Consider the following 126,813-nt stretch of genomic DNA (forward strand, 5'->3'; position numbering starts at 1 on the left):
CTTCAAGAATTTGTGTTAAATAGGAAAATTGTATAAATGTAACTCAGTTGTAATGAGTAGGTGGATAATTAAGCTAGCTTTAACATAAAATATTAATAATAGAAATCCGATATCATACCCAAGCGTTATAAGTTTATAACGATTCAAATCCATAAAAACGTTGGCGTGAATAGTCCCAAAATTTCTATTTTTAACTTTTCTCCAAAATTGTTATAGCTAAAAAGTTGGTTAATAGCTCATTAAAAAGGGATTATCAAGTAGGTACAAAATGTGAGATTAAGAATTAAAAAAAAAAATTATTTAATTTTTTACAGTTAAAAAAATAGTTATTTTTTGCTAGATTTTCATTTAGCGTGGTAGATTTCCGAAACTGGAGAACGGATTTTGTTATTTGGGGTTTTGTTAGATTCACTTTGGCTAGGAGAAGTGTAGTGAAGATTTTCAGAACTTTATTTTCAATCGTTAACTCACTACAAAGCTATAAAGCTGAAAAACATACAAAACGCCCAATAAAATGTGTTTTAATTTTTTTTGAAGCTCTGTAGTGAATTGACTTTAATTAAGATAAAGTTCTGAAAATCTCAGTGCACTTCTCCTAACCAATGTGAATCTAACAAGACTCCAAACAACAGAATCCGCTCTCCGGTTTCGGAGATCTATCTCACTAAATGAAAATGAAAATAAAATACATTATACAAACATATTGTATACAAATATTAAATTTCTAAAAATTGAAAATCAAAAAAGTTTACACGCTTATCTCTGACTTGGCAAGCGTTTTTTTATTATTTATTTTTACATTATAATATAAACAATTAGTTTATTTTTTCATATAATAATACATATAAAATTATGGAACTATGTAAGGTTTGTGTTCAGATAAAATAATGTAAGTGGAAATTAATTTACGATCACTCTGATCGAAAGAAATTTTTTATTATCCGCCACCATTATGGGCTAGTCAAAATTTTTATAATTATCATATTATTCATATTACTTTATAAATCAATTTTATTACAGTAACTAGTATATATTATGTAATGTGCATTTCGAGTAGAGACTTATAAGCCCTATATGACTAAAAACTAGTAAAATGCTTATACAAATATGCGTTAAATAAATATTATTTTTTTACAGTTAAAGTAAATTAAATTATTATTACCTACGTTCATAAATTCTTTGATTAATTATTTTAAAATAGATAGGTATAAGATTACTAAAAAATACACTTTTAATAATTTCAAAACGGTAAACTTGTTTTACTTATAATATTATATGTATATGTATTATTATTTAGTAATCGGGTTAGGAACTTTTGCATCAGCGTACTCTTTGTAATGATCATAGATATTTTTAGGTAGCTAAGTAGGATATAAATTTGTATGTGAAGTGGTGAAAATAAGTACAAACATACCTAAATTAACTCTGATTAAAACATACATTTATTTCCATTTGTAGACATGATAAAATTATGAAATATGAAAATTCGTAACACAAATTTCAAGTAAAATAAATATTACAAATAATATACAATTTGAACTTTGATAGTTAATGTTATACGAACAAAATAATGTATTGCTAGTCACACTTTAATTATTTCTGAACGATACCAATATTATGTACTGTTTATATTTTGTCATTTTGATTTATAATTTTAGTGAGTAGCATATTAAACAAGATTGGTTTTCTTTAATGGATACTAAATGTTTACTTAGGGAGTTTTTATCGGTGAAAATATGTCAGTAACTGACCAAGGACTATTAAGTATTAAGAGTGGCTGTAATGCCTGCCTTAATATTATTATTGGTACGGTATTCGTTTTCTTTCTTTTTTTTCATATTAATTATAAGATAATAGGAGAATTAATAAATAATAGGACAGTTTATTATGGCCGTGTCCATTATTCGTTTGGAATGAAATAATAAAATAGTCACCATGTTTGGTATACAATTATATAAATAATATCAAATAATTTTATTTTTAGATAACTTAATGTCTTGTTTAAGACGTTTAAGTATAATGTTCAATCTATAATAGACAATAAAATAATTAGATGACAGATGTACTTAATTATGCAAAAATAGAATTATTTAATTTCTTGATTACGAAAACAACTTGACGTGTGTGAAGTTAGCCCCCCCATTATGTGCAAATTAAACCGGGTAAATTGTAAGTTAAAAATTTCAATTTGTAAGTAATTGTAAGTTGAATTTTGAAATTTGTTAGTTAATAAGTTCGAAGTAATTGTCAAAATTAACTTGGAGGGGCTAACTTCACACTAGCTCCCCGATTTTTTCCAAATTACACGGAACAAATTGTAAGTTTAAAATCTCGATTTGTAAGTAATTGTAAGTTGAATTTTTGAATTTGTAAGTTCATTGATTTGATGAAATCAGTTAGATATTAACTTGACTTAAAGCAGTATTTAAGTAAAGTGTTAAGTGGAAATTTAAAAATGTGTTAGCATATAAGTGCATTTTTGTATTCGTTTTTCTGCGTTTGAACGTTGCAGGGAAAACACTGAAAACGTACTCTAAGCAATTGTTAATTTATTATTATCAATTAGGTATAGTTACCCAAGGTATTATTTATTTTTAAATTTTTATTATTTCGGTTGTTTAAATATTTTTTAATGTTTAATGGGTTTTTACAGATAAAAACATTTTTAGTTCCATATTTCGATAATTTTAGTTGCACATTTTAAATATTTTTAGTGCTAATAAGTCTCGAATTATGTTTATCAAAATATCTAAACTATTTGAAATACCCATTAAAATGTGTAATTTGAAAGCTTAATCAATTTAAAAGTCCAATAAAATACACAATTTACTATGCTTTGGGTAATGCTTCTATTAAATTTTTAGCTATTTATACGATTGATTGATATTGGGACTTAAAAATGTTCGATTTTTTGTGCTTATGAACGTTTTATTAAGGTTTTTTCACTAGTTAACTGATATCAATCGACTATATCAACGATTTGAGAAAAAACTAATGTCGCGTAACGTATTTTTTTTCGAAAATCGTTTTTTTCCTACCAATGAACCATTATGAATTGATTTACTTTTATTACTTTTCGACTTTCGTAGTACACGATGCGCATGTGTGACGTGTTCCGTAGACCGTAGTGCACTATAGTGTACAATGTACATACATACTACATAGATTACTGGTTAGGTACCTACCTATACTACTATACAATACAGGAGTCTAATTCTCACGTGTTTACCGAAAATAAGTAACCGGCAATAAATAACCCTTATTTAAGTTATTCGTCATAACTACATAATTTATAAAATACAATACAGTAACAATATTATATATAGTATGATACAGTTCGAGTAGATGTATACATTCTTGCATCTCATCACCAATTAAAATGTATAACATTTAAACATTAATTTAATAGTTTTAGGAGCATTAGTATCAATATTTTTTAAATGCCCTTGAAATTGAATAACATTAAAATAACTTAAAAATTACCTACATTCAAGTCAACAAATTTAAGAAATATAAAATAATATTATGCTTAAAACCATCATCAATATTTTTTTTTGTTATTAAATGTAGACTATAATGACATGATTGTAACACTGCCTCCCCTTAAATTTGGAACTGGCTAGTTGTTGAACATGCTACAATATATTTAGCTACCTGTATGCTATTATACTGAAATATATTCTACACTATATACAGACACACTGCAGCACTTTAAACTTTAAACACACGATTAACTCATTTATATCTAATACTCGGCATTACGTTAACTGTATAATTTTATTACGGTCGAATAGAGGGGTGAAAAAAAAGAATAGATTATCGTGTATAAAAGCTGTTTAATTATTATCCGCCATTGTCTTCGTGGTGGATGCGCACACACTATACCATCACTACCTCTACCAACACCCCAAGCATCATCGTCGCGTACACTTTTATAGCACACGTGACCGCGTTTTTTAATAAAGTCTTTACTCATCCACCCTCTCACATCATATCTGCAACGACCTTGTAGTTCCCCACGATGTTTCGCCCGGCAGCGTGATAGTGGACTGCAATACTGCTGACTCGGCGGCAACGGAGAGCACTTAATCTACACGTGAATGACGCATTATTATAATATATACTATGTACATATTATATAATACATACTATGTATAATGTATACACACACATATAGACATAATACCTATATGATGCGTACGATATTTATCTTTTTTCCAAATACCGTTAGGCGATTCATCTATGTATATATAATATAATATTTATATTGTATTCGTTGTTCACCTGGATAGTAGCTTATAAGTATATGTTGTGAATGGTCAAGTGATTATATAGAGTTTATTATAAAATTACCACTTGTAAAATATTCAAATGCATATACCTATCCGGGATGTTTCATTTAATGTATAACTAGTAACTACTTATTATTTCAGAGATTCTAACGTTTTTGAAAGTACTTATATATTTCTTTTACATAATATAAAAAATTAAATGTATAAAAAAATACTAGTTTAAATTAAATTAAATTTTTAAACCATAAAATATATTTATTATTACCATTAATAGTATTTATGCTATTATTACATAAAGTAGTGTTATAGCAACAGCTGGTATAGGTACATAATATTCTAATAAAAGCTTTAAAATAAGCGTTACGTTTTGTTTTACATTGGCGTTTACAAAAAATTCAGTTTAAAAACCTCAATAAGAATAACGTCAAACACTTTTTACATTACAGCTAACGGAAAGAATTGCTTTTAGTCAAAACAGTATTGCGCAACGTGCAATTTTTAATTTATCACAATCTCTTTCATGGCATTCAAATCATAAAAGTAATCATTTTAATTATTATTGTGTTCATAAGGGTTTGGTTTAATTTATTTACTCTGAAGCAAAACGTAAAACAATAGGTCAATAGATACTTGAATTAACCATGCAAGAAATACAGCTTGTATTATATTTATGTATAAATTAAGTATATTTTTACGAGGAACCATGAATGATAATATATGAGTAGATTCCGTGATGATGGGCGTGATGTTGTGAATAAGTACCTATATAACACTATTGCGCGCTAGAAAAGCCTATAAAATAAATTTAAAATCCCAAATAGAGCACAAAAAACTACAATCAGACCTCTGATATTATATTATAAATCAAAATTTCAATGGGTTATGTACACGACCCCGGTACTGTCGTTTTCATTCGTATTTTGGTTACTTTTTGTCTCTTTCGTAATTTTTCTTCGGAGACATTCTACTCCCCTTCTTCCATTTCTTCGTCATCGTCAAATGTCCTAATTTCGATCGAACTTTCCGTAGACAGCTTTGAACCGGGACTTAGATGACCCATGTTGGCAGTTCCCATCGATTCGCTCGACGAAGAGAATACGACATCGAAGCTCTGCGAACACATGCAATTGTTGACATCGCACGTTGTACACTGCAGTTCCTCATCCTCACACGCGGCAGTAGACCACGTGGGCTCGAACGGTATTATGGCTGCCATTATGTTCAGCGGGCCCATCGCGTCCGCTTGTCCTATCGAAATGCTGCTGCCGTATGGTTCGTTTTCTGCCTCATCAATTTTGCCGGTTCCAGTAGGTTCGTTTGTCGGTTTGGTCCAATACGAACACCGTTGGTCGTTGCATCGCGTTACCGCGACTTCGGTTACCACTGCCGCGGCAGCCGATTGGTCTAAGTATTGCAGGTATTGGCAGCGCAACACTTCGTCACCGACGTGATAACGGTCTCCAAAGAATACGGGAAACGAATAATCTGTTTTCTTATCGTCCATATCGCCGTGCGTTTGAATGATGGTGCGCAGCGTTTCTAAAAAAGTTCAGATATTATTTTTATTGTTGATTATGATTCATGGTGTTATATTAAATTTTTATACCTCAAATAGGTTTGATTTATATAATATAATAATTATTATATTGATTTACTTCAACGTATATAATCGGGATATTGTATTAAAATAGTATGTTGTATACGTGTACATCGATGTCAATACGAGTATGTGTATCAAAACAACTATTTCAAATAAGATGCCCTACCTCCCATCATAGGTATTATTTTTTTTTTTAACGAGTTCCTTCAAATATTTTCAGGTATTCATAAAAATATCTACAAATTAATAAGGTTAAATCAATTATTACGGATTAGTCCACAGTACATAATATTATATAATAATTATTATAGTTTATAATTACTATATTTTTATGCAATGCGTATTTTCGTATCAACAATATTACGTAAAATTTTAAACGTATGTTCATTATAATAAAAATAATTTAATATATGTTATAATTTTTATGTTTAAGCATTTATTGGTGATGAGGTGATTCGTGTAATACAATTATATTATAGAATTATACAATACGGTTAGCTAAAGTAGTGTAACAAACGAATGCAAACAATCAACCACTGCATAAAAATATTACGTCATAAATTAATAAAATATTAGTTACCATTAACTACTTCAAACCAAAAATTAAACTTTATGAATAATTATTACATTGTGATTAAACTATTTGTAAGCAGTAAAACAAAAAAACAAAAAGTAAAGAAAAAAAGCAGTTTACAAAAAAAAATCTTTACTATGCAACTATCTATTTAATTTGTAGTTTTTCTGTTAAACTGATATAAGTTATAAAATATAAAAGATGAAAAGATTTTAATGTGTAACCTTGGTGTAAAATACTGATGTTTAACGAGGACTATTATTGAATCTCAATATGAAACTGTATGCATTTTTTGTGGTTGTTTATAACGAAAGTGTCGAAATTTATGCTCTATGACAATATAACTTATTGAGATTTTTGGTTTTTCGCCTAGTGTTTGGAGTAACAGTCGACACACCAATTACAAAATTAAATATGTGAGAAAGTGGATACTTATAATTCCGCTGTACAGTAGGTGTTTAATGGCGGGTCATTGTAGGTAATGTATATGAACATATTTTAGTTCAATGATATACCATTATAATATGCGAAAAACAATTTTATGCGAAGGACGGTTTGTCAGCCTAGGATATTTTATATTTTATATTTTACTATTGGTAGGTCGAATTAATTTTATTTTAGAAACATTGAATTTGCATATCTTATTAATTATTAGTGGTAGTGAAATATAATACATATAGATGTGTATAATTAATTAATCTGCATTATTTTCGTAACAGGTTCATATAATAATATATATACGCTACTATAGATCGTATGTATCATTTAATTTATTGTACAATGTATATACAAATAAAAGTTAGACTTTTCTAAATCTGAGTATACAGAATTGCTTTATATATATTTTATAATATTTTTTATTGGTAATAAATATTAATTATAAATAAAGTATAATATTAGTTATTAATTAATTGTATTTATTAATTATTTATACTTACAATTTACCACCAATTACAATGGGTGATGATGACACTGATACCATGAAAATCTCAAATAGTTGATAGAAACAATAAAATGTTAGCTATTTATTTTACCGTTTTTTTAGTTTGTGACCATAGAGTCGTGGTCAGTGATGCACGTGATGAACATTGCCCATTAAACATAGCACGTTTATAATATGCGCATCTTTGGCTTATCGCTTATAATATTATATATAATTATGTGGTTAATATTCGCATAATAACGTTGGTGTAATATACGCTGTAGGAATAGGTTTATTTTACGTTTATTCATATAATATTGTTTGTGATCTGATCGTTTATTTTAAAGTCTTTCCCGTTTCTACTGAATAAGGGGCAATATTTTGGCTATATGTGGTATAATAGGTAGAAGGTGTGCACGTCGTGTCAAAGCCTAAAGGCCATATATGGTTCATTATATTTTATACGAAATAACTATACAGGATATCGAATAAATATTTTATTATAATATCATATCAGTGATAAATCATAAACACGTCTTCAAAAATGTTATAGTTTGTTGAAATATTAATATTATTTGTATGTTACAACTGTAGGATATCGTAATAATATTGTATTTAGTTTTTTTTTTTTTTAAACTTAAATAAAGTATAACGCATCAATGTACTGTAACTCCCTTTGGATAGTATTATTAATAATAAAACAACGGTTCCTTTTGAATAAACATCAGAAGTTAGATTTAGAATGATCTATATAGAATATTCAATTCGAGGAGTGGGGTCAAGTAAATAAAAGGTAAGCAATTGGTCACTGTTATAGATGTATTAAATTTTAATTCAATGATGTAATATCACCAAATGATAATGTATTTTTGATATAGCTATTAAAGTCATTTGTTTTACGTGTAGTATTATAGTAGGATGATATAATTTTTTCCGAAAATATTGCATTTATTATATAAATAAAATAAAAATATTATTGTGTATAGTAAAATGTAGGTATGTAGTAATATAATGTATGTGAAAGTTTTAAATTCCCTAAAATAATATTCTTAAACCATAACTAAATTATAGTTAAAATACGTAATTTTGTTCAAATTTTAACATTTTCAAATGTCATAAAAATAAAATAATTGGGTTTGTATATTTTTAGATTTTTTTTTAGTTCCAATATAAATGTTAAAAACGGTGCATACTAGTTGCCTCCCAAAATATACGAATTGCTTCTATCCATAAGGATAGATCGTAAATAAAAAGGTTAATACATTCGAAGTTACAAACTTATGTTGATAAATTATGTTTGGGGGGGGGGGCGCCCAGGAATTGGGCCACAATTAACATTTTTTCAAAAAGGTATACGGAAATTGGGACACTCTTTTCAACGATTTTTATTGTAGTATCCAGTAATTGGACCACTATTCAATTTTAAATTTTTATAAAATAATATTTAATATAAGTTTTTTTTGGTAGTTCAATCAGAAATTTATATTAAAATTAAAAGCGTAAGAATATTAAAAGCTAGGAAATAAGCTTTAATTTGAAAAAATTATATTAATAAATAATTTAATCTTTATGTAAATAATTTTATTATTATGTATTAGAAAAAAAAACATTAGTTAATAAATGTTACATATTGTGTATTTTTGTGTTATATATTTATAGCCTAATCTCCAGATACACTTTAAAAATATACATTTAATTTGAAAATTAGGTAGCAAAAAAAAAAAAACAATTACAACTTTATTTATCTATACGATTTTAAAAGCATACTTCTGTAGTTCTGTGTACTATTTATTTATTAAGAGTAGAGTATGAGATATGGATTCATACAATAAAACCACCTAAAATTATATAGGTATTTAGTATTAATACGTACTTATTATTGGATAATATTATTTATTTATTTTATATATTTGATGACAAAGTAATTTTGTTTTAATACAATAATTACATAATTTTGCTACCTATGCAATTAATTAATTGTAATATAAGTATTATATAATTTTTTTTTCTTAAAATCTTTTGTTAAATCTTTAAATTGAATCACTCCAGTTGTTAATCTATTTTCTTAAAAATATTATTATACTACACGGCTTATGCATAAGTGTGATATAGAATGACAACTTATAATACCATAAAAATTATTAACACATTTGATTTATTTATTGAATTTAATAAGATCAATTTTTCGTTGAAAAAAAATCAATATAATATGTAGTTTACAGATTTCACAATTCTAAAAATATATGGTACATAATATATGATTTTATTTTAAAGATAAAATATATCTATTTATATTATTATATAGACTGAGGACAATTTATTATTATTGAAAACGAAAATATATTTTATTTTATTCCGAATGATTGTAGCTTGCGATACACATAATATTATATAGTATTATTATCTTTACGTACTTCCGTGCAATAATAAATTGTTTCATTTTCAGAGGTGGGAGAGGAGAAGTGTACAAGAGCATCTACATTATACTCTGTATTGATTTTTGTAAAGGATGCCAAGTAAAGTTTTTTTTTAAACTCGGTTACCCCGGACGTTTAGGGGAGCAGTTCTGCTTCCCCTCAAACATATATATATATATATATAGGTGATACCAGGTGATTATTTTATCACGAACCATTCATTATTTTAAAATCTATTAAGGTTTTTGAAAATATTTTTTTAACATAATTTTAAAACATTGAATAATAGAATATTAACAAATAAATAATAGATTTTTTCACAATTTTTTATTATATATTTTTAAAAGTTTTTTTAATTTATTTTTATTAGCATATTTCAAAGTAGAATATTATTCAGAATACTCTTTAATGTGCGCAAAAATAAAAAAAAATTTAATTTTTTACGAGTAATTTATGAACTATTTTAACCATATATAGGTAGGTATACTTTTTTTAGCTATATACCTATAGCTAAAATGTTGTTACGAATTGTAATGAAATGGTATAGGGTATCCCATAAAATTAGTTAACTTCTCCGCTCACCAAAACTTTAAATTATTATTACTAATATTTATCTACTCATCCGAAATTTTATTTTTACATTTTGAAATTCACAAAATATTCTGCTATGGAGTATAAAATTAAAAAAATATTTTTAAATTACAAGAAAGTAAAAAATTAAAAATATGATAACGATAAAAAATAGTAAAACTATAATTCTTTTAGAAAATGTTTTTTGTGAAAATAAAAATATTTTCAAAAATTTTAAAAGATATACTTAAGTAATAAGTGATTAATAAAAGTGAGTTAAAAAGTGATTCATATAAAAAAAGATCATCCTGTATATATATTATAATTAAACTTCAACATGTTAAATATCTTTATTGTGGTTGACCTTTTTACAAATTCATACTTTTTCTGTCTAGTATACTACCTACCCTGCTATAGTGCTATTAGGAAAAGTACTAAAATATACAAAAATATCAAAAATGAGGTTTAATATAAAATAAGTATTAAGTATAAGTATTGTTCATTAAATAATTCTGCATATTTTTTAACTAAGGAAAAATAAAGAAAAAGGTAATTTACTGCATTAAAATTAAATTATAAAATGTCGTACCTATTAAAGCATATTCTTACAATAAGTAACAAAAAAATATGTATCTTTAGTAATATATAAAGAATAAACTATATGTTAAAAGAATATAGAATTTCATTAAAATAAGATAGTTACAAAAAATGATTTAACTTTAGTGTATAAAAATTATTCTAATTATTTCAATTAAAACAAAGAATTTACTAAATTTTAGAGGATCATAAGTATAGGCATATAATATAAACTAGTGAATCAAAGTTGATAACTTAATCAAGTTGACTATCAATATTTTAGAAATAAAATGTTTATCAGAATCCATCATAAATATAGTTGTTACCATTTATAAAAATAAAGTTTATCTTGTTATTTAGTATTTAAAGATTATATAATCGTGAAAATACATTGCCAGTTAAAAACAATGAGACGCTTTTTTTGTTTTTTCTAAATTCCATATTATTAATATTATATAATTGTTAAGTACCACGCCTACAAGATATGTAGATTCTTATGCATTAAATACCATGCAATCTTTTTTAAATTATTACAGATTTATCGGAATTTCATATTTATTCTATTATTATAAAATATACTTAAAATAAATTTCATTTTTAACATGTTATGTGGTATATACCTATACCTACATTATAATTAAGGTTCTAAATTTAAAATATTTCACTTGTAATTTTTCAATTAAAATATTTCAAAATTGAAAACTTTACTCTTTTTGAAATATTTCAATGAAATAATGAAAAATATATTTTCTTCTTTTAAACCTGTTTGGTTATAGTTGATTAGAAATAATATATTGATTATACACAGAAAATATGCAAAAATATGCTCTATAAATTTTTGATAGTTTTTTCGTAGTGTCTGGGAAAAGATTTTTAGCTCACTGAGCAATAAATTAAATAGTCCAAAAAAAAAGTAAATACGACAACTTCCGATCCCTAGAATTTATCACTTGTTTTATTAATTGGATCTTTATTGGTTATTCTAGTTATTATTATTACTATTATTATACATATTTTCTTTATTTCACATAATAAACCAACTTTTAAACATTTTCATTTTATTTTTCATTAAAATGAAATATTTCAAGAAAATAAATATTATGAAATTTTATAACCCTAATTATAATATATTTATACATGTATGCATCATGTACCTACTTACTACAATACTACGTAGGTATATTCCAATTTGCATATTAGTTATTGGTTAACTAAATATTATGTACATAATATATTTATGTACCTACAATATATACATGTGTAATGTTTTATATTTTGTACATTTAAACTTGTAATATTATGTATGTTATGTAAAACGGCAGCGCGTGTCGCTATAGTTGAGTTCTGCAGATCGATGCTTTTTCCATGGAGACGACAACGAATAGGCAATAATATACATAGTGCACAGTTTTGCGTTTTGCGCAAGCATCATATGTAGCCTCGGAGATACCAGTTATATGTATATACTATATTATACTCAAGTTGTATTATATAAAATTGTATTGTTTATGGGTAAGGAAAAAAGATTTTAAAACAAATATTATTGTAAAAACGTTAATTTAAAGACTATGATAGCATACGAATCTAGGATTGATCCTCTTCGTGGTGTATTTTAACCATTGACATTTTTCCTTTCAAATAGTTTAATTTTTATCAATTTAAAATTAATGATAATTATTTTTATATATATTGATATATGCCTATAGGTTTATTTACTTATAATCAAAATATAGTATATACTTACCTATAGTATACCTAATTATATAATAATTCGATGTGTTATATTACAACGTATACTATAATTATATTATAGTATGTTATAAGCTCTAAATATTTATTATAAATGATTTAAAATAAAATTTATTTATTTAAAAATGATCTACGCACCTAACTATAGCACCACTTTCTGTGCAAATTAATTTATTATTCGTTTTTGAATGATTGATAATATTATCCTATCGAAACAGTAATATATGTTCTGAATCACATAAGATTTTTTTTAATATTTTATATACACTAGGTATATAATATATATATATATATATAGGTTTATATTCTAACAGAAATGGATTGAAAGTAATATAGTATTTAAAAAATAAAAAATAGTATTTTAAAATGTAAGAAGTGTTTCGAAAATAATATATCACCCATTAACCGTATCATTTATGTACGCAGGAATATATTCTTATACGTAGATTACAAGTAATCTGCAGATTTTAACTTTCTAAAAAGTATTTTTATGTTTTATACACTGTTTTAAATGTTAGACTTCAGTTACTTTAATATTTTGTTATAAAATACAAAATATTCTTATCAAATAACTAAAAAAATAGATTTTATTTATTTGAGTATATATAATAAATATTATAGATACAACGATAATAGAGGTATAGTGTTTAATTATAGGTATTTTTTGATTGGTTTTTAAATTTAGATAAACATGTCATATGTTATGGATATTAGTATAATGAATATATCGTTTTATGTATTTTATATAATATTATGGTAATTAACCTATAGAATATTGTTTAAATTGATATAATACTAAATTAAACCTATTGGAGTGAAAACAGTGGAATTTTAATATAATAATCGATCGATCTGTATGTTCCTATAGAGCGATCACATTCTACAGGGAGATTCATTAAGTATGTTCATGTGCATTTTCCCCTTTAATAATTAATTTATTCAAATTTTAATTTTTAGATTTTTTAAATAAACCAAAGTTCACGTTTTTATATATTTATGAAATTTTTAAAATATTTAAGGAGTGTCCTATAGCTATATCATGAACATCTGTTTTTCAAATGAAAACCCCTGTTTTTATTAAAAATCATGAAGTTTTATAAACATTTTGATGCATTTAATTAAAATCTGGATGATAAGTTTCTGAATTATTTAAATGTTTATATTAAGGATAAATAGTCATTTAAATGTGTTTTACAAAAATTTTAAATATATGTTATTTTTAATTTTATAGTATTTAATATACTTTGTATATTAAATTTATATATATATATATATATATTTACTTTATATCATTGTTACGAATTATATATTTGATGAATTATTATAATAAACTGTTAATATTTTCAAATTATTATTAGTACACAAAGTTTAAAACTCAAAAATTATTATTTCAAATTTAGATTTTGATATGTTTAATATTTTTGAAAAATTATTCAAGGCCATGTAATTTATAATCAAAAAGTGGTTTTTATTTGAAAAACAGAAGTTTGCATGTTCAAATGAATCTTCTAAATTATACAAAAAACCTCAAACATTTTAAAATATAGTTTTTGAATAATTGCATTACCAACCAAAAAAAAAAGAGGTGAGCATGCTTGATGAATTACTCTGTACCTATTATACCTTATAAGTGCCTATATATATATATATATATATATCGTTTTATAGTAATTAAAAATTAAAATATCGTAAGACATGACATGGATGTATGATGTTTAATAATAATATACAATAGTACTTACTATAAGCATGATCACTATAAATGTATTCATCATTTATTAGGCATTTATATGCATTTTTCAGTATATTTAAAGATCACTACAAATAATTTTAATATAAAGGTCTACATTAAAATTCTAAAATATCAAATTTTTGGAGATTTGGATGATTTATACCTCTTGTGAAATATTTTTCTTAAGGCTGGCACACTGAATTTATATACTTATCATAAAATAATATATTGTGTAGAAATAATATAAAAAAAACCAAATCCTATTTATAACACTAAACTTATTGCACAAATAACATATTGTATTATACTTTATTGCAGAAAAAAAAATCACTGAACGGTCAAATATCATTTTAAAATGCATATCAGAACCACCACATATAATGTTTAACTATATAAATTTTATTTGAGTATTTAAATGTTAGCTTACCACAGCTGGCAGTGGCTGTTCATAATAATAATAGATAATCATAAGCATTCCCGCTTGACTGCTTATGATGATTTTAGAGATAAATATATGGACGTTAAAGACATTTATTGACATTTTTAAAAATAAAAGTGACTTATTTCAGTTGAAGATAGTGCTACCACAGTACTATGTATAGCTTACTTTAATTTAATATTATAATATATACATTCCATTTTTATTAAGTGATATACTAAATACAAGTTATTCCGTTTAGTAAAATTACTAACTCGAGGCCAACACTTTCTATAAAATTTCAAAATAGACATTTTTATATCCCTAAAAAAGTTATTAAATATACCCAGTACAGAAAAAATTTGAGGACCAGTCAAGCAGTTTATCCGGGCCGAATTTTATCCTAATCTGCCACCGCGCGTTATACACTAATAAATACTATTGTTACATTACATACAAATATTATAATATTATGTATGTGCCACGATAAGATGCGATATTTTCAGTGGAATTGTTTGAAAAATAAAATTAAATGTATCGGCGGCGGCACGACCCGTTTTCCGCACGAACTACGTTTTTCCTGGCAGTCAGCCAGCCCGACCGACCGACCGCCCGTCCTCCCAGTCATCGACGTGTGTAGCCATTTTCCACAGCGCACCTGTCAGGTGCGTGCGGCGCAACGACCTGGCGGACGCGGACGACTCCCGCCGCGGGGGGACCTCCACGCGTGGGCGAACTTTTACCCGCGCCATTGGCCGACCACCCGGTCCATCTGCCAACCGCGAGCGACCCGACGGGCGCCGGCGCAATGCCGAGACCGCCCGTCTGACCCGGCTCATCGGCTTTCCCGGGGATTTTCCGCGTCCGCCCGGTTGTCCGCCGCTCGGCCGACGTTTCACCAATCGAACGGGCATACGCGCGCTTTTCCGCCGCCGCCGCCGTCGTCGTCGTCGTCGTCGCCGTCGCCGTCGTCGCTGCCGGGCCGCAGACATGGTACGTATACATATTTTGGCATTTTGGAATATAATTATGATGTACATATTTTTACGAATATATGATGATAATACAAATATATTAAATCAAATATAGTAGTCGCTCTAATGCTTATTAGGTATAATATAATATACTATATTCCACATGTATCCTGCAACTATTTTGCAGGGTACCTATTATATGATAAAGTTTCAGATCTATAATACAAATTGTCTCTGATGAATAAAAGTCCCCCGAAAAAAAGTTTACCACTGAAATTGGTTAAAATACAAACCCGCAGTGTAAACTATTTATACTAAAAATATTATTTATTTTATTCACTATATATTACACCGCCTATGATATAAAGGCAAGCTAATTTTGGGCACATTATTACTTTTTAGGAGGATTTAGTTACTTTACTGGTTATATCTATAGTGAATTAAAATTGTATTAAAATTATTTTGCTATTCTCGCTTAAAAAAATGCAACACCTATACTCATAGGTATTTTTTTAATTTCTTATCAAAAATAAATCGACAATCAACGTTATACAGTAAAAGTAAAGAATATAGGTATAAATCGAACATAATGTCTAAAAAATAAAAAAATAATTTAGGAAAACTTAATTAAATTTAGTACCTATATACCGCATAATATGCGTTGTCCAAAATATTGAGAACTGAAATCGACAATTTAAAATTTATAATAATACGTCCTTTGTCGTACCTATTAATGAATAAATATAGAATTAATTTTTCTGATGAATTACATTTTTTTATTATTAATAATCAAAACAGTAACACTACGATATACCTATCTATAATTTATTTATTTATTTTTTTAATTGACTTTTATAATATAATAAAAACAAAATTTTAAAAGTAGGTAATATAAGTAGGTATTATATATTATATGTATGACGAAAGGTCTTATAAACGTAATATTCTGTGAATGGGATGATTGTATCATCTTACAAGCAGTTGCTAATAGCTTAATGGCTGATGGTGATTTCTATAGACTAGTGTATAATTATAGTAAGGAACGTGGTAGAAAATCTAGAAAAAAAGATGTTTATTCATGAAACCATTTTTAAAAGAAATTACAAAAATTGTTTTTATTACATTTTTTTCGTTGTTTAGAAAAAGTTCTATAAAATTACGTAACGCATTAATTTTGTTGCGTAGTAACTTTTGTTACCATACAGCGCTAGTAAAAGGGCTCACTATTTTTATTTATCCAAATTTATTTATAATGTACTGTGTTATATTACATAAATATTTATGTTCAATTAATTATAAAATAATACATCTATTATATATTAGCTACATATTATAGTAGATGATGATGTAAAGGAATATATTATCTTAGTTATATATTTATAATTTACATTTTATTTTGTAAAATAAATTGCTTAAGGTAATTATAACTATGATTGTTTATTTGAAAGAAGGGGTGTTGGGTGGTCATCATTTCCACTAAATCTATTTCTATCTATATTATTGAGATGGAGTTTGAGATCCCCTAGTTTATCTGCAGTGCTATCGATCATCGATGTATATAGGGATTCGGGATAAACCATTTGATATTGAAATGAATTGATTTTAAACGTAGTAATCCCTATATATGTTATCCTGCAGGATAATTCTGAATGGTTTTCAAACTATAATTTAGACAGTTAGGTAGAAATGAATATGGCGAAAACTGCTGTGTTAAGTGTCTCCCAGTAAATTTCTCCCCACAAAGTGCACCTTTGCATATAGTATACTGCACTTATAGCGATTGAAATATGTAAATAGAACATTACATAGAATGTTGTAAATATAATCGGATAAAGGTATAAATGTACTATGCTGCGGGTACCCATAACGTGACTATACCATACCATAACATACGTCCTGCTGTCCTCAAAGAACCTAAATATGTCTCGCTTTAAGAAAAGTCGATCTGTGCAAGAGATACCTATTTATTGACCACAACCAAAATCATAAATTTATAATGTACCTATATTATATATATATATATATATATATATACATACAGTAAAACACTAAAACCCAAAGTCCGTATAGATAAAAATGATACAAAAATAAGTACTAGTCGTAGCTGCAGTTAGTTATTGCTGCCACCGCGTCTACTCAATGTGTTTTAATATTTTTCTAATGTTGTTATTTTATCCAAAATTATATAGTTTTTCTATTAAAATAAATAGGTATCCTACTTTGAAGAAAAAAAATATGTTCACGTATACGCATGCACCATTTAAACAGTTTTCGAAAACACGTCCTACAAGTTATATTGAAATTATTCATATCATTTAAATGTATTGATTAAATTATTATATAGGGTATACATTCTTAACATTAATTACAAAAAATGACATGATGATATTATAATATATTTTTAGAGGGTTAGTACATACATATTATATTGTATTATAATTGTAAAATATACAGTTGATTTTGCACAACGCGATATGGTGCCGTGAATTTATCCTTTCTTTAACTTCGTTAAATGTGCAGAGATTTTTAACCCGGTTATTTAAACGGTTTCAATTAAAATTATATCCAAATAAAATAATTATATTGTTTTTTTGATTAATAGCAACCCTAGATTAACAAAAAACTATTCATTTTTGATGAGCCAATACATTGCTGTGTGAGTCCTTCTTCAGATTGTAAAATTTAAAAAATTGGTTTCGAGGTGCATATATCTTTGGGTATTCGTTATTTGTAATTTGTTAATTACAACACAATAACTCAAAATATGGTTTTATATATGGCATTGTTTTTTTAACCGAAGTATTGAATTAATAATTAAATTGATACTGATAAAAATTTATTACAGTGATAAAACTATTTTTACACATTCAGATATTCTTAATGTATAATAGAATATTCATAATTTTAACTAACGTAGCTAAATATATATTTATGCATAAAATATTAAATATCAATAGTATATATATATATATATATATATATATATAAATGTATATTGCATATTTGTATAATAGATAGTATGTAGAAAATATTATACAAATTAGTTTGAATTATTTTTTGAAAATAATAATTGATATAAATATTATTTTCTAGCTATAATTTACATATTTTTGAGAATAGAGTATAATATTATATTGTTGTAGTTTGTGCAGTTGTTTAAGACCTTATAGTATGTACATTATGTATAATATTATAACTACTTGAATTGAATCTGTGCCAAATGTGTTTAATATCTTAATGGAAGTGGTTATTTTTCTTATTTGGGGTTCATGTAGTTTGTATGTAGACAATATAGGTGGTATATTTCTATGTACATAGAACTTTATTTAGTAAAAAACTTAATGTATTTTAACTTCAAAAAATTAGCATAAAATATGTGTGTTTCATATATTTATTTGTAACTTATATTTTTGAATAACAAAAAATACAATACTTGAATAAAATTATAAGGCGAAATACTCAGACAAATATTTTGTTTTTATCAATATAAAGGCTACATATGACATTTATTAAGGGTATCTATATTAACATTTTAATTTATATAATTACATTCAATAATATTTTCTAAGACCATATTATTATTATGTAGTACAAAATTTAGTTTTGAATATGATATTATGTATATTATTTTAATTAATAAAAAATATCAACCAGAAAGTTTGATTATGTAGGTATACTGAATATTAATTATTATTTTGTTCACAATTATTTTAATTAAAAATCATATTTCCCATTAAAGTATTTCAATATTAAAAATATGTAGTATTAAGGTAAATATTTTAAATAAGTGACTAAATTAATAAATTCAAATTTTAAAATTATAATAATATTATTTAGTGATATAGGTGATCGTTAATAAACTATAAAATTAAGTTAAATAGTATCATATTACTTTAATATCTCTAACATTTCTACTAATTAGGTAATTTTTTTCCATGTTTTTATTTAAACTAATATAAAAATATTATTGCAGATTTAATATAAAATCATTAAAGTATTCAAAAAATATGATAAAATAAAAAAAAAGAATTATATTGAGTATTCCATCATATTATAATAATTAATAAGCAGAATATTTTCATGAATTTATGTTGTACAAATTATACAATATTAAACTAGTGGTTAATTATTTTTTAAATATAAGAGCTCTAAATTTAGATAAATGGAGTGGAGGAACTAATTTATTATTTCGATGAGAATATTATCATCATGAATTTTTGACTCACTAATAGTTGTATCGAATATCACTTAAAAAGGTTTAGTATATTTCAAATATATTTTAAGTCAAATGAAAATTATATTATGAAATAATTGAATATTATCTAATATTAAATGGGGCATTATTATTCGAAAAATATATTTTAATATAAAAATTATTAAGCAAGAATAATTTATATTATATGTAATTTTTTAAAAAAAAGTGGCAGTTTTGACATTTATATTATTGTATATAGACATAATTATATTGTTGAAAAAATTAAAATTATAGAACCTATTATTATATCTATAATCTATGTATACTACATAATATTATAACATAAATCATAAAATGTTTTTAATAATAAATACCATGTTACGTTTCTAGATTTATAGTTAATTTTTAAAGTCCCGTTTTTTATTGCAGCTATGTATACTTAAATTAAATATTAACTTAAAACTTTATTTATTGAACATTTTAATAAATAAATAGTAATTTAATATTGTTTTTTTTCAATGTTTAACGTATACATGCATATAATTTTATGTAATATGTGTATTCAAAAGTGTATAAAAAATGTTTAATTTTTATGAAAATTAAATTGTTGCAGTATGGATAACATCATAATACCTACACAAGGTATAGCCCAGAAAACATCACTATGGCACCAACACTGCCAGAGTGGGCTTCCATTGTTAAGAACAAAGTTCTACGAATATTTCAGGAGTAAGTTTATTGTTTCAATTTATTAACGAAAAGTTTTCGTGCATGCAATAAAACGCGGATGCATATAATATAGGTACAAGGAAATTTAATGTAACGACTATCGTAAGAGAAAGTTTCTATAAATTGGATTATTTAGGTATAACAAACTTGTAACATATAGACCTGAGAATAATATAACGCACTTTTCACGGGTAACGAGGATAGGTAGTTGTCAAAAGTCGAAAGTATTTTTCACCTTAAATTTTTTTTTTAAATTTAAGTATTTAATTTAGGTGCTTTACAGATAAAAATACTATAGTAATAATGGTTACCTAAAAATATAGCAAAAATAATAAGAGTTTTGTATGTTCTAAATTTCAATCATATGCAAAGTGTGAGCTGGTGGTTAACTATAATATTATATATTGATTATAGTAATAACTATAATACGTCAATTACTAAATAGCCAATAACTAAAATTAATTTTAAAATATATAATGAAAATTAATGAGTAGATATTTTAATATTGTATTACATGCCAATTTTATTTAGTTTAATTATAAACCAGATATAATATCGGCCGGATTCATAAAAGTTTGAACTTATTTAAATGCACTCAAGTGTTATTTAATTTGAAAAATTGAGCTATTAAAATTGTATATTATTCATTGCTATTGCATTAAAATTGAGCTTTGTTATTTCAATTAAATCAAACAAATGTATAAATAGAAAACATTGAAAATATGATAGTTGTTATAGTATAACCTATTCATAATAAATAAAACTATTAATACAAAACAATGAAACTTGTTATAGGTATAAAAAGCAATAATATTACTTACACTTCATTATAAAATAATATAATAAAAATATAAATTAATATCACTTTAAAAGTTAAAATTATATTGAAACATAACGTTATATTATTTATAATGTAATATTTTTTTAGTAATCTTAACGTTTTATTATAATTTTTTCAGAATATGATAGTATTATAAATTTATAATTAGAAAATAATCTCGAAAAATAAAAAAAAAACCATTACAGTTATTGCGTTTGCATAAATGTTGATGTTAAAATAAATAATATTTTAAACTTAGAAAATTGTATGCCTACAGGGCTGTAGAAATTCATATTTTTATCCACTTCTTTATTTAAACGTATTGTGTTTTTGAGATGTTTTTTTTATTTCTGGAAACGTTTTTTTTATTGTGGAGCCTTTTGACTATATTTTAAATAGTCGATGAACTTTAAATGAAAATTAGCTATTTGGTATAAATAACATTTGTAAAGTAATCCGTAAAAAACAATTTGAATTTTAAAAAGTCATGTTTATTGATTGTGTATTATAAAGAGTAATATTTTATTTCTACTATAATCCACCGGAACAGTTTACCAAGGAAAATTGCATTATCAGCGGAATGCAGCCATGTTCTCCCCTTGAGGCTTATTGCAATAAAACGAGGATTTTATATACGATTGTCCTACTCCCAAAAGTCAAGTAGTCATGTTATCAACACGCGCGAATAGTGGCTATCGTCCGTGTGAATGATTTTATGGTGTAGTTTTCATAATAAAATATTGTTGGTTTATTGGAAATGTCTTTAGAATATTGTTTTAAATATATTGCAGGTAATAGATCTGATAGAATAATTTTTCATTTTTATTTATTTTAATTCGAAAATATAAACATTTATAATAATTTACTATGATATATTATAAAACAGCTGTAATTTAGCTAATATATAAATATATTACATTGTAGCTATGATATCTATTCTTTAATTTTATATGTTTACTATTTTTTAACATAAAACAAATTTAGTCTTTTAATAATCAAATGTAATTATAAAATATAAAATAAACATAATATATATATATGCATTTTACAATAATTAAAATGTATAACTATGATACTAATATAGGTTTAGATAATAACATTATCTCTACATATGATATAATAAAGTATTTTAGAAAGCGACTTATTTGAACAAAAATAATTAAATGACATTTATAAAAATGAAATGAATGTCATATAAATAATGCTGTTCCCATAAATATACCATGCACACTTGCACCCCATTTATTACGACCCTAACTTATACATAGACTACGCAAACCCAACTCCATTATATTATGATGCAATAGGTATAGGCCATAGGGAAATGATGTTTTTGTAAAAATGATTATAAATATTATGCAATATATTGGCCCTTTTCAAGTTGTAAATTTAACACTATAAATTTATTTTTAACCAAATTTGTATTTTATTTAAAATTACATAATATTTCACATAATATGATCACCTATGTTGAATAATTAATCTTAAAATAAAAAAATGAACAAAATTAATTGTATATGTACTTTGTACTCTATTAAATTATTTAATGTTTTCATATAAATCAATTTTTGAATAGTATCGTTAAATTTTGTAATAAATAATAATATAATATGGTGTAATTGAGAATGATTAATTGTATGATTTATTCATAATTTTTATAGAGATTTTTATTTAATGTGGAAAAACTGAATAAGATTTTTTTTTACTACTCAATTCATAAGAAATTGTTTATTATTATTACTGCGTGGTGTTTATAGAAAAACGGTTTTTATTTCATTGTATTAATGAACGATTCAATAAGACGTATATATTTTCAGAAACTCATATTTATTATACGGACCGTAATATTGTCAAAACAATGTCTTTTAGCAGTCATTTATATATCTGTGGCGACGGAAAAGTCATCTAGAAAAACGGCCCAATCGTACATATACACATTATTTGGAAAAAAGCTTTTATTTTTATCTTTGTAATCCGAGCCGGTCCCTTTTCTTTTCAAGACAGTATCCCTTATTTTTAGACAACGAAAACGATGACAAAGACGTTATAGTTTAAACACATTAACTTTAATCGGTTTTACTTTAGTGGCGTTTTATCCTCTGTTTTAAATTCGAATTCAATCAAAAATGAAAAACCTCAGTAAAAAGTATTATATTTTGTCCTGCACCTGTAGAATGTGTGTGTATGTATATATCTACAATATACATATAAGTAATTGCAGTGATAGTGCAAATAATGATTCATTTGTATGATAATATAATTAATTTATCCTAAATAATTATCTCAGTAGTCTCTATTTTATATTTATATAATAATATAATCATATGTTAACGGTCAAGAGATAAAAATTAAAAATAATATCCAAATGGATTAGGTACTTAACAATATTTTATAATGGATATTTTTGATCATTTATCAGGGATGTTGGTAAAAATGTATATTATAAATTATAATAAAAATCGTGAATTTGCAAGTTGCGCTTTTGACGATAACTATATACAGAGTGATTCGCCGAGTATTTATACCTCCATTTTTTCTATTTCAATATACATTTATTCAAAATCTGTTTTTGATATTTTAAAATGCACTTAAAATGAGTTAAAAGTTATATTTTAAAATCTTGATATTATTTTGTACTACTAAACAAGTCTTCTGTGGTGATAAAACTTCTGATTTTCAAAATAAATAGGAACTTCCTTTTAATTGTAACTTATCATGCGAATGTTTTTTGAAAATTTTGATGTAGGTACCTTTTTCAAAATTCGAATTATTAGTTTCTTAGTTAACAAAATGTATTATTAAATAGGAAGTTTTAAAAATGGTTTCATAAAAATATAAAATAGATATAATATTGGTTCAAGACAATTTTTACAAATTCTCATTTGAAAAATATAAGTTTGTATTTCCATAGGACACTCTTTAAGTACTAAGAAAAATCTTTTGGATTTGAAAGTGGTATATAATTAAATAGGTATATTTAAGAACTCTAAAATTAGGTTTTGTACAACTGATTATTGAAGAAAAAAGTGGTGGCATGCTTAATGATGACTCATTCAATATATGAATATATAACTATATATATATATATATGACATAATATGGAGATATTTAGCTTTGATGAATTAATTACATTGTATAATATCTAAAAGATTTTTTTTTATTTGTTGTTGTTTTTCAGCTTTTTTTAAAAAAAAATTAACACGTTTTTACTGAAAATAACCGTGCTACACTGAGGGACTTATTGTACATTCGCGTGACAACACGCACGACACGATTTAACCACGACACACTCGTAGCGACGATATCCTTCCCCGTCGCTACCGCGTAATCATTAATATAATATGAAAAAAACCCTTTACAATCGTCAATTACATTTATTGCTTTGCTTTTCCGTGGATGCTTTTAGCTGACGTCCATTAGTGTCTCGACAAACTTTTCATATCCACGCCATTAGTGTCATTCTGTATAACTTTTATGCCATTCGACGTCGACATAAAAATCAAATGATATATTAATAATAATAATAATAATAACGGGAAAACATCGTTTAAGACAACGGCAATCGACTCTAGGGCACCACACTAACCACACGATTCACTTATGTAGTTCCGTCAAAATTATTACATTTTCGCGTAGTTAAAATATGATATAATAATGCAACAAATTTATGTATATACTATATATTGTTAGCTTAGAAAATGTATAGATACTCTATAGATAAATACAGAATAATTTTTAATCAATTATGTGCTTACTTTTCATTTTATCATTATTTAAATGCTCATTTATAAATTTATAATTTATTATAGTACACATATAAATATTATATTTTCATTTGCTAAGATTTTTTTAATTCCATTTTCGGAAAGTCAGCTAGCTGTGGAGGTACTCGCGTATACCACAGTTTAAAAATTTCTGGCTTTTTGAGATTGATATACCGACGATTGTATTCGCCTACAGACTTGAAATTTTAATTGAAATTTTACCAAAAGTCTTACAGTGTACCGAGACTCTTGATTTTTATATCTATATATTGAACGCGGAAGGACGTATTGATATGTCGTAAACAAGGCACATTGTATTACGTCTATAATTATACGGTCGTTGATTGCGTTGAATAGGAGGTAGTGTACACACGCGTCGAGCGCTTTATAGTTGAAAAAGTTTCTCACCGTCAAACATATCCGAAGGTCTTCTTTTTATACCTACAGCGTAACAATATACGTAGGTATATGTATAATATAAAACGCGCGTAATGAAAAAATATATACATATATGTTTAATATAATTTAACTCGCTTTTGTCAGGCGGCAAACTTCATTTAATTTATATGACGGTAAAAGGAGAAAGAAAATATAAAAAAGTACAAATCGGCGCGAAAAATAAGCGTAGGTGCTATATATGTATATATATATATATATATATATATAGAGAGAGAGAAAGATCTATCACGGGCGGTGGAGACTTTTAATATCGGTCCGTAAAATATAGGGTGTTAACTCATCTAGAAATTTGAGATAACGTCCGTACAAAAGGTGCAGTGGTGGGGCGGTGTGCAGAGTATTATACGATATTATATTATATTTATAGCAGTTACAGAGCAGTTGTATATAGGTAAATACTCTCCCTTTTTGGATTGGATGTCTACACGTTGTACATAATAGTACTATATTATACGCAGGTACACGACCTATTGGCCACGTGTCAACGACGAACATATATATATAAATACTACCTATAGCTCCGTTTGTTAATAATTTATAATAATAATAATAGTTACAATATTATTATTTTTATTATCACTGTAATAATATAATTTAATATCGTCCACACTGTTGTCACTATATAATTATGTATATAGTTTATTACTATTGTAACACGAATAATATTTTTTGACACTTTTCGCCGTTTATCCGACATATATATATATATAAATATAAATACGTATATATATGTCCTATTCGCTATTAAACAGCGTATACTATTTCCTACGTGTATATTGGTCAAATTTTACAATCGCGTGATAATAGTAATAATAATATATTAATATTATCGTTGTTTTAATGGATTGTAAAAAATATCGTTGTCGTACACGAAACACAAAGTGCATAGGCTATAATATTATGTGGTCTGAAAACTACCCTGCAAAACAAATCGACGTGATGTGCAATAACAATAATGATAATATTACAAAAGAAATAAAAGATCCATAATGAATTTTACTCAAACGTGTTTGTGGTAAAAATCTATAAGTGTAAATGAAAAATATTACATATTTAGGTACATGTTTTAATTAATAGAAATAAACTTTGACGCTGCACGTTAATCGACCGATTTGAGTATTATTAATTTGGCCAATTTAGAAAAATTAAAAAAAAGGTTTATTTAATAACTAATAAAGTAATAACTATATACTACTATTTTATTAATCATAGGGCGAAAATTACGGTAAAAATTAAAACAAAAAAAAAAAAAATAAATTCGATATACGAGTAGGTAGTAATAATAATAAATAATATTATCCTACAAAAATTATGATATGTTTGATATGACGTGCTCATTATGTTCTACTTTAAACTTTCAAAACATATAACGTATTGTATTGCTATAATAAATTGTAAATGAATTTAAAAAAAAAATTAAAATCTATGGTAACAAAATATTTGTGCAAATTTACATTAAATAAAATTACATTCTATAATCTGGTCACCGTGTTTTACCATTTTACGCTGATAGCTAGGTATTGAAAAACCGGGAAAACGCGGTGGTTCGTGCCTTGTATAATGTATATATATATATTATAATGAATTCGAATGCGTCGAACATCTTGCGAGAACAACAGCTCTAGATTATTGTAATGATTCGAATACGAAAATAAAACAGACGACTACCGACGCTTTTTATACCTCCGCTGTCGGCACTGTCGAGGTTAATCTCGATAAGTGTGGAGCCCAAGTGCTCGTATTGAAAGTAAAAACAATATAAATCGCCGTTACACGCAAATCCCCGGTATTAGGACCCGTCGTTTGTATGGAGTGAATACTCACGGGGATTCGATCGCCTTTATTGTCATTTATTTTCACTGTTGCTCCGAGTAATTAAACGTTCCTAAAGGATTCCACAGCTTCTGTCGTCGCCGTCGTTGTTTTCCAAGCCCTCTTTTGCACCATTTAATAGTATATACTTATATACTCGACTTATCGGTACAATCTGTGAAATAGATTTCTACAGTGCGGACGGATAAAAAAGAAAAGGACAGAATGAAAACCCCTTTAGTTGACGAAACCTTTGTTCTGATGCCGCAAACGCAAACCTTTGCCCACTTCTCTTCGCCACTGTTGGTAAAAACTAACAAAAGCCAATAAACTTTCACGAGTTCAGAATTTGATGTCATACTACTCATAAAACGAGCAGATACCAAATATTTGATGACGTAATTATGTCATAACAATTTTAGTACCATATTCTAATATAATAATATAATTATTGTAAATTTCGAGTAATTTAGTTTTGTATGTCTGATTTTGGAAATAATTTTTATAGTTTTTGCCAAATTACTCGTATTTTTATTAAGACTATAGTTAATATAAAATACGTTTTTGGAAACCCGTTTAGACGATATAGTTTAGAATTTAAATAGTTGTTTAATAAGTATAGTACCTAGTTATTCGTATAGACTAGTGTATTTTTTTTTAACTTTGTTTACGCTAATCGCTAAAATATGTTATCTTTGAAACATTATTCTGACTAAACGAGCGTTAAATTACATTTCACTATCGCTGTAGTAGGCTCGAACGCAATCGATCGAGAGTTAAACATCAAAATGGAAAAATATTTTTAGGAAATATATTGTAGAACACATGTATTCCTGACTAAGTAATTTAAACGCACAATTATATTTAAACAATAAAACTACATACATATGCATTTTGTTTTAATAACAATTTAATAATCAATTAAAAAATATTAAGTGGGCATATGAATAATATTTATTTATAGAAAACAGGAATATGAAAATAGAAATTGATTGTGTTTTGATCATTATTTGTATTTACTCACTCATACGGTTTGAGTAAATATCGATTAAATTATTTACTCAGATAGAACTGCACGAGGTAGAAATGAAATAGAAACGACAATGTGATTTAATATTTTGTTATTGAAACAATGATCTTTGCAAATATTTACAATTTTTATCTCATACGCGATATTCGAGAGTATTATTCACTTTGAAGTGTGTATAATAGTATAGTACTATAAAAAATACGACTGAGCGTCGAACGCAACGAAGATGAGAGGTAAAATAATATTTAAAACAAATATTGTTGTAGCCTTATTTTGGATACATTTTGTGTATAAGTATGTATCTTTAATGTATAAAATAATATACGTAATATTTTAAGTATCAATTTAAGCTATATGATTTTGTGGACGGTCCGGTGTCTGCTATAACTATTTTTAATGTTATCATTATTTAAGGGGGTTGCATATTTCGTTGTAGGTAGGTAAGTTATTTGATTGTGTCATCGTCATCATAGTTCGAAAAATAATTCGGCACTGCATTGTGATTTAAAAAACGCTATGAAATCGTACGACTACGCTGCAGGGTGTGTATCGTTTTAATACGTTATTATTTTTTTCTGCCCTTCGTTATCCGCAAATATTCTCCGGTTTCGTTTAATATTCAAGTCATCACTGCCAGGGCTATAACTCATTGTCACCGAAGGAGGAGTTTTGATTAAGAGATACAGGCGTTTAATGGACTGCCGCCGTTGTCGCCGCTCCACTGGAACGCACCCTAAAAAAAAAAATACATCCAAAGCACTGATGACGACAATAACATCAACGGGACCCTCTCCGACGCCACATATATACACTATACATATATTAGACGTACTATATTAGTTAATATATTACATAAGCCATATAAATAAGGAAATTGCTGTATTGTATATACACAGCACTGAATTATCCGATCCCGGCGCTTAAATTCTTCGTTGTAATTAATTATTATTATAGCCGACCGAACTAAAATGAAATACGTTGCGTCTGTTGTCTTTTGTCTTAATCCGTTTCTCAATTAAATACAATGGTATATTAAATAATTATTGTTTTTCAATTTTTCAACGAATTCGACGCGCATCATTATTATGATGTTTGTATATAAGCGTATACTAGTTCATAAATTGTGTTATCACTATTTCGTCTCGTATATATACGGTTGACATTGTTCAGTAAAACGAACCAAGACGTCCATCGAGTTGGCATGTTTAATACAACAATTTACCCAAAATGTACTTTGAGTTTAACAGGAACACGAACTATATTAATATGGCAACTTGCGTATCATATAGTATTACACAATTTTCGTTCATATACCGAGGTCTGTAGCAGTCGTGTGCTGTAGCAAGTACTTTGGTACTTGACTATTATGCATAGCTATACCGACATGGCGATATGTAGTGCCTATACTGCGCCATACAAATCGTATGAACGTTATGGGTTTTATATTGCGGTTTATGTTGGTCTCGGGACGAGTTTTCTGGAGAATTATATTATTGTTATTATATCCGTCTCGTTGCAGACCGAAATTCGCGTAACGATTGCGCGGTGGTCGCCGGATAGAAAATAACGCGTATAAAGACGTCGACCCGATTTTCGCGTTTTTGTATATAAAAATGTGTTCGCGCAAAGGCACTGCTTCGAGGATAATAATATAGACGCAGTGGAACGAACGTGTGGCGGAGGCAACGGCAACGGCAACGGCGTCGGCGGCGGCGGCGGACGTTTGGCGCCAGACAGATATTCGGACCGGGCGCCAAGAAAAAGGTCCGTATAAAAGCGGGCGACCCTTCTACCCTTCGGTTTCACCGCCAACGCCGCTTTTGCGAGCATTCGGCATCGAATAAAATATTATATCTATGTGTATTATATACATTTACATTCGCGTCGTAGTGTGCAATATACGCGCGTGTGTGTGTATGTGTATGTCACTGTGTCTGTGTATATGGGAAAATAATATTATGCCCTACAAGAAATATTGTCTGCTGTCTGAGCTTTTTGTCGGAAGTTATTTATATACACACATATACACGGGGTGTTCCATTTAAACGCGGCTACGCTAATTTTTCGAAATCAATTTTTTCAGTGTTTTAAAATAGAAACGTTTACAACTATACAATTGTGTATAATATAACAAGTTCTTTGTTTTAATTTTTAGTTGTTTTATGATGATGAAGATCTAAATAATATTTTAACTTCATGAATCACAATTGGAAGCAGAATAGGTAGTTACTTTTCATGAAATTGTATGTTCATTTTATAGAAATATTTTCAGTATCTAACAAATATCGATAATGAGAAGATAATTTTATTTTTTAATACACATTTACAATTTAGTTGAGCGATCCATGTTTTTTTTTACTTTTATGAATATTTTTATATTTTTTTCAATAATACTTTTTTACTTTACATCCGCAGTTTTTGATACCTCGCATCTTTCTCGTTATGTCATATTTTGCATGCCGAATCTATATCGAGTATCGACTAATGGTTTTCTTCAAATATACACGTTATACCTACATGGTGATTCACAAACCATTGTGATTTTTAAATATACTTACTCAAAGAGTATACTGTGGTAAAGTTAACTTGATGTATTGATAGACCAGTATTTATTATTTAGTTAATTGCTAATGTAAGCTCAATACTTCTCCCAAAATCATTTTTGATGGATTATTTTAACCTTAGTATACAAATTAAGTAACTCAAAATTATTCTTTCGAATTCTAATCTTGTACGTCGAAAATTTAAAAAAAAATCCCCTAAATAAAAAGGAGTTGTTTAAAAATCTGAACAAAAAATCTCATAGTAATCTTTAAGTATCCACGTTTAAAAATTCCAAAAATAAGATTTTGACAACTATATAATTGAAGAAAAATTTGATCATTTACTTTGCATACTTGGTGACGCTGTATATTATTATAATAGTTTTGGATTTAAATCTAAAATACATACTTCGGACAAAGATTCAGATTGTAATCAAAACATATACATTTATCATAGTAGATTATATATTATTATAGTTTATGCTTTTAAAGTTTAGAGGAGCATAACGGTCGGAGAATGGTGTTCGTGTACAAAATTCGCATATACTTACTATGAACTTATATAGATTTATTAGTTAAGTTTTAAAATATTCATGGATAATATTACTTGGAAATGAAATACTTCTACATAATATAAAAACAAATCTCGTAGTTATTTGCTGTAGTTAAAATAACTGCGTTGTGAAATAAAATCTGCAGTGTTTTTAAGTCTGCAATTTAGGATTTTCCGTCTAGACCATTTGGTATATTATAATATAATAACATAATGTATTAATGTACGCGTGTTCGTTCGTGATAACATAATAATGCGCGCAGTAGTACATATAACTTTACTCGCAGTCGTTCATTTTTTTAAATTGTTTTAACCATATTTTTTGCTGTGTATTCCATTGTGTAAAAATATAGTTTTTCTTGCTCCAAATTGTGTACGAGTATAATATAATGATGAAACAGTTATTGCGTCCGGACGTCTTTATTAACGTTTGCTTCGATGTCTAACCGTCATCTAGTCTTTTTGACAACTGACGACTTTGTGACAGCTACTTTTTATATTGCTGCAGTGTAAGCTTTTTTTTGTCTTTCATTAAAATAATATATTCTAAATATTACTACGAAAAAGTTTTTATTTCTTTAAGATGACTTTAATATTATTTTATTTTAATAAGATTGGAACATATTTTAAACTATTTTTATTAAATTTATAATCAAATATCGAAATACCTCTATGTACCCACTTATATAATACAGGTACTTACATCGTGTCTTTGTGACAAAAAATGCTTTTTTTTGGACATACTCATTATTATATCATACATATTAGTTAATGACCAACAATGGAAAATTTCGAGGAGTAAAATTATATATTCATAAATTGTAATACAAATATGTATCCATTATGTTGGTGCAATGGAGTAGTTAAGGGGGGTATGAAGGAAATAAATTTCCCAGAGTCTTTTTTTACAAAAATTTTTATATATACTTTTATATATATTTTTTATGAGTGATGAAGTTTACAGTTTTCTACTAAAAAAATTTAATCCCCCCCAGAGAAAATTCCTAATTATACCATTGTGTAGATGCGTTAAATTGTTATTTAATCATATTAAATCCATAAAGTTATAAGTTAAATTAATAATTTATTTACAATATATAAATGTTTAAAGTACTTTTAAGTAGAATTTATCGTATAAAGATTTTAGATTCTGTGAGGATAAGTCGAATTTATCAAAAAGATGTAATCGTTAAATGTGACGAGTGCATAATAGATTATATTATAATATTATGTTCATAAGATAACGCAATTAAATTGTTATTAATTCTTATATGTTTATGTTAATAATATAAATATATATGTGCTCAGCGTTGAAAACGGTATAAATTAATTAATTTTTTTAGTTAAAAAAAATAAGTATTATAAACATTAATTTGTACGAGAATTATACGTTTAATATTACAAAATAAAATATGTTACGGCTATATGATGTAACTGGAGACCAGATGAATTTGGTTGCTTTCGTTTCTCATATACGTATGGACGACAATAAAAATCCAGTTAATACTTAAGTGAGTACTGTCTATATTATTTTACACTAAGAATTTTTTCCTTTAAATGTGTGTCATAATATTATATATAGTGCCAAATCTTTCCCATAATATAAATTTCGTCGGAAAAAAATGATTTTATATTTTCTTTGCCAATAAATGTAACAAAAATAATATTTATAAATGTATTATTATCGTTGTAAAACGCATAACGACGGTATAAGGAATTATAATATATAATTATCATTTACGTATTTTGGTGGAATAATATTATTTTAATATATTAGTTTTATCGTATATGATTGGTAAACTATCACAGAGACCTGACATACTGATATTTAGCTCTTTACGGTCTATGAACGACAAGGGTGTTTAAAAGTTATTATTACTTTGACTTAATATGTATTGTACACGTATCTCTTTGTATTTAATATGGTTGTATGGGTGTAACAACTATAATAGAAACAACTAACGGATGTATTTAACCAGCTATATAATATAATGGTCAATAGTTAAGTAAAATAACTTTCATCATGTTTTTTTTTTTAATTAATATACTATGATATTATAATTATTGTCAATTAAAAATATAATTCATTAATTAGAACTAAAATTATTACATACTTAGTTAGTTAATTAATCACGTATGTTAGTTATTTTTATTATACTTTGAATATAATACAGTTAATAGATATTATGGGTCTAGTTTGACGTGTTGATTTAGATGTAAGTCATATAGACGCTACAGAGGAGTTCGTCAGTGTATTGTATAATAATAAGTATATTTTACTTAAAAGTAGGGCCAAATAGATTAGAAATTCGTATAATTATAATTTATACTGAAAATCCAGTTATTTTAAAATGTATCAAAAAAATAATAATAATTAAAAAATAGTACTGTACAATACCATAAATAACCCATATATTGTCTATATACAGTGTCGACAGCTGGACTGAAATTTTAATTTCTAAAGTAAAAAAGCCGTGCGGAAAATAATACGCAATATACTCGATAGATTTTTGAACGTTTTTTTGCGGAGTAATAATAATAATAATAATAATAAAAAAACCACGACGATAATTGAATACGTACCTTCTATACAATATATATACCTACATACATACACACATACATATATATATATATATATATATATATATATATATATATATATATATGAACATTCAGCCGGCAATAAACACTTTGCATATACTCGATAAAATAATAGGGACGGTGGTCGTTCAGTGCTACCACCGACGTTAATATATACATGGTCGTATTATATGAAAACACGTTGAACAGCCACCCAAGTCTTTAGGGATTGCGTATATAATAATATATATAGTAGCGATTTCAATCGGAACTCGAGTGCTTAAGCACTGCTGTTATATATGGCCACTATATATAAATGCGTAAATTATAATATGTATACACTGTACGTAGATCGCAATACTCTCTCTCTTTTTCTCTCTCGATATATATTATATATGTATATATATATGCTATTGGCCAATGTTTAATCAACAAGTTGATGGCCGCGGGCCCGCCATCCCGCCCACGTTGTTTATTCATGCAAATGCTCGTTTGCACCCGAAATAGATCTCTCTCGATCTCTCTCATCCCTCTCTCTGAATACGCAAATATATGTATATATATATAGTGTGGTACCCGTTGTCGTATAACATTAACAAAACACATAACAAAATGTATTATGTACAAGCGCTTATAATATATGTATATACAGGGTGATTCGCCAAGCATGCTTACCCCTTATTTTTCTTCAATAACGCAGTTATTAAAAATATGATTTTTTTGAAATTTTTAAATATACTTAAAGATAATATTTTCGAATTATTGAGATATTTTTTTACTCCTTAGGGATAAAAACCAGGATTTCATATAACGACCCTTTTTTCCTCATACTTTTTCTACCCTAAAATTTAGTTATCTATATTATCTGATATTTGTAAAAATGATTCAAGTATAATAAGTACAATGGATATCTATTTTAAACTTTTGTTAAACCATTTTTAAGGACTAAAGACTACTCGTTTATATTTTTAATTAGGTATATTAAAATATTTTTAAAAATAAATCACTAATTAGTTTACAGTAAATGAGGTATCATTGTTTAAATATCAGAAGTTTGTGTAACGTGACACTATTTATAAAGTGCTAAAATTTTAGAGAATTTTTAAATTCGACTTTTAAGTATGTTTAAAAATTCAAAATTTGAATAAATTCATTATTAAATATAAAAATAGAAGAGGTAGTGCTTGGTAAATCACCCTGTATGTGTATATATCTACTTGTTTTGTGTGCGATTGTTTCTACTCCGGAATATTCACGGTAAACATTCCGGTATAACGTGGCAGTATATACATAATCATTTCCATTTCGATCTCCCCGCTCTAAACGGCCAAATCCCGAATCAGTATTCTGGAGCGTATTGCAGCTGCAGAAAGTACGCACCCATGTGTTTATAGATAGGTACAAAATAATTGAGCTTTGACGTGTTTGCACAGGCAAATGAACCCATCGCTGCCGCCACCCAAACAAGTGTAGGTCGCTATCGAAAGTGTTTATTTATATAACCAGGTATACATTACATATAAAAAAAATGTTATTTTCAACTCGTTTTTGGACATTTTTTTTCAAAATATAAAATGCTGTATGCATTGTAAAAACTAAAAGTTATCCGAATTATGTGTTTTTTTAACTATCGTGATCTAAACTGTACGCGGTCAGTGGTCACTGAAAAAAAAAGTTTAACCCCCCTGTTCTTTACGTTAATGTATATTAATTATACATAATATAATATGAAATTGATTTTTATTAAATATAAAAACGTTAATTTAACTGTAATCTGTACACTGTTTTTTTTTATATTTTTGAAAAAAAAAATGTGTTTATAATAATATAGCTTAAATGTTTAAAAAAAAACATACATATAGAATCATTTAGAAAATTAGTGTAGTCAATATTACTCTGTAATGCAGTAAGTTGCTATCTAATGAGCATCATAATATAGAGAATATAGAGAAATTAATAAATAAATATATATGTCACACAATGTTCAAAATTAATAGTTTATAACTTATATTTAATATTTATATACTTTAAATATATAGCTACCAACTGAAAATGTACTTGCATATAGTAAATACATATTATTAGGTATATACAATAGTATATACGTGCATTTATGATGATGTATAAAAAAACGTAGATAATTATGTACATGCATATACAATATACATATTATGCTACTCGTAATAATATCACCGTATAATTTCAACGAAAAATATCCGTTCGAGTCCTTTTGAAGGATTTCGACATTATCCCTCTCCCCACATTATCATTTCCACTTCTCAGTATTTTAATTTCCCCTATATTTGAGTATATATACGTATATTTATAGTGTTTACGTCATTATACCACGCTGTCCGGCCGTATAGTATTATATTATTATAATACATATATAATATAATATAGTCGTCATCGTTCAGTCTCTTGCGCAGTAGAGGATACGCGCATATTATAATCTGTTGAGCGTGAAATGGGAAAACTGATCGGATCGGATTTTGCGTGCGCACCTGATAAGGACGTCGTCGGTCGCTTGTAGGGTGGTGGAGAAGTAGTACAAAAGGGGTATTAGCATTGACTCGTACACAGTCGGCGGTGGCGTATGTAGTCGCCACGCTAATACGGCAGAGCAAATCTCTTTGTAATTGTTTTAAGTCAGCTCTTTTGCTCGCTTTCTCTCTCTCAAAGAGCTTTTAGTCCTATTGTCTCAGTTTGTTCGGTTAAGGCAGCGGAGAAAATTTAATGACCGTCAGGGACCATCGAATTAATGCCGTTCATTGTATATAATATATATATATACACATAAAGCCGCCCTTAACTGTTATATTTTCTCTCTCTCTCTCTCTCACCGGTTCTCGATGTACATATATATATTATTATTAAATATATATACGCGTGTATCGATCGATCAGTCGCGGCACTTGATTGCGACGTATTGTATTAGACAGGAAATGGAGAAAAGCTGATGGAGAGGAGTATAAAAAAATCTCTTGTTTGATTTTATTCGATTTCTCTTATTTCTGAACGGGAAATTTGTATATGTGTGTGTATATTTTCAAACTTTTACTACCCTTTTCAATAGTGATTTATGCACATGTGAAAAGTATATCTCGACTGAGAGTATATAATATACAGAGGGAACGGTGTTTTTGGGGAAATTTACATAAGTACCGTCGAGATCGAAATAATTTGTCCATTTATACTGGTGACACGGTAAAGGCGGATACACCGCCCTTGATTGTACTACCGTCACAATATATCGCGAAATCAGGGTAAAAAAAAGAAAGACCTCTGTGATGTTCTTGGCAAATCACCTTATTGGACAATGATTTAGGTGTGTATGTGCGTGTCTCTGGAAAGCGGGGAGGATGAAAATTAATACCGTTATGGTGGCTTTAAAATTTCGCATCTGACTAAACTTACATATTATTATTTTTATCGAAAAAAATGTATCATTACCTAGAACGTGGTTATAATATACATATTACATACGATTCGAGACTGGTCTCAGATAAAACAAAGCGTGCGGGTAATAATAACCTGCAGTCGTTAACCCCTCGTTCGGTTAGAATTCAAAGTGTATTTGCGATGAATCATGTTTTGGAATTATATCCAGTCGATTAAATGCGAAATAGTATAAACGTAATATCACAGACGTGAAGCTGAATTAATTAAAAAATGGTTAACGGATGATTATGTTGCAATATATTTAGTCAGATGATCAACGATAGTATTTCATTTTATAAATATAATATTGATGATATATTCAATACATTGTATTGTATACGTATTCCTACATTTTTGATTTAATTTAATAATATAAATATTATTAAATACAATGAATTGTACGTATGGGATGAACTGTTTTTACTATAGTTTGGTTCGGATAAACAAAAAGTAGCTAAAAATGTTAAAATTGTATAACTTATCAACTAGATTATATAAGTAGACAACAAAAATTCCTTAAAACGAAAAAATTAGTTAAATTTTATTTAATCATGTTATTTTTTATCGATTTCACTAATTTTTCTTTCATTTGTGGACGAATAATTCTTAAATACATAATTTTCACTTTTTCAGTTTTATGACAAATATTATTAAAAAGTGTTTCTCATTGTATTATAGTACTATACTAAAATTGAAGATCTAAAAAAAAAAATTTAAAAAAGAAGTTTTTGTTCCTACAACTATCGCCAAAAAGCATACCAATCCTCTCAGATATATCATAATATCTCATATCTTATATGTATAGCTTATAATCAATCCTGTAAAAATGGTTATTGTTACCAAAGTTGTAAAAAAGTCAATAAAAAAAAATGTTGGAAAATTATTGAGAGACAATATCACTAAAATACTTATGAAGATTGATGAAATATATTATTAATAACATAGTATTAATGTATTATACATTTATACTATGTTATTATTATTATTATACTATTATTTGCTAACTCCGAACTTAACGATCTTGCGTTCATTTAACTTGACATAACTTGGTTAATTTTGTACATTAACTTTCTTACAATTGTAGGTAATATTAATATAACTTATTGGTAAGTGACGATCTATACCTTCGTACTAATATATATGCGATTTCGTATATTACAGCAGAGTATAAAATTATTTGACGATCTGTAATATATGGTAGGTACCTACTTCTAACATATAACCATATAAAATATTATTAATATCATGCCTATACTTCTTCGTCGTTCAACGGTATCGGGTGTTAGACATGGACGTGGTCGTTGCAATATAATATAATATTATAATAACGGATAGGCCCAAAAGCCGCTCTCATTAGAGCCGAGCAAACCTCGTGATTGTCATTGTCGTGGTCCAAAGTTGTCGCAATGTCATCATCGCGCGCGTGTCGTTCAAATTGGTTGCGGCTCTCTCCCTCTTCTCGGGAGGTAGTGAATCAGCGTTTAATATAAAATAATAACATAAATCGACGCTGCACTCTCGTCGTAATTCGACCCGTCGTCACTGCAGCATCGTGTCAAGGCGATGTGGCTCAATTTCTATTTTGGTTTTTTTATTCTCCCCGTTGACGTTTTTTGCGGACGTTGTATTTTTATTACGTAAACCATATTTTATAATTGGCCGGGTTTATAATAACATATTATTGCGTAATGCACGTACTGTGAATCATATAAGAGAATCGCAAAACAGCGGGCAATGTTAGATTTAAGAAGGGCAAAATTGTAATTGGCTCTGAAAAAATCCAAGTTTTTCATAGGTATTCATTATTTTATCGACACTGATATGAAAGGCTATAAGAAAGTGTTATTTCCGAGTAAACATGTTTGTATAATGTATAAAAAATACTCTAACAAAAACATTAAAAAATAAACCAAAATATTATATGAATATTAAATATAATATAGATACACACGTTGTGTAATTATCGATAAGAAGTACATAACCAATTCTTCTTGTTACTCGGCAACCGTTAAGATTTTTTTTTAAAACAGTGGTTTAATTATATTATATTGAAAAAAAAATTAAAATCCTAGTCTTTAGGTTAGTCAGCACCTAAGTTTAACCAATCCATCAACAACCAGATCGTCATCGGTTTGCTTTTTAAACTAGACGGTAAAAATTATGTAGAGAATGGGAATCTTTTTAAATGAGCATATACAATGAATGACGGAAATAACGTTGTAGCTACGACTTTTGTTGAAAGCGAAAAGCGTCAATTGATACAAATATACGAAAATAATATTATTTTCAATATTGACTTGTATGTTTATAATTTAGCCCGTTAGTATAAAAGTGGTTTCAATCGTATTTTCAGTATGGCGGTTTGTTTTTTCAAATTTGCCAGTCTAGAACCACAAATTAAAAAGCAACGAGTTTTGACTGCAAAACGCTGCTGGCCGTGCGGGTATGGTGTGTTTACTTTGATAAAATGTCATTGTTGTTTTATCTGGAACCCGATTTTGAGGGTGGCTCTAAAAGCAAATAATATAATAGTATATACTGCAGGTACGTATATCATGGAGTATTATTAATATGTTTATTGTGTAAATATAACGCAAGCAGAATTATTGCAGGAACTAATAACGATACAGGACATGATAGACATAGGTGGAAAAGTTATTGAAAATAATTAAGAGGACACCACACACGCATGTGTTGTCTCCGTCTTACATATATACAACAGCAAATTTTCGTTTAGCTGAATTCATTTTATGTTGTTAGCTTAAATTAGTAAAATTACTATCAAAATCATAGGTAAAAATATTATCTAGGCCATTTACATAGACTTTTATTGATTTGATATTATCATTTTAAAAGTGACTATAGGTATTTAAAATATAACAATTATTAAAATGCTCGTTGCTCATAACTCATTTTAAAATGTATGTAAAATAGAAACACCACAATAGCAGGTGTAGTATCTTTTTAACTCGAGTTAAGTTAAGTAAACACAAGATCTTAATTTAGAAATTTATAGTTAAAAAAACAATAAATTGAACTCGCCAAGCCTAAAGTAAACATGAAAAAAACGTAAACTTAAATCAAATTAAAAATGTTGATTAAAATTGACATGTAGATCATGTAGAGTATTTTGTTGCAATCTATATAATGTTATACTATTTTATGCAAAAACAGAATAGAAATTATAGTATTATTATTATATTATTATTTTTTTCAAATCATTTAGGAGGAGGTGTATAGTAATTAATGTATAATAACATTAAAACTAAAAATGCCAAAAAAATTTTATTGTTTATTAAATAATGGCATTTTTAAATTAAATATGATGGATTATTTTTAATTCAACTGAAAAAAGCTAGGATATTTTAATATTAAATTAAACGTTATGTGTTATCAAGTTGATTAACAAATTAATCAACTATAGTTAAGGTAAAATGTTTTACAAAAACCAGTATGTTTTTCTCCTATGCATGAAAAAATATTGAATTATATTATTATAATGTATTTTACTAACAAAAAAATCGATTAAGAAGCCTTGTCATAAAAAGAATTTGCTTATAAAAAAAAAAATCATATACAGCCTAGCCTAAAAATATAATATATATATGTATATGTTACGGTAAAAGTACGAATATGACGGAATATTGGTAAAATCTAGGATACACAAAATAATTCGGTCAAATTCGAATGATGTTTGTAGTTCGGACGTTTACTAACAAGATTTGATTAATTTTAGGATAAACAACTATATAGTGTTGGTAGAAGTCCGAATTTTTTTACCAATTATGTGTTATTAATAATATTAATTATGTATAAGTATACTAAGAACTTTATTAGCTACTGCCTAGTTCCTACTAGTATATTAGATAGGTACACATTTATATTATTATTAATTATTATATATTATAAGATTTATAACACATAATTGGTAAAAAATTTACTACTACTACCAACACTAGTTGTTTATTCTATGATTAACCAAATCTTGTTTGTAAAAATCCAAACTACAAAAATCATTCGGGTTTGACTAAACTATTTTGTGTATCCTAGGTTTTACCAGTATTCGTACTTTTACCATAACATATATATATTTATATACTCGTATATGTTAAAATAAATTTTTTTACTAGTTAGCATCAAATAAGTAATAGGTTAGAATAGGTATAATATTGCATGTGATCGATAAAAATGAAAATCACGTTATACTATATGAACCTTCGATTTTGGTGTATTATATATTATATTATGTATAACAGAAAAACTGAAAATATTTTTTGCTCTTGGAAAGAATCGGCGTCTGCTTGTCCGGACGTGGATTATAATAGGCGCGAGTGCGCGACGTCGTCGTTGTCGTAATAAACACGGCCAGTGTGCGCGCGTGTATGGGGGAAGTCGTCGTCGCCGTTGAATCGAATTAAACCGGAATTAGATATAATCTGACGGGATGAATGGGATTACGCGTGCATCGCTAATGGTCAGGCCCCGCAGCACCGTGGTAGTGGTATACAATGGTACAGCTTTTATGATAGTAGTAGTAGCGAGTATTTCAAAACGCTGTGCGCACACGCGCGCTTGGGTGTGTGCGTGCAGTGCGGAACCCTTTTCATTTTTATTTTTTATTTTCACAACGACAAACTATAATACACATTTACGCACATACACATACTATAATATAACAAATGACGTTTTTCGCTTTGCTTGGAATTTTTATTTTTACCCTCTCACACGACAAAACGTCGTACAAGAAACAAATGAACCGGCATATTACTTCGTATTAGTGTTTCTATACTACATTACTACAATCATGACGCGTGCCTATGGTGTTAAAAAACTGTGTATTTATAATATATTTATCACCGTAGATCAAAAAGAAACACTACGATATTCTAATATAGTTTTATATTATTATTTTTTTTTAAATCTATCCATAAAATATTTCAATTCATTCAATAATTGTTTATCAAGAGGTTACTGGTAATCTTAAGCAATAAAAACTTGTCCACGAAAAACAAGCAAAACGGCATCAAAAAGTGGTTTTAGAATGAAAATAGGTACTTATTTTAAAATTTATAGAAAGCAATGTTTAAGAAGAAACCTTAAAGGTTTTTTTTTAATATTAAATATTAAAAGAACTATTTAAAAAAAGGTTTTTGTGCCTTTAATATAACGAGCTGTGTATTTAGATTGATTAATACAAAACCCCAATGAGGTTCCCTCCTAAATATTGTTCTCTATAAAATGTATTATACGCGTTTTTACTCTTAAACCACGTTTGACAATATTATATAAAATATATTAGATTAATTTTAATATTTAATAGTTTCAAGAAAAAATATCGTCTATGGAATCAGTTTTATTCAAAATTCTGACAAATTAAGCCCTTAGCGTTGTATGAAAATCTACAGTATTCTTGTCTCTATATATTATTGTTCTCTATCTGTCTAATTAAATCGTAACCATTCTTATTAGGAACACCGAATTATCACTAATTATTCAATTAAATCTTTAAGTCTTATTAAACCTTGATAATATTAATTTAAATATTATTTTGTTATAAATGTAAACTAATAAAATCGTGTAAACTTGAGCTAAATGAATACGAGATTCATAGACTGATGCCAGTCTGTAAGATGTAGGTAACAACATCAATAATGATAACAACAACGGTATGTAGTATATAAGTCCATAAGAAATAGGGTTTATTAAAAAGGAAAACGCGTATAGTTTATTTGTCTAACCGGTGTTTAATTGAAATCAGAGAAATTTCTAACCTATTTATACAAGTAGTATAACTTCTATCCAAAAACGTGAACGTTTGTGTGGTATAGGCTATACACGGTGTATTAGACGTTTATAACGCAGTAGACCAATCGATTCGCTTCCACAAAGGTTGTGCTGTATACAGTCGTAAAGAAGTCATATATGTGTATATATTGTATTATATCCATTGATGATTGTAATCGCGGGAGAAGAAGCTATATAAAATCCGTTCGTTTGTGAACTATATATACAATACTTGGAAAAAGTATATATATATATTACAATATAGCAGCAAGAGCGGAAGGACGAAAAGAGTGGTAGAGAAAGAGAAACTGAGAGAAAGAGTGAAAAAAAGAGTATGTATCATATTATACACGTGGTAGGTATTGCAGCGTCCCAGCGCGGGCGCGTGCGCCGTGGGACGATATCCCTTTACAGTCGGTCGGTTTATGATGGATTCTGTGTGTTGATCGACAGGACAATTACATAGCCGTCGGGCAGGAGTAGCGGTGGAGTGCCGAGTGGCGTCGGCGTCGGCGGTGTAGATCGGGAGAGGAACGCCGCCGCCGCCGCCCTAAGTAGTCCGATATTAAAGATCGAAGAGGCCATGTTTACCCGAAAAAGGGGTATAGATTATTAGGGTAGGAAAATCGTGTTTACACACCGTTTGTCGCCCCACCACACCCCACGCCGACAAACAACTTTTCGACGAACCGATTCGCAGATATTACTTGTGTGTTTATAGAGTATAAAGTATATATATGCTGTGTGTGGGTTTGTGGATAGGTGGGTGTGTGTGGGTGGTGCGTGGTGTGCAGAACGGTAAATACGACGTATCGTCGCCGTCGCGTATAGTAGGTAGATCGAATTTCTAAACATAATTGCTTTCGTATACGTATTTTATTATATACAATATATATATATATCATACTCGTCGAGTCCATAGAAAGCGTATTTTCTGTGGATAACGTCCTCAAATCAATGTAATCTTAAGAAATGTATATATATATATATAGTACTTATTCATAGCGAATCAATCGAGATGCGTTTTATAACTTTATATATAATATATTGTGTTTTGTTTTTGCTTATTACACGCGGCTTATTATTTGATAACCTTTTTCGGCTAATAGCTGTGACAAAGTAATCTGATCACCTCGCATGCCCGACCGTGATTTCCAGTATTACAGAAAATTGGATGAAACAATCGTATTTTACCGAAAACATGGTTTGATTTCCTTTGTAAATTTTCATATAACGATAAAATGAGATATACCCCTCTAAATCTCTTAAACAGCGATAATATATTCGAACCCCAACAGGATTATATTTGTTTTTCTTTATCGATTATTAAAAAATCCGTATTTACTGTCATTGTTTTTAATAACATTGAAGTACACTGTATACAATTCATAAAGCTATATTAATATATATTGCTAGTAGGAGTATACAAATAGGTGACATCGTTCGATTTTGTCTATTAGTATATCCTAGTAATACCTATTATATTTTGAAAATCGTTCTATCATTTTTGATGATTTATGATTTTTTTGCGAAGAATATTTGGAATTCCTAACCATCGAAATCATTTTTCTGCATATAGTCTCTTTACCATGTTTTGATCGGAATAATTATTCTGTTTCTTTGTCGATTATTTAAAAAGCAGATTTTTTACTGTTGTCGTTTATTTTTGAGAAACGCAACAGTGAATGCGTAGTATACAGTGAATTACCACTAAACACATTTATTCCTGTCTGTTTAATATAATAATATATGGAAAGTATAGGAGTGTACCTACATAATAATATTATATCATACAGCTATGTTTACAGCACATAATCATAATATACGTATAACAACAATGATATTATGCCCCTTTCGCCAGTCAGTCGTCGTTTGTCCGCGGTGCGGACCAGCCGTGAAGTAGTCCGACGACGCATTTAATCCAAAACGATAACGTCAAAACGGGCACCGCACCAGCAGCAGTCGGCAGTGACCGTGCGCGATTCGTCTGCATCATAAACCCCGTGACAAACACGTAATAATAATAATAATAATGCTATACACTACTCGTACATTACATGACGACGATATAATATATTATGGTCGTCGACCGAGCTTTATGGCGGGCGACTTTAAAACCGACGGCGGTGCAGGAGGTGGCGGTGGCGAAAAGCACCGAGCGGATGAAAGTCCCTGCCGCCGTATCCATTTAATCTTGCAAATCGGTTTACAGGGGTGTGAAGTGGATCATGACGATGATTTCCACCGACCACCCTCTTTGTCGCTACTGCTGCCGTCTCCCCGGGGCACAGACCGCGTACATTATACATAATATGATATTATTATTATAGTGTAATGGAACTATCGTTCCGTGCGACGAACGATTCCGCTGTGGTCTGACGTATGATTGTAAGTTGTCGTAACGCGCACGGTGAAAAAACGGTCCGCGATTACTACCAAAATAATACAGCAATATCAATGATTAGATACTTTGAACGCGAACATATGAGAGAGTCAAAAGACGTTATTACCGAACGGGTCCGTTCCGTGACGATCGATTTTCGATTTCCGACTGTGTACGATCATTCATAGTCGTATCGTTCTTGTTTGTCTGGGGCGCGCGCGCACATGCGATTAATGAATAATATTTCGATTTATTTTTCATGGTTTGACGCGCGCGCGACTACACGCTCACGACATAATTATATATTTAAAAATTATTTTAATAATACCATGCCGTTGTAAATAAAGTTTTGTACGAGAATCGGCCGAATAATCACGCCTGGTTTGTCCGTCGTCCATAAAATATTATCGATTAGCCGGGTTCTATTACAATATTTAAAACATTATTTTGTCATTCTTTAAGTGAACAATGAATTTATTCAAACACTGATTTTTGGAATTTTGGAATGTACTCAATGACCACATTTTTAAATTATTGAAGTTGTTCTGCTTTTAGACGATACTAACTGTTTAGTTGTTTCGACAGTACATATTTTGATAAGTATATTTACTAACGATATTTGAGTTAAAATTGTATTACAACCACTCTGCGTATTTTTATGGTTGAAAAATTAAATGATCGTTGCGCTATTTAAATTTGCAGTATTGATTTATGTAAAGCGCCAGAATAGTTGTTAAGGTAAATTATGAGGTTTCCGTTTTCCCAGTTATTTTTAATACTTAATCATCTATATAAATTATCATTGTGATATTATACTCGATTAGTTTATTTGTTATGCTATTAATTTTTTTCATCAACTATAGAACTTATTTTTGTACTTTATTTATATAACTATAATAATTATAAAATATATAGAGGTAGTTATAAAAAGTACCTAATACGAGTGTTTTTTAGTCTTTCGAAAAATTTTCAGTTAATAAAAATAATACTATAAACGGATTTATTAATAGATTAATTGGCAAACATAATGCGTATAATATATACTCAAAAAAAAAAAAATAATAGGTACCAATAAACATATTGGTACAGTATATAATATATATATATATATAGTATGTATTATAGTATATAAATGTGCATGTTAAATTATATACCGTTTGGTTTCCACCCTCGCGACTGCCGTCGACGACGTGAAAACCATAGACGTCAGCGAAAAACATGAAGCAGCGGCAGCAGTTGATGCAAATCGAGTTAAAAATACCGCTTTGTTCGATAAGCAGGCGGCCGCTTAAACAGTGGGCGGAAAATCCGAATGCAAATGAGGTTATGAAACATTTTAAGGGTAGACCATCGGGGGAGAAGGGGTGCGGACCCGAATGGGCGGTAATGGAATATATATACATGTATATAAAAATATACATATTATCATGTGGTACAGACTACAGATACCTACTACAATATAATTTAATAATACTCTGGTCTCTAATGAAATTGAATGACTGCGCGCGCGTGCGCGTATATATTATGAATAATATTTTAAATCTTTATGTATAATAGTGTGTATAAAAGATATTATAGCGATTTATAATCTAGTAATGCGTATATAAGTGTATGTACCTATATGTAAAATAATATACTACATAATAATAATAACATAATTAAATATTGGATAATTTATAGGTAATAGATGATTCTTTTAAAAATAAACTTTAATATACGATTTAAAGTATATTGATATAGTAAATATTTTAAATGAAAAATGTTTATTTTATGCGTTATTAAAATATTAACAATGACGAATAATAATATAATAACAACATTTTTAAACGGTATAATTGTAATGGTGAAATATTAGTGTTCCTTTAGATTATTATGTACTGACGTACTGTATTATACAATATTATATTGGTGCGTCTGCTAGTTTCAAAATTATTTTCGTTCATAGAGAGTGTAATGATAAAAACCTTATTGATATAATTATAAATGTGTGCATGAGCTCGTGCGTATGTTAACGAATATATAGATCCCTGCGTGTAATGCGCAACTTTAAAATTTGGAGCGACGGATATCCTTTAGAACGCAATACCCAGGCGCTGCGCATTTACCGATGCATTAATGGTAAAATTGACTTAACAATAACGAGATTATAAAATGCGGATTAAAAGACCGGAGAGCACTAAACGTCACCGTCACTGATTATCTAAAAATGTTACACGGTCGTAATTTATAAATAATAATAAGGGACTGACTAGGATACAACGCCTTGTCTTTCACATTCCATTAGTCGCAGACTCGTAGAGACCCACATTCGTTGCGAAATCAATTATATAAATCTATTTCACGCGGTTTACAATAGTATGATTAATGATTATAATAAAATATCAGGTACACGGGCATAGGTATAAATCATTTTACACTATTATTCAAAGCGGTTCACGAAACATGCTTATTCGACATTTTTTCGTCTAATCGTGAATTTATCGGAGTTCTGAATTTTGGAATTGTTGTATTCACTTGAGTGCGATATTTTTCAATATTTTTATTTTTATATCACTACTGGACACTAGTTTTCTTTAAATTCAGTCCTTGGAATTTGGACAAATCAGTTAAAAATTTTAAAAAGTGTGCATGGTTAGTGAACTATGCGGTAGAGTACTCTGTATAATATTATATTACTATAGCAAATCCTATACCACCGAATGTTTGCGATCCAAAAATACGTTCCGTAACAACGGCAACCGTGATTTGTACTTTTATAAGGTGCCCATAGTAATTTTTTCCGATCGATCGTCGTAGCAGTGTGTCGTTTCAGATTCAGCAGCCCGTCCCAAAGTCGTTCGGTTTCAACGGTTCGGCGAACATGATGGTCTTATTATATGATATGTTTTTTCCTGTAAAGAAATACAAAAATCTTTAGAAGAAAAAAACGGGTGGTGCGTCGGTTCCGGTCTTAAAAATATAAGGGGTTCGATATTATTAATAGCCTTTATTGGGCGGCTCACATCCCCTGTGGGAAATAAAAATAAAGGGATAATATTGTATATTTCTACTGCATGTCTGCATATCTCTGGGTACATTATTATATTTTGTTACCATTGATGTATACCATCGCGCATACATCAATACTCGGCCGACATACAAATTTGATGTCAATTTCAAACGAATTAATACGCCAATCAAATCAATTTAATTTTTTAATGTAATATGATGGATATTTATATTTTAAACGTATAGAATAATGTATAGTCAAGTTCGACAAATCGTTTATAGTTGAATAAATATGTACTAGGTACCTATTGGGCTTATGCAGTGTTAACGTGTGCAAGTATACAATTAACGATTTATTTTTTTATACGTTTCAACTCAATAATAATATTACGAGATAGAACCATTGTGGGTTATATTGTTTAATATTATAAATGGTAGCCAGTAGAGATCAGTATTAAATGAAATAAAAACATGTTAAAATATCGTCGTCGAAAGTCGATACTAACTGTCGCATGATATATTGGTTTAATATTAAAAGGTCTATACAACGTTTGGACATTCATAGAACGAAGCGCGGTAAATCACGTCAACGAGGACACGAATAAAATATCGTCACCGGCGTAAATAGTTTTGTACAGTGTGTGTATCAAGAGTACGGTTCTACAGGGACACTGTCCCGAGGGAACTGCGCTCCGATTGGCGTTATTTTAGTTTCCCGTGCATTAAGCAATCCGGAAACTGTATTGCCCGGACATACGTTACACTTCGATAGGATGTATAATAAACATAGTAAACTATATTTTGCGATGTGTGTACCGAACTATCGACGACTCTTAAAACAATACTGTAAACGGTCGACTTTCCGATGGCAACCTCGAGCATATGTCGTAATTTCAACGATTTTAAAAATAACAATGGACTATTATTTACTATAAACTATGATAACCAATGATATATTGGTACCGGTCTACTGTATTTGATATGATCTATATTACCGTCAACTACTAACTACGACAATTACGCGATTAGGTTATAATATTGATTGACAACCTTTCGACTGTAGCAATAAATATTAAAAGCATACATCTAAACGTCTTTTAACAAACTTTGATTTATCCCCAAGACTGTCAATTACAAAAAAAAATATTTTTAAGTCTCATAACCATCGCTTTCCGTGAATATAAAATTATAAAAACAATGGGTCGTGTTACAAATCAAAAACGTCATAATATGATTGAGTCTATAGTATAGCGTTTCCTTTTTGGTCGAATGATGCAAGTACAAATATAATAGTAGGGATCTATAATGTACATCATCAAAGCCGAATAACACATGACATGAAAATAATTTTTTATGAGTAATTTATTATTATTGTTTTCATGTTTGAAACAACAATTTTTTAATGTGTCAATGTTTTTTTGATAAATTAATATTTAATAAAATAATCATTTAATTATTATGTTTTTATAATTGTTTTTTTTTTATCTTTACAAATATTTGCGAATAGATTACTTACATTTTTACTTAATAATACTATTATATAAGTAACACAATTATATTACAGGACAGATGTTTAAATGTATTTGCTTTGTTTTTGTTATTGATTTGATAAAAATAACTGTATTACAGTTAATACAAAAGTATGATTTCTGGTAAAATTTTATTTTTTAAATTAAAAAATGTTTTTAAATTTACAGAGCATTATTATTATTATACTGCATTATACAGGGAAAAAAGGTTTTTAGCTTAGCGCTATAATCAATGAAATATTTTTATTTTTTGACATTAAATCTAAATGAAACTAATATTTTTCGCTTAAAGATTATAACATAATATAGTGCTTATTTTTAGTATAATATTACATTAAATTAAAAAAATAAACACCCAAATCATCTAAAAGTAAACCATAACATAATAATATACTAAACTGATATTTTAAAACATCGTATTACAACATCAATATATTTCGATTTTATTTATTTTGACATATTTAATCGGTATCCAAAGCATTTAATTGTATATTTTAAATAAGTGTATAAATATATAATACAATATTATGATTAGTAATATTTCGACTATTTTAAGATGATGGTAGTTTGAAAACGTATTATCGGAGCCAACCGTGCAAGTCTAAAATGCGTCCTAGATTTTGATGGCAACTCTGTAAACGGCTTTCGAGTGCGGCCAAGTGGAATTGAAATCGGCTTTTTATAAGATTATACTTTCACGTATTCACGTGGTAGGTTACCTTTATATAGAAGCGCACGCATGAAGATATAATTACACAGAATTTAAATTGTATCGCAAAATCGATTTTACAACGATAATTGGCTTCGCGATTTTTTTTAATTCTCTGCTCATTAGCAATTGCCACAAGCATAACTGCCAGTTGAAAAATATTGCAATCACGTGGTGTGGTTCCTTAAAACATCAATAAATTATTACCTAGTAGTTTAATTAATATCATTATTTAATAATTATTATTACCCATCAATATGTTGTATTACGAAAAAATGAATGTAGATAAATCGATTATTAGTAATAGAGATGTACTCGTATTCGTTGATACTAAAAATATGGCGCAAAATGTTCAGTTTACTTGCCTATACTATGTACAATTCAATTATTTTACATAACATTTTACTATGGTTCATAGGTATAAGAGCCGATATGATATAAATTCAATGTCCGATCGTATAGTCAAATATACGAAATTCCAAGAGAAGAATGATTCGGCGTAAGCATAACGCAGCGTCATAGCTCGTCACAAACAGATTTCTGTATATTACTTACTTAATAATTAATTTTAATATATATATGTCAGTGAATTCATAATAATAATAATTAAAAAAAGCTCAGTGCCTGGTGTCACTGGCCAAACCAATACTGTATAGGCGAACGTTGTGCATAACAACTATTTATTGATGTGTGTGGGTTGAACATAAGACGAACGGAACACCGGGGGTGAATTGCAAGACTGACAGGACGTATCGCGATATCGTTTTAGCGTCGTTCAAAAGGCGAATTCCTGCATGTCGTATAATTATCGGACCTCGCCACCGAACTAGCCGCTGACCACCCGCCAGAGACTTTAATCATACCACCGCTACCGCGTGGTTAGAGCAACGGTATCCACGTGGGTGCTTTGTGCCTTTGATATGTACACGTCTTCTCCCACCTCCGCACTAAATATCTTTGGCGAGACCGCCCGTCGACGTTTTCCGCGTAGCGACTGCACGCGCGTCCGACCGCGTAATCAAACCACCCCGCAACGATATCGAGTTGCCGTGAAATTTCGCCAGACAGCGAGCTCTCATCACGTTCGTATTCGCCACCATATCATATCCTCGTCATCTAGTTGTCACACCGCAATCGTCCCGAATCACCCACGTCTATCCTTGTCCGTTCGTTTAGACTTCGCACAGCTGGTGCGCGCTATTTTTTTCTATATTCCTTTTTTTAATCTTAAAATTGTCGTTTATTTTTACGATATTGTTTTAGTCGTTCCGTAATAATTAATATACGGTATTACGCGGGCGCCGAGAGTATAACAAATATAATCGAATTACGCGCGTGGACAATGATTGATAAGCGTCGCGACGACTTTTTCACGAACGATTTTTATGAATATTAAACGCATTAATCACCGCCTCGCCGCGAATGTACATAGCTATAATTATATATAGGACGGCAGTGGCGCGGGGCCCGACCGAGTGGCGACGCAATTAGCCTGATGAAAATCGGTCGTGAACGCGACACTGCTACACCAAATATGTATATTATTATCACTATTATATATATACACCTACCGATGTCATAATGAAGAACGATGTCGTACTCGAAGGCAGCGTTACCATATACATAATATGTACTTATATATTATACATAATATATACAGCCATCTCGCCTTTGCGTATATATTCATAATAATATATATAGTATTACGGGACGATTATTATAACGAGCTCGTTTTGTCAACTGCGTCTGCGTTCACGCGCGACGACTGCGGTAGTTCGCAACGTATTTGCTGTCGTGGGGACCAGTTGACGAACACCGTTAGGATGTCATAAATAATATTATAATATCGACGTCGTATTACCTAATAAGACCAACACAAATTGTAATCAATATATTATTTCAGTTATAAATTGCGCATAATTGTGTAAAATATAATTTTTATAATGACAGCCAGAGGACACCTTCACAATTATTATTAGCCTATCACTATATCTTAGCAACAATTTATTTGTGGATTGCAGGTTAAAAACCTTAAGATTTTTTTTTTTATTAAATAATATAATATGTAGATAGATGAGTATTTTGTTTGGTATGTGTTTAAAATATATATCGATGAATCGATAGTCTCTTATATAGATACTATGGGCATAAGTTATTATACTCAGAGCCTATACTACGGTCTATGGCCAAAACAAACATTTTCTTTGTTATCAAAACGAAAAAAAACAAAATGTTTGATTTTTGTTTCTGCTAAATTTAGTTCTTCCTAAGTTATACTTAAAGAATAATTTAAAATTGCTTATGGGCCACCACGGGGTGGTTCTTGTTGTCATCCAAAAATTGTTTCACTTGTTTTTATTTATTGATTTAATTTAATTTTAATATGTATTTATATACGTCTAGTATTAATAATGTCATTATTTAAACATTTTAAATTATAATTTACAGTAATGTATAAATTGTTAAGTGTAGTTTTTATATAAGATTCCGTACGAATTTTATACATTGATATTGCAGTTGTCTTATTAGTTAATATGTTTTGAATATTAATATTAATATAACTGTTCATTCATAATATAATATGTGCATGGAACGATTTGCAATTATTATTTTTTGTTCTGCATAAACTATCACTAAATTGGAACACATTCTGATCTGGATCAATAAAATAATAAATACAAATTGTGGTATTGACATAATATCGTTTTGAAAACGACTTTAATAATTGTTATCCAAATAATTCAACGATTTGCAAAACGTTTTCGCTCTTAGCGAAGTCTCGCTGTATAAAGACTGGATCATACACTTGCCGGGTAGGTGATCGACTAAACAGTCACCGATCTGTTCGCATCTCACTACGCCCTTTTCCAGTCGATACCAGTTTTGGCTGTCACACACGACTTGCACCGAATGGATGATTTTACCTGCGAACATATGGGAAATCGTCGTTAAGTATTAAATTAGTATACATCTTAAATACGCTTAACGACGTGCTTGACATCAGTACCTATTCTTATTAAGAAACACAGTTCTTCGGTCACTCTGCCATTTTCACCGAATTGATATATATTCAAATCAGTCCAATCGATGTTGGAGTTGGTTCCGTTGTCGTTGCTCATGAATCCAAAAAATAACCTATTGCAATGCAGAACAAAAATATAACTTCAGATCGATTAGCAAGTGATGATCTCACGATCGTTCATTTATAATATAACATTTTTGTACGCTTTTAATACATTTTATTAAGTATGAGTAACTTTCTTTATTTGTATTTACGTATAAATAACATTTTTAATGGATTTTAACTAATTATGTCTCGTACACAAACATAAAAAATAATATGAGCTTTCGAAGACAATTATATAAAATACCGATAATTTGTAAACATAATACATTTAACCTATTTAATAAAATTGAATTTTAAACTTGAAAGTATTGTACTAATAAATTTTAGTGTATAATAATAATATACTTTTCGGTAATTATGAATAAATATACTTTATTGTGGGAATTCACAGTTTTGGGATATTTTATTTGTTTTTCTATTTCTTAGTGTTAACAATTTATAAATAAATATTTTTCAAGTATTTTGTGCGTTAAGATACTTGCCCTATTATAATAATTATAATATGCGACTCACCGCGAAAACGTTTTTTTATGACAAACCACTGTGATCACCAGTGATCGGCCGTTTTCCATAAACATGGTTATGTAAAAATATCTGTGCATTGCTGTAAAATCTCGAATTTTACCTGTGAAAAAAAATCCCGATTGAATGAGCTGTAGTTTGACATTATTATAATTGTATATAATATTATGGGCGATTTCAAAAGTGCAAATTCACGATTTTTAAAGAGCCTAATAGAACCAAATCTAATTTTATTATCTGATATAGTTAAACCTAAAATAATAAATTACTTTATTATTTTAAATTTACGTTCGTAGTGTTAAATTTTCGAATGATGTGTACCTATACCTATTTACGTTTAAGGAATTAAAAACAATATTGAGTTCAGTATAATTAAGTTTATTTTATAAAAAATGGTTCATTTAGTTATTATAAAAGTATAATTAACTATGACTTTGATTTTAATAAAATAAACTTTATTTCTATTTTAGTGAAATATTTTATTTGAACTTATGCGTTGTTAAAAAAAGTAATTATTTATTGCACTTTTACGGGTGTTTTTTGTCTGAGCTTTTGGGGTTGCTTCTATGTTATATTCTATACTTATGGGTGACGGGTTATTATAGGTATTAAATATACCGAAGCTCCTGTCTCTGACGGTCGCCGCGTTGCGAATTTCAATCCCGATCCTATCGATCTCTATATTCGCGTCCAATTTACCGAACTGTTCCCAGTGCACTACATCGTCTTTGGAACTGTAATGAATAATACACATACGCATATAATTATAGAAATTATTAAAGATTTATAGCAGTTTATTTTTTTATTCTGCATGCACGTACCGGTCAAATAAAGCCGCGGAGAACTTGCTCCAATTTTCCAGTGCAAATGAGTCTGCGAACGACTCACTGCTCAAGTCCCGGTTCAGTAACCATACGTCACGTTGGCTCGTCCATTCGGCCGCTATTTTTACGTGGGCTGAGACTCCCGGATCGTTCACGAACCTATATATACATTCGTCTGAGGTGATTATATCTATGATAACTCACCGTGAGCGGTCATTTATTGCATTAAAATATTTTATAAAGACACTTACATCATTTTACCTTCGAAATTGACTTTCCACCGTCGAAGAGGTTCGATCATCGACAAAGTGAATTGGTCCAAAGCGAAACTGTTTATACATTTTCCCAACGCGTTATCCATGGAATTCGGATACATTGGAGTTGACAGGTGCCCAATTCCCGGAATCTGCAGAAACCATACTAACAATAGTTGCGGTGGTAGCAATTCTACGATTTATAGTGTTGTAGAGCTTACATTTTTAAGTAATTCTAATTTGGATTTCGGAATCTGTAATTTTTCCAAAGCGAAACTGTAAGTTGTAACTGAAGTGAACTTAAGTACTGGCCAAATTATAATTACCTTTAAATATTAGGCTCTACAACTTATATTTTTTTCGGTGAAATTTTGACAATGTGAGCAGGAAGGGGTTAATGTGAAGACTGCCCTCTCTATGATTAATTTTTGCCATAGATTCGATTCAATGGACTTATAAATACCGAACTTTAATTTGACGTGTGTTTTGGTGTAATGTGCACAAAATCATCGATGAGCAGTTTTATACACGTGCATACAAATTTGATTTCACTGTTCAATTTATCATTGTATTTAGAATACAGTGAAAACTGTATTCTAAAACCTGCGGACCCTGAATAAAACGAAAATGGAACGATTTTGTAGGTCCCATGTGAATAAAACCCTTCTATAAGCTGGAAATATTACACTCGTCACGTCACATTGATATGAGTGTGTAGGTACATCGTAAAACGATAATTAGGATAAATTTGCACTACATAATAATATATCAATTAGGTGATTTGTATTTTTGGTTATCGTACCTGCGATACAAACTTATACCGTATGTTTGGCGATTTTGCGTTATGAGCAACGAGCTAACCGTCCGCAGTCGGCGAGAGTAGTCGGGGCTGATCGCGGACGGTTATCTCGTTGCTCATAACGCGAAATCGCTAATTTATAGTTATGCACCAACAGTCCCACACTGAACAGTTTTCTTTGTTCATATAAAGTGACGTCCATTCAAATCAGTGACGGTCAAATGATTTTGTCTTAAAGGGAGGGATAATTATTTAATATGCTCAACTTAATCATTAAAATATAATTTATGATTATGCACTTAGTATTTATACCTAATACCAATCTTTCAAATTAAGGTAAATTAGTAGGTAATTTATTTATAACAACTAACAAGTGAGGAGTGTGTGGTTATTGAATATTCACGATAATCGAGCGAGGTAATCCCCGTATATTTTGTATAAACAACTAAATATTAATAATAATAACAGCCTTGTTCCTAAAATGAGTCTAGAATCTAGATAATAATCAGGGGCGTTGTTTTGAGAATAAAATATTAAGACATTAAAATTATGGTACAATAATATAAATTTAAATTGTTATAAATATTAAAGAAAAAAAGAGTCACGGGGATCTATCCCCCCCTCCCGTTTGACTGCCACTGATTCAAATACATAAAAATATACCAAAGTATACTTGTCAATCATTAAATGAAAAGTATCAACTTATGTAATAATTGATACGAATTTATAAGCCAAAATTTCACCATTTTATTTAATAATGTGGAAAACTGCTCAAAGCGGAATTTTTGGTTGGTCTCATGCTATTCCACATTAGACTGTTTTCATTGTAAATTATGTAGTATAATATTTACCTTTAAACATACATATCCTATAGACATTTTACTATCATTTCGCCTATCGAGCGCAAATATGATCCATTTACCGTCAGGTGTAGTGCCTCCAATCCAAGTAGCATCATATCCCTGAGAAAATAATGTAATATATTTTTTAAAATGATAACATAATAAGCAATTCTAATAATATGCTTACAATAATGTCATTAAGTTTGTGTGGCCCGTCGTTGTCTTTCGGTTTACCGTGTTTCGTATGGATGTCGAAGAAATGTAATATTCTCTAAAAAACAAAAATAAATGGTATATCATTATAGTTACCTAATGCAATATATCCCTAAAATTTCGTATGGCCCTAACATGTCCATAGAAAATAAATAAAATAAAATTTGGGTTTTTTTTAACAGTAATTAGTTAGACAATTTTAACTGAATCGCATAATTTGACCATTATTATTTTAAATTAAACATTTAAAAAATGTTTATACAGTCCAATTTTTATCATATTTTTAAAAATATAGTGAATTGTCAAAAAAAAAATCTACGTTCTAATCAAGATTGATTACAGCATTTCGATTCGTGCTTCGCTAACACATAAATTATTATTTTAACAAAATCAAAACTTTAATTTGTTTTAATTTTATAAATTGTATTTAAATATGTTTAATTATAATAAAATGTTTAAACTATTTTAAAAAGTTCAATAAATAAAAATAGCTAATTGGAAAATTTAAAAAACTAAATTGTATAAACATTTTTTTTAAAATGTTTTATCATAACAAAAACATGAATTTTATACCATTACATCAGAATATTTTTAATAAAGTTACTAAAAAAAAAAAAATAAATTATATTATAATACTATTAATACCTTAATCACGGTGAAAACCCAGTAATAAATCGTATGCTTGACATTGTACCAAGGTCCCGGTAGTTTATAGTAGTCGAAGAAAGTCCTCGACGGATTAGGCATTTTTGACGAACAACAAATACGTTACAAAGATTGTATATACTGCACTCAACTATATTTTGATAACAACAATAATTTAATAGTATTATTTTATACGTATTGCTACAACACGCGCGTTTATCGACATAACGTGACCGAATCGTCATAGTCGTCACTCGCCACTGCACAAATTCCCTCTCTGTGCGATAAATAGCAAAATCTATTAAGTATATTTAATATAACATTATCGCGTAACCTTCTCCGTTACCAACACTCAAACACTTGAGTCGATTTTTATAAAACCACGTTGTCGTCAGATAACAGTAAACGCGCACAATAGGTATATTGATGGATTTAACAGTGATGGGCTTAGCGTTGAGATTCGAGATTTTTTTGAATTGGAGTAGAGATTTAGGGACTACATTTGTCTTATAAATGAGAATATAAACATGCGATAATACTAATTAATATTATACTTTTACTAGCTATATTACTTTTCTTCACCTGGAAAAAAATAAAAAATGATGAAATACTTCACCACTTTGTGTATTTAGTTTTAGTGTAAATACTTCATTCGCGGGAATTGGTTACAACCAACCGATTGGTTACAGCATTTGGTGTATTTCGGTATGATCACTTCATGGTGCATCTACCTAAATATATTTTAATATTATACTATTACCGTAGTATCATATCTTATATATAGTAGCTACTAGATACTATAGTTTATATGAAATAAAATCTATAAAAATATAAAAAAGTTTTTTCAGTGCTACCTATCGGAAGCGAATCAAACTAATACCTAATACTTTTTGGCATCTCTTAAAATAATCTTTGATATTTTCGACAAAAAATCAGTTTTGTAGTTTTTAAACCTATCAATTACAACTTCACATACGTGCAGTAGCCAATATATTGGCTATATTGCCACGTTTTGTTAAGAATATTGGATACGTTTACATAATATATATGATATTATGATTTATCTGTTAACGTAGGTGCTTTTAATATTGATTAATATAATATCAACAATTTTCGAAGTTTAAGACTGTTAAGAGCTATAATATAAATACTATAATTTAAGGTCAAGAGAACAATACCAAGAGTGCGTGCAAAGCTACATTTTTTTTTTTTTTTATTAAAATTCATCGATATTAATAATTGCGTTTACTTTTGTTAAGATCGAGACCTCATGTCCGGAATTGTAACGAAATAAATAATATGTGATTGATATATTATATTGTTCAGCGGACATCCGTAAAGTTAATCATTCGGCGTCGTCGGCCAACAACAATATTTGTGTTTATATTATATCGTTTGCTATACGCGGGTTGCTTTGTATTTTTTATTTATATATACATATGTTTTGAGTACACATCGCGCGCATAAAAGAAAAACCGATTTCGACAAAACGCGGCAATTTTGAAATAAAGAATGAGAAATAGTATTTTCCGTCCGTGCGTGGCTTAAGTGGCTTATTTCTGAAAAAGAAACGTGATCGCGATGCGCCGGCGAGGATGAAGGCGCGGCAGTATATACTTTTTTTTCTTCCCCACCCCCTCACGTCACTGTATTCGTTGGTCTAATTCAATATTTTCTTTATTTCCCTCCGCCGACACCGCCACTACCACTTTATACAAATAAAAACAAAATCGTTTGATAAACAATCGAATGAAACCAGTCTTGCAGTAAATATATTCTTGTCTGTCTTCCACGCAGTCCGATGGGCCGCATTTACATTTTTATACGCAGGCGGCAATAAAGTAATACTTTTTTGCGAGTTGTGTGTGTATATTTTGCATGCGCATAAATGAATCGATAAGAGGCGTACGAAAAAAAAATAATTCCTACTAATGAATTATAAGTCATCTTAAAAATATTTTCTGCCTGAAACCCGGCAAAACAAAATCACATTATATTATTATGCATATCTAAAGAATAACACGAAAGTGGGTCTTTCAAAAAGTAAAGTTAGCGCGTTTTAAAAAAATCGAAAATTCATATTATATTTTTAATTTTTATAAATTTTTTGCATGTTAATAATATAGCTATTCTTTTAACACGATGCTTATTTAAATCAATGAAGTTGGTTTGTGTAAAACCGAGCACTCTGTTAATAGTGTCAAACAACTCACACTCCACATCAGCTTAGCCATTTTGAAACTGTCTCATTCACCACTTCGTCATCAGATAAAATATGTTTTGAGCTTAAATGCCTCTGAAGCTTAGTGGAAAGATGATTATTGGTGAGAGAAAAATTTAAAGAACTGTTAGAATAATAAATAAATATAAAGCAGGTGGCCAAAATCAAATTAAAACACTCGTACAATAGATTTTATTTTTTATAAGAAAATTAATATTATACACTTAGAATTTAAAAATAATATATGCATTATCTAAAAAAAAATATAGTAAAATGATACATAATAAAAATAACTTATAATATAGTAACTTATTTTCAATTTTCAATCGAAAAAAATACGTAACTAGCTAGGTAGGTAATTATTATAGAATTGAGATATCTAAATAATAATTATTTATCGCACCTTCTATCACATTTCAAACATGCAAGATTAGATTGGTCAATGAGAAACTATAATTATAATCTACAATAAAAGCTGTCAGGTAGAGATGATGGTTACTTCTAGATCATTGTGAACACCCTTGCTTGTGATAGGTTTGTAAGAGGGAAGTATATTCAATTTTATTAAAAAATCAACCTTCATCTCAGTACCACTCTGACCAGTATGAGTGATACGCATTATTATTACATGTATACCCTGTCTTGCCCTGGTAGTCTGAGTAGGACGCGATTTCTAATCGATAAAATACCATAATATATACTTCATATATGTATATACACGAACGTATTATTATATATATATATGTATATGAATATACGTGTACGCCTGCAGCCTCACGCCACCGCCGCCGCCGTTACTACGTAACGTAAGGAACGACCGGAATTAATCACGCTAATGGGTCCGACGTCATTATATACATATACGCGAATGTGGGACCCTCGTCGCAGCCGATGAGACGGAAAACAATTCCTCGTCACGATGACAATAAAACGGTATGTAGAAGGGTTGTTTCCCGTGGACCTGCTGCCGATGCTGCTGTGGCGACGGCGGCGGGGTCGTTGACAATGGTCCGCGTGACGTAAAAGTCAAGACTTCGATTCGGTTTCGAAAGAGTCGACTACAATATATATGTATATTTTGTATGTGAGTATATTACTTTGAGCGTAGGTCTGTGTGTACATAGAGAAGAGCATACAGCATAATAGGAGCGAAAAATATTTGAATCGTGGTGTCGCGTATCGCACGCCGTCGAGAGGGTTGTACCTATTTGTATGTGGAGTGCGGTTTTTGTTCTAAAGCCGTGTGCCCGCTTCACCGTCTATAGGTAAAATATAAATATATTATTCATTTGGGCTTTGGGTGTTCTAGCGTTTGCACGGTTTTTATACTCACTATAATTATCCAAATTTTTGAATTGCATATTTTTATACATATAATTAAGATTCTTACTAATTAAATCAAACGTACACATTTTCTAGCTTTTTAGGACTTTTTTATAAGTATATTAAAATCAAAAACATGTTTTATCAAAATCAAAACACTTAATTTCACTAAACGAAATGTGTAAATATTAAATGTTTTCTACGAGATATACAATATAAGCTTTGCGATCTTCCGCGCCGACAACAATCTATATCTATATCATGGTCGCTTATGGTTTTGTTTTCAATAAATAACCGTATAAAATTATTAGGTATTTAATCGATATAACAATACAAAATAATTGTAAAAAAAAAATGGCTATTATAGTAAAAATAAATATGTCGAAAATTCAGTCAAATATTTTTGGTTTAGTGCATATTTTGAATTTTTTTCATTGAACATTTGCATAAATATATTATTTTTAAGTCTTTTAGAGTTATTATAATATTTTTATGTCTAATAGTATTATACAATATACACTCATCATCGCATGCGGGTATTCGTAATCGTCGTCCAATGTTCAAATAAAAAAAAATCGTACAATATGGCCCAGATTTTATGCAAAATAAATTATCATAAATATTATTTTTTCACCGTGCAATTTGTGATTTTATTCCTCTCCTCCATACACGGCCCACACACACCATTACGATTGAAAAGTCCTGCGCGCAGAATAAATCGACTTTTTCGATACGGTTTGTAGATATCCATATAATAGTCGTTTTTAATTTATAAATAAGAGTAACAAAATAAATTTAACCCGTGTACCTGTATTCACCCCCTACACCTATAGTACTTATATTTAAGTTTTATAACCGTTTTATTTCCTCTTCCCGACGACGGTTCACTCCGCGCGTGGCATTTTACGGAGCAAAACGAAAAACAAATGTATTTATTATCTCACAAAACGAGCAAGTCCACGCGGAGAAAAATAGGATAATATAAAATGTATAATATGTTAATTAAATCCGGTCGGAGAACAAAATGTCTTGTGAAGTAATTAACTGCGACGATATATCAAACGGATTTAAATGGAAATGAGAAAAGAACGTGGATAACGACTTTTATATATTATTATTATCTCTTAGCAAACGCGTATACATATAACTATATAATATTATAACGTCACGCGATTGGAGGTGTAGGGTCGGGCTATTGCGGCGGCGAGCGCGGGAGGGGGGGCGAGTTGGTTGCAGAAGCACGAGAAAGTTTTCGCGGATAAATGAGCTGAAATACTACGAAATCAATTATCATCCGTCTCGGTCCCGGGGGAAATCATTGACATACATAATCTTTCGGTGACGAAAAAAAAAAGAAGGAAAAAAAGGAGCAGAAGGGCATTATTATTACCCCACGCTTGTAATCCCCAAACATTGAAAAGACCGAGCACTGAGCGTCTTGTCAACGCATCGGCACAACAAATAGGATTTCGCGCGCGCTGTAAAAACTCAGCCTGCGCGATCTCGTCATCGTTCGTTCGTACGTCCACATGATAAATAAATATATATATATATTTTTTTTTGCTCTATCAAACATGTTCAAAGACAAATCTCTTTGAAATGTATTTATATTATACCTATTATACCTATACGTTTTACGCGCGTTTATACTGCGGTAATTTTGCTGGCGACTTAGTCCGTATTGAAGTCTCCCTTGTAGAGAGAAAATATTATTTATATATAAAAATAGGCACATATATATATATATATATATATATAATATTATTATATTTATTAAACTCCGCGTGCGGTGGTTTTTTTTTGGATTTAATATCATTTTCAAACTTCCGAGATTACGGTGATGAGATATTATATTATCGTACAAAAGAGTGGATCGTATTTTATAAACGATGATAATCTCCTGTATAAAGTCGTTCAACCAGCATAGCATTAAAAAAAAGTTTCCGTCAAATAAACATAAAACAATAGCGTTTTTAAGTATTTTCTCTTGGAATCGCGCAGTAACGATTTCATTTTAATACACAGAGACGAACACAGCGAGTCTCGTAAGCCGCCGAAAACGCTCGCCGTCCGTCGGTCATTATTATAATAAAATAATTAATATTTTACGTTTTTTTATTTTATATATTTTTCTTATCACATTGAAACTGTTATAATTGAATCGCCACTGTCATTTGTCCGAATACATAAGTATTATATATTTATATGTGCATTGATTTCGTACTAGGAAACTAGGAAGATCTAATCGAGAAATTGTTAAAAATCTTTCATTTTGATAATTAATATGAATTATTGTTTGTACGTTTGTAATGCTAGTAACTGATAACTTGAATTTTACATAAAAATTCACTATAGGATAAAACAGTTTTATAAAATATGCGAAAATGTATTTGTATTTTATACTAGCTATTTAACACTTGATAATACGCAAAAAAACTTATTTTTTTTCGCATTTTTTTATCATAATGCACAAATATTACTTTAAGATAGTTTCATATACTTATTCATCGTTATATTAACTATAGAATATGTTTAACACTAAATACGTTCAGAAAGCAAATGCTTTGATTAAATAATACATTTTAGTATTTTATTAACTATTATTGATTAATATTATCGATAAAATTATTTTTGTCTGAAAAAAATGTTATAAATGTTTTTAATTTTTTTTTTTTAGATAAATCGTGAACGTAGAATCTTAAAATTTAAATTAATTGAAAGAAATATTGTCCTTTATATAGTAATTGATGAATAGGTACATTTTATAAAAACGGTGTGAGTGTTGGCTAGTAAATAAATAGCATATTATGTGTCTGAAAACCTTTTTCCTAAAAAGTGAGAAAAAGTGTGATGGTACTTTTTTATTTTTCATTTATCGCGCGGTCTATAAATAATAGCTGTTTTCTTCTCTTATGTTTTAAGGTTTAAATTGTTCCTTTTTTTGTTGTACTTATTTTTTCTTATCCATCTCCATCTATAAAATATATTAATCATAATTTAATTTACGTTGTAGTTAAAACTTATTAGGTACTCAGATTTTCAAAACAAAAGTACAGGACAAATATTGATAAATACTTATACACCAGCCGCCAATATACATCTATATAGTAGCTAAAACCCCAGAAAAATAGTGCATACTAAAAACAGTCATGTGTATATATATATATATTATAAGTCTTGTGGAATCGTGATTTTAAAACGGATAACGTGCGCGCCGAGGAGCTAATCAAATAATGGAAAAACGACCGGAACCGGACGAGCGGGATGAACTACGTCTTTGCGAATGTGATTTCGAAAGAATGAGACGCCTGTCAGCATTGAGCGCACACACACACGCACGCACAATATATATATATATATATATTTAAACAAACCGATGGACGACTAACAATGGACGATGACGGTCCTTATAGCCGCGGTCGTGGTGGGGTGAGTAAAAACCACGCAAAGCCTCCATGGGAACCGGCCTGTGTATGACGGTGTATATATATATATATACACTTCATAAAAGGATTTGTACCTCCACATCCGCATGTCCATCGTTTTACTCCAGTGCGCACACACGCGTGTACACACTATTTTTAGTGACGAATGCGTGTATGTGTACAAGCGCTTTTGTACTGATTTTATATCCGCGGTAAATACGCTCGTAGTGAGCTGCCATGGTTATGGTCTTTAATGGCTAGCGACTTTTGTACGGGATAGCGTTAAAATAGTTACGGGCTCGAAAGTCCATACACTAATATAGGCATTGTGAACAATCATCATTTTGTACACGTATACATCGAAATCAGAACATACATAATTATTATGGCGGATGCGCGTAATCACCTTGTTTAGCCTTCGAAGTGTTTCGATTATAAATTCACCGGCATGATGTTCAAATATCGTAAAGTTTTTAAAAGTAATAAATTGAAAATTTGTCTCCACGATCACAATAATTACGTTTAGTATTATACGTATTATAATATATTATTGTAGTACTAAGTAAATACCAACATCGGATTTTTAGTTATACGTGTTATTATGTATAATCATTCTCTATTATTGAATACTTACATAAAAAATCTCGCTGCTCTCTGTAAATCACTTTATATATTGTCATTTCCAACTGTTTAGAGTTTAATACGACATGTACACGCACACATATATAATATAAGCCTTTTCAACGAACTGACGTGTCGACCATATTATATTGGTACCGTCAAAAAATTATTGTTAAGGTAAATCTGTTAGGCATCAAGCGTACTGTCGAATATTATGTATACGATAAAATCAATATATTATAATATATTCGTGTAAACACGTTATCTTTTTGTTTCGATACGCATGTAATATCTCCACGTTGTTTGTTGCTGGTCGAAAAGTTCCTTCCTATTATAAATACGCATATATTATATGTTACACGCATAAACGCTAAAACACTGTACCTATATTTATATATACTGTTATTATACGTGTATATATATAACATTTTGGGACCCGAAACCAATATAAACCGCACGCAGTCGTCGTCGAGTGTATTGCGCGCGGCTTCCTTTTGTGCCGTTTTAATATTCGGCAACATTCCCCTGAACGGCGGCTGTTCGCTCGCTCAGTCAATAGACTCGGCAAAGATTTAATAAACTTCACCGCGCGCCGCACACGGCAAAGGGACACGTCGAGCTTCAATATATAATATATATATATACCGCACCGTTCAGCGCGTACTCTGCTCCCGTCCCGTCTGGTATATATAATAATATGTATTGCGGGGACGCCGCCGCCGTCATCGCTTCGCGTGTGTATTTGCCTTTCACAAATTGCCGGGTAAAATTGATATCGTTTGAAGTGCGAGTTTGTGCCGCCGCGAACACTGCAAGTGGCGGGTCTGTGTTTTGGTGAGTTGCGGTGGGTGGGGGGGGGGGTGGAGGTTTATTATGTCGTTTTCATTTTTTTCTTCTTCTTTTCGCCGTGATTTATGACTAGGGGAATGATGAGCGCGCGTCCTTCTTAATAAAGACCATCGCGGAGACGGCGTGTACGTTGATCAGGTATACATAATAATAATAATAATATTTATACTCATACCTCGCCGAAAGTTTGGTTGATAAAACAGATCGAATAGTTCGTCGAAACATATACGAGGTTTGTTCATAAAGTATATAAGGGTTTTATATTTTTAATAAATACATAAATTATGTTGTATATAATTTAAAATATAAATACATCTACTTCAAAATTCTCTCTTCCTACAAATAAAATTCAAAGGTCTTAGCGATTTCGCCATTTTTAAAAACTTTGTTCTGGAGCTAGGGCTTTAATTTATATTGCCGTATTCACTCTAATTTCTTCCGTGTCTTGAAATCGCAAAACTTATTAAACGCAAATTTTAGTCTCAGAAAATGAAAATAACAATCACATGGTGCCAGATCAAGAGAAATCATAGTAATGATGCGGGAACACAAAAATCTTTTATCAGTCAAAAATTTACAAATCTATAAATCAACAAGAATCGTGAAAGAATTATGACAGCAAGGCTTTTCATCGTGGGATGTAAATTTTCTGTTAGAATTTAATGACATGAGCTAACTGAGTTACCGCCTAATCTGCCATTTCATTAACGGTTTATGTAAGATTTTTCAAAACTTTTTACAATTTTTCACCATGAAAACTATACTTTTCTTACAATGATTTAATTGAATATCGCTATCTCGAATTTTATAATAAACCTATCACTTATCAGTACTCAGTGTTAATAACTACACATAAATACTTTTTTATAATTAATCTGCAAACAATGGAATTTTACGTACTTACCTATGAAAAAATAGTTGACCGATTAAATGAAAAAAAATGTATAAACTATACTTAGTGATGCGAAAAATGTATATTAGTTCATCAACAACTACATTGTCGGTGGAAATTGTCCACTTATACATTAATAACTAATAAGGGTGTTTTGGTGCAGTGTACAGGCCATGCCCACAATCGTAACAAAATATGCTACCGTTATCAATTTATGTACATTGTTATAAATTAAAATTAATACATTAATTTTTTTAAATTAATTTTCAAAATGGTAACAACAATTGTTATTCTTATAAGTGCACTTGGCTGGCGGCTATGAGATTTTTAGGTGCTAGCCATAGGATTCAGGGCGACAAGCACTCTTATAAGACCCCTCGCGTGTTGCGCCCGTACCGACATTATTGTAGCATAATTTTTGTTTTGTTCACATAATATAGGTATCATCACCATGTGAATATGTAGAATAAGAATAGTACTTCAATATTTTTTGTTATGTATTATGTCCCATTTCACTTGATTTAAATTTATTATAATATTCAGTACCTTTATTCACTTCATTTAACTATACAGATTGCTGCAATTATGTGGTTATCGATAAATTTACTAACAATATAACTTTAAAAATATAATTAAATAATAGATGATTTTTTTTTATTATTATCCTGACATAGTGACATAATGTCATGTGGTTAAAACGTCAACAATATTAGATTATAATTAAATTGTTGGAAATCTGCCTGCCATTATGAATTATCTAAGCACAAAGGTTCCGCACACTGTAATAATTGTATTTAAAATTTCAAAACGTCTATGTATAATATATTATGTATAGTATATACAAGAGGATCCATTTAAGTGTTTTCATTTGTTATTTAAAATAGTTTAACTATTTTAAAATTCTATTTTTCACATAATTTGATGATATTGCAAAAACTCTTTTTATAAATAATATTCATTCAATTTATTTTCATTATCATTTTATTTTAACATATATTTTTAGTTTCATTAAAGCAAGAATATTCTGCTATGGAATGAGGAATAAAAATGCATATTGTTGCTGTTTAAAAAAATAAAAATAAATCATTTTTTATAAAAGTGTGGTTTTTTAAAAACGTTTAGTATCTTGTGTTAAATGTGTCACCACTTCATCCGGTTTAATCATACCAGGCAACATATAATATTATTACATCACATAATATACGATATATTAATTATTTATATATTTATATATCATAAATGACCGTAGTAGATAGTATATCGATTAAGTAATCATAATATTATATTGAAAATTTATTCTTGGCGCACACAATAGGCAACGCGTGTACGGCGATGGATATTTGTGGCTTTAACAAATAAAACTGCCCTCGCTGCAGTACATAATATTTTGTATACCGTGCCCGATGATCCTCTTAATCCTATATATACTCTCTGCAGCAATATAAAATACTATATAACAAGGTTTTCTTTCGCAGCTTATAGGTTCTATATATATATATATATATGTGTGTGTGTGTGTGTGTGTGTGTGTGTGTGTGTTTATAATAATATAGTATAATACACTAACGTCGTGTTTTTCCACTCGCATTGTATGTATTATAGAATATAATATAATAGTTCGTTTTTGTATTCTTGGCGTGTGTACATAACATCGATGGACAATTTTATTTAACGTTATTATTATTATTATTTTAATTTTTATCGTTCTATATTTTAGCCATGGTGGTTCAGATATGTCAGGTATTTCTCGCTAAAAATGTATGATGAAATACATAACGTTTATAACGATATTATAATACTATAATTATTATGTATTTATGCACCACTAACGCGTATGAGCGGTAAACGAACACCAAGGTTATTTTTTAAATAATATGATGAACTTGTATTATTAATTTTTAAATATTTCATGATAATAACAAAATATGCACGATACATGCAAATAAAACACCATCTTATAGTCAACAATCACTATTATATTCATAGACCATCGAACAAATAAATAGGTGTTTAGGAAATGTCAATTAGTAGATCTGTACATTATTAATTATTATATATTATTAATACCAGAGATGGAAGTTAATTCAGAAGTTAACAGTTATTAAATAAAACATTTTAAGGAATATTGATTTTATTTTTTATTAGTAATTTTATTTATCTATATGAAATATAAGTTTATCAAGAAATATAGATAACAGAAATTGTACTATAATTATTACTAGTGTTAGGATTTATATACATTAGAACATTTTTTTTTTATAGTTCCAATATATTAGTACGGACAGTTATATCCATGATTTTTATTTTGTACATTATATTTTTATCTAAAGCCATGTAATTACATACTTAGGTATAGTGTTTTTAAATATTTATTGAAAAAGACTAATGTAGAATCGTATAAAAGATAGCTGCAGTTATTATTTTATTTGTCATCAACGTACTAGATATTTACTTAAGTATAAACTATATTTAAGTATAAAATGACATATTCGGTTATACCTATCAATTAAAATATACAATTTTATCTTAATAAGCCTGTTAACACGTGTTTGTCATATACATAATAATAAAATTATTTGTTTGATCGTGACATTTAATGTAACATTTACAAGCGAATTTCGAAGAATGCCAAAAATTCGAAGTACTGATATTAAATAATGATAATTTGTTGAAGAATTTTCTAATGAAAGTTTTAAAACTGACACTTAATGTATTGTTTGTGATAATTTTTATTATTATTATTTAATGAATATAAATTCTAGTCCTAATATTATTGCTATTATTATAGTTAGCATAAGTATTAGATTATTTATATTCAAAACCGGTAAAAACAAAAATTGTTAAAACATTTTTAATATTAACTTGATCGATTATTTTTAAATCAAAATCTAGGTTACTTCAATAGTAAATTTAATTAGTTATGATAAAAAGTATCAGAAAAATAATGTTTTTACCCCGGCCTTTGGTTATTATATGCATGCGAAATTCACATCATTAAATTATTAATTATTGTTTATTATTAAACTGCGTATCCCCATAATATTTGGTATAACTGTTGATGATTTTCGATAAAGTTCACGTAGTAATATTATTATTACGTATTATCAAGTAATACATACACAGGCACGATAGACATATATATAATAAATACACACTCAAATATAATATTTATATATATATATACCAAACAATATCAATCCTCTGCTGCAGTGATTTATTACATCATAATATATAATACTAATATAACTATAACTATATTATAGTATGCAGTATATTATCGTCGTTAAACATCGAACGTTTTGCGCTAATTTTGAACGGGACTCGATTTTATATTGTATCGGATATCAAATCACGAGTGGCACGCTTGGCAGGTACTCGAAAGGTAATAAAGAAGCAGTCGGCGTAAGGGGATACTCGCCCTCGTACAATATAATTTATATATATATACTCACTTTAAGAGAGATTTTTATACAAATATGTGCATGTGTGTGTGTGTATACCGTACCCTTCACGGCGTGTAGAAATTCCCGAGGGTGATTTAGTCAGCCACCGGGGACAGGCGCGTGCTGAAGCCGGACGCCGCATGGATTGTTAGCGGTTATTATTATCTTTATTATTTTTTTTTTTTCACTCGAAACCTGCGACGAGATGACGCGATGAATTTTTCATGTCTGCACATTTTATGCCGTCCGCTTCGTCGTTATTTTTGGCAATACCACCTAACATAATACAATGCGTTGTATACTACGTAATATAATCAGTAACACGACCTATAACTATATCTACGTCTAATAAATATTATATTATTATACCGTCTGATAGACTTGTTTACGATATCGTTGTCGAGTTATATCCGAACGTCTGATTTTACGAGCTTCTCTTATAACGAACGTATAATATTATGATGAATTTCTAACGTGATAAATATTACTACACATTACAACATATCGTTAAAAGTCCCTAGACACTCTCGTAGACTGATAACCATGGAAACTCAGACTTCTGTAGTTTATTTGAAAGCGACAATCGGTTTTATGCGGGTCAATTCAGAAAACTCTGCAGACATGTAGCGTTATAAGTGGGATTTACCCATCAACCCAGGTACATCCAAACCAATATTGATCTCTATCCCACGCTGTAGGCAGATTTACGTTTTTACCACCATAATACATCCCACAAAAATCTCCACAGTGACTGTTGGAACCTTGGAACCAAATGTTCATAGAAAAACTATATCACACTAAACATATTTATTTATAATATTGAGAATGGTACAGGCACTTGTATGATAAACAATAATCTACGGGATAAAAATTGTAATAATTAGGAATGTACGCAGATTTCCTTTTGGTGAAATTTCGTCGTTGGACTGAGTATACGTATAGAATAAATAACCTAATATGTTTGGACGTGAGTTAACATTTTTTAGTTTTATAATTGATGACTATTATTTAGAATTAATGTTTCTTTTACATTAAATGTAACGTACAACAATGAAATACAATTATTTTTGTGTGCAGTTAAAATCTGAACAAATCATCAGCTTTGGAACTTGTCCAATAGCTGGTTTACCGCCCCTGTATCTTACATAAATTAATTATTTTATCTGGAAAAATTTAAATACCACTTTTACGGTATAAATAATGTTTGCAACTTGAATACCTGCTAACTTATACATGTCACTGCAGTAGTATCCACCTAACTTATATACACAGAACTGAATTTCAAACCAGTATTTATTAGTAAGCTAACTTAGAAGTATATTGATTTGAGGTTATTGAGGAGGAGCACAACAGACAAAACGTTGGCTAACTACTCCAAAAACGTTCGAGGAAATTAGTATTTATCTCACCGTAATGTGTCCCTTTAATAAAAATATTATATAATATATACCACTAAACCAAAAAAATCGCATTTTAAAAATAATAAAAACAGTCTCCACTTTACACTTCATGAATATAATGCGTGTTATACAGTGCCGTAACCAGTATTGGTAACATAAAATACACTAATACACAATCAATAACAATCGTACGTGTCGTGATGTGTTTATGGTACAATGTGTTTTTCTCTTACGAGGCTTTCATTTCTCAGGGACTCGTGGTCAGGTTAGACGACTCGTACCATGCACTGCCATCGATAGATTGGGGAAATGGGTGCGGGTGTGTCGGTGTAGATTATGTTAAGGTCACGAGGGGGCGGCCCGGAAGAGTGGCACGTTCGCGTATTATACACGTAGGTATATAACGTATAGGGGTTTGTTTATAAAAGCCATTTACGCGTCAGACGTCGTCGCGCTATTGTGGTGATATATTCGTCGTAATAAACACATCGCCGTCGAGGAGCAGTCGGATGGATGGCGCAGGGCTGGCGGGCGTACTGCAGTTTTCGCTCCGTCCAAAACGTCTCGACCATAACCACGGTATAAATATATATATGCGTGTGAGTGTGTGTAGTATGGATGCAGGATAACAAAGAGAAATCGGCGACAAGTCGGGGGATTAATAGAGTAGTGCGTGACAGACGTCGTCGGCTCTCTCTTTCTCCGAGACGGCGGCGACGGCGATGGTGACCGCGGGCGTGAGTTTTTGTTTTGCTTTTTGCTGGCGAATCGTACCATGCACGCGATTTATTATATTTATAAGTCCGAAGTCGGTAAGGTCGTCATCAATCAAACTGTCGTTATCGCGAACGGCTTTGGACAAGACCGAGAGGGAACAGTATGCTGCTGCAGAGTCGCGTCCCTTCCGGCCGCGGGATTGAATTTCGATTATAGACGACGACGACAACGGTTTATATATAGGTACCTCGTTTATATAATATACCGTTGCACATTACACTCGGCCTATAGAATTTTTCGTGTGGCAACGCGTTATCGATATTAAAAGTCATCGTGATTTTTTTCTTGCCCATTACGCCGTAAAAGTAAAAAAAGTCATGAAAAAGGACCGCCGAATGTAGTAACACGGTGAATGAATCCGTATTTAGTCAAAAATTTATTTATTTTCTTATCAAGTAAAATAAAACGATAGAACCATTGATTAAAAATAAATAAATACGAAAAAAATAATTTTGTCTTACGCTACCTTAACCTAACGTGTTACATATTTTTGAGATATACGCTGTTTGTTTTTTTATCATAAAGACACATATCAAAAAATAAGTTAAATTTGTATACTTGTAATTTATAACAAAGCTTTGGTTTATTTTGCCAAAGGTGAATTTTTCAATATTAAGAGAAGCATTTAGATTATTATACATATATATATATATATATATTATATTTGTCAACATAAATACTCGCACAGGTTTAAAGATATTTCACTATATTTAAATATGTTGATAAACTTATGAGTTATGAGTATGTACTTCATAATAAATACAATTTGAATTTAAAAATTACTTTAATTGAATATATTATGATTAGGAATAAAAAGAAAATTTCAAAATACCATATTATGGATAAAGACAGAGGGAAATGTAAATACGTAGGTGTTGTAAAGTGATTGTATACTTTAGAAAAAAGTGAACAACAGGCATTTCATCATACCGAATAGATCAACATTGTTTAATCTGTTACATTATTCTCGAGAGATAAGATCTATAAAGGGTTATTATGACCTTAATATGAAGTGTGGTGGATCTTAATTGAAAATGTATGGGACTAAAACGGACAAGTATTGAAGGACGTAAAAATGTATAAATCGCATTAATTTAGGACAAAATATAATTTCATAAAAACTCGCATATGAAATAAATGTCTTTAACTATAAATTATGACGTCCATAGACGCGTCGTCGTTTTGTCCCGGACACGACTCTGCAGTATTTACAATATAATAATTAAGCGGACTATCATATTGACAGCCATGTAATCATGAATATAAATAACTAACCTAACCTAACACAGTATTTCCCTATTTATAATAGCGTAATCCTCAAATCACTTTTTTCGTTGAAAATGTGAACGGTATGATTTAAAATTCCTTAGGTGATAATAAACTATTAAAAACTTAGTGATGGCTTCTGAAAATGATTGAACCGTACTTTATACGGTTAAAAAGTGTATACGGTCGAGTTCAACGTGTTTGTGCGCTACGGCGCAGAGATAAACGGCAGAGAAAAAAGTTTCCGGGTAAAGAATGCCAAGTATATAAATGCAAGTACGCGCGTATATATTACACGATAATAATAGTTTATATATATATAGTATAAGTCTGTTTGGCGTTCGCGGAAATTAATTGAATTGCCGTATACTATTGTGCAGCCGCCGACGCGCCCCATTCGGTTTTAATCACTCGTGGTGCGAATACACGGGGGACGCGATTCCGTAGCGGCGGCGACGTTCGTATCTGGTCCCGACGTCGAGTGGGCTCTCTTCTCTCACTTTCACTCTCTCTCACTCGTCCCGTCGGTAGAATAGCACGTCTTGTAGGTATACGTGTAATATTATCGTGACACCTATAATATTGTAACTGAGCCACACATATATGTGACTTGTGACTATGTACACCCTTGTGACTATGTACGAATAACGATTATTTTGATTGTAAACACTCAGTTTCTTGAAAATTATCATTGTTTTCAAAATTATATGATATAATATACCTGTTATTTTCTTTTAGATAATAATATGTAATTGAAATAATTATATTATTTTTGTAAGATTTTTTTTTACATTTATTACAACATTCATTTTTAATTTTATACTTCAAAACAGAATTTTTTCGAGAGGCTATATAATATCCATAAAAACAGGCGAGTAAAATATAGAAAAATAATACATTACAATTTAATGTAAAATTTAATTAAAACCATGGAAATATCTACACATTAATATCCAAGAATTATTTTTGTAACTTATTGTTTTCCAGTATAATTTTCCTGAATTTTACTTTTTGCTTATTACTTTCCCGTCAAATTGTTTTCCTACATTTTAATTCCTGTGCGTATTTATTTCTTAATTAGTATATTCTTCAATTCATATTACATGTATATCCACAAATCATAAATCATAGAAAACTGCTGAGTTTAGAGCTTTTAAAATTTCTTTTTTTCATAAATGTTGTTATATAATGATATTATCATAAATATCATAATATCCTAAAATTATTTGTTTAGAGTTATTATATGCGTATATTGTGTGCATATTATAAATGCGAGTATATTATTCTTATACGAACTTTGAGTGTAAATTACTAATAAGTTGTTTCTTTCTTAAGTAATTACATAAAGTGATATTAGATAAATTTTATTTTAGATAAGTTTTATTTCCATTGTCTTAATTGGGCATTTATTTTTATATTTATAACTTTATAAGTCCATTTCGTATTATTATAGTATATTTTATCTGGTTTAATTACTATCAACAGAAAATAGAAAAAAATATTATTCATATAATAATTTAAAGGTTATATTATTCTATAATCATATGGAGTTCTCCTCCCTGATCGCATTCTAGGGGCTTGGTACCATGACTGAAGACACTCCCTTTATGACTTTATGTATCTTGAAATTGAATATCTTCAAAAATTTAAAAATTAAAGTTGTGAATGATAAAATATAAAATTTGTTTTAAAAAATAAAGAATTTTAAGTAATTAATTAACAATAAATATTATTTATTTATTGGTCGATGTGAATACTGTATTATGTAGTTGATAAAATATACAAAATCGTTTTATAGAGCAGAGAAAATAATTATAAGATTAAATTGTATAATAAACCGAATGATTGTCTGATAACGATTTCAATCAAAAGTTTATCGGAACAAGCCACCATATTATATTACAGACGGAAATGATTGATTTTTGTTTTTAATTTTATTTTTTCAGCTCAAATCAACAACAATATGATGAGTTCGAATTCGCAAACAAATCACATTTAGAAAAGTCTTCCATTCCGTAAATACCAATTCATATATTTTATTATTGTTATTATTATTATTATCATTGTTACATTATATTTTTGGTAGAACTTAGAACTCATATAATAATAATATGAACAACAGTGTTGTATTTATTATAGTTAGCATGTTGACTGAAAATATTATTTGTTTTCAGCTACACTGAAGATTATTCGGGTAGTGGTGAATTCGGTCTACAAAGTCCTACCGAGTCGTTGTCTTCGCCCGTTCGCCCACCACTCAGGCACATCGATAAATACATTAAACCAGAAATACCGAATCTTAGCAAGAGATATACAATAGCTATACTAACATGCGTCGGTAAATATTTTGTTTTTTATGTTAAATTTTAACGATATTAATGACACCATAATAGTGATATGTGATACATCATTATAAATTTAATTGTTTGTATATAATAATTAGAAACAAGATATTGATGACCTACAAAACAAAAGTACCTATATCCCTCTAACCTAACCAATGAAAAAATGCATAAATAGTTAATTGCCACTAAAATTTTGAAAATGTACCATAACATTTCAAATTATTTATACGAACATTTTAATTACAAAATTACTTTTATTAATATACTATAATAATATTATTAATACCTAATTTAAAGTTTGATTTTTATTCTCGTAAATAAAAAAAAAAATAGGTTATGAAATGAATTTGAATTTGAGATAAGGAATATATATTTTGAAATTTTTATGTACAAAATATATGTAAAAAAGTATAAAAAAAATACAAAAATTCAAAATTCGAGTTACATGTTATTCTTAATTGCACAGTTATGACTCACAATTATATTTAGTTTGGTTTGCACTGTGAAGCAGTTATTACAACAAAAGTTTTTTTCTTTATAAAGGTTTTATGATCTCATTTGGGATGCGGTGCAATATGTCAATGGCCAAACTGAAATTTCACATAGGATCCGATGTAAGTAAAACGCTACAATAATATCGGTTTATCGTTTTTGGATTATTTATAGTATAGATGTTCTAAAATTACAAATAAAACAATAATAACTATATAAATTAAAAATATTAAACAACAATGTTTATAACTCAATGTATGCTTAATTATTTTCCTTAGATAATAAATTGTGTCAAATACAATATATAGTAGCTAGATAAACGTTTGGAAAAACACTTGTTGAAAAATTATATTCAATTTAATTAACTATAAATTAAACTTTTCATAGTGGCTACTTTGTTTGTGATACATAATATAACACAGAAGAACCTCGATTATCTGAACTAATTTTGACCGCACTTTGGTTTGGATACGCAAAAGTTATGTAAAATAAGCGATTAAAAACATTTTGCGGTGAGATGTTTAATATTCGGTAATATTATTATGCAATATGCATCAACGTTTTAAAAAAAAGTATTCGGTTAATCGCTTCTGATTATGAGTCAACTAAAAACGATTTAAAAACCACCTTGACCTAAAAAAAAATAGTTAGATTTTAGTTAACTTGGTAAAATGTAATGTAGTAATATCAATAACACTAAATAGAAAAACTTTTTTTAATTTCAAACACACAATATATTGGTTTGAAAAATATGAAGCGTTACATAATCACATTGTTGAAATCGCTGTTTTCATCATACATATTATATGTATATCATGTTATATTGTAATCAAGACTGGAAGAATGAACTCTTTTTTTAATTCATTGAGTTAAGTTAGTAAAGAAAAATTTAAGTTAAGCTTAATGTTATTTAACTAAGTAAAAAATAAGTTAAATTTTTATAATCTGCAATTCAGTAAATTTGTTGAAAGTTTAGATACGAGTATACTTATACAAAAACCAAATATATATAATAGAAACTAAAAATAATTCATAAAAAAGTAACTATCAGAATAAAAAGTTGACCCTATTAACAGAAGTTGTTATTTGTTGTTAAGTAAGTTAGGTGATTTTATAAGAGATTATGAAACCAATATCTATTTAAAAGTCAAACCTAATTGTATTGTAGGGTTATTGTTGATTCGATTGTAATTGTGTTGAGATTGTAGTTTATATTTCAATTGTATTGTTATCATTATATTTCTAACTGCATTTATATATGTATTATAATCTTCGTTGAAAATTTTAAATCTAGAAATAATTAATTCAATACTTCGACAGTTTAGAATACTGTATTTCCATTACATATTATAACATCATAATATTATAGTACAGTGATATTAGGTTTTCAGCTCGGAAAAATTCCCACCTAGCTGAATTTTGGTATACAGTTTTATGACATCGTTGTAAATAAGATGTGAAAAGTCGCCATCTGTATCCTGTACGCGTCAAAGGTCATTCGACATTTTATCATTTCATCGCTCATACGTTTTCAAGCCATGTTGCAATGCACAAAAACAGCCATTATGAACTGTGACGATCCACATGGAGCAAATATTTAGTAGTTATTTTTAGTTTTATAGTCGTAATCTTATAATTTTCATATAGATATAATAGATATCTTAATATAGCATACATTTATATACGATTGACAGGCAAGACCAGTAGGTTTTTATAGTTAGTGTTTGGCTGTATGCGATAAGCCTACTAATCAATACTACTTAACTGTGAAAAATTTGAAAAATCAAATCATCAGACAATAGCAAAACTGTTTAATGACTCTATGAGTTTACTCTGGCTAAGTGGAGTAAAACACGAAAATGTACTTTTGTTCGTTAGTGATGCAGCTCCTTATATGGTGAAGGCAGGGAAAGCATTAAATACTTTTTTTCCAAAACTAATACATCTTACATGGTTAGTGCATCGTTTTCATCGTGTGGCAGAGACAATCAGAGCGGAATACTCTATCGTCGGTTCTCTCATTGCTAATGTAAAAATATTTTTTTGAAAGCTCCTAGTCGTACCACAATTTTTAAAGAATTATACCCTGATCTTTCTCTACCACCCGAGCCCATAATTACTAGGTGGGGCACATGGTTGGTAGCTGTTCAATATTATTCTGAACACTTTTCGAAAATACAAGAAATTATTTCAAAATTAGATCCGGAAACTACTATCACTATTGGAAAAGCTTAAAATATTATGCAAAATGAAACATTGAAAAATAATTTAATTTTCATCCCAGTGAATTTTAGTTTTATTGCACATACAATTACAAAATTAGAAACAAAAAATATGTACTTAAATTGAGAGATATTCAATAAAAGGCCAATTTCGTGGCCTTTGACATCGATAACCTTTGACGCGTACATGATACAGATGGCGACTTTTCACACGTTGTTTACAACGATGTCATAAAGGTGTATACTAAAATTCAGCTAGGTGGGAATTTTTCTGAGCTGGACCCCTTTTTTCGTCTAATATCACTGTACTATTATTGTTTTAAGATATTGTTTTTTATACATTATATAAACAATAAATTTGCAAAAAACAAAATATATTTTCAATCTACCAAGTTCACATAAGTAAGTAAAAAAATAACCTAATGTAACTATAAGACTAATGAACTAATTAAATTATGATTTATTATTTAACTTATATAATGAAACAAATTGTATCTCGTTAAATTAATTGTTCCCAATAAAAAAAGTACCTCACTCTTTAAGTAACTTAGTTATGAGTAACACTATTTTAAATTTTCAACTTGCCCAGCTTTGATTATAATATAGTCCGCGGTTATGCGATTATTTTCGTCACCGATCGAGTTTTCGGTCGATTATCGCACAAACCGCTCCCCCGAGGCGAGCTTTTCCGAGTTTTCACGGTTGCTCCCTCAGTCGCGGCGCGCTTAATGTACCGTGAATCCGGTTGAAACGCGCTATATATATATTATATGTGAACTGTTCCCCTAGTCGGGGATGAAGCTATTGCATCGCTTATGCGTGTCCGACGTCTGACGACGATGGAGGCAAAAGCAATCCCATTTCGTTTGTCCGTTGCCGTCATATAATAATATATATCCCAGCATTTTCTCCAAATACCCGCCAAAAACATCCCTCACCCCTTGCATCAGCCTACAAGTTCGCCACAAACTCGCCCTTGGCTCAAACATCGACTACTGCTGTCATCACGTACCGGTGCGCGGCACGGCAGGGTGGCTACTCACCAAACTGAATTCGTATTGTTGTATAAAGTATAATATATTATTATACGTACGTACGACGATCGTGATGATATATTTAATATATTCTAATATTATGTACCACTGAAGGACCAAAGTCATAGAGCATTTCATCGCCGTATGGTCAAGACGACGACAATAATAATAGAAATAATATTAACCATACGTCGAGACATTGTGTTTAGGTACCTATAATAAATTATATAATATTATATTTACGAGTGTGAATACCGTCGCGAAGATCCTTTGCAGCTCACGTGGTTTCCGGGCCACGTATAATTGAAAACGTTACGCGAATTATCGTGGCACTGCACTCTCTTACCTGCAATGATCGGTCTGGATATGACACAGCTTTTGCAGAGTGCCACACCAAATTTCTTTGGTTATTTGATAGATGGGTACCAAGGTTATTTATTATTAGTTATATGCCATCCAGATTTCATGTATATGATAATAATAACAATATCATAGTGTATATCTTATTACGCAATTTTACTTACTGCCCCGTAAAAACGACAGTGACTCTAATCTTTAAAAGAACTCCTAAATTGAATAACTTTTAAGTTATAATATAGCTTTTGCAATGTTGCCTTTTTCAACAAAAAAACAATCATATCTTTAGTTACGTCTGCTTTTGAATAATACGTAGCCATGAAAAAGTACGTTTTTTATATTTAATTATTTGTTGTTATTAAATATTTCATATAAATGAATAGTTTTTCAACTATATCCAATATCCATAGATAAATATTTGATGGAAATTCCTAAAAGTATAATCTCTTGAATTCGTTAATACTCAATATTAATAAGAATCACCGTTTTATTTTTTTATTTTTTGAAATTATTATAACTCGACATGTCATATTCATTAGTTCATTACACACGACTTCGCCGGTTGTACCACTCGATATTGTTATATTGAAGACATTTAGAATACCGTCCATTCGTCGATGAATCTGGAACTTATATACTCCGGCCCAGAGCACTACTCCTTCGCGCATACAAATGATTGAGCTCCGCGGTTTTGTATCCACATTTCTCCCACTCTACCACCTAGTGCCGCCGTAAATACGTGAGAATACGCGAGAACGGACGTATTTTGGTCGCCGCCCCGAAGCGGTCTCTCGTTGGCCGGAGTATAGAGAATATAGCATATTTAAATGTAACTTGTTTAGACAGCGTATAATCCTTCTGATATACACGCTGTATAATAATAGTTTGTTCGGTTTGTAAAGTGACGTTGATGATGCCATCGTGGTAGGGAGCTTTACGAAACTTTGTTCTTCGACTCGACGTGATATGTTTGTCCGTTTGAATAACCGCGAGAGAAAACTGCCGTAAACGTGCAGATTTCATATAATTGTTTGCAGTTGTACGTTTTTGATAAGAAACTACGATTTAACTTTTCATACTCGCACGGCTGAATAAAAATTGATCGTCAACACGATATTATGAATTAAAATACCATTTTATATTATATTACTTTCAGTGAATTGACGTGCAAACATTTCTGTAGTTAAACGTATGCTATAAACGTGTTTACGAAAAAACGTAATGCATATGCGATTGTATAATACTTAATAGTAAATAATAAGTGAATGCGAATACGTTGATGAAAATCAATTAACTAGAGTTAGTTAAGTCAACGTTAAATGTATATAATGTATATATAGTATAAACCATACATTATTGGTTAACAACAAATAACAGTTTAAAATTATTATTAGGTACAGGCAATTTTTACTTAACTCAATTGAAGGAGTTAGTCTATTTTTTAAATATAAATTACCATTTATATGTGAATAAGAATTAGGTTTATAACAAATTAAAAGTGCTTGTTATAGATATTTTTTGTAAATTTTGAATTTAAAATCCTTGTATAATATATACAATAATTAAATAAAAAATATAATTAATTAATTAGGAATACGTTTTATGTAATAGATCATATTAACATGCATAAACATAATTTTAATTTAATGTATTATTTTTCAATTTAACTGGAAAAAGCTTAGTTGTTATAACGGATTAACGTGTGTTTATAGTTAAATTAAAAGGTTAAAAAAAATAGTTGATTAAGTTAATACATCACATTTGAATACATGATAAGTTTTTAAAATGTTTAAATCATTTGCATAGGATGATGACGTCGCTAGTCAGAATATCACCACGACTACAGCGCACACGCCCTTGGGTAACACGCCTATTCACGAAAGGCCGGTAAGTATATGTTAATATTTTGAAACGCAATGGACATATTTTATTGTAATAAAATAATAAATAACGACGTTGTTCCGTATACTTGCAGTATATCGACCAATATCAACCGTGCACGTACACGATAATTATTTTTGTTTTTGCAGATCAACTGGTCCCTTGGATCGTTTGTCGCCATCGAAATGTCATTCTTTTGCGGATATCTCATCACTCAAGTGCCCGGTGGTTTTCTGGCGTCCATGTATCCGGCAAACAGGTATGCAATTATATTATCTTCAAACGTTTAACGGATAATAATGATAGTATTATAGGGTTACCAAATTACGATATTAGATTTCCCATTTAAATTTTTTGAACTATTTCTTTTATCGTTGTGTGACGACGAGCAATTACAATAGTGCACATATTATAATTCATAAGATATGTCGTATAACACATATTTGAATATTGTAATCAGTAATTATTATTATGATGAACCACACCATCACCATCATAATTTTCAACTATACACATTGTTTAATAGGCACGCTGGCTATAAATTTAAAAAATATCTTTAAAATATAAAAAATATCAATTTTTGAAGGTATTTTCTTAGATCTAAGCACAAATTTGTTCTTCTTGAGTTTTTTTTCTTAAGAAATATTGTGATTACCCCATTATACTGTTACATGCAATATTTATAATGTGAAGCACCTTTTAAATACTGGATACTCTGTCGATTGCTAATATTTTTTCCACCATTCAGAAATTGCTGGTATTCCGTAAACCCAGTTGGTAGACAATTTGTTATTTGGTCCGAAAAAAATGTCAGCTATTTAGAAGGAGATTTCACGTTATATTATTACATTTTAACACTCAAATCAATTTTTCAGAGTGTTCGGGATCGCTATTGCCATGTCGTCCTGTCTGAATTTGTTGGTGCCTTCGGCGACGGAGATCGAAAAATCTTTGTACGTAATAATCATCAGGATGTGTCAAGGATTGGTTGAGGTAATAATATAAATATACCTAAATCGTAGACTTAAATATATAATAATATATTGGGACGTTACTCGAGTTTTCATTCAGTATATTTTTAATTTAAAATTTTCTGTTACTTTAATCTAAATAAGTGATGGCAAATAATAATATTTTTAACAACCTTGTCAAAAATAAATTTACAGACAAATGTACATATTAACACGCCAAGTATAGGAAAAAATAATATTTTTTCAATTTGTATTGGTAATAATTAAAAACTATAAGTCCCGGATTTTGTAGAAAATGTATGTTTGGCAAAGAGCGTGATAAAAAATAATTCTTATAAATAAATAAATTTTGTATTATTTTGATTAAAATGAAGTAAACTTTATTTCGGATTTTCATCTTAATTGTGCTTTTATCTGTAAATTTACTTTTAATTATACCTATAATATATTTTGGTTATTATGTATTATATAAGCCAGGTTACCTACTATATTTTTGTGTTTCACCATCGACATTATTTGGTTTTGTTATCGAAATTTCGTTAATTTTTGTCTGATTAAATACTAATAAATATTATCGGGATTCGGAGTACAGATTATTCCAATTTTATCAGAGTAACTGTATTGATTTTTGGAAAAGGAACAAATATAATTTAATTATTTTTAGCATTTATTTTTTAAACTTAAAATAAATACAAGTGAATGCTTTTGATTTTTTTTCTTTTTATCAATTGTATATGTTTTTTTTTTAATATTCATTGTTCTACAAGGTCCGAGACCTAATAATGACTATAATATAAATATAAATTTTGAGAAAGTCAACGTAAATTTTTACCGTTTAATTTTTACCGGTTTTTTTCATTAATTAAATCACATTATTTTTAGTTCTAACGGTACTTATAAATGAAATTGCACGAAAAACCGTGCATTTAATAGAACAAATATAACAATATATTGTATGATATAAAAATAAAATGTATAAGTCTAATTGTATTTAACTTATTTTATTAGAATTGTATTATCATGCTAACTACAATAATACGGCTAAACGTTAAAGTATTTCTGATTTCCATAAAGTATACTGTTAAATTTATCAAACAATTTTACCAGTAAATTCAAAGATTCTATTCCCAAGTAATAGATAATACTAAAGTTTCAATATAGAATTTCGTAGGAATTTTATTACAGTCTGTAAGTCACCCTAAATTCGATCAAGCAACTACGTATTGGTTTTTTCAAATGATTATTTTTTTTCTAAACATTGTTATTATTTTTATATTTTATTTATAAAACCGAATTAGTTTTACATACATAGAAATAATTTTTTAAGCCTTCTTTCTTTTAATAAAAGAGTAAACAAAAGATTATAGTTATCAAGTTATATTATAATATCTAGTGTTGCCTCACAACTCATCCCTCTCTCTCTCTAATAAAAAATGTCCAAATTATCTTCCGGATTTGTTATTAATTTATTCAATAACTTTTGTGTAATGATGACAGGGTGTCACGTATCCGGCTTGTCACGGAATCTGGAGACACTGGGCACCGCCGTTGGAAAGATCGCGTCTGGCCACCATAGCCCTGTGCGGTTCGTACGCGGGCGTGGTGGTTGGCATGCCGCTGTCTGGTACACTGATCGACTGGTTCAGCTGGGAGGCACCGTTTTACGTATACGGTAACACTATATTTTTACTATAAAGGTTGTAAATTTGACGCGTGTACGTAAAAAACAACAAAATTAGTGATATACGCACTAGCACAATATTATGTGAAATAAAAAATTCACAATGATTTAAATTATAGTTACTTGAAAAGAAAAGTATCAAAAACAGTAAATTTCTATTCAGGCTATCTAATATTCTGTAATATTCTGTTTTGGCGCTAATCGCTTCGTATAATATTATTAATATTAAAATATGTGTAATTATTAATCGATGTACCGTATTGCTATGCACTATACAGGAGTTTTGGGGTTGATATGGTATGTGTTCTGGCTGTGGTTATGCTTCGAGAAACCGAGCCTCCATCCCACCATATCGGCTAGAGAGTTAAACTACATCGAATCGTCGTTGGGCGCCGCCAAACAGTCTGCCGCTCCGACAATCCTTAACACACCTTGGAAAGAATTTTTCACCTCCATGCCCGTGTACGCCATTATAGTTGCTAACTTTTGCCGGTCGTGGAACTTTTACCTCCTCGTACTGTTCCAGGCGTCATACCTACACTCGTTCAATTTCGAAGTGTCTGCAGTGAGTTGTGCACATTATTATGTATTTATATCATATATTATATACAGAATGATTCACCAAGCATGCCACCGCATTTTTTTTTTTTTTAATAATTTAATCACTCAAATCCGAAATGTGTAAATTTTGAATATATTTAAAAACTATTTATTCATATTTTGTGAGATTTATTGTACTACTTAAGTCTTAAGGAGTGTCTAGTGAACATACAAATTTTTGTTTGAAAAACAAAAATCGCATATTTTATTATAAATTATTTAACGGATAAATTTTTTGAAAATATTGATGTTTTAACATTCAAATTCAAACAATTCGTTTTTGATTCAGAGCTGAACATAAATATATTGATTTTTTTTTCAAGTTTTTTATTTCTAAGTCTGGAGACACTTTTTAGTAGAAACAGTGTAAGTACTTTGATCATTATTTTCGAAAAAAGTTTGTATTACAAAATTTGAACCAATTTCTACTTTAGGAGATTGCATTTAAAATTGTTAGTACTTTTTAAATAATCGGAGAGGGGATACGAATATTTGGTAATATTTTAATACTATTATTAAAATAAATAATTAATTTAAACCTTGATTGCTAAAAAGTTAGAGCTTCTCCACTAAAACATTTTTTTCATTATCATTTTGAATGGCTTATTTCAAATTTTCTCGGTTTTAAATTTACTTTTTCTTTTCAAATACGTTCGTTTTACATACATACATTTTGGATTTACGAGTTTTAAATGTTTTTGATTTTTACGGTATAACATTCTTGAAAGTTATAGTTTTTTGAAAAAAATACACATTTTTACTATTACTCATTGAACTGCTCAATATACAGGCTACATATTTTAACTATGTAAAGCTGTTTGACTGTTAGAGAACATATTTTTAGAATGTTCAATAGTAATTATTATTTGAAAAATAATATAATATTTATGTATATAAATTGTATACTGTATACTCGTATGTAAATTAATTTTGTGTCATTCTGATTGTTATGAATAGTATTTTTATTTATTTTGTTTCGCTCTCACTAAATATGATTTTTTATAAATTTACTTTCTTGCTTATTATTAAGCTTAATTATTTAATAGTTAAATCAAATAGTTTAACGAGAAGTTGGTGACATTTTTGTACTTCGTCATTGAAAATATTTTGTTTGGTTCTCGAAGTAATATCATCATTATTGGTTGATTGGATAATACAGATTATTATTGTTCTATCATAGTGACCGTATTTACTTCTAGGAAGAGATATAATTCAATTTTTTTTGTTGAATTTCTGGTAATCATAAATACTTTTTTAACAATTATACAAAATCTGAGCTGTAAACTAATAAATTACGTATCTATTATTACTATCGCAGACTGGTTATATCGGCGCTCTACCCCATCTGCTGATGACCATAGTGGTACCACTCGGAGGTCTGCTGGCTGATCACATAAGGAAAAACGGTATCTTGTCCACGACTGCCGTTAGGAAGATTTTCAACTGCGGTGGTTTCGGCATGGAAGCCACGTTTTTCCTCGTGTTGGCCAACGCTCGCACACCACTTATGGCCACAATCGCTTTGACATGTGGTGTGGCGTTCAGCGGGTTCGCCATTTCCGGTAAGCAAAGCCTATCCGTCGCTTCCCTTTTCCACAAAATCCTACCAAAACTATAACAGTCATAGAGGATAACATGGTTGGACCAATCGATATACAAAAATATATTGATAAATTATTTAATAATTTTCTTTCATTCAGTATTTTTGGCTCTGACTCCTTACCACCGTATTACAAGCCCAAATGCATCAATACGAGGAAAATGAGACTAACCAGAAACTTTTCACTTATTTGCTATTTTATTATTATTTTAACATACAGGGTTCAACGTTAACCATTTGGACATTGCGCCAAGATATGCCAGTATACTGATGGGCATATCGAACGGAATCGGAACGATAGCCGGACTCCTGTGTCCGATTGCAATCAACATCATCATCAGACACAAGGCACGTATAATATTATATAATTGTCAGAATTTGAACTTTATTGTATTTTTACAATCAATATACCATCAAACTGTAGTAAAACATAGCAGTGATGAGCGAATATACGCATGATAATAGATATATAAATATCTAAATATTATTTTTATAAAATACATGTACCTACATCTATAGTAGTACCTATATTATTTTATATAAATAACAATTATTATAATTATAAAATTTAGAACTGTAATTATTATATATGACAAATATGATATACGGAAATCCATTATAGAATATTATAAATTATTTTAGTTATTTAATTACTAAACCTTGATTATGTTATTGACGCAGTAATATATAATATGTTATATGTATAATGTATTACAACAGCAAAGCCGTTCTCACCGCAATTGTTTTCGAAATTGTTATAGACAAGGCAAAGCTGGAGTGAGGTTTTCATACTGGCAGCCGTCATTCACTACATTGGAGTGATATTTTATGGTATATTCGCCTCGGGAGAATTGCAACCATGGGCCGAACCCAAAGTGGAAGAAGATCAACAAATGGATGAGGTATGTTTGGCCTTAACATATACATAATTCAAGCCAATATCTTTAATAACACTTATTCTTATTATTTTGAGAAAAATCTAATAATATTTTTCTCATAATTTTTTAGTTTTTTAAATTATTATTTCTGAGAAATAATAGTACGAAGCTATAATATCATTTAAATAAAATATTTTTTTGATATTTAATTTTGTCAAGTATTAGTCATTTGTTTTACTAAATAATATAATGGTTAGACTTACATGTTTAATGCACTTACATATAACTGTTTCATAAGTATTAAATCAAAATAGCTTAAGCAACTGTCATAGAGTTGGGTTACTTTATTTATTAAATAAATAATTTAAATAAGTATTAGTGTAAAATAAAATATAAACAATATTATATATTATATTGTTTAAAAATAATTTTTAATTTTTATATAAATTAACCTATTCTGATACTGTCTTTCCCGAATTTTAACGATATATATATATATACATTAATATTGCTATTACGGATTAGTGATTCGATAGAATTGTAGCAATGGGTACAGCAGCAGACGTGAACTTATATTGCATCACTGTCATATAATAAAACACATTAATACAACAACTAATATGGACAAAAAAAAATGTATAGGGGGAAGTAATGCTTGGAGGCAAATCATATGAAATCAATTCACCCCCTTTTAGTAGTGCTACGAAAAAAAAAAATAATAATAAACTGATGCGATAACAACGTGTGTACATTATAATAATAAAAATATTGTATGTACGTTAGAAGAAATATTTTTGATGGTATTCCGACGCTTATTGGGACGTCTCAAATGTGTCGATTCAATGCAAAAAGAAAAATATATTATACACATATTTAATATTATATTAATAAGAAAAATGGTCGACAGGTGAACGTCGACAAGAAAAATAAGCTATCGTCGTACGGTTCAGTCGAACAGTCGTCGGGCAAAGGGTTCGTGAACGCTGGCCTGAACACCAAGAGCAGCGTTGGCGATACCGAACCAGCGCCGCCAACCGACAACCCGACAAATCCGTTCCTGGCCAAGCCCGCCGTTGCCACCGTCACCACCAATCCGTTCGTCACGTCCGAATGATAACTTTGTATCTATTTTGATGTAACGAATAATTCGAGTTCGGATCGCACTGTCGTGGCGTCGATTATTATCATTACATGGATATTATATAATAATATAACAATATTATATATAGGCCGGTACTTCGCGAGCAATAATAATATGCGTAGTCTCGATTGTGTTTTCTCTTGTGTAGTTGTTTTTTAGGTATTAAAATAATAATTTTTAAGTAGACAATAATATTATTACAATTGATTTGTCTCAATCATTTGATTTTGGTAATAATTATTGCGTAGTAATAATCATAGTAATAATAATAATAATAGTATTATCGTACTCATCTTCGCATCTATATTATATTGAATTATAATATTATAGTATAATAGAACCTAGAACACGAATTTCGCGTTTATCGATAAAATTTAGTGTAAATTGAATAAATATGCATTTATCGATGTTTCCATATTTATTATTATAATATACTGTCAATTTCTTTTTATACGGTATCAAATAATAGATACCGTCTTGTAACGGATGTTAAATAAGTATATTATTATACATATTATAATGTTTCATAACGCTTTGTCGGCTCGAAAGCACTCGGCCACAAAATGATAATAATAATAAGTAATATTTTAATATATTTTATTGTTTTATGAAAGTAGTAGGTACTTTAAATTGTATCCGAAAGTATGGTACTTACGTATAAGCCGGTATCCGGTTTCCCACTATTTTCGAAAAGTATTTAACTCAAAAAATAATTTATATTAACAGTACGTAAATAAAATGTAATAATAATTATGAACTAAAAATGAAACAACGTTATTTCAGTCGAACAAGCAAAATAAAAAATTAATTTTGTTTTTGAAGGAAAAATTGCAGTTCCAATAAAAATTTTATTAGTAAAAAGGTGGGCTTACACACTATTATGTCGTCGGTAGTATTATGATGAATGTCGTTTATTTGTTCACAAAATTCTTGGTCTCCTAGTTAGGTGCGACTCTGACGTTTAAACGCTCTGAAAATTTTACCGGTAGTGTAATTAATAATCATTTGACCACTATAACTGGACGTCAACAGAATATTTTTTAACTTTATGGTAATACCTATCCGGTTACATGGTATGATATTTAAAAAGTTAATCACAACTTTCAGTCAATTAAAACATTAGGATTTTAACACATTGCGTTAAATCATGGACGACATCATGATAGAGTGTAAAGTCGCTTATTTAGACATATTGTAATTTCTGTTAATGGTACATCGTGTAGTCCATTTTAACGTCAGACACTCATTATTTAAAAAACTATGTTATTAAAAAAAATTGTACATAATTTATGATCATCAAAAAATAAGATTGCTTTTAAAAAATAAATGAATATTTTTAAAAATTTTATTAAACACGCATCTTATAATATTTTATCAAAAACAAAATATCTTATGTAATATTTGGATACATAAAAATCGAATTTTGAAAGTGTAATTTATGAGTTATACGAATTTAAATTTTGGATGAACGGATTAGGTGTACCAGTGGGTACTTGTGTAGGTATCCTTCGAAGTATTAGTCTACTACGTAACTTTAAATACAAATAATTAATAAACTAGTGGCCAGAAATTTGGTTATTATACATCGAAATATTCTGCTTAGGAATATGTATATTAAAAATGTATATTATCATTCAAAAGTGTATACACTTAAGAATTATAATTTTTCAAAAAATATTGTTTTTGTAACAACTCATCGATTATGTATAAAAAATATTTTCAAAAATGTGCTCTCTGAAATAATGAGTATCTTACGTTAAATCGATCATTATATTGTATCGAGTATTGAAATCTGTGGGAATCCGGTTAAGATGTATACCGTTATTATAATATTAGTCCTCCGAGAGAATAAAATCAGTATTCATGAACCACACATTTATAAATCTATGATGTTAACACGTCTATGAGCTTCGAGATATCTTGCTGGTGGGATCGCTAAGGCATCTACCGGTGGATACATCGATTGATAGCGGTATTCTCTCCGTTGGCAGAATAATAATTTTTAATATAATTTTATTAATGTTATAATATAACTATATAATAATATTAAGCATCATTATAATCCGCGGACAATATGTAAGTATCATAAATTCATAAATTACGATGACGACGTTCGCATAATATTGTATACTGTCAATTTCTATTTATACCATGTAATAATAGACACTGTTCCATAAATAATATTAAACAATAATTTTACGTGTTAATGTCTTATTATAAGCTTCGTCGGCTCAAATACGCTCGACCGCGTTTAATATATAATAATATTATAGGTAGGTACTAGGTGTTTGGTTCTATTATAGGCGTAGGTTAAGTTAGACTTACTCGAACGGTTGTTATAATTCACGTTTTTCTTCTAATACAAAATATTGTATTAATAATGTTTATCGTTTATTCTCGGTCAGAATCGAACGCGTGTTGAAATGTGATCAGCAATAACGATGTCGGTGCATACGCATATGCGTTAGGTGGGTGATATATCGAAAGGTCATCTGAAATTTATTAGTTGAGATTTTCGTCCTCCCACACAACGCGATAATTGTCCGAATCAATGTTTAACTGACACTCATCGTGTGATTCGTAATTAGTAGTTACATAATATTATTATAAAACTATGCATAAGTAAAACGGTTGTATAGATTATAACGTCCCTCGTCTAGACGTGAGAACCGATCAATGGTTAGTGTGGCATTAGAATAAGTGTTAATATGTTTTTTTAGCGTGTAAATTAATAGACTACTTAAATATAAAACATTTTAATTTATAATATGTATAGGTACTATAATATAGTTGTACTATTAATATGTCCATTGCATATTTCGTATGCGATGAAAGCCTTTTCGAAATTCGTCCTACTGTGATACAATATATTAACATATTGTTATACTATGCATGGCGCACGCGAGTCATACCTATAATGGGGGCGAGTGCACAATATATTTTTATTCCGATAGAACCGAAATGTCGGACTTACGACGATAATATGACATATACGACGGATAACAGAATAACAATATAATGTTCTATTGCTCCCCTCCCCCCCAAATCGACTAGACAACCCAACATATTTAGATGATGTTAAATGTCTCAACAATTTCTTTTTATTTCGAGTATTAAACGTTTTTTATTCACCCGTATAATTCCTTCTAGTGCTGTTATAGTTTTATTTAAAATCAAGTAAATTATAAGATATTTTTAAAAAGTTTTTTTGTAAAATGTCAATTAAAATGTTGTACTATGAAGTACAATTCTGTTGATTTTTTTGCCGAATATTAATTATTGTATTATTTTGTAAACAAAGCCACTAATATATTTGAACATAATTTCCTCAATCGAGTGTTTTGAAAAAAAAGTAGTTTAGGTCCGTCATACACAACATAAATATACTGAATCAATATTTCTCTAGATTTTACGTTTTTTATCGGGGAAAACTAATTAGGAAAACGTTCGTTCACACGGAAAAATACTACTAGACACTAGTACATATTATTATTGTTCATCGTCATATAAAATTTAAACTCTTTGAATACTATAAGAATAGTTTCCGTAAGAATTAAAAACTAATACTTACGATGTTCTCGAAGCTCGACCTTAAGTAAAACAAACAATTCTAAGATTTTTATAACAGTTCAGTTATGCACAGCGAATGTAAAAAATATACCCGTGTTTGATTGATTCGCCCCTTTAAATGTATATTTTACCGTAAATATGTGTAGTAACTGATAAATACTTTTCACGCCCATGGGCCATGGACATAGAATAATAATATTATAGAAATAGGTAGTATAATGAACCGTCAAACATTTCAAATGTCTCTTTTAGCTTTTAAACACCTAAAATTAAAACAGATAATCTTCATTCATATTATATTGTATGCGCATAATCAATTATGAATAGTTATAAATACAGTTTAGGAATAAATAAGTTGACGTACCTACTAGTAAAATAATTTAAACGCAGATGTCACTCGATTTAATCAACTTTTTAACGTACATTTATTAATCTTGAATAAATTCACCTCTATTGTTTTAGTTTTACGAAAAAGTCTAAAAATCATACCAATATTATGCTTATTATAGGTATACGTATTAATATTTATTATTATATATTATTGATATGAAATTAATTGTTTATTAAACGAATATTTGTAATTATTTTATTATGTATTAATAATAATAAAGTATTATGTATTTATATATTATATTTATTTAAAACGGTTAAGAATTAATATTAATAATATACGATTAAGACATGAGATAACTATTTCGGTAGTTATCTCAAGGCTGACACGACAATAAATTAGAATTAAGTTAGGTGTTAAGGAATTTTTTTTTTTTTTTGTTATTTTAATTTTAATATTTTCAGTTTATAGACTATATAGTCAATGTATTGGTTTTGTATTTTATTAATTATTATTCTTCGTTGATTGGTTAGGTATTGTATTTCATTTTGTTATGCTTTTCGGTTCAAACAGTGTTCGGTTACACATTATATATTTCTCTCATAACTCTAAACACAACGATATGCCTTAATTCTGACAATAATAAGTCGACAATAAAATGATAATAATTAAACATTACGGACGAATTTAAATAGCACTCGTTATGTACACAAAAATGACGTCAAAGTCACGCACGAAAGATGGAAAAAATTTATTATAATACATTACCTCAATAAATATTAATACGCACTAAAAGAAAAATTAATAATATTTTCACACTGCACTAGTTACTCGAAAAGCACATACGAATAAGGTACGTGGACAATAACAATGAACGAAAATATATAATAATTTGTTATGTAATATTATAATATGATAGGCATAATTTTTTGTTATATATTTTTAATATAGGTACTTAATTAAGTGTAAATAATAATATAATAATATAATGTTTTAAGATTTGTATGCCAGTTATATTATATTGTATAAGAACACTATTCGAGTTTAGACCATAACCGTAAGTTAACTTGTAAGTATGATAATTTAATAATTATGATTGTATTTTAGGCTAATCTCAATTATTCTCGTATCGCTTGAAATAAACTTTAAAGTATAGATGCTCCGTGAGATAATTATTTGTTTTCTATTAATTGTTTCACGACAACGGTTTTTATCTAATAGTTGTTAATATTCAATATACGTACATATATAGTACTTATTGTATCAATAGACGCATAATAGGATATAATGTATGGGTAACAACTTATTCTTCATTCTAAGCTAAATACTAATAATAATAATAATATTTTAAAACAACGATGTTATTTTAATAATATAGTACGATAATCGTAGGAGACTCGTTTTCATAAAATTTTCACGACAGTTAAACATAATATACGTAATATTATATTATTTATAAATTTGTTAATTAGAGAAGCCTTATATTTAATTCTATAGCGCAAAATAAGAGTACATTGAAATCCGTTATTTATCCTCCAACGTTGGAAATAATATTTTGTACCTATATACGCTTATACAGTAGCACTGGACAGATTACAAATGACAGACACTGCGTTGTCTGTTATTAATTGTTCAGACCCAGCTGCAGCAGACTACCATTTTAGATGATAGAACCTCCAGCTTTTTGAAATTTAAATTTATCGTTTTCCAAATTTCACCTATTTACCTATTAAACTTTAAATTGAATAACGATTTTTTTTAAATTACGGGAATCCTTGTGACCCACACCTCACGTCATCCGAAATTACGTCCCCGAGTACAAAACTGAATAATATTTATCATCGTACTGTATATCACGACGAATAAATAATATTAGTTACTTTATGATGATATTATGTTTTTTTGTTATCTTACGTTGACATAATATTGACTACGGATATTGCGATAGAAAAACCGATCGGGGAAAAAAGCGAAGACATTTTTCTATAATCATCAGGGACAATTATTCGTTTATTCGACTCCGATAAGTTTTGTTTTACTTATCATTCTAATTATATATATATTATTATCATTATCGATATAAATATAACATGTTACTCATAGGTAATATAATGTAATAAAAATATATTATAATCCGTTCTGTTTCCAACTATTTGTAACGGTATGATCACGTTGTTTACGAGTCGAATATATTTGTATATGTTTTAAGGGATTAAGACGTTTTATTTTACAATTATATTATTATTGTGCTAAAAAAAAAAAAAAAAAAAACAATTGCCTATTATTATATTACACACAAAAACAATTTAATATGTAAAAGTTTCGTTATACACACTTAGTACCTACCTAAAATGTTTTACCATTCTTACCAATTAGCCAATTATTCGTTCAATTTAACTTTAAATGTATTTTAGCGTTTCAAGAATATTATGTATACTAATCCATTGTTCTTTGATCATAATAATAAAATGGTCACTATATTTTATTGTTGTTAACCTTTGTCTCCTGTCATTGACGGCTATTACCCGTTTGTACACCATTATATTGTAATAGTTTATTATAGATTCCATTATTATTATCATTATTATAATTATAAATACAATATTGTATCCAACGTAATATTGTATTATTATTGATTTTATAATTCGATCTATTTATTCTAGTGTTATATTTATATATATATACGTTTTTCAGTCCTATTTATACAATTTAAAGTATATATTTAAGAAACGCCATTAACGATGTAAAATTCATTTACATTTTAGTCATATGTAACATTTTAAACATTTTGTTCCAACTCATAAAACATTAAATTAAACAATTTCGATTTTAAATTGTATTTGGTTTTTTTTTATGTTTCTGTACCAATATATAGTATTTCAGGTGTCTATATGTATATCATACGTATTTCATCAATTGTGCCTTTTATCAAAAGATTATACGATTATGCATGTCGATATATGCACAGTCGAGTCGTCAAGGCGTGCAGTGGTTGCGTACTTGATTGCGTGTAACATAATATTAATGCGAAGAGTAAAGTCGAATTACACTCGAGACAGAAAAAAATAATATCGGAATTACACTTGGGTTTTAAAATAAAAAGTAATAGGTATTCATCTGATCATTAAATAAAATCTATTTATTAACAAATACCGGTCAATAGTTAGTGATGGAATAATTTGTATTTTAAATATGTAAAGTGTATAATATGTAATATTTTTATTAAAATAAATTACACATTATACGATTAGGCTAAATTAAAAAAAAAATAATTTAACTTTGACATTTATTCATTTTTTTTTAATACGAATTTGTATTTAATTATCTTATGACATCGATAAACACCAATAAATTTCAACGTTAGATTGGAAATGTTCTGTTGAATTCGACAGATAAAATTCCAATACATCAGAAGTATTTTGACTATAAATAGTAACCAAAGACCATATTATACAGTAAGTAGAATTATAATTTATAAATTATTTAAAATAATCGTATCGAATACAATTCCAATACTCCGGGTTTTTAACCCGAGTGCAATTTGATCGTTTAATAAGGTATACAGTCCTCAATGAGTATTCAAATTGACAATCGATAATGTAAACTGAGTGATTTTTTTTATACTTATTAGTATTATTTTTTTCTATTATAAAAATATTGGGTACTTACTGCGTGAATGAGCGTTCAAAAGTTCTCGAATACCTAAACAACATCAAATTAGCATTTATGTTATAACACTTTAAGTACCTATAAATATATCTAGAACGAAACGATACAAAATGTATATTATAATATATCTTAATAATCAAGTCTTATATAGATAAAATTAAATACAACTGAGTTCGAGAAAAAAACGGAATCGAATTATATTCATAAGAATTTACTAAGAAATATTAAAATAATTACAGTGCTAGTAAGTTAAATTAGCTAAATCCATTTAGTTTGTATAAACTGAACGTCCGTCCGTGCATATGTGAATATTATTGTTTTTTAATTGTTTTTCGTCCAATGCTTATCATTCGATTCGTGTTATTTTATCAATACAACTTTAGCTTGGTCGGTAATTAATTTAATGATTAGCTAGACTATACTTATCATAAATAAATTATAGACTTTGATCAAATTAGTGCAATGAATGTATTGGTTTTATAATGATGTAATTTTTATTTTGTGTAGCCTGTAAACGCGTTTTAGAGTAGAAAAAAACACTTTTAATCTTTAACGTTAATGGTGATATTTATAGGAAAATTTGACCCAATGGATACTTTGTACCTTGTAGTGAAATGGAGAAAGAGAGCAAAAATAGAAAATTTCCAACAAGATAATTTTTGATATTATTCGGAAAAACTGAAAAAAAAAACAGTGAGAAACTTATACTCTTTTACTTAAGGGGTCGATGACAAAAATGAGAGACAGAGAATAATTTAAAAATTAGATTATTGGCTAGGAAAATTAGTGCACAATATATTTTATATAAAAATAATTATAACTAAATAATTAATATTTATTATTTTTTTAATATAATACACAATGGGTTAATATTGTGTCGTGTAATCTTTATACAATTTTTTTTAAATATTAAAATGTTAAATGCCACCCCAGGCGTATTCTTATGCCACCTGCCACTTGAGTTGGGCCTGTTTGTATAAATTAGATTATTATTAACATCTAAAAAAAGCTAATATTAAATATGTAATAGATAGATTATTCTTCTTATTTGTATATACTTTTGTCATAATATTTTTTTTTCTTGTTCTTTAGAAATCCATTTTTAAATTAACTCCATTGATGAAACCCAATCACAATTTTATTTATATTACCAGAGAGCAGATCATAATATTCATACCATTTGAATGGTAAATTAACCGATTTTATATATATTTTTTCAAATATATATATGTATAATACTATGATAGGCTCTACTACTTTATTTAATATATTTTATTTACATTATAATAAATTGCACATTCAATCTACTGTACCACAACACAATGGAGTAGATAGAGATCGCGTCGCGATTCCTTATATCCAACATCTCAGCGGGTGTCATCAAATAGTGGTCATACTATGCAAAATGCTGAACCATTGACTATAAACTTTTATTCCGACGGTGAAATATGTTTGAACACGATGAAGGAATAATTTTAAAATGCGGATACAGTGCAAGGTTAGTTTTATTAATAGTTTAACTATAGGTTTATAAAGATTTTTATATAATTCCAGAGGAGTCGTACGTTTTTAAATATTCTTGTATTCTAATAGACAAGTTATATGCGTTAATTATTATTTTTTTTTTAATTTAAAGATTCTTATATGACTATAATTGGTTAATGGTAAACGTGATTCGTCCGCAAATACTATATCTGCCAGCGATGTGAAAAAAGTGCAAATGGATCTCGTATCTGGTACAGTCCCAAGAGTTCAATGAGGTCTCGTATTCTGTGAGCCAAATAATTGTTTGGTATTTTGTAACAAATATTGCTTTGTATACTTGATAATACGAAGAAAAAAAAAATAATTTTTTTTTGTAAATAATTTTTTAATTTTATTAGGTTAGTTTAACAAAACTTTTATTACAAATCATTTAAAAAAAAAATCGAAAATTTCCCATGCTTATAAATAAAAATAATAATATATTATTGTTTATACCTACATAATATATAATTATAATTATTATTATATTATACTGTATTAGGTATATTATTTAAAAGGAGACAAAATATGAAAATTATACCATGAATATAATAATATAAAATAAAAATCGTTTGGAAATAAATAGTTATTATATGGGTAAATGGATATTTATCCATTTCATAATATAAAATTACAAATATTTTTTCAATTAAATTTGTAAAAACAATGAATGATTAAATTTTAAAAATAAAGCGTACTATTTTATTTACTAGTTATATCTTATATTACGTTTATTGGTTGTTTATAATATTTTGTTATGTGATTTGTAATTGTTGTCAAGACGATATTTTTTATAAGAATATAATAATGTAATATATCGCATGAAAACATTTTTAGTAATAGACTGATAATCTACAAAATTTTTAATTTTTTATCGTTTAAATTATTGCAGCTATAAAAAGAATACGGGTTAATACAGCCAGTGAAAGAAGACGAAGACGAAGAAGAAAAAGTAGAAGGTATGAAAAAAAAAGATGAAAGATCTTAAATTCCCAACAGACGAGACGGTCGTCGGTCCATAGAATCTTTCAGAGCTGCGGACCGGGACGCCGATGATTTCCACAGAGTCGTTGACGTCGCGGATCATCGACCCTGCGAGAACCGATTGTCACTGTACACCGGCCGCACCTCGGATGTCGAAAACCGAAAATCCTGCCACCAGGTTAGATTTAGCATCGCCGTTCGTCTGTGCCGATGAGTGGAATTGGACGCCGACGTCTTCCGCGGAAATGTTAAGGATGACACTCATCTACTTTGCAGATAGCGAATCCGGTCGAAACTGAAGCTCCCGAGACAGGATCGAAATTGGCGACGCCAACCGTTTATCTCGAAGAGCACAAGTTGAGGCCGGCGCTTTCTGCGGAGTCGATGGCGACGAAGATCATCATCCCCAAGGAAACGGACACCAGTGCGCCGGGCGGACATCCGATGTCGGACGCCTAAACTCCGGTGGTGCACACACGACCACGACAAAACCGACGCCGGTTCTTGTCGGTCATCCGGAAACATCTCCGGCGGGTCTTCAGGGCCGTTTGTTGTGGTTGTGCGATGCCGAGTCGCTAAGATCAGGATTGAAGCCGAAGACCCGTGTCAAGCTGACGGGTGTTGAGTAGGGGCGAGGAGGCCGACAGTGCACGATCATCGCGAGAGGCGGCAAGTTGTGCGTATCACGTTAGGTTAGGTTGCGTTTTTAGGGCCGACGGGTTGTGGCGGATAAGGGTTGCAGGACTCCTAAACTCCGGCCGCAGCGTTACCGGCAGCGCGTGGACGGCCGGCCGTTAGAATTCGACCAGCGGGGCACCGGGGCGAAAACAACGATAACGGACCCACAAACCAGTGCGGGTGGTTCGCCGAGTTTTCGCCACGGAATCCCGTCGGCCGAGCGCGATAATTACACTTGTGTATCGCCGCTGACACCTCTCGTTGCGCGGTGCGCACTGGTAACCCTATGTGTCTAACGCCGCACTCGTCCGTCCGGAACCGACTGCGACAACGTGATACAACAGTACAGTTTTCACGAACGCCGTCGGTTCTCTTTATCCCCCCTTTTTCTGTTTATCTATCTACCATGTCGTAGAAGGTTTTTATTTATTTTTGGTTTGATCTCTTTATTCGTAGCTATGGAAATTGTTTATTATCACGTTATGAATATAAACAAAATTTTTTATAACATATTATTATATTTATAACATATTATTATGTATAACTTTTCAGCCAATATCTCCAAGTGATAATGCTCTTTAATATAGCTATTAAAGTAATTTATTTTACATTTAGTATTATGGTAGGTTAATATAATTTTTTCCAAAAATATTGTGTGTATTATAAGTACTTAATCATTATAATAATATTTATTCATACAACATCATATCAACTTATTTGACTAAAAATCATTTTTCTGTAAACACGATATAACAGTAAATAGATAGTAAATAGTACCTAAAAATGTATAAAAGTTTAAGTTTCCGCGAATACCGTTTTTAGATTATATAAAATAATTAACATATTGTTTTTTATCATTTAAATAAATTATTTCGTCCAAATTAAAACTTAAAATGTATATATAAAAAAAAAAAAATAATTCAATATTTTTGTTTTATTGTTCCAATAATATCTACTTATGAGAAATCGTGTAGGTACCTAACATATTAAATCTTCTAAATGTTGATATAAAACAAAACATTTTTATGAATTTCTAATTATAAAATAATTCACTAATTTAATAATATTATTATATTATGGTATATTGGTATTTTTGTAACAAACCCGCACAAGGGCATCAATATTGCATACTTGAAGTGCCGTATTAAATTTTTAATAGTATTTATTTGTCATATTTTAATATAACGAAAAGTAACAAACTACTATTTAATATCACCACGTACGCTCTTATGGGCTATAATGCTATATTATTATTAATACAAGTATGAAGTACGGAAATCATAGTTTATTAACATATAAATAATTATATAAGTTATTTTCCTATTTTATACTTAATCTACATAGCTTTTGTTGTCTATAACATGAATCTGATTCATATTATATTATTATATCACTTCACAGTTGACAATATTCAATCGATAATTAACTAAAACGATTACTAAACGAAATGTCTAAGACATATAAGTATTTGGATATAACTTCCTTCAATAATTCGTATCATAATATAAATATTATTTATATATGAATTGAAAGAAATTTTTATTATTTCATTATTTAATTAATACAAAAATAATTACAAAGTATTAAATAAAAATAATAAAAATTACCTACAACTTTAAGCTTAGCTTGTAGTGATTTAAATAATTTAGTCATACTACATAGCACTCATAGCAGACAAATAATATTCAAAAAAACATTTACTATTAAAGATTTCTATAATTTATTAGTTTCTTTTAACAGAAAATCCTTTGCAAATTTAATGTTAAAAAAGTCTTGTTATTCTTTGTAGTGTATAGTATAAATGATATGATTACGCAAATAATATATAAACCTTTAATGGTTTTATGTATTAAAAAAATAATGTAAATATAAAAAAAGAAAATAAAGAATTAATGATACTGAAAACAACAACGTTTTAAATTATCGTTACAAACTTTATAAATTTGTGGCTCCCTAAGTTAAGGTTAGTGACCACCCCTGGAATATAACATCGTAGTACTATTTTCATATTATCATTATTAATGCAATATTAATGATATGGTAAGTACTTAAATATGAATCAAAATATATACGTTGTTATATTCATTAACTCCTATTAAGAAACACAATAAAAGCACTCTACACTTGAATGAAGTATCATTGAAATATATTTATTTACAAAATGTGATTATATTGATCACCTTTTTTTTTTTTTTTTATAGTACTCGTACTTTTACTTAGATAAGTGATAACTGTGAACAGGATTAATGCTGAATAAAAATTTCCTCATTATTATAAAATTTGAGGTCTACAAAAAAAAAAAAAGAAAAAAAATTGATTTAATTTTTCTGTCTAACAGTGTTTTTATGTGAAAATGTGAATTTGATGCGAACACATATCCGGTGTCAGATTTCTAGGTAATGAGTACATAGGTTAGGTTAGTTTAATCTAATTAAAATTTTATTGAATTAAGAGTTTTGAATTAATTAAATCAACAATGCATAATTAATTCAATAAAACCAATTTTATTACTTATTTGTATGAATGTAATAAAATAATTATTGTTTGTATTTTTGTTTTTATTAGTTCAAATAAAATTGTATTTATTTTAGTAATTTGAATTTGTTAAATTAATAATATTTTTTTTTAATTTATGGACATAATATGATTGAGTTATAACGAAAATAAATATAAAATTATTTATAATGATGCCGGTTTTATTATTATTTTATACTCGTTATATGCATCCACCATCGGGTTTTCCCACTGTTTAAATATGTTACTGCAGTTGCAAAATCTCGTTTATTGTTTTTATGTAAAAAAAATAACATTTTATATGTAAGTGCTTAAATCAAATATAGGTGAATGGACATGCAACGAGGGTATAAAAATTATTTTTATCCTTTTTATGACAATTATCACGGTAATATTTCATCAACTTCCGCATCGAACGATTCCTATTCTAACCCTTCCAGTGTCCAGGAAGTATTAGAAACAACTTCAAACATAGATGTGTCTGATTATTTGCAATGGAAAGATCCCTCAGCATGATAAGTTAAAGTTTTTTTTTTTTTTTTTTTAAACAATTTAATAATTTTTAAATTTGTATTAATATTTAGTTGTTTTAAAACTAAGTGCAGGTACCTGAAAACAAAAGTTTCTGTTTTTTTTTTATATTTAATAGTTAGCTAAATTGTTTAAAAGTTATTATTATTATTATTATTATTTGTTATTCCCAAATTAAATATTTTTTAGTAACTACTTCATATTTACAACGAATACAGATGTTTATTTGTAAAAAAACACTTAATAGATTTATTTTAATAATTTATTTATGTATGTGCCTACCTTAATATATTCCGAAAGAGCATTGACTATTGCTTCACAAACTTCCGGAACTATAAGTGAAATTGACTGAGTAGATATTTTAAATTGATACATCATGCTATGGTAAGAGTCTCCGGTTGCCAAGAACCTTAAAGTTAAAGCTAAACGTTCAGTCACACTGATAGAAGTTCTCCAATTAGTATTTTGTTTGTGGATTGCTGGACCGATGACACATATCAAGTTTTCGAAATCTTCGGTTGACATTCTCAAAAAGTTTTTAAAGCTAGATCGCAGTTCTCCATTTAAACCAATATCATCATCTTGTAAGTTCTTTAGAAGTTTATCAACACCAAACAATTTTTTTTTTGTAAAGTTGGTTACCCAAAAACGTCTTTTAATCTTATTTTTTATTTTTTTATTTTGTAATTGTAGGTAAATATACCCAGCGCCCAACATAAGTAAATCTTCATCATCTTCAATATCTCTTTTCAATTTCCATATTTTTACTCACAATAAAAAAATTATTAGTACTAAGTAAGAAGAGTTTTGAGAGCTAGAACTGACGGAATGACTGAATGACCACAAATGGACGAAATAAAATAGCGAGTTTATTTTTCGGTGTGGATAACTAAAAAACAAAAAAACAAAACACAAACAAATATTTGAATTTTGTTCATGTTTTGTTTAATTTTTACCAAACTCAGTATGGACACATGTTTTGTTTGTGTTTTATTTTTTTCAGATTTCAAAAAGAAAGGTTTGTGTTTTGTTTTTGTTTTGTTTCTGTGTCGTCTCTGTGTGGATCCACTTTTATATAAAAATCTATTTGTATGCTTAATAATATATACACACAACATTTGTATAGTATTTTTAGATTATTATTATATTATTACAATACTAATAATTATCCATAATGTTATAAATTGAACAATTCGATTTTAATACCATAATTTATTGAGAGTATTATGTTGCCTACTGCTGTCATAATTTTGTAATGTATTAATTTGGATTATTTTTTAGAGGTATAATTTAAACATATTGAAGGATTTTAAATTTTAATAAGACATATTAAAAAAATGTAAATTATAATTATTATTATTCTTGTATGTGTTATTTGAGATAGTAGATTTTTTTATCAAAAAAAGTTATGTTTAATACTTATTTGTATTCGAAGAACATTTTCATTTATTTAGTTATATCTGACAACAATATATTTAGGCGCGTAATATATTTTTGTGTATGATCTTGGGGTACTATTAAAATATAACTAAAAGGTTATATTACAATTACAATAATGCATTGCAAGTTTCCTCACCACCTTAACACATTAAGCAAGTCGATATTAGATCAACCTTAATGTTGTATGAGGTATTGCACGTGGCGCGTTTTTTTTATTGTGGTTTCCCCGAGTATTTAAACTTTAGGCCTAATCCACATAGAGGATAATGGGTGAACTGCTAGACAGCTATAATAAGTGAAACTATCACGATTTATGGTGTTATGCATATTTTAAGCTAAAATTATAATTGTTATAATAAATTTTTGATTTAACATCTTATGTGCCCAAAAATCTCCCATTACCCTCATTGGCAGTGCTGAATTCAAGACGTATATGATATTAACGATGATCCAAAAAAACGGTAATCATTGTTGTACAATCTGATTTTATATTGAAAATTTATAAAAAAAAAAAAACGTACTCCACAATTAAATTGTTGTGTAATTTATATTTCGTTTATATTGATATATTTTTGTCAATTGAATTCAACGCTGTACATATGTATAAATAAACATAATAACTGAAAATAATTATAATTAATTCGTGCACATAATAAATTATTATAATTATTTCTAAAATTACACTGATAAATTATAAACTTACCTGTATTACATAACCAATTTTATACTAATAAAATAACTGTGTAATAGAGAAGAAACATATTTTTTGCGTATCATTATTCATTCGTTGTATACCTAAAGTCTTGTAAAAAATTAGAACAAAAACATTTAAAATTAAAATTCACTATAAAAAAAAAACAGAAATATTTAAAAAAAATTGTACTAGGGATAAAAAAGATTAACAGAATATAGTAAGGTTTTATAACTGAAGTATAAAAATAATATAAATTACAGATGTGTACATTATACTCATAAAATAAACATAATGTTTAAATAATATTATTATCATATGTGTCATTCTAAATTATAATTAGCCAGCACAGCATTACGATTTAACTGATCATTTTTATATAGCCGACATACTTGTAATATTACAATATGACTAATATCAAAAAAATTGCAAAAATAAAAATATATAATACTGTGTTATTATAAGTACAGACAGTATACAGTACTACAGTTATTATGTTTATCGAATTTATTTATTAATAGCATAAGCATTTTGTTGAAAAGATATTATTACCCCCGAAAACGTAATTTAAGTATATTATTATAAACATCATTAAACACAATGAATTCAAAAAATAAGTATAGTAGCTAGAGCACCAATTATTCGCAGTAATATTCAATTTTATAATTCAATCATCGTATTGGAGTAATTTTAATCGGAAATATTAAAAAAAAAAATGAAGATTAATACTTTATAACTGAAATATTATAATAATAATATGGATTATTATACCTAATAATATAATATAATTTAAACGACTCATTTGTATAAAATAATATATTCAGTATGTTATATTGTTATTAACTCATAATAATAGTGTTGTAATGAACATTTTAAATCTATAAAACATTATCATTGCGAACATACAATCTGGATACTATTATTTGTCAAATAGTTAGATCGAGTAATGACGAAATTTAACGTCGTAGATTGACAAATATAATAACACTACTACAAAGTAACATAGCCATATATTTATATATATATATATATATATATATATATATATATATATATATATATATATGTGTGTGTGTGTGTGTGTGTGTGTGTGTGTGTGTGTTATCATACGGTATAAAATTCATAGTTATACAATTTAACTAAAAAAGTGTTATTTCTATTGTACAATATTGACGATAAAACGGACAATCGTGATTATAGTGGTCGCATTTTACCATACAGTACAGACATATATTATGTTAATTATTAATATTTTAGTGAACGATACAAGTTTAGACGTTAACTTAATTTTCAATCGGGTTAATAATATGCAAATTCCTTACGTATATATCATATGATGTATAGTTTGAGATACTTCTAATGCAATGCTTAAATTAATTATAAAATAACTATACTTTTAAATTTAAATTATTTATATGTTATGTACAGACATTTTTCAGACAAATGCCAAAATAATATTTTATTGACGAATTCAACGAATGTATGAAATTTAAAAGATAAAATAATAATGTTATGATACATATTATAACATTTAATCATTGAGTTTTTTTATCTGAACACTGCACACATGGGTTATGTATAATTTATACACTCTATACATTTTCAGTATTTAATATCAATAACTATAGTCAGGAGGTATCATTGGTTATACTATGCACTTTGTCCATAAGATACACATACCGGATCTTCCTCTCACTCATTTCGATTAATGTAAGTGTTACATATTATTTTATAGTAATTATACTGATAGATAATTATGTATGATATAAAATATTTACCTACATATTATATGATTGTGATATTGTATAAGCTATAGAGAACAGATTCGTTATGTAAATACACTTTTATTATACTAAAAGTTAGTTTTATAATTATTTATATTAGTAAAACCTTTCTTTTTAAAACAATTTAAATGTTAATAATTATTTAAACATACAACTGCAAAAAATTAGAATGTTTAATGTATAATCTACTCAGAACTTTTATTTTTTGTTTGTATATTCATTTCATAATATTATGTATTCTAAAAATCAAACATTAAGTAGATAACTTAAATAAAACTTTACCATAGTTAAATAATTACTGTTAAAATACTTTTTTGACCATTTAAAAAAAAAAAAAAAAACAGTTCTTTTACATATCCCTTATTATGTTAAATTTAAATGTTTGCAAATTGTATTTTTAACAATATTTTAAATTATACAAATTATAAAAAAAATATATTAACAGGACGTATCATCCCACAAAAATATGTCGTAAAAACTTGTTTTCGTAGTTCCAATTATAAGGTTTTTACTAAAGGAGTTTACGAAAAAACACCTATAATAAAAATTGTAGAAATTAGTTTTATCTAGAATCGTATAAAGTTCGATTTTCAATATTTTTTTGTTGTTATTAAAATAATGAATACAATAAAAAGTAAAAATAAAAACAATAAAACTAATTATAAAAAATATTTGACGATAGAAAAAGATATCAGAAAATGTGCTTTATACGATTGTAGATAAAAATTTCCTGTACAATTTTTATTATAGGTTTTTATGCTATATAAGCCCTCAGTAAACCGTATTTTTGGAAGTACGAAACCATGTTTACGGTTCAAAAATAAAATTACGTTCGAATATGTGTTGCGATATCGTCAACGTCAGCCTTCGATACTCAGTGTTTATACCTCTACCCGGCGCACAACACCTATCGTATCGTAGACCAAAGCATGTTTTTGTAGCACAACAGCACATAGTTCATAAAAACCCAAATTATTATCAATACGGAAATAATAATACTGAGTATGTTTGGTATGATTATTATTTAATTTTATTCGATTTTATATACGTTATTCGTATATTTGTGCTTAAAATGAAAATATATATTTTTTTTAAATTGAAGTATTTTGTGTGTATATTATTTTTGATAAAATTAGTGATCTGATTTTTAATAAAAAATTCAAATTTTAAAATATAAAAAGAAAAACCGGAATATCAATAACGAATATTGTTTTATATTTTTCTACAATTAAATTTTTAAACTCGTAACCTACCTATTATAGGTATAGGAAAACAGGTAGTATAGACGACAAGTAACGGGACGGGCCGCCGACTGCGAATACTGGGCCACGGCCATGGACGCATGCTTGCGGATCGCGAAAACACTTAATAGTGCATTCTCTCGGACGTTGTTTATGCTTCTTTGGGTGATACGTCCTTCTAATGATAAAAAAATATTAAGTAAATTATAGCTTGTTTATATGAATTAGTAATGACTTTAAAGGAGTTTTAATGTATTCTTTGTGTTTAAAAATAAATGTCAGTTCGCTATAGACACCATCATAACAAATTTGAATATTTACTATTAAAAAATTGAACAGCTGAATCCATCAACAAGCCTTTATTGCAAAGAGTGGAATATGAATTTCTGGGAAAACGAGACTAATTCTTCTCCTCACTCTCAACAATCATCGTACAGACTCGTCGACAGATGTATCCGTTTGAAAACTACATATTGGAACAGAGAATATACAATAATTTTGCTCGCGTATATAGGTAAATCGTAGTATTTTTTTTAATAAGAATTTATCCTACACGTGAAATTTAATATTTTATAAAATATAGTTACTTGTTTATCAGCTGTAGATATTCCGGTAATTCTCAGTTATTTTTAACCGTTAATATATTTTAGTATACAAAATTTATATTTCAGTTTCGGTGAAAATGTGTCAACATTCTATTTGAAAAAGGCAAATTAAGTCTTCAATTATCTTGTATTTTTTATAGCTGATTTATCATTGATCAATATTTGTAATTAATACTGGTGCTACTTAAACTTGTTAGACAAAAATATATAATGTAAAATATTTGTAAATAATATGTGATTTTTTTTTTTTATAGGTTTAACAATTGTGTCGTGTCAGTTTAATATATACTATGAGTATTTCGACTCTTTGGTAAATCAAAATAAAGTAAGTGTCTTCCATACAAAATAATTGTTATTATTAATCTAGATAAGCCGCTCGAAGTAACAAAAAAATTTGATAATTTGATAATACCTATTTTGATGTTGCTTCATTTAAATAATGTTATGTTATGTATGTAATTACAGGTTGACTCTAATCATTTTGCTTACATAGATTACTACGAGTATGGATATTATATCAGTTTGATACCTGCCGGTATCTTGGTTACCATTTATCCAGCTCACAAGTAATCGACCGATATATATTTATTACATTCATACGGCTAGGATTTATAATATGAATATATCGTGTACATTTAAATTTGACAAAATTTGTTAGTACAATTACGAGTAACGAGATACACATCAAAGTCTTTAATTCGAGTGCAATAATTTTATTTTAAGTGATCAAAATAAGAACCACTGTTTTTCTGACTTCCTATATATGTACTATGTCCGGGTGATGCTAAAATATACAAAAATATGCTAACACATATTTTTAACAATAGGTAATTATAATACAGTAACTGTATTACGGGTTTTCTTTTTATATCGCACAACCGTATTCCGACGAACATATAAATCCTAGCCAAGCCAATCCTAAAAATGTACTGTCGCAATGCAATGTAGTTTTATCATGATGTTTTCAGTATTTTTGGGATTTCCTTTACCATTTTGTCGATCTGTTATTTAATCGCAACCACGAGTGTATGTTACGTAGACGCTCACGTGCATTTCTTCTTACAATTCTTTTTGGGAATGGCAATGGTAAAAATAAGACGATTCGTTGTGAAGTGCGATCTCATAACACACGTATATTATAATGACAGCATATTGTATTAATGCCCTAGGCCACGGTGATTATAGCGATTGACAGGGTTTGGACGTATTGGGTGCCACTGGATAAGCAGACAATACGTCACGTTCCAATAGTCCTGCACGAGATTTTACACGAAGGCGGATATATTTACTACAGCATAACCGAACTAAACCACATATTTTCATCATATACTTTAACTCTGTCTATGGGTAACTCATATATATTATTTTAAAAGTGGCGAAGCTCGGCGTACTTTGACTACCGAACTAATAATCGCATACGGTATAAACTATACTTGAACAGGACTGATGGGGTTGGCGTGGTACGTTGTGTGGTTCTACGTGATCAATGGTAACCAATTTCGGAGCCTGAACGTCGATGTCATTTTATTTGGAGGTTCGAACAACCATCGATATTCTTTTGAAACATCCGGTTTTTCGTTAATCCGTTCAATCGTGTCGGACATACCGTGGAAGTCGTTGTATACTTCAAAGCCCGTCCTCGTGATTGCTCTATTATACGTGTGTAATGTTCAAATAATTAATAGAAAAGCAGATGGTGATTTCTTCTCTACCGTATGTGGTATCTTATTGAATACGTTTCAATGTATCTATATTTCTCTGTTTACGAAATCAATATTAAACACATTATATTGACTATACAGGAATTTAGTGAATGGAATATGAGAACATGGACTATCATAATATTGCTTCTCGTCGTCATCCTGGCAGAATTATTTCCCGAGATTATTATATCCACTTCAACAACCAACATCAGAAAGTTTTGGACTTGCTTATATTTCGGTTTAATGAGCATATATTTTTTTCTGGAATCTATTATCGGCAACGCTTTAGAAACCAATGAAATTTTACATTTTGTGCTTATAGAAATAGAATTTCTTTATACTTTTGGTAAGTATATTATTAAGCCATGTGAAACATAAAATATTGAAAACTATTTTTTGTGATGTCATGAATACAAATTACATAGCTCTTTTTTATAGGATTCTACTTAAACTATTTGGATATCGCGCCAGTTTATGCTAGCTTACTTTTTAGTCTATTGCTGAGCATGCATTATATTTCAAGTTTATTTTGGGAATTAGTCCTAAAAACAATAACCAATTTTAAGGTAATAGAATAAAATATTTTAAATGTTCTTAGTATTTTCAAACGAAGTTAACTGACGTTATTAAATTTTAATTAAGATACTAGACGAGGCCGGAATTGATATGTTTATGGCAGTAGTATGTTTAGCGATGGCAACGTGCTATGGTATTTTTGCTTCAGCGGAAGTTCAACCGTGGGCAGCAGACAGATCAGTAGAAGAAAATCAACAAGATATAATTGAAGACGACGGTATACCATCTGTGTAACAGACGAATGAAATACATTTACTACTGTAAACAATACACATTACACTCAAATGCGTCATTTAGGCAATATAGATATAATACAATTATTTATATTTAGTATTGTAATTGTTAATTTGTGTTGATTAAATGTATTTGTAGGTTTTAAAATATTTATCGGAAATAACCAAGGCCGTATTTGGAGGTTCAATCATCCCCCATACTTTTATAGTTCATACATTTAATTTAGGAAACTCAATTTGCTAAAATAATTTTTCATGTACATAATAATATTCGTTACTATACATTATTAAAAACCAAATTTTATGTTCTTAATATATACTATTAAATAATAATAGTTTATGCATATGAATACGAATTATGATATAAACATTTTTTATCTATAATATTTTATGTATACTATAAATTGTAATACATAGAATTATGATTATAAATGTTGTTGATAATAACTACTACTTAAGTTATCTAACAGAACCACCCATATTACAGACTATTTGTCCCCGAAATATGGCATAGCATTTTTAATACATTAATATATTTATTATTTTCGATTTAAAATTTTTTTTAAACGTAAATTCGACAATTTGTTACTGATTAATAGCAATTATTGATTACTACTACAAAGTTTACCACCCAATATTATTTTTCAAAATGAAGTAAAAAAATACTAGGGCTTATACCAGGATGTATAAATAATTAATAGATTTAGCGCTTAGATTTTCAGATGTTATAATGCATTTACCACTCATTTTTCTAAATTAAGATGACGAATAGGACAATATTTGTATATTTAATATACCCAAATATTAATCAAAAAGATTACTATCAATATTTTGTTTTTGTTTATAACTTATAAATCATATGTAATTATATCTTTAATCCACATATTTCTTCAACTAACATGTTTATTTTACTTAAAATATTAAAATTGATTTAATAAAAAATAAACAATATTTTACTTATATTTTAGAGAGCACCAACAATCTTAAATTGTGTTTATTGTGACATACAGAAAAAATGGAACAATTATATTGGATAATCTTGTTGTCCTTAAACTAAACTGTTATAGCATTTGAAAAATATTGCCATCAATCCCGATTTCTAATTATGCAAGTAGTACTTTCTACCTAAGTAGCTACACTAAACTATTTACTTTTATTTTTATAAAACTGAATTTCGTATCTTAAATAATAATATACTTAATATGAAATTGTGTAGCTATTTTATATTTTTATCTGTTTAAAAAAATAATTTTCAACAATTTTAATGTTGACACAAATGAACAACTAATCGTTATTTAATAAGGTTGATGTACCTATAACAATTTCAAATATAAAAATGTATCTAGTAGCACATTAATAGTATAGTTTATGCATAGTTATTAAAGCTTTATGCGTGTTTAGACAATATAAGATGATTGATGGTTGGAAATGTCCAATATTAAGCCATTGTCCAATCAACGAAATAGGTAGGTAGGTACTTCACACTTCGTCTATTATGTTGTGTACTTTGGTATGTGTATATATAGTATGTGTTAAATTATTATCACCAAAACTTAGATCATGTACAATATAATATTATGTAAAGGTATTAAAAGACAACGATATCGTATTTAGAAACAAATTATTTTGTTTGCAAGAAGGCAACTTACATTTGCAAAATTCTAAATGTAATAAAATAATTAGTCCAGGACATCTAGTAACGGACGTATGAGTCAAGTCGAATCCTAAAAAAAAAAAATGTGCCAGAGAACTAATTCAAAAATAGGTCATCGATATAACCGACTTGTAGGGAAAATCAAATCTAACCAAAATGTTTCGTTTTGCAACCGTGTAAAGAAAAGTTCGCCATCCCTGTATATAGGGTATAATAAACGTTGGATTGATAAGTACCGTCATTTTTGATTTGTTCACCAATTTACTGTAAAGATACTGTTCAAACTGCTGTTGCCTCTTTACGGTCCGAACCGGTACGCGCAAGCGCCCAACGGACCAAAAGCTATGTGCAACTATTCGACTCCCTTCCATCACCGCGACTTTTATCACCACCGCGCCCGCTTTTCGTCGTCGTTCACAACCAGTTCGTCATCGTCAGCGTATGCGCATAAGGCATCATATCTGTCTGGTGACCTTTGATGCTTAAAAAGTTATATTCTCCGTCGATTATTGAATCTGATTCGTATTATATTATCATATGACTTCACAGTTGACAATAAATATTCAATGGATAATTAACAAAAACGATTACTAGACGAAATATCTAATAAGTATTTGGATATAACTGCCTTCGATAATCCATTATAATGCGTATTATAATATTTTATCTATGTACCTAAATATGGAGGACATGATTTTAAATAATTTATTAGGTTCTGTGAACAGAAAATCTTCCGTAAAATTAATTTTTAAAAAAGGTTTTATTATCGTCTGTAGTGTACATTGTGAATGCAGAATGATGATATAATTATGCGCATGATATGTATAGGTTGCCTCGAATTTAAATTTACGAAAAACGGTCGTGACGACATTGCAAGAACTCCGTCGATTGCCATATGGATTGTATTTAACTTTATTTTCGTTAAGCTTACACTAATAAATTACAGTATTTGTATTCAAATACATTATTTCTTATTATTATTTTAACACAGAATATATTGTTTGTATAAATAATATCACAAAAAGCTTTGATAAATATCATTTATTAATTTATCAGTTTTACTCTAATCGTAGAATAGTCCGATAGTTTCTGTTCAAGTAATTCGGTTGCGTCACATCATAATAAATATTATACAATAAACTGTGTATGTTGGAATTTATTCATGGCCACAAGTTACCTTTGAAATTGATAACAAACGAAGAAGCTGTTTTTTAATTAAAAAAAGTGTACTTAATACTTATTTGTATTTTAAGAACATTTTTATTTATTTACATCTGACAACAATATATTGAAATGCGTAATATATTTGAGTACTACAGTACTTTTGCATTTAGTATATATTATGTTAATATTATTTTATATTACAATTACAATAATGCATTGCAAGTTTCCTCACCACCTTAACACATTTAGCAAGTCGATATTAGATCAACCTTAATGTTGTATGAGGTATTGCATGTGGCGCGTTTTTTTTATTGTGGTTTCCCCGAGTATTTAAACTTTAGGCCTAATCCACATAGAGGATAATGGGTGAACTGCCAGACAGCTATAATAAGTGAAACTATCACGATTTATGGTGTTATGAATATTTTAAGCTAAAATTATAATTGTTATAATACATTTTTGATTCAATAACATTTTAATTTAATCTCTTATGTGCCCAAAAATCTCCCATTACCCTCATTGGCAGTGCTGAATTCGAGCATTATATGATATTTACGATGATCCGATAAACGGTAATTATTGTTGTTCGATCTGATTCTGTAATTCAAAGTTATTAAAAAAATCGTACTCCACAATTAAAATGATATATATATATATATATATTGATTTATATTTTTTTCTACTGAATTTAACACTGTACATATTGTATAAATAAACATAATACCTGAAAATAAATACAACTAATTGTTGCATATACCTATATAAAATATAAATATAATAATACTATATATACTATTAAAGTGGGTAGTTTTAACTAAAATTATTAAAATTATTTCTAATATTCCACTGATAAATCAAACTTACCTGTATTACATTACCATCTTTATTTTAATAACTGTTTAATCGAAAAGAAATATATTATTCGTTGTATATTTAAAGTCTTGTTTTTCTTTCTTAAAAACCAACGTTAGCTGACTGACTAGGATAATATTAGAACACGCAAACACACAAAAATACTCGATGACGCAAAAGATTCTTAAAAAATTATTCACTAAAAATTAACATGTAAAAATAAAATTCATTTTTATAAAACACAACTATTAAAAAAGGTATACTTAGAATAAAAACAATTAACATTTATAACTGAAGTACAAAAATAATATAAATCACGTTTACAATATACATTATACTCGTAAAATAAACATAATGTTTAAAAATTATTATAATAATATGTATCATTCTAATTAGCCAGCAAAGTATTATGATTGAACTGATTATTTCTATCTAGCCAACATACACGTAATATTAAAATATGACTAATGTCCGAACAGTTACAAAAATAAAAATATATAAAATACTGTGTTATTATAAGTACAGATAGTAAAGAACTGTAGTTATTATGTTTATTGAATTTATTTATTTATAATAGGTATAATCATTTTGTTAAAAGGATATCATTACCTACAAAAACGTAATAATTTAAGTATATAATTAACTGCATAACACGATGAATTCAAAAATTAAGTATAATAGCTCGAGCACCAATTATCCTCAGTAATATATAATTTTATAATTTAATCGTCCTAATAGTGGAGTAATTTTAATAAGAAATATTTTTAAAAAAAATGTAAATTAAAACTTATTACTGATATTATGATAAAATTATGGATTATTATACCAACTAATATGATATTATCTAAACAATTCACTTATATACAATAATATATTTAGTATGTTATATTGATATTAATTCGTAACAATAGTATTGTAATGACAATTTGAAATCTATAAAACGTTATTATTATCGCGAAAATACTATCTGGATACTATTATTTGTCAAAAAGTTATTCCATCAAAAGTACAGTTCACATCACATGTAAAAAATGTAAATGTATCGTAGTCGTAACAGAAACCACTTACTGCTGCAGCTGTGAATTCTCTAATCTACACTACCAGATGTGTTACGAATTTATAAAATACTGTTAGAGTAGGCGACATTAATTTACATAAAATACTCAATAGTAATATTAATTAATTTAATAATATAAATAATTACGATATTTAAAACTATGTCCTATTGGCTATTGTCATTCCTGTACAAAAAAAAACTACTTTCAGATCGAGGAACGACGTAATTTGATGTTCTAGATTGGTAAGATTCAAAATACTAATATAATAGTTGGTAACATAACCTATCTTTGTTATAATACATTATTATAACATTAAATCATTGAGTTTTTTTTATCTGAACACTGCACACGTGGGTTATGTATAATTTATACACTCTATATATTTTCAGTGTTTAATATCAATAACTATACTCAGGACTCAGGAGTTATCATTGGTTATGGTTATACTGCACTTTGGCCGTAAGATATATATATATCGGATCTTTCTCTCATATATTTCCATTAATGTAAGTGTCATATTATATTTTATAGTAGCTAATAACTAGTTATAACTAGTTATATTGATAGATAACATATGATATAAAATATTTACCTAAATATTATATGATTGTGATATTCTAACTTTAAGGCACGTGAAAAGATTTCGAGGGCACGCGAATACTCTATTGTATTCTATAGTACAGATTCTTCATGTAAATACAATATATTTTATTAATACAAAAGTTTATTTTATAATTTTTGTTAAAACCTTTCTTTTTAAAACGACGTAAATCCATAAATGTAAATAATATTTAAACATACAACTGCAAAAATTTAGAATTTTAAATGTATAATCTATTCAAAACTTTTATTTTTTGTTTTTATATTCCTTTCATAGTTTTATGTATTCGAAAAAACAAACATTAAGTACTTGTACGCAGAAGCCTGCGAGTATACACGACAAGGACGTATTATCTTATAATAGTCGCACAGAAAAATAATACTATAATATAATTTATTATGTAACTCAAATGTAGCGAACAGTACTGCAGAAGAAGCGAAAGTTTTTAGGCGGTCATCAAAAGCTCCGGCTTTAGCAATTTATATTAACGGTTAAAAACGAATTTACAAACCATAATGAGGGCGAGAGATCAACAAACTTTAGAAGTAGCTATGCAATTAGCAAGAAAACTAGAAATCAAGTAACAAAGTTACTAAGTAACTAAGTTCAGTCATCAATACGGAACTAATATAGGTAATAGCGCTAAATAATATCAAAAAAGATCAAAACGCAAATAATTATAACAATGATAAACGTAGTTGGTTAAATAATTATCGAGGTAATAATAGAGGGCAGAAATGTAAAAATTTCAATCGCCTAGTTTTAATACAGAAAATATAGATAAAAAATGATTAATTGACACATTGTAATGCGGCAGAATACGTAATAATAGGTTAACTGCTAACCAACCGCCGATTTATAAAATGCCGTGTAGATTATACCACACGCCCAACAAAAAGAGATCGATTTAACAATTAGTTAAAATGGAACAAAATTATGTACGAGGAGTGAACGATCAACGGTCACCTTTTAATGCGCCAATACTTTTGGCAAAGAATTTTATCAGATTCATCCGGTAAAGATCAATTTCGAATACTACCTGATTGATATTTTAGAACACTTAATCAAGTAACATTAAACGAATTCCACCCGTTACCAAGTATTACTGAAAATATTTCGTCATTTTTATTTCTTCGTCACGACTGCATCACGACTTATCAACGCTTAATTGATTGGCCCGTTACACCCAGCTGATAATTCATGTTTAAATTTTAATACAAATCTCTTTACGGGTCATTTTGACGTTGGACAAATTACGAGAACTGGTACAGTAAACAGTTTTTGATAGAAAGCTTTTGTGCAGATCTCCGTAAAAACTTGCTTAACGTTTAAAATATTATTAGTTATATGGGTTTATTATTAGGTGAAAACTAATAAGTGGGTCATCGCGGTTGTAGATTGATGATCTTTAACCTCGTGAACACCTACGATAAAATCAAGAATATTAGACCTAAATTCTAATTTGTGAAATATTTCTTTATTTTTTTTCAAATGTTATCGTTACATTTTATTTTATTGTATTTAATGGCATGTGTGCATATCGCCACTTTTTATTTTAATACTTATTGTATTCGAGTTTGCGCAAATCGCCACTAGATTTTTGAATAGATATTTTTTACTCGTGTAATCGTGTGTGCAAACTGATTGCCACGTTATTCATATTACATTGTAAATGTTCGCGAATCACTAATACCTGTTAATTCTTTTACATTAAAAGTGAGCTATTCGACTTAATTTAATACATTTGAAAATCGTGAATTCACAAATTATTGTTTCGCCATTACCTTATTGTATTTTCGTAGCATTTTGTGCGTATGAATAATTTCTATTTTAGAAGCCGGACCAGCTGGCCAGTCTGTGTTCCACTTTATTTTCTATGTAAATGGTTGTAAATCACCCCCTTTATTTATTTTACTGTATTTGTTTAGTGTTTCGCGTGTCAATACAATTCCCATTTTGGGATACATACTTACTACCACCTGGACAATCTGCGCTCTACTACACCAGTCCATCTGTGTAAATTTGCGAGTACTTGAGTTTTACCTTTTCAGACTGTGACTTAAGATAAAATATTAGACAATCTGACATTGCGTATTACAATTGAACATGCTATAACTAAATAATTATTCCATTATTATGACGTAATTTAGTTTGCAAAGGACCATCACAACGAAATCTATGTGATTTTAAGTTATAATACATTTCTTAAATAACATTTACATTTATATTTTTTTGAAATGGAAATGGTGGCTTCTTAAAGATTAAAGTTCCCGACCCTAAAATTTGAAAACTAATAACTAAACATAACAATTTTTTTTATTAAATAATTATGTAATAAATGTTAATTATAATTTTGTTAAACTTAATCAGAAAAACAATTAAATAATTAGGTACTTCAATTGATGTGGAAAGATTATTTTCTATGTATGAAAAATGTATGAGCACTCAATAAGATGAGTTTTAGCAAAAATAACTTCACCACATTTATGATCTTAAAGTCGTAAATTCGTTCTTTAATATACATATAATTTAATGTATAAATAAATTTGTTTTTTTTTTAGAATTAAATTTAATAAAATATATTGTTTTTTTTTTTTGATTCTTTTTGGCTATTTAAAATGCCTTTTTAAGGATTTACTTTACTACAAAATCCAAATTCTATATCATACTTTGTAAATTACTAAGAAGCCTTAAATTTTATGACGTTATTACGGAATGTATTGGATTTGAACCAGGAACTGGAAACTTAATGATTTTTACGGTTCCAATTTCGGTTAGGTTCCTAAAAGAACTAAAATTTCGGTTTCGGTTTCTTTTTGGTATTTAAATTTGGGTTTCGGTTTCTTTTCGGTTCATAAAAAAATGAAAAATACGTTTCCTGTTTTGGTTTTGTACTTCAGTAAAAAAAAAATTTGGTTGTGTCGATTTTTTAAAAAATATTATAAAATATTAATAGTGTCAATTGGCATCAATTATGACAGGCCAATACTAATTTTTAACCAGATATCCTACTAATTGTTTAGGTCAAAGAAAAAAACTAAATAAGTTAAACAATTATTACCAAACAGTAAACACTATTAATGTTATGTACATTAATTATAACCCTGTTTTAAATAACCCTTTTTGTTTTTTTTTTTATTTTTATACCTAGTTTATACTTTAATTGTTATGTATTATTTACTAGTTACCACTTATTGTATTAATATTCGGTATTTCAAATTTTAAAATATTACCAACTTTTCATTTATTATCACCACATACTTTATCCATAGTATACTATTTAATCTATTTAAAACCGAAATTAATCGTAAAAAACCTTTTCAAAAAAGTAATGGTTCCGGTAAGGTTCCTGTTTTCACATTAATTTAAACTATAGGGTTTCGGTGAGGTTCTGGTTGCCAAAATTCAAAGGGTTCTGGTTCCAAAATCGGTTCTTTTCGATACGGTTCCAGTCTCTGGTTTGAACTAGAAATAAAACAGATACAGTGACTAACTTTACTCCAGATGTATACAGGTAGTTGGTACACCCTATACTCTATAGTCTATACTATAGACTCTATAGTAGTCTATGCATCATAATAATATAAAATAGTGTAACTTTTCCATTTACCTGATAACTTATTTTTTAGTACGTTATTTATCTTAAAAAACGTTCGTACTTTAAAAAAAAAAAAAAAACGTAAGATCAATAAATTCACCATTATTGGTTTATTGTTCAAAAAAAAAAAATTGTTATTTGCATTAATTTCTGTTTACTGAAAAACATATTTTTCTCTATTTAATTTCTTATGTCATCTTAATATAAAAGGCTGTACGTAAAGTATTATTTTTTAAATCGTTCAATTTAGTTAAACTTTATATTATACATAGTACATACACTGTTTTACTTTTACTAAATTAACATGAAAATGGTTTCGGCTGAACATAACTTAATAACCTTAACAATGGTTCTCTTTGCCATTACTTCTTATGCATTTGGCGACTTTTCAAGTAACTAACTGTTTTACTATTATTATAGGTGTATTATTTATGTATTATAATAGTGTTTTTTTTTTTATCGAGGGTAGTTTTTTTATCAGCTAATGAAAATAATTAATAATTAATAAAATAATAATATGATTTCATTTAATATTTAATAACAACTTTATTATTTAATATCACGATAAACATTTTTACAAATATATTTTTATTTTATGATACAGGATTTTGTAATAATATTTTTAATAACTTCGTTGAATAATTTTATTTAAATATTTTTTTTCAATTATAGATGACTGTACACGTAAGTTCCAACTATTACGTAATAATATGCTTGTTAATTGTTTAGCTGTTGTATACTAAAGTTTAAAGTTTAATTAAAATTGAAAATTGACACAAAACTGAACTTTAATACATACTTAAAGTGTACATCATTGGACATAACAAAAGTTCGGTCGTTTAATACCTGTACATAGTCTCCCAACACCCAATAGGTATTGAATTTATCCTTCCACTTGCTTTTAGTATTATTTATAACAATTTAATCATTAAACTTATGACAAAGAGGTAAGTAAAATTTACTATAGATAATATATTTTACACAGGATTCGCATACTTCAATTTTCATGTGGTAGCAGAATTTATTTTTTTCCAAAACTATTGTTTTTTTTTTCACCTGTGAAAACTCGTGAAAATTTAAGTAGATTTTCAAAACGCCAGAACAATATATTTTTATATAGTTAATTTGATGACCTTCCATCAACCTCTTTTTCATAAGTTCATCCGTTAATGAGTTGATAAGGAACAGTGAAAAGGTAAATTGCAACTCTTTTGTGGGTGTGGACTGCGGAGGATCTATACACAGAAAGTAAACATTAGGACTTGTGTATTATGTTCAATGGGAATCCATTACTACATATTATGTGCTATACTTTATGTCAATATTGATAGTTTTGTTTTTTTTCTAATTGTTTTATGTATTAATAGAAACATTACAATTTCTTGGATATACTGGTATGAAAAGTTGTTTGATATTATTATTATTATTATTTTTTTTTAGTAAAAAGTGTGAAATTTCAGTATTTAAATTACCCTATGATTTATACTATATCTTCATATATGTATAGTTTTCTTTTTATATTATATTTAAGTAATATTATACGCCGCTGCTGTAATACAATACTTTCTTTTTGTTTTTCAGGGAATTTTACTGAGGATACAAATTTGGATATAAGTATGTACAACTAATCAGAATATCATAATATAAACACAATATATATGTATATATATATTTTTTCGATTAATACTGTTGAGAATAAGACATAAGCCGTTCATTTTTCCTATTTTCAATTATTTTACGGACGTGCTTTTTAGACTATTTGTGAAATATATTAATTTATTTTATAACTTATTAGTTATGAAACTTTATAGCTTATAAACTTCCAATATTTTGTTATGGCTAAGATAATTATGCATTGATATTTTGTTTTAAAACTTTGGTTAGTCGTTTCTTGATATTCAGCATCTACTAAGTGTTCTAAAATATTATTCCTTAACTGAATTATCTTATTTTGTTTTATATACCCTTTTTACTTTATTACCCTTATTTTATAATGGTATTAATTGATAAATATCAAATCAAAGTTTCGTTAACAACGGTTATGCTATGGCGTTATAATTATTGTAACAATAAAACAAAATTTAAATTTCTTTAAAAGGTTTTCATTTTTAAACGAAAAAAATTACCATTCCTTTCTTATTTCTTTACATAACTCGTTCCTTTGCTTTTCTTCCCTCTTGGGATTATAGCTAAATTTAACATAACATACATTACATTACATTGCCAATTATATTTTTCTTTTAGTTATGTTTTGTATATCGTCATATTAATCCTATTTTATTTTTTATTTATAGCTCAAGAATCGGTTCAAGGTACGAATTATATCTACTATAAATACATTTTTATTTAATAAAAGTATATGATTATCTTAACCAAGACGTCATCTCAGAGTTTGTCTTCAAAATGTATGTGAATGGTACATCAAAAAACTAAATTTTTTATAACATTATCTTATAATACCTATATTATACTGATTGTTTCTCAATATGTATAAGTATAATAATTATACACACCAATGTTGTTGTTGACGACACTTAATTACTATAGAATCATAGTTTTCATAATGATTATAAACACGTTACTGTGATTGCATTTGTATTTTACAGCTAAATATGACAAAAATAATCATGAGATTAAAAGAAAATTTGATGGTACGTACAGTTAAAGATAGAATATTTTAGTAATTAATAATTTGATGATAATCATTGTCAAAAATAAATTAAACACTTTCCTTTCAAAACAACACGAATGCAGTCTAAAGAAAGGGTCGGCAGAATAATAGACGTTATGCAGAAAGCAAATGATCAGAGCCTCATAATATCTTACTTTAACATATTGATTTCTTTTAGTTTTTGTATTAAAACACAATTGTATTCAAAGAGTTGCTATTACTACTATCTTCCTAAATATAAATAAAAAAAAAACTATAATCCTAGTGATTGCGACCAAATTAACAATTCCTAAATTGTGGAAAACGGCAATTCATATTCTATTTAATAATTTATAAATTTGTTCAGAATTTCAAGCATGTTATAAGATCTTGTAATAATACTATCAAGCCAGCTAAGTCTAACTGCATTCATAAAATTGAACGATAATTATTTATAGTTATTATTAATATATTCTATATTATTATTTATTATACTTATGCATTATTCATCGTGAATAAGTAAACAATATAATATATGTGCATTGCATTATGACAATAAGGTTTTAGATTAAAGAATAAAGAATTTTAGAATAAAATAAAGGTATTATTTAAGCTAACAAGTAAAATCAACAAAAGTTGATGCTGTAGCAATAAAAAAAAAAAGTATTACCATTATAAAAACATATTTATTTTATCACAAGACCTTGTGTTTATTAATTCATTTCTTAATTTACCAGACTCTGATAGAAATTAACCCCTATCGGTCCCCCCGGGCTAATGTTTTAAAGTTGTTAATACTTAATTTACCTCGATAATTTCTTCGTTTTTTAGATATTTAGTCATACATTTATTTATTTGCATGCTTAGCTCGAATGAATTAATTATTACAATATTATATTTCCATTTAATTTTTTTAGAGAAAACAATGTATGGTAAGAATCTTTTGAGAATTTAGTTTTTTTTTTAATTTTTGTATTACTTTTTTTAAAATTAACTATAATTAAACCTAACTTAACCTAAAATTTAATAAAGTATTAATACTATTGGCAACGTGAACTTATATTATGTAAATAATACAAACTTAAGATAGAAAAGAAAATTACATATTTACAGTAAAGTTATACAAATCTTGTACATTATTTTCATGGACTAATATGACATTATAATAAAATTAATATTCTACCTATATTAATAAAACACTATGGTTTTGTGACTAAAACCAAGTTCATCGTACATTTTATACTCAACGATATATTATACATTATTTTATATGTCGAAGCCACATTTTAATATTGTAAAAAAGAGCCTCATAAAGATTTGCTGACTCGCAAGAAACAAACATTTTTTTCTTTGTATCAGATTGTAAATATCTTTTAATTTAATAATTATAATCGAAATAATTAAAATATTTTTAAAACATATAAATTATAATCTAGAGATCATTAAGTATTTATTTTTTTTTTTTAACTAAATTTTCATGTACGTTATTTGTATTATACATAATATAATAAACTATAGTTCTATTTTTCAGCAATAGGCTTTTATTACAAAATGGTTATACCTAAGGTACCTAATGGTATGTATAGATATCATAATAATAATAAGAAATTAAATATAATATAAGAAATCTAAAAATATAATTTTTTTTACTTTTATATACCTAATAGAACATACATAGACACTCATTATTTCAAAAAAACACAAACTTTATAATAGAGATAATTTGTCAGTCTGTTGTTATTATATTATTACCTATATTTAAATTATAATGTATTTTTCTCAATTACCGGTGAAAGTTACGACTTATACTCTTTAAATAAGAACGTGTTTTAAATCGTTTTAGAATATATCGTTACTTTACATGATTTCGTAAAAATTAAATTTCATACACTTATAAAAGTTTTTCTATATTGACGCTGGAATTTCTTTTTACAGTTCTTTGAAGAAAAAAGTTATGGGGAACTTTGTATTAGGTTTTTTAACCTTAGGTATAAATCACAAACATTTTATGCATTTTCAACTTCAAAATTACTTGCACATTTTTGTGATTTTGACATATTTTGTAAACATTTGAACTTTTAAACGCTTAAAAACAAAAATTGTGACAAACGATTTTTGATTTTTTTTTTTACCACGATAAATACAACTTATAATAAACCTTGTAGGTATTAAATTTTAAAGATTTTTTGGATTGCCAAATTTATTTATAGGCATTTCAAGAAAAACAATTTAGAAAAATCGAAAATTTCAATTGTCTGCAAATAGCTTAAAAAAGTCAAATTTTGAAAATTTAATCGTAAATATAGATAACATCTGGTGAAAATTTCATGTATTTACAATGATTCATATTTGTGTTACAGTACCTATAATAAAAAAAAAAACGATTTTGTCAAAAACTAATTATGCGTGAAAATTCCCGTTTTTCGATTACTTCTTTAGGGTTTTTCATGACGCTTTAGAAAACTATTACTACTAAAAACGTGATGACAGACAAAATAAAAACATACATCATTGTAAAATCAATACATTCATCACTCCGTTCAGAATCTAAAATGTTAAAGATAAAGAATAGTAAGATACATTGTTTTTTTAAGGTCTTAAAATTGCATAAAACAATACTGTCAAAAAGTTAATAATTTGTTATATAATAAGTGTCCTATCTATGTTAAATGAATCACCCAGACCCAGTATAGTCTGATTTACCATATACATCATGTATTAAATTTATATAACGTTCGAATTTGAATTAATAATACAAAACCGTCTTAAGTCGATAAAACTGTTGTCATATTAGTTACCATGTCTTAGGTGGTAATTTTTAAAGACTTAGGTCTGAAAATTTTGTTTTTATTTTAGATGTTGATTGCATTGAAGAAGTCTGCAGTACACTCAATAATATGGATAAAAAAGAAGGAGATGGAAGTGCATTGAATTATGTTAAAAATGCAGCAAATTCATTGCCTAATTCTGCTAAACAATATTTTTAGTTAGCCATAAATGTTTAAAGTTTTATATTATTATTTGTTTTAATTAGTTAATATTCAAATAATGTAATATAAATTATACATTTTAGAAATAAATTAAGTTTTAGTAAATAATAAATATGTTGTGATTAAGTGGATTTATAAATTATAACGCACGACATGGATGGTGTGTTAAATTCAACTTGAGTAGTATCAATAACGTTAACAATTTTAGGATAATTCTTAAAGTAATAAGTTAAGTACAAAATTAATTCAAACAAACATTTATATAAATATATAGTGTAGGTTAGAAAGCCGTGGCGGAGCGTCCGACTCTGAGTTGTGTAGGCAACTCGATTGTTGCGCCTTGTAAAAAAATTGATGGGCAACTTAATTGTCGAGGCAATG

The 126,813-nt window shown here is 28.4% G+C and overlaps 3 protein-coding genes across 4 annotated transcripts; 2 read left to right on the forward strand and 1 right to left on the reverse strand.

Annotated features, from left to right (window-relative positions):
* Positions 1-15,705: 15,705 nt before the first annotated feature.
* LOC113554950 (vesicular glutamate transporter 1-like) lies at positions 15,706-93,865 on the forward strand. The gene is made up of 14 exons (XM_026959102.1): positions 15,706-15,843; positions 20,633-20,748; positions 76,536-76,604; positions 76,764-76,927; positions 77,478-77,548; positions 82,846-82,926; positions 83,070-83,179; positions 83,796-83,913; positions 85,389-85,563; positions 85,851-86,137; positions 87,491-87,734; positions 87,993-88,120; positions 88,534-88,674; positions 89,558-93,865. The coding sequence occupies exons 2-14, from the start codon at positions 20,684-20,686 to the stop codon at positions 89,762-89,764; spliced, it is 1,860 nt and encodes a 619-aa protein (XP_026814903.1). The 5' UTR covers positions 15,706-15,843; positions 20,633-20,683; the 3' UTR covers positions 89,765-93,865.
* On the reverse strand, positions 53,835-97,469 carry LOC113554951. 2 transcript variants are annotated; one of them, XM_026959104.1, is made up of 10 exons: positions 97,362-97,469; positions 58,373-58,523; positions 57,702-57,785; positions 57,524-57,634; positions 55,871-56,025; positions 55,617-55,778; positions 55,414-55,529; positions 54,787-54,898; positions 54,154-54,281; positions 53,835-54,070 (listed from the first exon to the last, which is right to left on the reverse strand). In XM_026959104.1, exons 2-10 carry the CDS (start codon positions 58,472-58,474, stop codon positions 53,865-53,867), a joined length of 1,176 nt encoding a protein of 391 aa, XP_026814905.1. In that variant the 5' UTR covers positions 58,475-58,523; positions 97,362-97,469; the 3' UTR covers positions 53,835-53,864. The 2 variants fall into 2 exon arrangements, with proteins under 2 accessions (XP_026814905.1, XP_026814904.1); XM_026959103.1 differs by lacking the exon at positions 97,362-97,469 and having other exon boundaries at positions 58,373-58,623.
* Positions 97,470-107,348: 9,879 nt separating this feature from the next.
* Positions 107,349-112,167, forward strand: LOC113553533 (vesicular glutamate transporter 1-like). The gene is made up of 10 exons (XM_026956900.1): positions 107,349-107,433; positions 109,088-109,262; positions 109,608-109,678; positions 109,819-109,919; positions 110,322-110,439; positions 110,523-110,700; positions 110,795-111,066; positions 111,156-111,402; positions 111,495-111,622; positions 111,699-112,167. The coding sequence occupies exons 2-10, from the start codon at positions 109,127-109,129 to the stop codon at positions 111,864-111,866; spliced, it is 1,419 nt and encodes a 472-aa protein (XP_026812701.1). The 5' UTR covers positions 107,349-107,433; positions 109,088-109,126; the 3' UTR covers positions 111,867-112,167.
* The last annotated feature ends 14,646 nt before the right edge of the window (positions 112,168-126,813 follow it).

Source organism: Rhopalosiphum maidis, chromosome 2, assembly GCF_003676215.2.
Source record: "Rhopalosiphum maidis isolate BTI-1 chromosome 2, ASM367621v3, whole genome shotgun sequence".
In the NCBI taxonomy this organism is placed as follows: domain Eukaryota; kingdom Metazoa; phylum Arthropoda; class Insecta; order Hemiptera; family Aphididae; genus Rhopalosiphum; species Rhopalosiphum maidis.

What these genes read in the sequence shown, in the direction of transcription:
- LOC113553533 (XM_026956900.1), top strand. Translation starts at nt 109,127, where the DNA reads ATGAATTTCTGGGAAAACGAGACTAATTCTTCTCCTCACTCTCAACAA. An exon ending in AATTTTGCTCGCGTATATAG is followed by an intron (nt 109,263 to 109,607) that starts GTAAATCGTAGT and finishes TTTTTTTTATAG; the next exon opens with GTTTAACAATTGTGTCGTGT. An exon ending in AAACAATAACCAATTTTAAG is followed by an intron (nt 111,623 to 111,698) that starts GTAATAGAATAA and finishes ATTTTAATTAAG; the next exon opens with ATACTAGACGAGGCCGGAAT.
- LOC113554950 (XM_026959102.1), top strand. Translation starts at nt 20,684, where the DNA reads ATGGCACCAACACTGCCAGAGTGGGCTTCCATTGTTAAGAACAAAGTT. An exon ending in TCAATTTCGAAGTGTCTGCA is followed by an intron (nt 86,138 to 87,490) that starts GTGAGTTGTGCA and finishes TTACTATCGCAG; the next exon opens with ACTGGTTATATCGGCGCTCT. An exon ending in AAGATCAACAAATGGATGAG is followed by an intron (nt 88,675 to 89,557) that starts GTATGTTTGGCC and finishes AATGGTCGACAG; the next exon opens with GTGAACGTCGACAAGAAAAA.
- LOC113554951 (XM_026959104.1), bottom strand. Translation starts at nt 58,474, where the DNA reads ATGCCTAATCCGTCGAGGACTTTCTTCGACTACTATAAACTACCGGGA. An exon ending in GGGTTTTCACCGTGATTAAG is followed by an intron (nt 57,786 to 58,372) that starts GTATTAATAGTA and finishes TTTGTTTTTTAG; the next exon opens with AGAATATTACATTTCTTCGA. An exon ending in AATTTCGAAGGTAAAATGAT is followed by an intron (nt 55,779 to 55,870) that starts GTAAGTGTCTTT and finishes ATGTATATATAG; the next exon opens with GTTCGTGAACGATCCGGGAG.